General features: G+C 35.8%; 9 protein-coding genes and 2 pseudogenes across 11 annotated transcripts in view; 5 read left to right on the top strand and 6 right to left on the bottom strand.

Moving 5' to 3' along the window:
- The window catches only part of LOC309605406 (olfactory receptor 5J3-like), a 7,499-nt gene extending 202 nt beyond the window's left edge, over positions 1-7,297 (top strand). Inside the window, 2 exon segments of the mRNA XM_082341256.1 lie at positions 1-3,781; positions 3,784-7,297. The exon segment at positions 1-3,781 is cut by the window's left edge and continues 202 nt beyond it. Coding sequence (XP_082197382.1) covers positions 3,346-3,781; positions 3,784-4,283 — 936 coding nt within the window. The 5' untranslated portion in view covers positions 1-3,345 and the 3' untranslated portion in view covers positions 4,284-7,297.
- Positions 7,298-11,452: 4,155 nt separating this feature from the next.
- On the bottom strand, positions 11,453-15,845 carry LOC309605399 (olfactory receptor 8H1-like). Its single transcript, XM_082341248.1, has 2 exons — positions 13,733-15,845; positions 11,453-12,539 (listed from the first exon to the last, which is right to left on the bottom strand). Exon 2 carries the CDS (start codon positions 12,518-12,520, stop codon positions 11,573-11,575), a length of 948 nt encoding a protein of 315 aa, XP_082197374.1. The 5' UTR covers positions 12,521-12,539; positions 13,733-15,845; the 3' UTR covers positions 11,453-11,572.
- Positions 15,846-16,336: 491 nt separating this feature from the next.
- Positions 16,337-20,975, bottom strand: LOC309605427 (olfactory receptor 8I2-like). Its single transcript, XM_082341293.1, is given in 4 exon segments — positions 16,337-19,430; positions 19,434-19,480; positions 19,483-20,514; positions 20,961-20,975. Coding segments are annotated over 3 exon segments (840 nt in total). The 5' UTR covers positions 19,577-20,514; positions 20,961-20,975; the 3' UTR covers positions 16,337-18,731.
- A 10,609-nt stretch (positions 20,976-31,584) lies between these two features.
- LOC309605454 (olfactory receptor 8H1-like) lies at positions 31,585-32,849 on the bottom strand (annotated as a pseudogene). Its single transcript has 2 exons — positions 32,649-32,849; positions 31,585-32,347 (listed from the first exon to the last, which is right to left on the bottom strand). The product of its transcript is annotated as an olfactory receptor 8H1-like (transcript).
- Positions 32,850-42,594: 9,745 nt separating this feature from the next.
- Positions 42,595-48,038, top strand: LOC309605395 (olfactory receptor 8H1-like). Its single transcript, XM_082341244.1, has 2 exons — positions 42,595-44,875; positions 45,753-48,038. Exon 2 carries the CDS (start codon positions 45,772-45,774, stop codon positions 46,735-46,737), a length of 966 nt encoding a protein of 321 aa, XP_082197370.1. The 5' UTR covers positions 42,595-44,875; positions 45,753-45,771; the 3' UTR covers positions 46,738-48,038.
- A 6,334-nt stretch (positions 48,039-54,372) lies between these two features.
- Positions 54,373-57,501, top strand: LOC309605841 (olfactory receptor 8I2-like; the record flags this gene model as incomplete). The annotated part of the gene is given in 3 exon segments (XM_082342172.1): positions 54,373-54,381; positions 55,857-55,932; positions 55,935-57,501. Coding segments are annotated over 3 exon segments (492 nt in total). The 3' UTR covers positions 56,342-57,501.
- LOC309605440 (olfactory receptor 8H3-like) lies at positions 57,497-63,649 on the top strand. Its single transcript, XM_082341310.1, has one exon. The coding sequence runs from the start codon at positions 62,519-62,521 to the stop codon at positions 63,209-63,211; it is 693 nt and encodes a 230-aa protein (XP_082197436.1). The 5' UTR covers positions 57,497-62,518; the 3' UTR covers positions 63,212-63,649.
- A 74-nt stretch (positions 63,650-63,723) lies between these two features.
- On the bottom strand, positions 63,724-73,074 carry LOC309605396 (olfactory receptor 5T2-like; annotated as a pseudogene). Its single transcript has one exon. The product of its transcript is annotated as an olfactory receptor 5T2-like (transcript).
- A 993-nt stretch (positions 73,075-74,067) lies between these two features.
- On the top strand, positions 74,068-75,359 carry LOC309605424 (olfactory receptor 8K5-like; the record flags this gene model as incomplete). The annotated part of the gene is given in 3 exon segments (XM_082341285.1): positions 74,068-74,205; positions 74,207-74,854; positions 74,857-75,359. Coding segments are annotated over 3 exon segments (891 nt in total). The 3' UTR covers positions 74,962-75,359.
- A 6,567-nt stretch (positions 75,360-81,926) lies between these two features.
- On the bottom strand, positions 81,927-101,382 carry LOC309605404 (olfactory receptor 5G3-like). Its single transcript, XM_082341254.1, is given in 3 exon segments — positions 81,927-95,961; positions 95,965-96,297; positions 96,301-101,382. Coding segments are annotated over 3 exon segments (936 nt in total). The 5' UTR covers positions 96,745-101,382; the 3' UTR covers positions 81,927-95,802.
- Positions 101,383-112,676: 11,294 nt separating this feature from the next.
- On the bottom strand, positions 112,677-115,493 carry LOC309605401 (olfactory receptor 5G3-like). Its single transcript, XM_082341249.1, has one exon. It carries the CDS (start codon positions 115,246-115,248, stop codon positions 114,304-114,306), a length of 945 nt encoding a protein of 314 aa, XP_082197375.1. The 5' UTR covers positions 115,249-115,493; the 3' UTR covers positions 112,677-114,303.
- Between the last annotated feature and the right edge of the window lie 28,686 nt (positions 115,494-144,179).

Below are 144,179 nucleotides of genomic sequence, written 5' to 3'. Positions count from 1 at the left end.
TTTTAAACAGCAAAGGAAACCATAAACAAGATGAAAAGACAACCCTCAGAATGGAGAAAATATTTGCAAACAAAGCAACTGATAAAGGATTAATCTCCAAAATATACAAGCAGCTCATGCAGGTCAATATCAAAAAAACAACAACCCAATCCAAAAATGGGCAGAAGACCTAGATAGACATTTCTCCAAAGAAGATATACAAATTGCCAACAAACACATGAAAGAATGCTCAACATCACTAATCACTAGGGAAATGCAAAGCAAAACTACAATGAGGTATCACCTCACACCGGTCAGAATGGCCATCATCAAAAAATCTACAAGCAATAAATGCTGGAGAGGGTGTGAAGAAAAGGGAACCCTCTTGCACTATTGGTGGGAATGTAAATTGATACAGCTACTATCGGGAACAGTATGGAGGTTCCTTCAAAAACTAAAAATAGAACTACCATATGATCCAGCAATCCCATTATTGGGCATATACCCTGAGAATACCATAATTCAAAAAGAGTCATGTACCACAATGTTGATTACAGCTCTATTTACAATAGCCAGGACATGGAAGCAATCTAAGTGTCCACCGACACATGAATGAATAAAGAAGATGTGGCATATATATACAAGGGTATATTACTCAACCATAAAAAGTAGTGAAATTGAGTTATTTGTAGTGAGGTGGATGGACCTAGAGTCTGCCATACAGAGTGAAATAAGTCAGAAAGAGAAAAACAAATACCGTATGCTAACACATATATATGGAATCTAAAAAAAAAAAAAAAAGGTTCTGACGAACCTAGGGACAGGACAGGAATAAAGACGCAGAAGTAGAGAATGGACTTGAGGACACGTGGACTGGGAAGGGTAAGCTGGGACAAAGTGAGAGAGTGGCATGGACATATATACACTACCAAATGTAAAATAGATAGCTAGTGGGAAGCAGCTGCATAGCACAGGGAGATCAGCTAAGTGCTTTATGACCACCTAGAGGGGTGGGATAGAGAGGGTGGGAGGGAGACGCCAGAGGGAGGGGATATGGGGATATATGTATATGTATAGCTGATTCAGTTTGTTATAAAGCAGAAACTAACACACCATTGTAAATCAATTATACTCCAATAAAGATGTTAAAAAAAAGAAAAAAAGCCCCTTAGCAGGGAAAATATTTCTAATAAATAAATAAAGCAGACTCAGTTTATCAGGAACGTGATACTGACTGGTAATAGAAGACCTGAACTTAGTAACAGAATGAATCTGTGTTCTAGTTGTAATTCTAACAGCATGAGAGAAAATCATATTTTGATCCCTGGTAACACATTTTTCTATTTATAGTTTTCTATTATGAGTTCAATAGGTAAAGCTGTTGCTAGAACTCATACGGTTAAGTTACTGGAGTTACACTGGTTTTTCTGTGTGCCTGTGTTGAGACTTGTCCATCAGTATCACGTGTCAGGTCATTGTTACATCTTCCATGTGAAGCCTTATGCTAGTTAAACTGGCACAGGAACTCCATTTTTCCTTCTCTTTCTCTAAATCATGAATGGGAAACTTATACAAACTCCGCTGTCTTCTCTTTTTTTTATGATTTGTGTAGATAGATAGAATATACAGCAGGTCAAAGAAAGAGCTATATTGGAACTCAAGCCATGCTAGTCCTAACATACTCCAGTGATATGATGTTACCATTACACTAAGCAGCCTTGCAGAAGAAAAATTTGCAGTTAAGATACACATAAATGTCCTTTCACCTCCAAAATATTTTCTTTAATTGAACTTGTGTCCAGGTTATAAAACACTGATTCTTTATTTTACCATCTGGGTTTTATTAACAAGAAAAAAAATTACTTGTTATGTCCAACAAATTATTTCTTCTTTTCGCAGACACAGTTAGACTTCGATTCCTTGCGCTTCCCAAATTTATTGATCTAAAATATAGACAGGATGTAGTTTATAATCTCAGTGTGTGAGCAATGCACCTCTGTACTAATAGAATGAAGATTTTGATTTTGATTTAACAGTACCATGAATATTGCATCCCAGGCCTACCCAAATCCTGACCTCTATAGACTTCAAGTTCCATGAGAGCACAGCTCAGGTATCTTTCTTGAGATGTCTAACGCTTAATACAGTGCCTTGCATAAAATACATGTTTGTTATTTTAAGCCACCAATTCTTTGTAACTTGTTACAGTAGCAATAGGAAACTAATACTCTATATAGTAAAGTCTCTACCATCTCTTTCTATTCACTCTCTCCTTCCTTACTTTACTTCATAGTACTCACCCTCTTCAACTATGGAATATCAGTAGGTGTTTATTTCATATATTTCCAAATAACATGTAAGCACCTTGATAGCATGACATTCTTCTTGTTCACTGCTTCATCTCTAGCAAATATAACATTTCTTGGCACAGAGTAGTAAGTAATATATATGTACTAAATGTATGAAAGTATACACAATTGGATTAATTTATTGATATTGAACCACAAATATTATTGAATTAGTATTATATCATGCCAGAAAACAAGTGGAACTGATTGGAACCATACATTTTTGAAAGCAATACATATCTGACCGATACAGTTTTGGTCCTTCACACTCACACCTTGCCTCTTTACATTAAGTTTTTGGGTGTGTTGTTTTCATGCTGATAAGACCCAAAGATGTGAAGGTAAATACAAAGGTGTGATAGGAAAGGATTCTCAAGTTAAACTGCACTGCTATTTTTTGATTGGCTTTAATACTAAATAGTAGATCAAAAGATGTCTCTACTTCTTCCTCCTGACTCAACTCTTCTGGAAGGCACAGCCATTGGTTGCCCAAGTGGGGAATGTGAGCATATGGTGAGGCAAAAAAAGTTCTGATATTTGAGATTTGTAAAGGAAGGGAGTTGAATATTGTGAAAGTGTCATGAGTTAACTGGGTATGAAAAAATAGGAATAAGTTAGCCACAGATAAGGAAATCATTTCTAAGATTGCCTTAGTTTGTAGCCCAAGTAAGCAGAGAACTTATATGTGTCAGAGACTGAGTCAGGAGTTTGGTATGAGGCATATTTGGCTTAGAATGTCAGTTCTACCTATTAATAGTTTCATGATCTAAGAGAGTTTCCTTATTGCAATGTTGATGATGTGGAAACTGAGAAGGAAGGAATAAAATAATCTCTAGTTGCAAAACTTTGAGTCACTATAAATGAATTGTCTGGTACACACATGGTCCACTGCTGAAATCCACTGCTCCCTGCTATTATGGACACCAGATCATGGAGAAATCATATATGTATATATTTGCTTTTCATCTGAGTGATACCATCATATTCTGCAACTAAAGAGCTATACAAACCTGAATGCATGGCAGGTTGGAATCATACACGTGTGAAGGAATTCCTTCTGGTAGGTTTAACTGAAAATCCTAATTTGCAGATCCCTCTCTTTTTGCTGTTTACCCTTATTTATTTTATCACTCTGGTAGGTAAGTGTGGGATGATCATATTGATCTGGCTAAATGCCCAGCTTCATACTCCAATGTACTTCTTCCTTAGCAACCTCTCTTTTTGTGATGTCTGCTATTCTACTGTCTTTGCACATAAAATGCTGGTTGACTTCTTTTCAAAACACAAGTCCAGCACATTTTCTGGCTGTGTTCTACAAAGTTTCTTTTTTGCAGTGTATGCAACCACAGAAGGTATCATCCTGTCTATGATGGCTTATGAATGCTGTGTAGCAATAGTCAACCCCTTGCTGTATACAGCCATTATGACCCAAAGGGACTGTATTCAGATGGTTTTGTATGTTACTTGGCGGGGCTCATTAACTCCCTGACACACACGATAGGTTTGCTCAAACTAGACTTCTGTGGTCCTAACATTGTGAATCATTATTTCTGTGATATTCCCCCTCTTCTGAGGCTCTCTTGTTCAGATGCCCATAACAATGAAATGCTGCTTTTGATATTCTCTGGGGTCCTTGCAATGTTCACTTTTATTATCATCATGGTCTCTTACATTCACATCATCATTGCCATCCAGAGAATCCGCTCAGCTGAGGGGAGGCTCAAAGCCTTCTCCACTTGTGCCTCCCATCTGACTGCTGTGACTTTACTCTATGGGTCTGTGACCTTTAGTTACATCCAGCCAAGCTCTCAGTATTCCTTGGAACAGGAGAAAGTCTCTAATGTGTTTTACACGTTGCTGATCCCCATGCTAAACCCACTGATTTATAGTCTGAGGAATAAGGATGTGAAAGACGCAGCAAAATGGTCAGTATGGCAGAAGAGAACCTCCACTTGACTCAATCTTGTCTATGGCTTTGCAAACCTAACATTAATCTGAAAATAGATAGACTTTCTTTAAAATTGTATCACAGATACAATCACAAACACAACCATAATCAAGACTCTCTCATGCAATTTGAGACACAAGTGTTGAGTACAAGAAGACTGTAAATCACTCTATTTCACCACTTTTTTTTTTTTTTGTGACTTAATAGCTTCATTCTTGAAAAACTGATATCTTTTTTCTAACAAATCCTCATGATAAACTCTGAAAGAGCTCACCATAGATTTCAAAGAATCTGACATTGAGTCAAATCAAAAGAATACTCCAACAGTAGGCATTTATCAAATGCATTGCTATGCCAGAGAAAAACTGAAATGTTTCTTTGGCATGATTTTCTTAGATCATACCATTATTTTTTGTTCTAAAAATGCCATCACTCAAGTAAAAATATATTCTTCAATTTTTCATTTAAATTGCATATCTTAATAGTATCTTAGAAAAATGGCTTAGAAAAATGTCTATTATAAACTCTCATTAGTTATAATTTGTTCATTCAACACATTTTTATTGAGTTATGTTTATTGTACTCTGTGTGATCCAAACCTAAAGAGATTTAAGGTATGGAGCTATAGCTGTTAGAAGATTGGCAATGGAGGAATATGGTAAGTGGGAAGGACTATTAAAATATACGAAAATATACGAATTTAGTTCTAGCATGGATTTCTAAAGCAAAAGCAGTAGAAATCCATCCTGGCAAGTTATTTAAGGCCATATGTATGTAGGCCCTTTAATACTAGTATAACATGTTTTAGACTCTCTCAATCATTAATAAATAAAACTATCAATGAAATGCAAATAGCATGCTTTAAGAAATTTCCCAGGATATTACTGTTATCAACATTTTGGAAAGTCAAAGAACAAATTAGGGAAAAGTTATCCTGATATGGGTAAGAAGTGTTGCAGGTGAGCAATACAGAGAAGGGGACAAATTCAAGAGACACTTCATGAAAATCATCCACAAGACTTGAGAAATGATTAGCGTTTCTTTTCCTTTTTCTTTTCTTTCTTTCTTTCTTTTTTAGAGAAAAGGCTTTACATGACTGGGAGGTTTTGAACCTGTGTTACTAGTCAGATAAATTGGTTAAGAGAAAAAAATATAGATGTAAGATCTGCACGTCATTAGAATTTCTAAAGGAAGTCTTTCTGTGAAGAGAGTATAGTCAAGAACAATGCCAAAGAGGTGAGAGTTTTCCTAGAATGTTTAAGAAATAACAAAAGATCAGAACTGGAACAAAGACAGAAAGAAGAAGTGAAGCAAGAGATGTCACCAGAGAGGAAAAGAGACCCAGATTATGTCTGTTATATGTACAGGCTTTGAATCTGAGTGAAGAAAAAGGCACAGTGGGGAGTCAGAAAAGTGACATGATCCAACTTACAACTGAACAAGCTCATTCTGGCTGAAGTATAAAGAATAAATAGACCATACCATTGCAGAAGTCCAGGAACGAAGATGCACAACAATTTAGCGAAGAGTTGATGGTGTGTTAGACCAGCGTTGACATGGTGAAAATTGTGAGAAAAACTAATACAAGGTGTTGTGCAGATGTTAGACCTGGCAAGATGGTGAGGGAAAGAGAGGAGTCAAAGATGACTCCAAGACTGTTTTAACAGGCAAGTAAACAAAATACAGTAACACATCCAAAAACCTACAATGTATATATTTTTTCAAGCACATACAATATTTTCCAATTTGAACATATTATGGGGCCAAGAAAAAGTCTGAATACACATCAAAGGATAGTGTATACTAGTTCCATAACAGTGAGCAAGATACTTAAATTTGCTAAACACAATTTGTTTACTTGTAAAGAGAGAATAAACATACCACTTCTAAGTTTTATAGATAGATAGGTAGATGAATTAGATAGATGATAGATAGATAGATAGCTATACAAATATAAATATAGATACAGATATGCATCTGTTAAGAGCAGAAATTCTACAAGAGAGAAACAATATGAAAAGTTGTATAATTCAGTCAAGTTCAAGAATCTCTGACTTTAAATGAGTCAAAATATTGCAAAAAACAATTATGTGATACAGCACACTGAACAGAGCTTGTAGAGTATTATGGGGAGATGACTATGTCACCTAATGTTAGATTTCAAAACTTGAGAAAGCATGAATATGTACTGGATATTATAAAATAATATCATATAATTATAATGTATAAACAAATACATGTATAAATTTATTTTTAATTTATAAAAATATACTTTTTTTTAAAGAAAGGGTTTATGTGAGTGGGAGATTTTGTATGTGTCACTAGTAAGATAAATTAGTTAAGAGGAAAGAAATAGGTATAAGATCTGCATGCCATTAGAATTTTATGTCTATATATAGATGAGATGAGAGAGAAGTTGAGAGAGGGATAAAACAAATGTAGCAATTGCAATTGGTATTTAGAGCAAAGTGATACATGAACGATTGTTTATTCTTGCACATTTGTATTTTTCCTGAATCTCTTCTGTAAGCTTGACATGTTTCAAAAAAAAAAGTTGAGGTAAACATAGGGAAAAGTGCTTACAAGATGAGAGACCACTTTTACTTCTGGATGGATGGTTGTGGTTAAAAAAGCATTTATGCAAAAATAACAAGAAAAGCAAGATAAGATACAAATGTTATCTGTTGATAAAAGTGAGTAGCTGTTAAGGAAAAGAGAACTGAAGTGGTTTAGAATTTAGGGAGGTGTAAACTTAGAGAAGTGAGCTGATTTTTGTCTTACTGATGCACAGCACACTGGAAAATGCAGTCTTGGGGTGCATGGCGGGTTCTGCAAGTGTTCAGAGGAACCAGTGGAGTTTTCAGCAGATGCTTTGCAGGTTTCACTACACGTGGTTGTATTTCCTCTCACAGCATTAGATGTATTCTGGACGTGAGCTGGCCCAGAGACCAAATAAGTAAATAAACAGATAGAGGGACAGACAGACAATAGATGATAGATAGATAGATAGATAGATAGATAGATAGATAGATAGATAGATAGATAGATAGATAAATGATTGGTATAAAGACTGACCTAAGTGCAGAACTTCTGAAAAGCAGAGAGGAACTTTTGGCAGTGTCCCAAATAATACAAATATTAAAGATTGCAATCCATCAAAGGGAGGGCTACAGATTCAGATTCTGAACCTGTGTCCTGTGACTACTCTGGGGAAAGAGAAAACTGGAGCTTTACACAGTCTTGTGGTCTGGCAAGACGAACTGGGCTATCTGGGAGCTTAACCACACAGCTGTTTTTCCCCACAGGAAATGGGATGGGAAGCGGGTAGAAGGGTCTAAGAAGCTGGTTCTGGGCCACAGAGGCAGACTGACATCTTTTGCACTCTTGTGGTGCTCAGAAGACACCACGTCCTGCTAGAGGGAAGAGCCAGCGGCAAAGGTAGTGCAGGCCTCCTCCTCAAAATGTTTGCCAGATTTTGATCATGATTTTAGTCAGGCACAGAAGGGCTAGAATTTTCTTTCTGAAGCACAAGGAGATTCAGACTCTGGAGACTCAGACTGAGCTGGAAAGACAAAGTGAAATCTTTCTCAGTCTCTAGGTGCTTGGTTGATAACATCCCACCGGAGGCAAGAAGCATGCATCAAACACAAGGCCAGTAGCCCCCTCAGGATCTTTGCTGGAATTTGAAGATGTGCAGGGCAGGAGGCTAATTTCACACCTTCATAATGTTAAAACTAGATTTTCTGCAGTGTTTGAGGGCTGGAGAGAGAGAGAGAGAAAGAGAGGGGCCCACCTCCTAATCAATATCTTGGGAATTCTATACCCCAGAATAGGGACAAACTGGAAGGAAAATGAGTTCTGACTCCAAACCAGTCCAGCCCCAGCCCAATTAATAATTGAATTAACAAAGTGAAACCCTTCCGTGTAGAAAGTAATGTTGTCTCTAGTTTCTATGAACCTTTTATTCTTAGGCAATAAGCCAGAAAGTAAGAAAAAGAGTGAAAAAAAGCACAGAATAAAAGCAGGACCATAGGACACCTAAATGTTGGAGATAGAAAAGGACTTCAAAAAATACTATGATTAACATATTAGAGAAAATAGAGAAAAAGTTAGAAAAAAATGTTTATGATGAAATATTTCAAGAGAGAAATAAATTTAAACGGAAACATTCTATTCTCAGCGTCTATGAAGTGGCTATTTTAGATACCTCTTATAAGGGGAAACATGCAGTATTTGTCCTTTGGAGACTGTCTCATTTCACTAGGTAGAGTGGCTTTCAGTTTAATCCATGTTATTATCCATGTTATGCAAATGGCAGGTTTTGTCTCTTTTCTAACTCTGAATAATACACCATTTTATGAATATAATTACATTTTCTTCATACATTCTTTAATGATGATGGGCATTGGGTTGTTTTCATATTTGGCTTTTGTGAATAAGGCTGCAATGGACATGGGATAGCAGGTATCTCTCTGGGGGCAGGGGGAAATGGGGAACTGTTGTTCAATGGGCATAAAGTTTCACTTATGGGAGATGAAAAAATTCTAGACATCTGTAGTATAACATACAGCTTATAGTTAACAATACTCTTTTGTGTACTTGAAATTTTGTTAAGAGGTTAGATCTTACATTAAGAGTTCCTACAACAATAAGAAAAAAGTCAAACAAAACAAAACAAAGAGACAGGAGGAAACTTTTAGAGATGTTGGATATGTCTATTACCTAGATTGTGGTGATGGTTTCATGGATGTAGGCATATGTTCAGATTCATCAAAATCTGTGTATTCAATATGTGCATTGTTTTATATATCAATTATACATCATTCAAATTGTTTAAAAGAAAAGAGAAACAAATGGCATTGTAAAATGAAAAAAAACCCACAAAAGCTGAAAATAAAAGCTCAAAGGAAGGACTTAACACGTATTAGAGAAAGCATAAGATATTGGGTTGGCCAAAAAGTGCCTTCGGTTTTTAAGTAAAAATAAAAGACACATTTTTCATTTTCACCAAGAACTTTATTGAACAGCGTATTCACCCTTTTGTTCCACTACCTTCTGCCATTTTTCAGGCAACTTATAATTCCATCTTCCCAAAACTTTTTATCTTTTTGAGCAAAGAACTGTTCCAGTTGCCTTTTACAGTCTTCCAGGGAATTGAAATTTTTTCCATTAAGAGAGCTTTGTAAAGATCGAAATAAATGGAAATCTGAAGGTACAATGTCTGGTGAATACGGTGGATGAATCAGAACTTCCCAGCCAAGCTGCAACAGTTTTTGCCTTGTCATCAAAGAAACACACGGTCTTGCATTATCGTGATGGAAAATTTTGCATTTTCTCTTGACTAATTCTGGACACTTTTCTTCGAGTGCTGCTTTCAGTTGGTCTAGTTGGGAGCAGTACTTGCTGGAATTAATCATTTGATTTTCTGGAAGGACCTCATAATAGAGGACTCCCTTCCAATCCCACCATATACACAACATCACCTTCTTTGGATGAAGACTGGCCTTTGGTGTGGTTGGTGGTGAACTTAAATAGGAAGGAAAAATGATCCTAAATTTGTATTTAGCTAATAACTTGCTTCAAAATACTTACAAGAAAGGTAGTGAAAGTGAGATAAGAAAGTGAGATAAGAAAAGAAAGTGAGATAAGATTATGTAGAGGAAAAATTTAAAAAGAAAGGAAATTTTAGCTCTCTACCTGACTAAAGTGTATGGGTTGCCACAAAATCTGAATTCATTGTAACTTCGTAGCTTTACAACTTGTCTCTGCTACAAATTTTAAAACACGTGAGTCAAGCATTTAATTCAAGAATTTATTTTCAATGATCAAAACAAGCCTATAGAAATCAGGAGAAAGACAATGATATTTTTAAATACACAGAATTTCAACCAAAAAGCAATATACTGAAGCTTGTTGACACATCAAAGAATGGTAGAATTTTTAATGTTTTCAGATAGCCACCAAAGTGATATCACTTCATGCAGATCTTTAACTTGATGAATTTACAAACATTTCATGTCCAAGGCATTGCAATATGAGAGTCTCGATTTTCCCCATGTACCAAAAACACATTCATCTTAGATTCCAATGACAAGGGAATAATCAAAGGTTAAACTTGCAAGTGTATACTGAAAGCTGCAAAAAAGTACATAGGAAATGACAGAAATATTGCTTATGTATATAACATATGCATATACATACATAACTATCAATCTAGATGAACACACACAAAGCTGTTGTTAACTGTTAGGGCGTTTCTATTTCCTTAAATTTTCAGTATTTTTCAAATTTAATCCAATATTAACATATGCCATTCTAAATCCAAAATTGTGAAGTGCTGAGTTTTTCCTTAGCTGTTTGTGTGTTTGTCCTTTAAATCAGCCAAAAGTAATTTATAAAACACAAGTGAATATTCTGTAAGAAAAGACATTGTGCATTAATAGTCAGGAGTGCGAATGTTCTAATGATAATGGCCAGCATTTATTAGTACTTCCTTAAATGGTTTACATCTATATCTGGTTTAATCTTTACAGTAACTCCATGGGCCTGGACTTATTATTTATTTTGTGCAGTTGAGGAAACTGGAGGCTTAAAATTTCAGTGATTTTAAAGGGTTATACAGCTAAAAGGGTAGCAGATCTGGAATCTACATCCTGGAGTGTTTGTTTCCAAAGTAAGTGCTTATGATCATCCTGCTATACTGCTTCTCCACAAAATGAATGCGATAATTTCTAAACGTGTTATCATTGTTCCCCAAAGGGAACTCTTTTCCCTCATAAAATTCTCTGAAGTGGATTATGCATTGGAATGTGTATGATATAGTTTAAAAGGTGACAACTATATTTTTCATTTTGCAAATCAGTTGCCCTTAAATCCACATATATCTAGACCATAGACTGAACATGTTTCATGGTTTCCAAATACAATGCGGACTTCTAAAAGCATATTCTTAGAAATGCCCAAGATCATATTTGGTCAAGCAAAGAATGGTTCAACAGAAGAAAGAAAGAAAAGAAAGAAAGAAAGAAAGAAAGAAAAGAAGGAAGGAAGAAAGAAGGAAAATGAAGAAACCAGGAAAGAAAGAAAGAAAGAAAAAGGAAGAAAGAAAGGAAGGAAAGAAGAAAGGAAGAAAGAAAAAGAAAGAAAGAAAGAAAAAGAAAGAAAGGAAGGAAGGAAGGAAGAAAGAAAGAAAAAGAAAGAAAGAAAAAGGATTCAACTGTTTCTGTAAAGAGACCAAAGAAATACACTACAGGGAAGAAAAAAAGAAAAAAGATGAACTTAAACTTTAGCATCACTGTTATTTTAATTGCCTGGAGCCCCTTCTCTTTGGCATAACTCTAATGAGAGCATTTTTTACTTCTTTGTTTCTAAGACTATAAACGAGTGGATTCAGCATGGGGATGACAATAGTATAAAAAACAGAAGCCACTTGATCTTTTCCCAAGGAGTAGGACTTACTTGGTTTTAAATAAGTAAAAATCAGAGTGCTATAAAAGATGGTAACTCCCAGCAGATGGGAGGCACAAGTAGAGAAGGCTTTTCGCTTCCCTGAAGTGGAAGTAATTTTCAGGATAGTAGATAGGATGCACACATAGGACACAGATATTGTGAGAAGAGATACCATCAGGGTGGAGCCAGCGAAAACGGATATCATGATTTCAGTGTCATGTGTGTCAGTGCAGGACAGAGCTAAAATTGGGGGTGCATCACAGAAAAAGTGATAGATTATGTTCGAGTTGCAGAAGTGCAATCTGCTCATGCAAAGCACATTGACAAAGGCGTCCATAAAGCCAATCAAATAGGAACCAAAGACTAGGGAGCAGCAGCGTCTTGTGGACATAACCACTGGGTAATGCAGAGGATTGCAGATGGCTACGTAGCGATCATAGGCCATTGAGGAGAGAAGAAAACATTCAGTGGCACCCAAGAAGATAAAGCAATTCATCTGGGTGAAGCAGTTCAGGTATGAAATATACTTGGTGGAAGTCAGTAAGTTTTGTAAGGTTTTAGGGGTGATGACGGTTGAGTAACTGAGGTCAAGAAATGACAGGTGACTGAGGAAAAAATACATGGGGGTGTGAAGCTGGAGATCCAGGTGGATTATCAACATCATCCCTGCATTCAGCAACACAGTGATCAGGTATATCAGGAGAAATAGCGTAAAGAGGACCAGCTGGATCTCTTCAGAATCTGTCAGTCCCATGAGGATGAAGTCAGACACATGTGTGCTATTCCTTCTACCCATAGTGTTCAAATGCTCTAAACTGTTGAGAAATCAAATTTAACACTGAGCAGGAATTACGTCAAAAAGATTTTTGTTTCTGTGACTGACACGACATATTTATATTAGCTTAATGTTTCCAGGAAGTGCGGATAATGAGGGCTGTACAGTGTATGAAGAGAAAAATCTTAATTTGATTGCCAAATATAGAAACAGGTATAAATTGACATTTGGATATGATATAATAAAAGTTAATATATTAAATAATTAGAATAAGCCTGACACTGTTCTAAATGCTTCCCGTTATTAGTACATTTAATCCCCATGAGATTATTAGACCATACGTAGTACTGTTAGCCACAATTTTTTTTTTTTTAATTATTATTTATTTATTTATTTATTTATTTGGCTGTGTTGGGTCTTCGTTTCTGTGCGAGGGCTTTCTCTAGTTGCGGCAAGCGGGGGCCACTCTTCATCGCGGTGCGCGGGCCTCTCACTATCGCGGCCTCTCTTGTTGCGGAGCACAGGCTCCAGACGCGCAGGCTCAGTAATCGTGGCTCACGGGCCCAGCCGCTCCGCGGCACGTGGGATCTTCCCAGACCAGGGCTCGAACCCGTGTCCCCTGCATTGGCAGGCAGATTCTCAACCACTGCGCCACCAGGGAAGCCCCACAATTTTTTTTAGATGAGAAAAAGGGCACAGAAAATTTAGGTAACTTATTCAGAGCTATTAAATATTGGCTCTGTAATTCTACCAATTTAGATTGACTCCATAGGGCATGTTCATATTACTATGTTCCTATTTGTAATTAATTTCAGCAAACCTGAGGAAAAAAATGATAGATATACAAAAACAATGATAGAAGAAGAGCTTTAATGCACCATGTACTGTTCTTTTAAATCAATATGATTTAATACTAATGAAAAAGAAATTTCAACCTTAGTGGACTTCAGTAGGGTGTATTAAAATTATAGACCATATATTAGTATTAACTTCCAAAGTTATGATGTTTTCCAAACTTGGCCATTCAAAATTAAATTTCTTCTAAAATTATATTGCTAAAACATGCACATTGATTGCAGGCCCTGATTACATCAACTCTATATTTCAGGTTTCACAAATCCTGGCATTACTTAGGGCACGGTCTAAATGATATCTATATGCATATTCTTCTGATAATATCTCCGTTTTATCTGATCTTAACTAAAATCTTTTAATTTTGAGAATAACACTTACCGGGAGCCAAAGTTGGTGAAAAAACTCTTTCTTCCAATATTATTTGTTTAGAAGTATGTCAACCTCAAATTTTGCTCACAAATAAAATATGAAGACGATTTATGTAACATAATATTCTGTAGCATAATATATTTTTCTTTGAAATAAGTTCTTTTTAAATTTTAGTGCGCTCATTTTGTTTTATTCTGAGGGAAAAATAAATCGACATAGAAATTTTCTTCAGCTCCTGATCAACTGTAAAATTTGCCAGGAAGTTATGTCTAAAAAGAGTTTCAGGGATCTTCTGGGTACATATGTAAGCAGAGCAGAGTATGGTTTGCCTTTCACCCTGATAATTTGAGAACCTCATATATTGGGGATTGATAATAACGCAACATTTGGTCATCCCTGTGGACCAGTTTCCAAGGAGGATTGCTTACATGTCTCCAAGGAAAAAAGTTCAGGGACTAAATGCAGCTATGCTAGGTTTTGAGAAGCTAGTTCTCTTTTCCCTTAGAAGCCACAGAATGAAGAGCCTAATTGTTTGGCCTTCCTTTGTGATGCTCTAAATTGATGCCTGGGGTGGTAGAGAAACTATTTCTAGAGAAATACTTAATTAGTCTATGATTGAAACCATCAGGGATGGAATGACGCATTTTTCACAATGAAACTTTTATATTTAAATGTATGACACTATTATAGGGTAAATATGTTCATTAGAAAGAAAATTAAAATATAACAAAATTCAAAGAATGATTCAAAAGCAATTCAAAACTGTTGTAACATTTAAATGAATTTCTCCAAATTTTTTTGTTCATAGAATGTTTATTTGTATGCCTCTAGGTTTGCATAATTATTATCACACAGTATATTCAGTATCCATTCTCATTTTGTAACTATAATTTCATAATGTAATATGACCAATGTTATACTATCCTTCTATAAAACCCATAATTTCATGTATTGCACATTGACTGATACCCCATAACCAACTTCCCTCTAGGAGTGTTCATCAGATCTTAAGTATTTTATCGAGGCTTGTTTATCCAAGATGAGGAACCAAAGGAAGTCTTTAAAAACGGATTAACTTCGAATCACATTAAAATATTCTTGTGACTCTTTCATTAATTCATGATCATGAAACCAATTTTCATGTAGATTTAAAAGTGACTCTTACAGGAAAGTCTGCTCATACTCCAGAATTTCAGGAGATAATTTGTTGGTGTGGATAATGGAGCTACTTTTGTATGTATTGTATGAACTTTGGAAGGGCAATTTGACTCATCAAAACGAAGTGCTGCTAAAACAGATGTGAAATAAAAGTCATGTTTTATGGCAAGAAAAGAAAAATTTAAACAAAAAAGTTTTTCTCTGGCCTTTGGCCTCATCTGTCCCCTTTACTCTGCATTATGTATCCGCATGATGCATTGACAAAACCTCCCCCATCAGCAGAAATACCTGCTCAACCATAAAGAGCAACGTTATCCCAGCATCAGCAAGACAACTCCTTAAAATATAACAGTCCTTCTTGATTTTATACGGGGCCACGATGACCATGACACATTACTTGCTTTGATCTGGGTTGTGTGCCTGCCAATAATAGGTCATTTCATGTTCAGCCCTCTGTCTCCAAAATTTAAATAACTGTCCTTTGACCTCTAATGGGCAGGACAGTTCTTGGAGCTTGATGAGGAGTTGTTCCCAGGTTATAATCCTCAACCTGGATTGAATACAATTTTCCGTTTCCTTCCTAGAGCAACCAGTCAATTTTTCATTGACACAGGCTTATTTGCAGATTAAAAAGCCCGCACAGACCTAGTTGACAATAGGTAACCTTGGGAGTTAAGCCAAATGAGAGACTAATGGTAATTTTCAACGTACATGGCCCTCAAAAACCATGGTGACTGGAAAATTACCAGGAACAAGTTTTTCATGCTTAATATTTTCTAACATTGAAACTCATTTTGTTCATGTTTTGTGTTATTTATGATTTCAGGCTATTCTTATACCATTTACTGTGTCATAGCAGAAACCAAAGCCTGATCAGAGATTTTTAAAATCTCTCTTGATTTAATGATGATATAGTTTCATTCCCTAATTCATTACACTTATAACTATGCTATATATATATATATATATATATATATATATATATATAGTTTTCTTTTTCTTTTTTCTTTATTCTAGAATGATGGAAAGTACAAGAGGGATAAATATGAAGAGCATATTGAAAAATGTACAGGGAAATTTAATTATATGGGACATTTAATCATAACTGAACAAATAAAATATATTTCTACCTCTTATGCTTAAAAAGAAATGTGTGGCACAGTTTTCCTCTTAGAGACTAGCAAGGAAACATTAAAACATAAAAATAAAAATTAGATACATAATTATTCATACTAAATAAATATAATGTATTGAATTTATCTACAGAAGAATACATATTCAATGCAAATGAAAATAAAAATAATACATACAATTAGAACCAGGGTAAATATAAATAAGATTCAACAGCCATGATGTTTCACACAATTATAAAAATTTGAGCATTGTAGTTATAATGCATGAATGAAAATTACAGGTAGAAAAAGAAAGAAAGGGATGTATAATCAGTTTAATAATTCTCGGGCTTCCCTGGTGGCGCAGTGGTTGAGAGTCTGCCTGCTAATGCAGGGGACACGGGTTCGAGCCCTGGTCTGGGAAGATCCCACATGCCGCGGAGCAACTAGGCCCGTGAGCCACAATTACTGAGCCTGCGCGTCTGGAGCCTGTGCTCTGCAACAAGAGAGGCCACGATAGTGAGAGGCCCGCGCACAGCCATGAAGAGTGGTCCCCGCTTGCCGCAACTGGAGAAAGCCCTCGCACAGAAACGAAGACCCAGCACAGCCAAAAATAAATAAATAAATACATAAAATTAAAAAAAAAAAAAAAAAAAATAATAATAATAATAATTCTCAATCATGATGATGAAAAAATGAGAGCAACCAACCAGAATCAGACACTGTGCTTAGAAGGAAAAAAATTCTCATGTAGGCTTAATTAAAGGAATGAGTGATGAGATAAAGCAGTAGACTCAATGTGTCCCTAAAATAATGCATACTGTTTCGTAAGCTGTCACTTAAAATAATTCACAGTGTAAAATATTCCATTGTAAAATGAAGTTTGAAGGAGTCAGAGACCAGGAATATAGATCAGAGAAGAAAATTAAAAATTTAAAATGAAATACATACATATGCATACACAGATCACTTTGCATAAATCATCTTCAGCTACTGCCAAGACTGGAGACTGATTATCTTCATAGGAAATTTGTTTGTGATGTACAATATATGAGAAGGCTTAACTAGCTGACTCCAAAGAATCAAAATCATATAAACAAAGTATCAATCTGTGTACACTCATTTCTATATCCTAACCATGAAGGAAAAAAATCATTTGAAAAGAAATCTGTTAATCACTAAGCCTTTTTTTATATATAAATAATAGATGTTTTTGAGAGAATTTCAGAAATAGAATTTTCAACTAAACTAATGCTTTTTGAGTGCTAATATGCATAGGACTGTCCAAATACCAAAGAAAGATATAAACTTGAGTAAGTTAGAATCCTTGACCTTAATGAATTCATCATTGTGCTTTCACAAGCAAAGAAAAAGCAAAGAAAACATTTACTTACGTATTGCATATGTAATACATTTGCTACATGCTGTGGAGAGCAAAAATATTACTAAACAATCTCTTCTCTCAAAAAGCGTACAATCTTGTTGGAGAGAAACACTAAAAACACACATTTTCTTTTAAAAACACCTCATTAAATTAATCTTCAATTCCTTTCAATAAATATTTAAAGATGATTGCCCCACTCCTTTGGTTACTACTAAACGATTCATGCACAGTAAAAGCAGTACTGAGGGTTACATTTTTTCCAGGGGTCATTTTGTAACAATGTCTGGGAGAGTTCATTAAAAAGGTTTATGTTAAAGTCTCTTTTCAAGGAAAAATAAAACAAAAGCACAGTTCCTCCTCTTAATACTATAGAATTAACAAAGTTCTTCTGCCTGATTTGGAGAAATGAGAATCTCTCTCTATATATGTCTCCATAATGCCTCAAGAGTTACCCTACATCTGGTACTTCATTCATCTGCGTGCACGCACACACACACACACACACACACACACCTTTAAAAGTTTATCAAGTCTTTGAACTTAAGGAGGCACATTATGGTGATTAAGAAATTAAACTGATGTTTTGATGGATTTGGAACTCCACTTCATAAACACATCATATTTCTGCATAATCAAACATCATCTTTTGCAGATAAATGATCAAATTTTTAATTATTATGGCAAAATAAATCCACATTAGCAAGAGATTTCTCTATATTACCCAATGTCTCTTGTCATCACTAGTTATCACTGAAATAATGTCAACAACTTGTCCCTCCAACCCTTGACTTACATTTGCTTTTGTTAATTCTGCACTCTTTCCTTTGCTCTCAGGCTATCATTTCTTGTTAATAATATTTAAAACTCTTTTTATCTGCTAATTTTCTACTATCAATTTGTTGACGGCTGAGAAAACAAAACATCAAACCATATGAAAAATCAATTTAATAACTGTTTAACATATTTTAGTGTGATAACATGCTCACTCAAGAATGTTCTGGGAGGGATTTAGTCTGCGTTCAGAGGCTTTCTTTACTAATTCATGCATGTCTATGTCTGAATTATTTATGTACTGAAATGAAATCCTTACACGGTGATTCAGTATTCCATATAAACAAATAAAATGATAATTCATCTCCTGTGTGTCAAGACTTTAAGTTATTATTTAGTTTGTGTTATGCCTTTGGGGTTACTCTACTATTTTCCTAATTGTTGGAGAAACTGAATGCTTGAAACCATCCAGGTTTGCTTTAATTGCAACATGCAGAGATTTGTCATGGAAATAGTTTTCTGTGTATGACTCTCAGGAGAGCATTTTTTACGTCTTTGTTCCTCAAACTATAGATGAATGGATTCAGCGTTCAATGACAATGGTAGAAAATACAGATGTCACCTGTGCCTGGGTCCAGGATGGTGTGTTATCCGGCTGCAAATATGTGAAAATCAGGGACACAGAGAAGATGGTCACCCCCATAAGATGGGATGCACAGGTGGAAAAGGCTTTCTGTCTGCCTGCTGCAGACTGGAGCTTCAGGATGGCTGAGATGATGGCAATGTAGGTGACTATGATGAGGAAGAGAGAACTAAGCAGGGTGAACCCGGCTAAAACAAAGATCGCCATTTCTGTGCTGAATGCATGCACGCAGGATAGCGCCAAAAGAGCTGTGGTGTCACAGAAAAAGTGACTGATGCTGGCATCACAGAATGCCAAACTGCTGATCACACAGATGGATATCAGAAAATTGGTGAAGCCTATTGTATATGGCATGACTCCCAGCCAGTTGCACACTTTCTGAGACATGACCACTGAAACCAATAAGGGTTTGCAGATAGCTTCATAGCAGTCATTGGTTGATCCCAGAAGAAAATACTCACTACACACCAAGCCCACAAAAAAGGACATTTGAACAAAGCAGCCAACAAAAAAGATGGTTTTCTGATTTGACTGGAAATTTACCAGTGCTTTGGTTGTTACAGTAGAGGAATAAAATATGTCAATTAATGCTAAATTACTAAGGAAAAAGTACATAGATGTGTGAAGTTGAGAGTCAATTCAGATTAACATAATTAGTCCAATGTTCCCCAAAACAGTGAAGAGATAAAGAGAAACATCCAGAAAAGGCTGAATTGTAGTTCAGGGTGATTTGCAAATCCAGAGAGGATGAAGAAAATCACCTCCGTGAAATTGTTCCCCACCATCTCTATCAACTCAGACCTTTGACTTCCCTGCTGAAAAATGGTAACAAAAGTTAGAGAGGATCCAAGTCCAAAGACCTGATAATCAGCATTGACCTAGACTCCCGTAATGAGAGAGTAACAGATGCGAAGCAAATATTTAATGACTTCAAGTTAACAATTTATATATGATTTTCATTTTTTTAAAAATAGAACTGACAAGTGCTAATACAAAAATTCCAAGTTCACAGTCGTGAGGAATTGGTTGCACTCTAAAAGACATCTATCTGGAATGATTTTTGAAGAGATTCCTCTGGAGATATACCATCCTCTACCCTAGTCTATCACTGGGACCCAAATCATATACTTAAAAGCTTACCTGCTGTAATTTAATTATATGGTATTCTTAGAAAATATAAAGGTTGTTCTATAATTTGGAAATTTAATAATACCTATGTGTAGCAGTCTTAAATTTCAACACTTAACAGTTAATTAACAGGGTCATTTTAGAATCTTAATAAGATATTAGGTGGACATATCTAATAGTTCCTTGGACTCAGTAAATCATTGCTAAATTTTGAAATACATATATATAAAACATAATAAAACAATATATAAAAATATATATTTTACAAAATGGTATATATAAATATATACATATATTTACACATAATATATAAAAATAATATCCATATAAATATATATATATATAAAAGGAAACATCCTGCTTATTTTACATGTTAATGGTAGAATTCCCTATACTTTTTCTTCTATCACATATCCTTTCTTTCTATTGGTGAGCTATGACCAAACGAAGAACTTAATCTATGACGTAGCCAGATTGTTTCGTGTGTGTGGTCAGGACCATCTTTGTTTCCAACATGAAGCACATGGTTTTCTATGGCCTCAGGCAATAACTAATTCATTGCCAAACAGTAGTTTTCAAGTCAATGATAAAAAGCCTACAAAAGGTAAAATGATTTGTTATATTTAAAACAAAAAAATTAAAATACAACATGATTTCACTAGAAATTAGAGAATTTATTTGCCTAGTTATATTGACATAAATACATGATAAATAACTAAAACCGAAACTGGTTTGATATTAATGCAAGTTTGTTTCAGACATTTAGCACTCTGCTTGAGTAACCCAAAGGGACCTGACCTTATAAAAAGTATGCTTAAACCTTTAGTATCTCTCATGTTCATGGTGTTCCTATTTTATTTACCCATTTGTTCCTTTAACTAACATTTAGTCGGTGAAGGCATTTTGTCTTCCTGTCATTAAAGGCACTTTCCTTAAAGCTTACTGGAAGGTGTAGGCATGTAAAAATAAAAACTGTCTCACTGTGAGAAACACACACACAGACACACAATAATGAAAAGAGGATGATAAAATTAGACTTACCAGGGATTTAGTCATCAGAAGGAAACCCCCTTCTCTTTCAGCACTCTTATACCTGTTTTCAGGTTTACAATCAGACGACAAGAAGAGAAAACATTGTGTAATATTTGCAAAATTCACCATAAATTTTTTGGCATATAACTATATTTCCCTTGACTACAAATCTGAACTCCATGAATTCCCAACATGATGACTTGGATCTGTTGTTGTTTTTGCTGCTGCTGTGGTTGTTAGCACTGAGCTCTATTTCCTATATAATGGACCCTTAATGATATTAGGAAGTTGATAGAAAACATGTTGGTGGTTTTGATGACAGTTCTAGATAATATGTATATTACCTTACATTGACAGGATAAAAATAAGAGCCAAATTAGCAAAGTAAGTGCTTATCATTATGTACCTTCTTGAGAATTAAAATCTGGTTTTTAGCATAAATTTAGATTTTTATTCAGAATTAATTTTGTTCTCAGCGTATTTTTAAAGCAGTCCAACGATAAAGGATTGTATTCTCTGAAATCTAGTGTTAAACATTCTTTTTATACCAGCATTTCTTTTTAAACTCACAAATTTATAGGTGTTAATATACATTGCAATCATGTTACCACCTATGTCAGTAAAACATGTATGTATTTTTTTAATGCAGGCATACAGTGATTTTTAATTCACTTTTTTGGTACATACACAAAATAATTGGCTAAGAGTAAGTATGCCATCTAGAAAAACAAACACAAAATCTTAAGTATCAATAAAATTAAAGCTCATGCTCTCAGTTTCATGCTCAGCTGGTAGGTCAGTACTTTGAAAATTTTTTATTACATTATTATTGTATTTGTTGTTTGTTTTTTTTTAAGCAGCTTTGTAGCTGCTTATAAGCCACACCCTATAAAGATTCTAGATTGGTAAGTCTGAGATTGACCCACAAAAGTGAAATTTTCAAAATGTCTCAGGTCCATGGACTATTTCCAAATGCTAGCTTAGAAGGATCTCATAGACTTGTCTAGTTAATTTACTTTTCCATTGTTATCATTACATTTTCTTATTTTACTTACCTTTAAAAGGGATTTAGTATTACAATGAGAAAACAAGACAGATTCTTGGGGAAGAAAAATATACATGTCTAATTTTTCTTGTCACATTAGGTAGTTAAAAAGAGGAATAAACTATATTAGATGGGCCATATCACTTAAGGGTGAGCAACATATTAAGATATTAGGACAAAAGAAATGGTACTACATTTTTTCCCCTCTAGTACGGGTCTTGAAAAAATTAAACTTTGAAAGAATTGGGCTGTAAACCTGTAACCTCAAATTTCCATCCATCATTTTACTTCTTTCAACAGACTTTTATTAAGCAGCTATTAAATGAGAGATACTGTACTTTGTGTGGGACAGCAAAGACGGGAATAAAATTATCTCTACTTCTGCATTCCGTAGAGTTGGTCGCCTCTTTCAAGATTCATAATTTGCCTCAGTTCTTCAATATTCTGACATTTGGTGAGGTATTGTGGCAACCAATGTATAATCTGCATAGGGGCTATGGTTGTCCATGCTATAGGGTCAATGGACATGTAATAAATGCTTGCTCAATTCAGTTCATAGTTCTTATAAACTCATTTTGACTTCTAGTTATTAATCCACCGTATTTAACTTTTTATTTAGATATTTTCAAACTTAGAGTGTCTTCATGCACTTTACTCAGCTTCATTAATGCTAACATCTAATATGACTACAGCATAATTATTAACACAAAGAAATTTACATTGATATAATAGTATTAATGAAAGTGCAGATTGTATTCAACTTTACCAGTTTTTCCACAAAGTCCTTTTTTTTGTTTCAGCATTCAATCTCGAATATCATGCTGCAGTTCGTGCCATGTCTATTTAGGCTTCTTCAATCTGTGACTGTCCCATTTTCTTTCCTTTTCTTTCATGTCCTTGATGATTTTCAAAATTACTGGTCAAGTATTTTGCAGAATGTCTCTCAATAAGTTAGCCTGGAGTTTTCTCCTGATTAACTTGAAGTTATTCATTACGGGAAAAAGCACCAGTGAGATGATATGTACGCCCTTTTCATATTATCAGAAGATATATGATGTTGTTAAGTGATATTACTAGTGAATTTAAACTTGGTCACTTAAAGTAGTGTCTGCTAGACTTCTTTACTGTAAAAGTATGATTTGTTACTGCGTAATTTATATAAACTAACATTTATATGTAATTATATATCTTTATATGTAATATTGATATTCTTAATTAATATCCTTTACTATGCAATATATATAAATTCATATATATGGAAGAAAATTTAGACTATGTAAATATTTCATTTATACTTTTTGGCATCCATTAATATGTTGCCTCTACCAATTATTATGGTGGTGTTTTCATAGTAAATTTCCATTTCCCTTATTCTTTCAACATATTTTAGTTGAAAATATTCTTTAGGGAAGAGTTGTTCTTTCTTTCTTATTTATTTATTTATGTATTTATTTACTTATACCAATATACACTCATTGATAAGTATTTGTACTTTGGGATTATTATCCAATACTGCCATCACTTATTTTGTTGCTCAAATCATTTTAGCCTTGCTAATGAACCATCATTGAATTATCTCCTGCATGCCTTACTGTTCTGACATGCTCTTGTTTTTTGTTTGTTCCTTTTGTTTTCACTTCTTACATCGTGGCAGTACAAAATGCTCCAGGTTTATCTTAAAACTTCCTGAACTCAGCTCTAGAAACAACCACTTCTCCAAGGATCCCTGCTATATTTTATGAGAATAGGGTATTTGGAAACCAGGATATTGACAACGTATTTTATTTTCATGCATGCACTGATATTTTTCCCTTAAGACTGTATCACAAATATTTAATATTTTTAGTGCTTTTAAATTTTCAAGTCTTTGTAATTATAATTTTCCCCAATGAAGACTCTATGCTATAGTTGAAAATGTTTAGATTTGGGAAACATAATTCTGAGTTTGTGTTCAGAAATATCATTTAACAGCTTTATGACCATGTGAACATTTCTTAATCTCTTTGATCCTCAGTGTCCCTGCCTGCAAAGTGACAATAGTAATCCCTGCCTCACGTGTTTGTGAAGATGAAATTAAATAATACATATAAAATATCTTGCAGGATATTGAGATTATACTATGTAGTCAATCAACATTTGCCACCCCCTTAATATAAATGCCCTTATAATAAGCTGTTATAGCCACACATCCACATGCATTGAATTGTTTCCTCCACCATTCAACTTTCACTCTAATCAGGATTTTTCATTGTTTATTTTTTTAAAGTAATGCTTAATACACATTGATTTGTTTCCTTTGGATAAGTGACCCAAAGTAGTATTTTGCAGCCAAAACTGCAGCTTTTTCCTACATATTAGTGTGAGGTTTTCTAGAACAGTTTGGCCAATTTTAATTTCCATGAGTATTGTTCCTGACCATCAGTTTCATCACAACTTGCCTGTATTGACCATTTAAATCTTCTCAAGCTCCATATTTAAAAGAGCTTGAAAAATCAAACATTATCTTATTAGGTATTTATTTCATTACTATGTGAGAGCAACACTTCCTCATATCTTTGTTTTCGATTTGTATGTCTGTGACTTTAAATATTATTGAAAATCTGACTCCAGTAGGTAGATGTTTTCTGTTTTGTTTTGTTTTACTGTACTTGGAAAAACTCCTAATTTTTAAATTATTAAAAAAATTTACTTACTCTTTAATATCCCAAGTGCCAGTACATATAAGAAAACAATACTTTGAAATAATTAGCTCACCGATTAGCTAAACAAGTCTTGCTAGATCTGAGAAGTTAATTTTTGTTACCTTTAATATTTTAGTCTAGAGCTATAGGGAAAATTCACCCTCTCAATTTATATTGAATATCTTGAGTAAGAAATATTTAAAGACGTCTTAGTTCCTCATGGTTTTAATGATATTCGTAAACAATACCTCTATCTGTAATTTCATAACATTTCAGAATGCTCATTTCCTTCACTTTCACCCCTTACATTTGATTTAATAAGCTTCCGTTTTTTTTTTTATTTTGATCATTTTCCACTGATCATGTTCTCAAGTCCATTTCTGAGTAGAAAAACAGAAAAATCCTATGTCTTCAAAATGTTTCTCATGAAATCAATTAATAATTGGTTTTGACTTTTCCCCTCATTCATGAGATTCTGAGTACATTCATTATATATTTATGTCTATTAGGGTATAATAACTAAACTTTTAAATAAACAGAATTGCATTGATGAAGGAATTTCATTTTTTACAGGTCTTTTGAAAAGTCATTTAATATAGTATCAAGATAAAACTTTTATGTTTTACTAAAGTTTTCCATTATTAGAAATCTATTGAGATGAAAACAATTAGAAAAATGAACAAATTTTATATACAGACTTTATTGTTATGCTGTAAATTACTTTGCAAAACATTAAAACCCATCGATTTAAATTTTATTCTGTGATTATGAGATGTCATTAAGCAAGCTACTTGCCATGTCTTAAGGACTCCCTTATTAGGCGATAGTTTTGCTTTTGAAAACTAGTTATAGCAATAACACTGGTTACTTATTTTGGTTTTGAAAATGCATGACTGTTGTTTCAATATGCAATCAAAATATTTGACAATGGGATTATCCTGGAAGAAAATATGGACCAAATAGAAACAATGAAATAAAATTTGCTTTAACACATTTTGTTACATATTTACATAAGTGTAATTGTCAAGCAGTAAGAAAAAAGTCCATAGACATGTTTTAGCAGATGAGATATATTGTTATGAGCTAAGTATTATTACGTTTGATTATCTACAAATAATAAATGTTAATAAGCATTCTTTACACAAACGCAAAACTGTTGTTTACTACATATCACAAAAATGTCACCAGCAAAGATTATGTTTCCTTTCTTATCAACTGTGGCAAGGACAATGGTACTGGACTGAGTTTCCGATGCATGTCTGAGTAAGCAGGGCAATGAACGATGCAATGATGAACATAAACAACATGGCATTCTAACAGTCCTTTTGTTAAAATAAAACTATTAGTATTTTCAAAAGGCTGTACTGTTTTGTGGATGTTTCCTAAAGGCTGAGTAGTGCATTCCAATGTGCTCTATTATAGAACTGCTATTTGGGTATTTCTATTAAACTACTGGCATGGAGTTGCCATAAAAAGTTCTTTGGTGACTGTGGAATTTTTTTTTAAAGTTAAATAGTCAAATTTTAACAGTTCTAGGGTGATATGGAAAACAAAATACATACAGGAAATTCTATTTTTTTGTATAAAATGGTAGGAGGCCTATGTACAAATATATGAATGTGTGTGTGTTTGAATTCTAGCTCATAAATCTTGATATTTTTTGATCTTGGTTAAGCTTTTAACTCCATAGCTCCTTTGTTTCCTCAAATGTAAAATGGATTAGCTCTTCTAGAGTTGTAAAGAAGAAGTAACATTGAGTCCACTCTCTGTAACTGATTCTCTTGAGTTATGTGTAGGGGTGTGTGTGTTTGTGTGTATGTGTTTCTGTATGTATGTTTGTGTGATTATACTTTCTTCTAGTTGGCTACAAACACTGTTAAGTATGGCGGAGAAGACATGCCATAATTTATAACTGATACATTGCTATTAGTTCTAACTATATATGCATATGCTCCATTGCATTGTTACACAAATTTAGTCTCCAGTGTGTTTAAAAAACAGGATTTTGCCATAACATATCATTGCCTATAAAGAACATAAAATATTTTATGTTCTACAAAAATCATCATTTTTAAAAAAAATTTTATTTATTTATTTATTTATTTTTGGCTGTGTTGGGTCTTCGTTTCTGTGCGAGGGCTTTCTCTAGTTGCGGCGAGCGGGGGCCACTCTTCATCGTGGTGCACGGGCCTCTCACTATCGCGGCCTCTCTTGTTGCGGAGCACAGGCTCCAGACGTGCAGGCTCAGTAATTGTGGCTCACGGGCCCAGTTGCTCCGCGGCATGTGGGATCTTCCCAGACCAGGGCTCGAACCCGTGTCCCCTGCATTGGCAGGCAGATTCTCAACCACTGCGCCACCAGGGAAGCCCCATCATTTTTATTTCATGTGTTCTTGAGAAAACTAAAGGAAAATAACCTGACATCATCTCCAGGCATCTCCCCCCCCTCACGAGAGGGAAGCTGTGTCAGGTGTACTGTTCTTATCATTCATCCCATTTTGGAGTAAAGCACAATACTCTGGCTGTATCATCCATTGTTAATGAGAAGTGAGATATATGGTTTTTAAAGTATATTATTAGGGAAGCAACAGTCCCTCTTTTAGCTGATCAGAAAATGGGGAACAGTTAATGCCATGGTCAAACCCAAGGTTCTAACCCCTTTCTGCAAAATCAAAATCCAATAGTTGGGAGGGCACCAGCTTCTCTTATAGCTTGAGCTTGAGGCTGAAGAACAAGCCTTATAACTGATACCAAGCAAATAGACAGAGCACTGGCATTGTCACAAAGGGGCATCACCACACCTCTAGGTGAGTAAGGGCTGGCACCCAAGACTTGCAGCTGTAAACGATGCCAGAACATGTGACCTGAGCTGCCACTTCAGCATCTGTTCTGATTGTACAAAACTTAGGGGCTGAAAACAATAACCATTCACTTTTCTCAGGAATCTGCCATGTGGGTAGAGCTGGATAGGGATGAAGTCTTTCTGCTTTCCAATGTCTGGTATGTTATTTGGGATCACTTGAATAGCTTAGACTGGAATAGCTGGAGGTGTACTGGGCATCTCTTTTTGAGGCAGTTTTAGGCCATCTCCCTTTAAACTCTCCAAGGGTTCTCTTCAACAAGATGGCCTCGGAATAGTTCGTGAGCAAGTATTCCAAAAGACAGAGGCTGATGCTGCAAACTTCTCATGTCCTAACTTTGGAAATTCCAGAACACCATTCCTGTTGTTTCCTATGCAAAAGCAAGTCACTAAGACCACCCAGATTCAAGAGGAAGAGTGTCAATGAATTTACAGCCATTTTTAATCCATGATAACATTCCATCATAATTCATCCTCTTAATTTCTCAACTCTATACTCTTCACAGAGGCTTACAAAAAAAGCAACCAGGAGGGATTTGTTTTGGACAAATTAGCCCTTAATTCTATTTCCTCTCTTCTCATCCAAATGGTGACTTCCACGATTTATACCTTACTATATCAGTGATTCATACCATTTCAACTAAAAATTACTGTAAGCATAAGCCCTGACATGGCTATGGGACACAGCTATGTATATTTAGGATTGTATAAACATATTTTTCGATGTATAGAAAAAGAAAAATGTGGCACCACTTGAAGTCTTCTAGTAAACCAGGAGACAACCCATCTAAAAATCCTCCAAGAGAAGATGTCCAATGATGCTGACGTTCAGCAATCATCTGGACCTTCTCCAATGCAGGAGACTGCTGACGTTGATCTCTATACAACAAAATGTCCTGGCCAGGATGTATATACCTGCTTCCCTCCTTCCTTCCTTGCTTCCTTCCTTCCTTCCTTTTCTTTTTCTCTCTTATGTTCTTCTTTAGTATTGTTTCATAAGGGCATAGATAAAGATACATTTTTAAATCCAGTATCACTGGAGTTCCATGAATGAAATGTGGGAAACTGGATATAAAAAATTTTTCAGCCTTTAATTTACTGATAAATTATCAGTATATTAATCTTCAAAGGTTATCCGTCTGAAACTGAAAATTAGCTCGTGTGGCTAGTGATTCTGTTTTGGATTACTGAACACATAATTCCTTATCTATTTTTTATTATGAGTTATTTGTTATCTTCAAGATATCCTTTTCACCCAGAAAAGACTACACACAAGTAAAATTTTCTATATTGTCATTTAACAAGCAATGTTTTGCTGTAACGAAGACAACAATCAATTTTTTTCCTTAGTTTTGATTCAAATTGCAAAACATAGTATTCTAATTATGTAGCTAGTAAATTGCAACACTCACTTTTGTCAAGGCTCTTAAACATTGCCACAAAGTTATTTAGTTAAACTCCTTAATATTTTAAATTGAATTTATAAATTTATTTTCATTCCTTCTTAATCAGATTAGGTATCTTGTTAACAAATAAACACAAGTCTGTAAATACTGCTTATATATTAACACAATATTATGGTGCATGTACTTAGTGCCACTGAACTGTACAGTTAAATATGGTTAAAATAGTATGTTTTATATTACGTGACTTTTACCACAATAAAAAATTTTTTAAAAAAGAACAAATTATCTTGATTATTTCAATACAGCTTAAAATCAAACTAAGATTTTCTTTCATTTTCAAAAAATAGCTCTAAGTCAACTTTTGAATTATATATTTGAAATTAGGTTTACAAATATGATCAGTCTGATGATCTAATCTACAACGTCTCTCAAACTTTGTGTTTTATTAGTTGAACTATATCATTTTATGTTTAATAAGAGAAAATTTAATAATGCAATCTCGATGAATTGAATAATACACTACAAGGAGGAAATAAAGTTCAGAAGGAAAAACATAAATGGAATTGTAAGATGCTCCATGTAAAATCAGCTATGCTAATTATTACATACCAAAAGAAAGACTGACAAACTAAATCAGGGTTTATCGACCTCAGCATTATTGCCATTTGGGACTGGATGATTTTTCATTATGGAGACTGTCGTGTTCATTGCAGGTCAACATTAGATGCCATTAACTTCTCCCCTCTCCAGTTAGGACAACTAAAGATGTCTTTAGACATTGTTAAATATCCCCTGTGGGGCAAAACTGCCTACGTGGAGAGCCACTGGAGTAGATTAAGAAAACAAATAAATAACTACAAAAACAACAAAAAAACAAGAAACAAGTATACGCAATTTATAAGAGATACAGGATACAGACAGGTAGAATGCAAGAAGATGGGGAAAGTTATACAACGCAAACACACACTTGGAGGAAGCTGATGTAACTATAATAGCTGAAAAAGCAAACATTAGGGGGAAATATTATTTATAAAAAGGGATATTCCTTAATTGTAAAATAACAACTTAAATAGGAAGGAAAAATGATCCTAAATTTGTACTTACCTAATAACTTGCTTCAAAATACTTACAAGAAAGGAAGTGATAGTGAGATAAGAAAGTGAGATAAGATTATGTAGAGGAAAAATTTAAAAAGAAAGGAAATTTTAGCACTCTTTAGTGCTAAAGTCACACTTCACCTGACTAAAGTGAATGGGTTGTCATAAAATCTGAATTTATTGTAAATTTGTAGCTTTACAACTTGTCTCTGTTAAAAAATTTAAAACACATGAGTCAAGCATTTAATTCAGAATTTATTTTTAATGATCAAATCAAACCTATAGAAATCAGGAGAAAGGCAATGATTTTTTTTTGATACACACAATTTCAACGAAAAAAGCAGTTTACTGAATCTTGTTGACACATCATAGAAGGTAGGATTTTTAATGTTTTCAGATAGCCACCAAAGTGATATCACTGCATGCAGATCTTTAACTTGATGAATTTACAAGCATTTCATGTCCAAAGCATTGCAATATGAGAGTCTCAATTTTTCCTATGTACCCTAACACATGCATCCTAGATTTCAACGACAAGGGATAATCAAAGGTTAAACTTGCAGGTGTATACTGAAAGCTGCAAAAGAGTACATAGGAAATGACAGAAATATTGCTTATGTATATAACATATGCATACTTAACTATCAATCTAGAGGAACACACACAAAGCTGTTGTTAACTCTTAGGGCATTTCTATTTCCTTAAATTGTTCAGTATTTTTCAAATTTTATCCAATATTAATATATGCCATTCTAAATCCAAAGTTGTGAAGTGCTGAGTTTTTCCTTAGCTGTTTGTGTGCTTGTCCTTTAAATCAGCCAAAAGTATAAACCACAAGTGAATATTCTTTAAGAAAAAACCACTGTGCATTGAAAATACTCAGGAATGTGAGTGTTCTAATGGTAATGGCCAGCATGTATTAGTACTGCCTTAAATGGTTTACATCTATTGTCTGGTTTAATCTTTACAGTAACTCTATGGACCTGGATTTATTATTTATTTTGTGCAGTAGAGGAAACTGGAGGCTTAAAGTTTCAGTGATTTTAAAGAGTTATACAGCTAAAAGGGTAGCAGATCTGGAATCTACATCCTGGAATGTTTGTTTCCAAAGCAAGTGCTTATGATCATTCTGCTATATTGCTTCTCCACAAAATGAATGAGATAATTTCTAAACGTGTTAACATTGTTCCCAAACGGGAGCTATTTTCCATCGTAAAATTCTCTGAAATGGATTATGCATTGGAATGTGTATGATATAGTTTAAAAGGTGACAACTATATTTTTCATTTTGCAAATCAGTTGGCCTTAAAACCACATATATTTAGACCATAGATTGAACATGTTTCATGGTTTCCAATTACGGTGTGGATTTCTAAAGGCACATTCCTGGAAGTGCCCAAGATCACATTAGGTCACGCAAAGGATGGTTCAACAGAAAATAAATAAATAAGTAAATAAGCAAATAAATAAATAAAGGATTGAACTGTTTCTGGAAAAAGAACAAAGATATACACTATAGGAAAGAAAAAAAAAAGAACTTAAAGTCTAGAATCACTGCTATTTTAATTTCCTGTAGCCCTTTCTCTTCTGCATGACATTAATGAGAGCATTTTTTACTTCTTTATTTCTAAGACTATAGATGAGTGGATCCAGCATGGGGATGACAATAGTATAAAAAACAGAAGCCACTTGATCCTTTCCCAAACAGTTGGACTTAACTGGTTTTAAGTAAGACCAAATCGTAGTGCCATAAAAGATGGTGACTCCCGGAAGATGGGAGGCACAAGTAGAGAAGGCTTTTCGCTTTTGTGAAGTGGAAGTAATTTTCAGAATAGTAGACAGGATGAACACATATTGTGATGTGAGGCACCGTTCGGGTGGAGCCAGCGAAAATGAATATGACGATTTCAATGTTGTGTGTGTCGGTGCAGGACAGGACTAAAGTTGGGGGAGCATTGCAGAAAAAGCGATAGATTATATTCGAGTCACAGAAGTGCAATCTGCTCATGCAAAGCACATTGACAAAGGCGTCCATAAAGTCACTCAAATAAGATCCAAAGACTAGGCAGCAGCAGCATCTTATGGACATAACAACTGGGTGATGCAGAGGATTGCAGGTAGCTACATAGTGATGATAGGTCATTGAGGAGAGAAGGAAAATTCAGTGGCACTGAAGAGAACAAAGAAATGCATCTGGGTGAAGCAGTTCAGGTATGAAATATACTTGGTGGAAGTCAGTAAATTTTCTAAGGTTTTAGGGGTAATGACAGTTGAATAACTGAGGTCAAGAAATGACAGGTGGGCTTCCCTGGTGGCGCAGTGGTTAAGAATCTGCCTGCTAATGCAGGGAACACGGGTTCGAGCCCTGGTCTGGGAAGATCCCACATGCCGCGGAGCAACTGGGCCCGTGAGCCACAATTACTGAGCCTGCGCGTCTGGAGCCTGTGCCCCGCAACAAGAGAGGCCGCCATAATGAGAGGCCCGCGCACTGCGATGAAGAGTGGCCCCCAATTGCCGCAACTAAAGAAAGCCCTCGCACAGAAACGAAGACCCAACACAGCCATAAATAAATAATTCCCATTAAAAAAAAAAAAAAAAAAAGAAATGACAGGTGACTGAGGAAAAAATACATGGGGGTGTGAAGCTGGAGATCCAGGCGGATTATCAACATCATCCCTGCATCCTCCAACACAGTAATTAGGTAAATCAGGAGAAATAGTGTAGAGGACCAGCCAGATCTCTTCAGAATCTGTCAATCCCATGAGGATGAAGTCAGACACATTTGGGATATTCCTTCTACCCATAGCGTTCAATGCTTAAATGGCTGAGAAATCAAATTTAATACTTAGCAGGAATTACTTACAAACGACTTGTGTTTCTGTGAGCAACATTACATATTTACATTAGTGTTTCTAGGAAGTGATAATAATGAGGTGTGTACAGTGTATGAAGAGAAAAATCTTAATTTGATTGCCAAATATAGAAATAGGTATAAATTCACATTTGGATGTAATATAATAAAAGCTAATATATTGAATAATGAGAATAAGCCTGACACTGTTCTAAATGCTTCCCTTTATTAAAGTATTTAATTCCTATGAGATTATATATGATATGTACTACAGTTAGCCACATTTTTTTAGATGAGAAAATGAGCACAGCGAATTTAGTAATTTTTCCAGAGTCAGAGCTCTTAAATGTTGGCTCCGTAATTCTACTAAAATAGATTGACCCCAGAGAGAATGTCCATACTACTATATTCCTATGCATAATTAATTTTAGCAAGACGAAAAAAATTCTAGATACATAATCAACGATGACAGAAGAATAGTTTTAATATACCATATACTGTTCTTTTTTCCCAGTATTATTTAATAGTAATTAAAAATAAGTTTCAACCTTTGGACTTCACTTGTGTGTAATAAAATGATAGACCTCATATTAGTATTAATTTTTTAAAAAATGATGTTTTAAAAATATAAAAATTTTAAAACTAGTTCAAATCCTAAAAAACACATATGTTTTGTGTGTGTATATTTGTGTATAAGTCTGTGTGAGTATGACACATTATTAACATGAACATTATGACAAACCCAAGACTAAATATATGTTTAGCAATAATTGTTAATGCACCTAATACACCTTTAAAAAGAAAACAATTTCAGGATAGTTTTTGAAAAGCCAAATATATTACACAGTATTTAAGAAGGTAATAATAAAAGTGAGGATGCATCTACATTTAGGCAATACCCATGAACAGAAAGCATTGGTTTTATTTTATTTTATTTTATTTTTAAATTTATTTATTTATGGCTGTGTTGGGTCTTCATTTCTGTGCGAGGGCTTTCTCTAGCTGCGGCAAGCGGGGGCCACTCTTCATTGTGGTGCGCGGGCCTCTCACTATCGCGGCCTCTCTTGTTGCGGAGCACAGGCTCCAGACGCGCAGGCTCAGTAATTGTGGCTCACGGGCCCAGTTGCTCTGCGGCATGTGGGATCCTCCCAGACCAGGGCTCGAACCCGTGTCCCCTGCATTGGCAGGCGGATTCTCAACCACTGCGCCACCAGGGAAGCCCCTGGTTTTAATTTTAATACTAAAAAATATAAACGCAGGGAAGATTATCAAAATTTAAAAGGATACTTTATAATAATAGATTTTGATTCACAATAAAGACTTATTCTTATGTGTTACCTATGCAAATAATAATGTAGTAAGAAATATAATGAAGTAAATTTCTCACAGAGCAGGTGCAAAGACAGAAATGGGCAGAAGTATTGTAACATTAGGAAAACTTATCACACCTCTATTAAATATTTTCAGTCAAGAAAACATTAATTAGGACATAAAATAATTAAACTTCACATTCAATAAAAATTTTTTTATAGATAAACATGTATTAAGCTTTGACCATATATAAGAAAAATTATCTTACTTTTCAAGTGTACATGCAGCATTTATGAAAACTTCCATATTATTGAAAACTAACATCTGAATAAAATTAATTTAAAAATTGCATTCTGATTAGACATGAATAACACATTTTTAAGAACTCTCAAACTGTATCATTTAGGCATTTAGAAATAAGTTACTAAACCCCTCCTAAGCCAAATAGAAATAAGAAAAAAATTAGAAGTATTCATAACTGAAGTATGACATAATAAAATAGTGGGTTGCCACTGACATAGTATTCATTGGTAAAACCATACCCAATTCAGAACACTAGAAAAGAAGAATAAAGTAGCCCAATTAAAAGAAGAAAAAAACTTTTAAAAAGAAAAAAAAAAAAACCCAGAAAATCTAAACAACTGTGATGGTAACATAGTATAGTAAAAGATGTTCTATTGTATTTGTATTGTTGAGGTGTTATTTATACTTAATAATCCCATTTTAGGGAGAAATCTTTAGGTTAGACTCTCTATTTTAAGGAGATAGTCCTATTATAACTAAAGGGATTTCACACTCAAAAAATATTAATGATAATGAAAGGATGGGGAGATGGAAGGAAAAATACATATAATTAACTCTGAAAGATACATATCCTTGCAATGAAAATGAGGTCTGGTGGAAGCAGGGTTAAACATGAGCGCAGTAGGGATGTTTTCCTGTACGTCGTTCTTCGGCTTGGGCACTGAGGAACGATGGCATCTACAAGGGCATCACAGAGTGGGAGGGGTCAAAGGAAAACAGAGCAAAGCTGAGTCAGGACCAGGCCTGCAAGGAAGCCCATGAACATGTGGTGGATCTTACTTTTCTAAGAGCCCAGTCTGCCAGCCATTCTTACCTTACTCTCTGAATTGTGCTTATCTTTTGTCATTCTTGAGATTAAGTATAATCTTGGTAATGCTAATGCTTAGTCTCTGTACTCTGTGAGAAGTAATAGAATGAGTTTAGTGTCCATACTCTGGATGAAATAATAAGAAGGGGAGAAACACACTCGCACAAAAAGTGTAGTAATGACACCAGAAATTTGAACACATATGTGTGGTCCCTGAACTGCAGGCTGGGGTTAGACTGCTGCCAATATATAGATCTAAGGATAGAGCAGAGTGCTTTGAACCGGAGTCAGTACCAACAATTCCGTGGAAGGTGGTATGGGAATGTGTGACCTGTGATTTTCCTATTGATTAGGCAGTATTTGCTCAAGTTCGTCAAGTATAATTATAAAGTTACTAATAATTGCAACTACAGGAACCTAGCCAACTTGAGTTATATGAGATAAAAGCTAATACTATATATTTTAAGGATTACATGCATTTGTGACTGTGTGTGTATAAATATACAAATAGTATATACCAATATTTATATGTTGAAATCCTAAATCTCTGTAGCTCAGAATGAGACTGTATTTGGCAATAAGATCTTTCTGGAGATAATTAACTTGAATTGAGGTCTTTAGGGTGGACCCTAATCCAATATGACTGGTGTTCTTATAAGAAGAGGAGATAGAATGCAGAAACACAAGGAGGAATGATGACGTGAACACAAAGGGAGAAGTCTGCTATCTACAAGTGAAGGAGAGATGCCTCAGAAGTCAACCCTGCCTTCACCTTGATCTTTAGACTCCTGGATTCTAGAACAGTGAGAAGTAAATTTCTATTGTTTGAGCCAACAGTCTGTGGTAATTTATTCTAGCAGCCCTGAAAAATTTTACATTTTTCTCCGTTCATATACTCATTATCCTTGCAAAGTCCTTGGGTGTATTTTTGAGAAATATTTCTGTCAAAAATAAATCATGGCTATTTCTTTAATATCTCATGGTTTCTTAAGGATTCTTTAAATTATTATAAAAGGAAAATCACTCAGTAATAGATCATACAATTTATAGAAGCTATTGCTAAAAGAATAAAATCACTACATATGCTAGAAATTAGTGTTTTATTTCCGGTATGTTTCCCTATGCTGTCAGACTTTTTCTCATTCTGTGGAGTATGAAAAAGATAAGGGCATTAAAAATTGCAGTACACTTGAAACATTGTAAATCAACTATTAAAAAATTGGGAAATAGAACCAACTCTCAGTCAGATGGGACATGGTCACTCACTGCCTTACACGGTAGTATTTCAATCATGACACTGGCTCTAATAAAAACTTTACAGTCATCACTCTCAAAAAAAAGGTGAGGAGTCACCTGTACCTGGACTGAAAGTCTTCATGATTGAAAAGTATTAAATATTGCATCTACCATGTTTAGGAGCAAGATTTCAGCCCTGTGAGTCTTGTTTTTCCTGCAGTGACATGGACCAAAATGTTCTCAAAGGAGTAAAAAATCTGCAGTGTATAAAACCATGGATATACAAATAATTTATACTTGTGACATGAAACATTATATTTTTATCATATTGAGATTTCCATACATCAAGAAAGAATCAGAAAACCAGCTTAAAACCATTCATAGAAGAAAAAGAAAGCTGCTTGTCTTTATTTTCCCAGAAAGTTCTCAGATCCATGTGAAAGATTTTTTTAACACAAAGACTAAATAGATTTTTGAATGTGCAGATATTAAATGAAAAAAATATACTTATTTAATTCTTAGAGAATTCGAGAGTAAAAAAAATATAATAAATTTAAATTTTGACTTCTGTGTACTACAGACAAATTATACATTACTCTTGTGAACACACACACACAAAAAATGTCTTGTAATAATAATACTATAATTTCCAGCTTAGTTTGAATGCTTACATTATTAAAATAATATAAACCATCAATTAATAATGTAAATACGTATTACTTTGTTATTTTGGTATCAAATCTGTTCAAATCAAATCTGAACAGATTTTCAAATAACAGATAATTCAAATCTGTTAAAAAAATTTCTCTCTCTTTTTGTCCCTCCATTTCTCGTTCCCTCTCTCGCTCTCTCTCTCTCATCTCTAGGTTATATACAAAGATATGCATGAAAGAGAGTTGGGAACAAAACAGAAATTAAGCATATAGGAATAAGCACAGTGAAAATAAATGAAAATATATGTACCACATCTTCTTTATCCACTCCTCTGTTACTGGACATTTAGGTTGCCTCCATGTCTTAGTGATTGTAAATGGTGCCGCAATGAACAATGGGGCGCATGTATCTTTTCAAATTATGGTTTTCTCCAGATACATGTCCAGGAGTGGGTTGCTGGATCATATCATAGGGCTATATTTTGTTTTTTAAGGAACTTCCATACTGTTCTCGATAATGGTTGTACCAATTTACTTTCTCACCAACAGTATAGGAGGGTTCCCTTTCTCCACACCCTCTCCAGCACTTACTGTTTGTAGATTTTTTGATGATGGCCATTCTGACTGGTGTGAAGTAATACCTCATTGTAGTTTTGATCTGCATTTCTCTAATAATTAGTGATGTTGAGCGTCTTTTCATGTGCTTTTTGGTCACCTGTATGTCTTCTTTGGAGAAATGTCTATTTAGATCTTCTGCCCATTTTTTGATTGGGTTGTTTGTTTTTTTTGATATTGAACTGCATGAGCTATTTGTATTTTGCCATAAAAAAGAACGAAATAATGCCATTTGCAGCAACATGGATGAACCTAGAGATCGTCATACTGAGTGAAGTAAGTCAGACATAAAAAGACAAATATAATATAATATTGCTTATATGTGGAATCTAAAAATATGGTACAAATGAACTTATTTACAAAACAGAAATAGAGTCACAGATGTAGAAAACAAACTTACGGTTACCGGTGGGGAAGCAGAGGGAGGGATAAATTGGGAGATTGGGATTGACATATAAACACTATTATATATAAAATAAATAACTAATAACGACCTACTGCATAGCACTCTCCACTCAATACTCCGTAATGATCTATATGGAAAAAGATCTTAAAAAGAGTGGATATATGTATACGTATAACTGATTCACTTTGTTGTATACCTGAAACTAACACAACATTGTAAATAAACTATACTCCAATAAAAATTTAAAAAAGAAAACAAATATACGTAAGAGGTTTTGGAAAAATATATAAATAAGTAGTCTACTAAAGGTATTCATCACAAAATACATGTTGACTGACATACACAAGGGAAATTTTACTTTTAGTACAATTCTAACCTTTATTTAACTGATGCGTCTGATGTAGCACAATTGTGGAAGATGAAGAACATTGTATTTGGACTCTAAAACCTTATATTAAAACATCAGATTTAGCACCTAGTGTGACATTGGAAACGTAACCTTAAGCTTCAAATCAAAAAGTAACTAAGATTGGCCAAAATTTTTGTGCATGTCTTGTTCAACTATCAATACATGGACACGGTGTGATTGCAGAGTGCTTAGTTATGAAATACGTTAAATATGTTTTATAAAATTAAAATGTTTTCCTTATATGTGGAGTATGCATACATGTGAAATATGACTTCTAAATTTTATTTACTTATGAAATATTAATAGGGAATTAAAATCAGCTCATCAAAGCATTGAACAATGAATGGTCACCAAACCAGAAAGTAAGTATTGCTTCTTTTACTTATGTATGTTTGTTATACGATATTAAGATATACTAAAGTACTTTTCTTATGAGATTAAATCCAGAGAATCTGAATATTCTATGTTATCAGTCACCTTAAAAATACATTTCTGTTACTGCATTCTGACTTTGGGCATTACAGTAAAATAATAGTGTGTTTGCTTAAATTCCCCTGGTAACTTTGCCCATAATAATTTTCTCATAACTCTCGACTTCTCTGATTTTATCTGTAGTGCAAGATGGTGGTTTATGAATGAAAGTATATTTTAGTACAGATTATATTCCATTAGAGTAATTAATTGTCTACTTCACTCTAAGGAACTGGAGGAATAATAGTCAAAAAGTATAAGGTTTATCTAGCCATTGAAGATGTTCTTCAAACAGGCATTTCTGTCAACTAATACTTAAGGATATTGGAACTGATTGTGTTTTGTCTTGCTGATTTTACTTTAAGAGATATAAGCTAGAAAGACAAAAATAGAGATCTCAAATTAAGAAAACATGGTCACTCTGGATAACTAAAATCAAATCAGTTCTTCAACCCTCATATAGTCAGAAAACAAAGTGCCATATATCAAGGGAAGAGTACTACAAACACTAAGCTTGAGAAGAAGGAAAGCTACAGCTATAGTAGCAACTACTGCAAGTCATTATGTGGCCACTAGGTGTTAGAAACTTTGTGTACATTATCTTATGTAACGTACATAGCAAATTGCAAACTAACTCAGCATCCTTTTATAGATGAGAAAACTGAGAACCACCTGACCTGTAACTTGATCAAGTCACACAGTCAGTTACCAACAAAGCCAGGATTCATGTCTAGGTTTCTCTGTCTCCAAACTTTAAGCTACTTCCACTTGACCATATTACAGACTCATTGTGATATGCCATAGTTCTGGAAATGTTATCCTCTGGAAACAATACAACAGCTTCATGTATTTTAATTCTTTTGTAAAGCCACAAGCTTAAGCAGACCATTATATTAAACAAAACAAAACAATAAAAACAAACAAAAAACCCAATAGTGGATTCTAGATGAATTAGCTAATTAGTACAATAAATTAAAGAAAAAATTTTTATCCCTCTATAAGGAAAAAAATTATGATTTCCAAATGTCATATATTCAATGCTCAGTTGATAATTTTATCTCCATTTAATAGTTTTCCTGAATTTTAAATATAACACCTTATTTCCACTACCTCATAATGACTTAAGTTATATTCCATCAAGGAAATTAAATAAAATTTCTAATTTACAAATCTATTGACCTAAACATGCAAAGAGTCTTTACTGTTTTCCCTGTTATGTTCCTGTGAATTCTCTCATTTAATTTTTATTCAACTCTGAGTTAACTAGAAATTTCTATCTCAGATTTACATACTAAAGATTATAATCTAGTTTGAGATTCATGGTTATAACTTCTGGTATATCAATATTTTGTAGGTGATGTAAAATATTTCTTCTTACCTGTGGAAATGCACTGCTCATTTTATTAAGGTGTGCTATGGATACCAAATGTTTGGACTCTTATACCAGGTTCTCAAGCTCTTCTTGAAATCTACAGGAATGCCCCAAGGGAAAACACACAAATTCTCTTCTGGGACCAAAAAGTAACAAGAGGATTTTTTTCCCATGGTAAACAAGAGAATGGTTCTGGAGCAATGAACTACATGATAAAAATGACTACATGAATGAACTTTGGCTTCTGGTACAAAATGATCCTTCAGTGGAAAAAGAATATGCATAGGACTGGAAAAGAAATTTAATGATATGAGACATAGTCCTAGCTCTGACACTAAGAGACAGCTTAAATTCTCTGAAATCCAGTTTCTTTTTCCTGGGGATATAACCTGTTTACTTCTCTCAAAACCTTATCAACATGGACATGAAGAAATAATAATAAAAGCATAAGCTATGGCAGAATTCAAAATCACTTAATAGAGATTACAATACTCATTTAACTTTAAAGATGCTACCCTTCTAAGTAGTATGAAAGATATTTTAAAACTCATTGAGTAGTTAATAGAAGAAATAAGATATAGATAGATGAATAGAAAGTATTGACAACAGAAATGGGAGAGTATACAGATAATTGTTATTCTATGTAATATAACATTAGAATTAGAGCTCTGTCAAAGATAAAGGTCAGAATTTGAGTTGTATAGCGTCTTGTCTGAGGACCCTTTATATTGGGTTGGCCAATAAGTTTGTTCGGGTTTTTCTCTATGATGTTACCAGAAAACCCAAACGAACTTTTCGACCCACCCAATACTAATCTATAGACTAGTATTAGGCTATGTACTTAAAGAAATTCTTCAAAAAATTGTGAAAAATACATAGATGCTTAAGCTCACACCCAGAGATTCTAAATTAGTAGATAGGCAATGATGGCCGTGGAATCTGAGTTTTAAAAGAAAGATAGAAGGAAAGCAGAAAAGAAGGAAGGGAGGAAAGAAAGAAAGATGATACTGATACTCAGCCTAATTGTGAACAAAGGATCTATTAATTAAATGTAATCCCAAATGATCCATATATTCAATGCAACCTTAATTAAAAATAAACAAGAATTTCTGAAAAAATTGATAAGGTAATTCTACAATTTACAAAAAAATAAAAAGAGAGAGAAACTAAGGGAGTCGGGGCAATTTTGAAAAAGAAGAATAAAGTAAGATTTACATAATCTAATTTCAAGATTTGCCACAAAACTAAAATAATCAAGAGAGTGTGGTGTTGGTGAAAATATAGATATCTAGATCAATGGAAAAGCACAGAGTCTTCAACAATAGATCCACACAACATAGTCAATTGATTTTTAACAAAGTTGCTAAGGAATATCCATGGAAGAAGGATAGTAATTTTTTTAGTGACACTGAATAGGTAGACTAACCTTATGTCACAAAAAAAGAGACATGAGTCATTCTTTGCATCATATATAAAAGTTTTCTCAAAATAATTCTTAGGCCTTAGAAGAAAACCTACTATAATAATATTTCTAGAGAAGAAATAGGACAACGCTTCTTCGACTATGGGTTAGTCACAAACTTTTGTATAAAACACAAAACTCATGAACCATAGGGGGGAAATGATAAATTGTACTTTATCACATTTAAAATCTGCTTCATGAGAGACACTGTTGAGAGAATGAGCAAACCACAGACTTATACAAAATATTTGCTTAGACAGCTATGTGATAAAGAACATGAATCCATGGGTCTTTCTGAATTATGGTTTTCTCAGTGTATATGCCCATGGTGGGATTGCTGGGTCTTATGATAATTCTATTTTTAGTTTTTTAAGGAACCTCCATACTGGTCTCCATAGTGGCTGTATCAGTTTACATTCCCACCAACAGTACAAGAGGGTTCCCTTTTCTCCACACCCTCTCCAGCATTTATTATTTGTAGATTTTTTCATGACAGCCATTCTGACCGGTGTGAGGTGATACCTCATTGTGGTTTTGACTTGCATTTCTCTAATAATTAGTGATGTTGAGCATATTTTCATGTGCCTCTTGGCCATCTGTATGTCTTCTTTGGAGAAATGTCTATATCTTCCACCCATTTTTTGATTGAGTCGTTTTTTTGATATTGAGCTGCAAAAAGACACATGCACCCCAATGTTCATTGCAGCACTATTTACAATAGCCAGGTCATGGAAGCAACCTAAATGTCCATCGACAGAGGAATGGATAAAGAAGATGTGGTACATATATACAATGGAATATTACTCAGCCATAAAAGGGAATGAAATTGGGTCATTTGTAGAGACGTGGATGGGCTGAGAGACTGTCATTCAGAGTGAAGTTAAGTCAGAAAGAGAAAAACAGATATCGTATATTAACGCGTATATCGGGAATCTAGAAAAATGGTACAGAAAAACTTGTTTGCAAGGCAGAAATAGAGACACAGATGTAGAGAACAAATGTACGGACACCAAGGGGGAAAAGGGGGGGTGGAAAGAATTGGGAGATTGGGATTGACATATATACACTAATATGTATAAAATAGATAACTAATGAGAACCTGCTGTATAGCACAGGGAACTCTACTCAATGCTCTGTGGTGACCTAAATGGGAAGGAAATTCAAAAATGAGGGGATATATTTATATGTATAGCTGATTCACTTTGCTGTACTGTAGAAACTAACACAACATTGTAAAGCAACTATACTCCAATAAAAATTTTTGAAAAGTGAATACATCCCATAGAAAATACAGGCAGGAAAACTGAAGAAAGGAGGAATATATAGATGAAGAAAGCAGAACATTCATATGTTTTGATCCTCCAAACACGAAAACTAAGCCAAAGAAACAGAAAAGATATCATGTCATAATCAAGATTTTTTCCCCTGAAATGAAAGATTTGAAACTTCCTAATAAATGGATATAATATGTTCTAAGTCAACAAAGAATGATGAGTATTAAAGTATTTATTAAAGTCAATATTTCTTTATTTATTAAAGTTAAAGTTTCTTTATACAATTTAAAGAAACAAATTTCTTTAAGATGTATGTTTTTTCTTATCTTGCCATAAAATATGATAATATATGCACTTTATTTCACACCTGTTTTAGCAGCATTAATTTTTGATGAGTAGAATTGCCCTTTTAAATTTCATCAAAGATACTATAAATATTAATATAAAAGTAGCTCCTTTACACAAACCAACAAATTATCTCCTGAAATTCTGGTGTATGAGCAGACTTTCCTGTAAGAGTCACTTTTAAATGTACATGAAAATTGGTTTAATTATCATGAATTAATGAAAGATTCACAAGAATATTTTAATCTGATTCTCAGTCTATCCCTTTTTAAGAGTTTTCCTTTGTTTCCTCATCTTGGATAAATAATATTCAATAAAATTCTTAACATCTGAGGAAGATTTCATTAGAATGAAGATGTTCATGGGGTATCAGTCAATGCACAACACATGAATTATGGGTTTTATGAAAGGCTAGTATCACATTGGTCAGTGTGTCATGAAATTGTGGTTATAAAATGAGGGTGGATGCTGAATATGCAGTATGATACTAATTATGCAAATCTAGATGTATAAAAATAAGCATTCTATAAACAACAAATAATTAGGAGAAACTTATCAAAATGTTACAACAGTTTTGATTATTTTTACATTGTTCTTTGAATTTTATTATATTTTCATTTTCTTTCTAATGAACATATTTACTCCTATAATAGTGTCACACATTTAAAAATAAAAGTTTCATTGTGAAGCATGTCTGATTCCATCCCTGATGGTTTCAGTCACAGACTAAGTATTTCTCTAGAAATAGTTTCTCTACCACTCCAGGCATCAATTTAAAGCATCACAAAGGAACACCAAACCATTAGGCTCTTCATTGTGTGGCTTCTAGGGGAAAAGATGACTAGCTTCTCAAAACCTAGTATAGCTGCAATTAGTCCTTGAACTCTTGTTCTTGGAGACAAGCCAAGTAATCTTCCTTGGAAATTAGTCCACTGGGATGACAAAATGTTGTATTATCATCAATCCCCAGTATATGAAGTACCCTGAAATTATCAGGATGAGAGGCAAGGCATACTCGGCTCCGCTTAAGTGTGTACACAGTGGATCCCTGATACTCTTCTAAGACAAAACTTCCTGGCAAATTTTACATTTGATTGGGAGCTGAACATAATTTCTAAGTTGATTTATTTTTCCCTCAGAATAAAACAAAATGAATACTCTAAAATTTAAAGAGAACTTATGCCAAAGAAAAATATTATATCACAGAAATTTTCGACTGAAATGGTCTTCATATTTTATTTGTGAGCAAAATTTGAGATTGACATACTTCTAGACACATTATATTGGTAGAAAGTGTTTTTTCACCAACTTTGGCTCCTGGTAAGTATTATTCTCAAAATTAGAAGGTTTTAGTTAGGATCAAATAAAATGGGGACATTATCAGAAAAATATGCATACAGGTATCATTTAGACCTTACCCTAAGTAATGCCAGGATTTGTGGAAACAGAAATACAGAGTTGATGTAATCAGGGTCTACAAGCAATGTGCATATTTTAGAAAAATAATTTTGGAAGAAATCTGATTTTGAATGGTCAAGTTAGGAAAACATATCTTTTTAAAATTAGTACTAACATGTGGTCTATCATTTTAATACACCCTACTAAAGTCCACTTGTTGAAATTTATTTGTCATTAGTATTATATACTATTAGAAATGAAAGAACAGCACATGGTGCACTAAAACTATTCTTCTATCATTGTTTTTTATATATCTAGTATTTTTTTCCTCGGGTTTGTTGAAATTAATTATAAATAGGAATATAGTATTATGGACATGCTCTCTGGAGTCAATCTATCTTGGTAGAATTACAGAGCCAGTATTTAGTAGGTCTAACACTGGATAAGTTACCTAAATTCTCTGTGCCCTTTTTCACATATGAAAAATGTGGCTAATAGTACTAATTATGGTATAATAATCTCATGGGTATTAAATGCATTAAAAACGGGAAGCATTTAGAACAGTGTCAGGCTTATTCTAATTCTTCATTATATTAGCTTTTGTTATATCCAAATGTCAACTTGTACCTATTTCTATATTTGGCAATCAAATTAAGATTTTTCTCTTCATACAGTATACACACTTCATTATTATCACTTTCTAGAAACATAAACTAATATAAATATGTCATGTCAGGCATAGAAACACAAATCTTCTTGAAGTAATTCCTGCTAAGTATCAACTTTGATTTCTCAACAGTTTAGAGCATTTGAACACTATGGGTAGAAGGAATAGCACACATGTGTCTGACTTCATCCTCATGGGACTGACAGATTCTGAAGAGATCCAGCTGGTCCTCTTTACGCTATTTCTCCTGATATACCTGATCACTGTGTTGCTGAATGCAGGGATGATGTTGATAATCCACCTGGATCTCCAGCTTCACACCCCCATGTATTTTTTCCTCAGTCACCTGTCATTTCTTGACCTCAGTTACTCAACCGTCATCACCCCTAAAACCTTACAAAACTTACTGACTTCCACCAAGTATATTTCATACCTGAACTGCTTCACCCAGATGAATTGCTTTATCTTCTTGGGTGCCACTGAATGTTTTCTTCTCTCCTCAATGGCCTATGATCGCTACGTAGCCATCTGCAATCCTCTGCATTACCCAGTGGTTATGTCCACAAGACGCTGCTGCTCCCTAGTCTTTGGATCCTATTTTATTGGCTTCATGGACTCCTTTGTCAATGTGCTTTGCATGAGCAGATTGGATTTCTGCGACTCCAATATAATCCATCACTTTTTCTGTGAAACACCCCCAATTTTAGCCCTGTCCTGCACTGACACACAGGACATTGAAATCACAATATCCACTTTCGCTGGCTCCACCCTAGTGGTGTCTCTTATCACAATATCTGTGTCCTATGTGTCCATCCTGTCTACTATCCTGAAAATTACTTCCACTTCAGGGAAGCGAAAAGCCTTCTCTACTTGTGCCTCCCATCTCCTGGGAGTTACCATCTTTTATAGCACTTTGATTTTTACTTATTTAAAACCAAGTAAGTACTACTCCTTGAGAAAGGATCAAGTGGCTTCTGTTTTTTATACTATTGTCATCCCCATGCTGAATCCACTTTTATATAGCCTTCGAAACAAAGAAGTAAAAAAGGCTCTCATTAGAGTCACGCAGAAGGGAAAGAGCTCCAAGCATAAAATAAGACTGAAGCTAAACTTTTAAGCTCATCTTTTCTTTTTTTCTTCCCTATAGTGTATTTCCTTGCTCTTTCTCCAGAAACAAATTTATTTATTTATTTATTTATTTATTTATTTATTTATTCTCTTAAACCATCCTTTGCTTGACCAAATATGATCTTTGGCATTTCAAAGACTATGCCTTTAGAAATACACATTGTAATTGTAATCCATGAAATATGTTAAATCCATGGTCCAAATATATATGTTTTTAAAGGCAACTGATTTGCAAAATGCAAAGGTACAGTTGTCACATTTAAAACTATATCGTACTAAATCCCATGCATAATCTAACTTCAGAAATTGTTATGCTTGAAAAGAGCTCCATTTTGGGAACAATGATACCAGTTTCAGAAACCATTTCATTTAATTTGTGGAGAAGCAACATAGCAGAGTGATTTAAGAGCACTTACTTTGGAATCAAACATTCCAGGATTTGGACCCTAGCTACCCTTTTAGCTGCATAACCCTTTAAAAAATCACTGAAACTTTAAGCCTCAAGTTTCTTCAACTGCACAAGATAAATAACAGTTGCAGGTCCATAGTGTTATTGTAAAGATTAAATCAGATAATGGACGTGAAGCATTTAAGGCAGTCCTAATAAAAGCTGGCCATTATCATTAGAAGATTCACATTCCTGCAGTAGTTTTAGTGTATGATGGCTTTTTATTAAAGAATATTCACTTGTGATTTATAAATTTCTTTTGGTTGATTTAAAGGACAAACACACAAACAGCTAAGGAAAAAGTCAGCACTTCACAATTTTGGTTTAGAATGGAATATGTTTATATTGGAGAAAGTTTGAAAACATGGAAAAATTTAAGAAAATACAAATGCCCTAAAAGTTATTAACAGCTTTGTATGTGTCCTTCCAGATTGATAGTTATGTATTTATGTATATATTATATACATGAGCAATATTTCTGTCATTTCCTATGTCCTTTTTTGCAGCTTTCTGTGTACACTTACAAGTTTAACATTTGATTATTCCTTTGTCATTGAAATTTAAGGTGAATGTGCTTTTGGTACATGGGGAAAATTGAGACTCTCATTTTGCCATGCTTTGAACATGAAATGTTTGTAAATTCATCAGGTTAAAAATCTGCATGCAGTGATAGCTCCTGGGGGCTCTCTGAAAACATTTTAAAACCCTACCTTTCTGTGATGTGTCAGGAACCTTCAGTAAACTGCCTTATTGTTGAAATTCTGTGTATTTCAGAACATCATTACCGTTCTCCTGATTTCTATAGGTTTGTTATGATCATTAAAAATAAACTCTTGAATTAATTGCTTGACTCATTTGTTTTAAAGGGTTTAACAGAGACAAGTTGTTCAGCTACTACCTTACAATGAATTCAGATGTGGCAATCCACAAACTTTAGTCAGGTAGAGAGCTAAAATTTATTTTAAAATTATTCTTGTACATAATCTTAGTTTGCAATTTTAATTTTCTCTGCTATTTAAAGGTCATTTAAGAATATATTTTTCATTTTCCAACTATTTCATTTTTTTTGTTTAAACTTTAGTAACTAGGTAGTTTTTATTCAAAAAATAATGATTATAAAAAAATTTATTTTTTGAAATTTAGATTGTTTTCTCTGCAAAACTATGTATGATTATTTTTCTTACAAATGTTTTAAATGTTAAAAATTAGATGCAGAAGTGCAGACTTTCTTTTAGGAGTTAAAAGTTGAAATTATTTTTACCTATTCAAAATTGTCAACAAATTTACTCAAGTTTTTAAAATAAGCATTATTTTCCAATACTTCATTTATTTAAAAAATTCCCTTATCATATATGAATGCCATTTGAAATTATTATGATTTTTTATTCTGATATCCATGTTTCCTACAATCTATATTTACAGCTATTGCTATATGTTTTTGCTTCCAGTGGTTTAATAATATACGTTTTTTAAAAATGTGTCAACTTTTTTTTTAAAAATTTTATTTATTTTTGGCTGTGTTGGGTCTTCGTTGCTGTGCGCCGTCTTTCTCTAGTTGCGGCGAGCTGGGTTTACTCTTCACTCTAGTGCGCAGGCTTATTGCAGTGGCTTCTCTTGTTGCGGAGCACGGGCTCTAGAGCACAGGCTCAGTAGTTGTGGCGCACGGGTTTAGTTGCTCCACAGCATGTGGGATCTTGCCGGACCAGGGCTCAAACCCGTGTCCCCTGAATTGGCAGGCGGATTCTGAACCACTGCGCCACCAGGGAAGCCCAATAATATACTTTTTTTGGCTCCTCTCTCATCTTTTATAAGCATATGTCATTTCCTATATTAATGGGCTCTTTTCATTTTTCTAGTCTTTTTTACAAACTTTGTTTTTACCATTCTTTCATTTCTAGTTCTATGATTAGTAAATGTACCCTGTTGGTTTGTGTTGGCAAATATGGTCAACAGGTTCTATGTTTTTTGTGGACAACACTTAACTTGGAAAAATTATAATTAAAGTAAACTAAACTCTAATTAAATTAAGGCTACCTATTCTTCTACAATACAGTTTAGAAACCATTTATGTACTATCATTACACATGTGTAATATAATCTACGGGGAATATAAAAGATTTAGACTTTTGCATTTGCCCTGAACATTCCTTGTTATATTAGTCCATATTGTACTTTATGTAAAATGTGGTCTGAAGTAATTTAAAACGTAATATGCTTTATTATGATGCCATGCCAAAATGCTACTTATCAACTCATGATAGAGGAAATAACACAAGAATAGAACATGCCCAAAACATAAACAGCTGTGTTTACTTCCCAATAATTGATTGCTATAATGGTGATAACATATTTTGCTAAGCACTTACCATGTGCCAGTCAACATTTAAGGAGCTTTAGATATAGAACGAAAACAATTGATCTTCACAAGGTAACTTTCAAGTAGGTACCAGCAATATCTACATGTTTTCTCAAGTCTTTCTACCTATTCAGACAAAGTCTTAAAAGGAATCCTGAAATTTTCTCTTTATCTCACATACCTTACATCCAATCTATCAGCATATTATGTTGATTCAAAATACAGAATATGTTTGGAGTCTGACTACTTCTCAACATTTTTTCTGCTACCATCCTGACCCAAAAATCCATCATCTCAGTCTTAAAATTATTGCTGCAGCCTCCTGGCTTTTCTCTGGTTGGCCATATCCCTCTTGAATCTAAGTGTCAATATAAGAGCCAGAGCAATACTGTTAAACAATAAGTTGGATTATATCACTTTCTTCACAAATCCTACAAGACTTCTCATCATACTAACAGTGAAAATGAAAACCTTCATAAGGGCCCACTGGTCCACAATGACTTTGTCCCCACTCCTACCTCTATGAACTCATTCCTTCCTATTCTATCACTCATACTCACTTTGATTAGACCACATGACATCCTAACTCTTCTGTACACATTAGTCCTGACACTACCTGGAATTTTTCTATTTCCTCATTCTGAAACTTCCTTTTCATAGACAGCTGCATGCTTTTTTCTTATTCTATTCTTAATAAAAACATCCTTACCATCGGATTTAAAAACTGTACCTGTTCCCTCCCCCCTTTTATGCCTCCTCTGTTTTCCATAGCAGTTATGTCTAGCTAACATTTTATATGTTTTGCTAAAGCATTTTGTGTCTTGTCTGCCTCCCCCCACACACTATCATATAAGATTAATGAGTGCAGGATTCTCGCTTACTTTGTCCAACATTGTATCCCCAGCGCCTAGATATATACCTCAATAAATGTATCTGAAGGTTGCAATTTACAGATCTTGAAACTGGAGACCACACAGATTAAATAACTGGGTTCATGGTCACTTCACTAGTTAAAGAACAAGTTCACATTTGAGCCCAGATAGTCTAACCCTAGTGTTCATATTCTTCATCAGACTCTCTGATACAACATTTTCTACCTAATTATACTATGATCATCAGAGATGAAAAAAATAGAATTCATTACTATATTAAAGAAAGCTTTAAATAAAATACCGGGGATTGTGGAAAGGTGTATATTTCTGGCAGATATTCTCTAGAAGTGCTGATAGAAGGCAACGTGATTTGGGCACTACTAGCTAAATCTTCTCCAACATACAGGCACAGTCCTATTCACAGAAGGAAAACTCCACAAAAGAAAGAAGAGTTTATCTGTTGATGATATTGTTCTCAGAAGAGAGTTTGTAATAGTCAGGGTACAGGCTATCCTGATGTAACAATGGGATTCAGAAACAGAGTGGCTCAACGAAGACAAAAGAAGCGTCCTTGGTTATAACCTCGCAGAGGTTAGCTGACTAGGGTGTGAGGATGGTTCTTTTTCAGAGTAATCCTGGAAAATAGGTTTCTTCTGTGTTGTTGATCTGTTGTCTACCACATGTTGTCCTTTTCTGCATTGTTGAAAGAATTGATTTTTCTTTTTAATGCCTGGTACAATACACCAGTGAAACCATCTGGGCTTGGGCCTACTCTTCAGTATCAACCAAGTTCACTGAAAGCATAAATTCACTTAAGCACTTGCCTGAAAATGTTCATAAGCATTATGAATGATAGCCAAAGAGTAGAAACAACCCAAATGGCCATCAGATGATGAATGAATAAATGAAATGTGATATATCCATGCAATGGAGTATAGTATGGCAATAAAGAAGAAATGAAATACTTATACATCCTACACCATGGGTGGGTGAACTTTAAAAACTTTATTTTAAGGAAATACCTTAGTTACAAAACACAACATACTATATGATGCAACTCACATGAAATATCCAGAATAGGCAAACTGATATACAGAAAGTTGATAGTAGTTCCTAGTTTTGGGGGGGAGAGTATGGAGAATAACTGCTAGCTGCTGCAAGGATTCTTTTAGGAGTGATGAACATATATAACCTTTAAACATATTACACATCATGAATTATACATTTTGAATATATAATATAATGCAGGTGAAACTTATGGTGTGTATATTATTTCTCAAGAGAGTTCCTATCTTTATATACCTCTAAATGTTATTTACATGAAATAAGGGGGAAAAGGTCATAGGAAAATTTTTTCAAAAGTGAACACATCCAAAAAAAGAAAAATACAGTCAGAAAAATATAAGAAAGGCAGAATATATAGATGAAGAAAGCAGAACATGCATATATTTTAATTCTCCAAAGATGAAAACCAAGCCAAAGAAACAGAAGAGTTATCACAAACTATACTCAAGATTTTTTCTCCTGAAATGAAAGGTGATTTGAAACTTCCCATAGGAAACATATAATGTGTTCTAAGTTAACAAAGAAAGATCAGTATTAAATTATTTATTAAAGTTAATATTTCTTTATGCAGATCCAGACCGAAAGATCTTGTTTCTTTTAAAGGTTAGCCAAGCACCCATATCAAGCTTATCAACAGTACTTCATGGCAGGATAAATGGAAACAAGCAACGAACAAAAGAAAAATATGAATATAAGTTTAAAGGCAGTCCAACAGAACTTCAACTACTTGTTAATCCAATATTTCTCATAATAGGAAATTAAGAGATAGCACCTAAAATGTGGGGATAACAGGGTTAATATAGCAGGAATTTTTAAAACTAAATATATTTCCAAAGTACAAAAACATTTTAGTAAACAAATAAACAAACTAGAAAAGAATAGCAAAATAGACTAATAGAAAGAAGAGGAAAAATATTTAAAGGAAGTAATAGACTAGAAAATCTAAACAGTAACTAATATTTACACAGAAAATGCTATCTCTGTTTATGCGTCCCTTAATTGAATTAAGTAAAATGGTTTTCACAGTTTCCAACCTATAATATTTATTCATCAAGGGAATATATATGAGGCACAATATGGGTGAGATATTGTTCTAGACTCTGGAATAGTGGCATTCTGAATTTCAGGCCAGTTCTCCTTTTATTACACATAATGTTACAATGCAATTTGTCTTACAAGCTAAGATAACTAAGAACGTCTGAGTAAGAGATATATTTGTACTTTTACTAGATGTTTGATCATTTTATATCTCACCCAAGAAAAATAGCTTTTTTTCTGAATGTCCTTCAAGTATCTCAAACCCAGCATTTTAAAATAATCTTAGCAATGTCCCTGCACCCAATTTCTATTCTTATATTATTTTTTTCTGATTAAATATGTTTCCAATCAGTCACACCAGCTAAATCCCTAATTGCCAGCTTAGGTTCATCACTCTTACTTTATCCAAATATTTATTGGATTAAGTGTTGTCGCTCTGTCCCCAAATGCCCTTAAAATAAGTTTCCCCTTCTTTATTAATCATCATTGGTGCTGTCTCTGTTCAAGTCCCCATGTTCTCGGATCCTAACTATTGAAGTAGATTTCTGACTTATTCCATTGCAATTTGCCTAGTTTCCATTTAATATATCTTCACTTTTATCCTAGAACAAAGGTTGTGGTCATAATTCTTTTCCTAGTGCCATATATTTTCTCCTCTTTCAATAAGAAGTCCAAATTGCTTAGCCTGTTTACACTTATCTTTAGATTTTACATTTCCTCTATTGCCTCTTCATTCCCCAACCCCATACTATAGATCATATATAGTAAATGTCTTATTTCTTCAAATTACTATGATGTAAATTCTTTTCTCCTTGCCCTTGCAAACATCTGTCATTTTGTTTAGAATCTTTTCTCTACAGTGCAGTAATGATTCTCAAAAACCAAGGGCAAGAATTCCTACCACTCCAGAGATGTTCTTGATAACTTTCTTGAGAAAATTGGATTATTTCCTGCATTGTTCTATCATTGCACATTGCATTGTGAAAATTAACTGTAAATATTTGTTTTTACTTCTAATTCCTCTTCTGGGCTGTTTATTCCTATAAGGAAAAGACTGCCTCATATTTAACTTCGTAGTTCTAGGATAACTGGAAAAGTGCTTATTAGGTGCTCAATATTTACTAATTTAATAAATTGGTGAGTTAATTATCTCAAAGGATTGTTTTCTTACCTTTATGTCCTAGCATATTTGATATTGAAGAGTAAGTAAATTTTGAAAATAATTTAAAAATTAGAAGTTTTTCTATTTAGTACAATTAAAAAACAAACAAACAAACAAAAATTACAGCCACTTATTGGAGTCAGATTTTCAATAATATTTAAAGTGATGGTCATATAAATAGTAAACAATGATATAAAGAAGTGTTCTTCACACATAGTGATGAAATAAACATCTAATAAGATAACCTTTGATTGATCATGCTCTGTTAAATATGAAGCTTGATAAGATGTAAATGGTCAGCGTAGGCAAGGTTATGTTGAAACTGATGGTCAAGGACAATGCTCATGGAAGTTAAAATTTGGCAGACTGGTCCAGAAGGCCTCACACTAATATGTAGCAGAAAGGTGTAGTTTTGTCCTCCCAGTACGACCTCTGGTTATTTATCTAAAGAATAGAAATCAATGTGTATTCTGCATTACTTTTTAAAAATAAAAGAAAATTGTGATTAATGTGAAAGCCCAACAGTGGAAGAAACAGTTTAATAAATGTGGATGTATTGATATAATAGATTATTATAAGGCCATTTATATTGAGAGCAGGGAATATTGACTGAATACCTAGTATAATCTCATTATCATGCAAGATATTTTATATGTGTTATTTAATTTCATCTTCACAAACGCATGAGGCAGGTACCACTATTGTCACTTTGCAGACAAGGACACTGAGGATCAAAGAGATTAAGACATTTTCAGATGGTCATAAAGCTAGTAAATGATATTTCTGGAAACCAACTCAAAATTATGGCTCCCAAATCTAAACATTTTTAACCACAGCATAGAGTCTTCATTTGAAAAGTTATAATGACAAAGACTTAAAATTTAAAAGCATTAAAATGTTAAAGATTTGTGACATATTCTTAAGTGCAAAATACAAATGCACACATGAAAATAGAATATGATGTCCAGATCCTGGTTCCCAAATGCCACCCTCTCATAAAATATAGCAGGGATCCTTGGAGAAGTGGTTGTTTCTAGAGCTGAGTCCATGAAAGTATAAGATGAAGCTGGAGTACATTGTGCTGCCAGGATGTAAGAAGTGAAAACAAAACAAACAGGCAAAAAAGGACAAGAGCATGGCAAAAAAAGGACAAGAGCATGTCAAAAAGCAAAGCACCAGGAGCTAACTGAATGATGGTTTTGTTAGCAAAACTAGAATAACTTGAGCAACTAATCAAATAATAATCCCAAAGAAAGAAATAAGTATCAATGTGTGCATATTAGTATAAGTAACTAGCTAACTAACTACATGAGGAAGAAAGAATTGTTCGTTACAGAATAACTACAATTAAAATATATTGAAAGAATAAAGGGAAATGGAAATTTAGAAAACAACATAGCAGTCATCAGTAGAGGCAACATATTGATGGAAGCCAAAAAGTATAAATGAAATATATACAAAATCTAAATTTTCTTCCATATTCATAATAAACATATATATGTATACATATATATGTAATATACATAGGTACACATATGTGTATATTATGTATATGGAAGAAAATAATATATATTTACGATGAAGTAAAAATTGTAACTTTACAGTAAAGAAGTCTGGGGGCTTCCCTGGTGGCGCAGTGGTTGAGAATCTGCCTGCCAACGCAGGGGACACGGGTTCAAGCCCTGGTCTGGGAAGATCCCACATGCCGTGGAGCAGCTGGGCCCGTGAGCCACAATTACTGAGCCTGCGCTCCGCAACAAGAGAGGCCGCGACAGTGAGAGGCCCGCGCACCGCGATGAAGAGTGGCCCTCGCTCGCCGCAACTAGAGAAAGCCCTCGCACAGAAACGAAGACCCAACACAGCCAAAAATAATGAAGGAAAGAAAGAAAGAAAGAAAGAAGTCTGGCAGACACTAATTAAGTTACCAAATTTAACATCACTAATAATATCACTTAACAACATCATGTGTCCTCTGATAATATGAAAAGGGCATATGTATCGTCTCACTGGTACTTTTTCCCGTAATGAATAACTTCAAGTTAATCAGGAGCAAACACCAGGCTAACTTAAATTGAGAGACATCCTGTAAAATACCTGGCTAGTAATCTTGAAAAGTATCACAGTCATGAAAGAGAAGGAAAGAAAATAGGGCAGTCACAAATTGCAGAAGGTAGGCTTCACCAGTTCTCTGGTATACATCTGTGTGATGAGCAGTTTGGCATTCTGTTATGTCAGCATCAATCATTTTTCTGTGACACCACAGCTCTTTTGGCGCTTTCCTGCGTGCATGCATTCAGCACAGAAATGGTGATCTTCGTTTTAGCCGGGTTCACCCTGCTTAGTTCTCTCTTCCTCACCACGATCACCTACATTGCCATCATCTCAGCCATCCTGAAGCTCCAGTCTGCAGCAGGCAGACAGAAAGCCTTTTCCACCTGTGCCTCCCACCTCATGGGGGTGACCATCTTCTATGGGTCCCTGATTTTCACATATTTGCAGCCTGATAACACATCATCCCTGACCCAGACACAGGTGGCAACTGTATTCTATACCACTGTCATTCCAATGCTGAATCCACGCATCTGTAGTGTGAGGAACAAAGACATAAAAAATACTCTCCTGAGAGTCATACATAGAAAACTGTTTCCATGACAAATCTCTGCATGTTGCAGTTAAAGCAAATCTGCATGGCTTCAGGCATTCAATTGCTACAGCAATTAGGAAAATAGTAGAGTAACCCCCAAACACATGACACAAACTAAATAATAACACATGGGAGGTGAATTATCATCTTTCTGTTCATATGGAATACTGAATCACCATGTAGGGAGTTCATTTCAGTACACAGATTATTCAGATATAGACCTGCATAAATTAGTAAAGAAAGCTTCTGAATGGTGACTAAATTCCTCCATGATCATTCTTGTGTGAGCATGTTATCACACTACATGTTAAACCATTATTAAATTGACTTTTCATATGCTTTGACATCCTGTTTTCTCAGTCATTGACAAAGTGAGAGTAGAAAATTAGTAGATTAAGTGATGATGACTCAAATATTATTAACAAGAAATGATAGCTGATAACTGGAGAGCAAAGGAAAGAGTGCAGAATTAACAAAAGCAAATATAAGTCCCGGGTTGGAGGGGCAAATGGTTGAAGTTATTTCAGTAATGACTAGCGATTACAAGAGACATTGTGTAATATACAGAAATCTCTTAGTAATGTGGATTCATTTTGCCATAACAGCTAAAAGTTTGATCATTTATCTGCAAAAAATGATCTTTGATTACGCAGAAAAGAGATGCGTTTATGCAATGGAGTATGGAATCCATCAAAAACAACAGAGTTGAATTTCTTAATCACCATAATGTGCCTCCCTAAGTTCAAAGACTTCATATAAACTTTTGAATCTCTGTGTGTGTGTGTGTGTGTGTGTGTGTGTGTGTGTGTGTGTGTGTAGATTAATGAAACACTAGCTGTAACACAATTCCTGAGGTATTTTGGAGGTGTCGAGAGATTCTCAATTCTCCACATCAGGCAGAAAAACTTTAAGTCTATAGAATTAAAAGGAGGAACTGGGTTTTTAAAATTTTTCCCTTGAAAAGAGACAATGTAAACCTCATTTAACCAACTCTTCGAGACATTGTTACAAAATGACCCCTGGAAAAGAAGAAGCTCTCAGTACTGCCTTCCCTGTGCTTGAATCATTGAGTAGTAGTCAAAGGAGTTGGGCAATCATATTTCAATGTATATTGAAAGGAATTGAAGATTAATTTGATAAGGTGCTTTTAAGAAAAATGTGTGTTTTTATTGTTTCTCTCTCTCCAACAAGATTGTAAACTTTGTGAGAGTAGAGTTGGCTTAGTCATATTTTTGCTCTCCACAGCATGTAGCAAATGTGCAACATATGCAATATGTAAGTAAATGTTTTCTTTGCTTTTTGTTTGCTGGTGAAAGCGCAGTGATGAATTCATTAAGGTCAAGGATTCTCCTTACTCAAGTTTATATTTTTCTTTGGTATTTGGACAGTCCGGTGAATATTAGCAGTCAACAAACATTAGTTTAGTTGAAAATTCTATTTCTGGAAATCTTTAAAAATCACCCCTTATTTATATATTAAAAAAGGCATAGTGATTAACAGATTTCTTTTGAAATGATTTTTTTCCTTAATGGTTAAGATATGGAAATGAGTGTACACAGGTTTATACTTTGTTTATGTGATTTTAAATCATCGGAGTCAACTAGTTAGGCCTTCTCAAGAATCATACATCACATACAAACCTCCAATAAAGATAATCAGCCTTCAGTCTTGGGAGCAGCTGAAGATAATTCATGTGAAGGGATCTGTGTGTGCACATGTAAATATTTGGTTTTAAATTTTCAATTTTCTTCTCTGATCTATATTACTTGTGTCTGACTCCCGCAGACTTCATTTTACAATGTATTTTACATTGTAAAGTATTGTAAGTGACAACTTATGAAATATACTATGCATTATTTTAGGGACTTATTGAGGTTACTGTCTGAACTCATCACTCATTCCCTTTATTAAGCCTACATGAATTTTTTCCTTCCAAGAAGAGTGTCTGATTCTGATTGGTTGCTCTCAAGATATTTCATCATCATCACTGAGAATCATTAAACTGATATATTTCCCTTTCTTTCTTTTTCCACCATGGATTTTCATTCATGCATTATAACTACAATGCACAAATTTTTATAATTGTGTGAAACATCTCAGCTGTTGAAACTTACTTGTGTTTACCATGGTTCTAATTATACGTATTATTCTTATTTTCACTTGCACTGAATGTGTATTCTTCTGTAGATCATTTCAGGACTTCATTTAGTATTAGTAAGATTATATATCTAATTGTTATTTTTATGTTTTAATGTTTCCTTGCTAGTTTCTAAGAGCAGAAACATGCCACGCTATTCTTATTAATCATAAGAAGTAGAAATATATTTTATGTGTCCAGAGTTATGATTAAATGTCCGTATATATTTCAATATACACCTCATATTTATCCCTGGTGTACTTTCATCATTCTCTCTTCTAACTCCTCTTTCTGTACCTTCCCTCTAAACCTGTAATACATATCTTTCCTATTACTAGGTGCTAGAGAAAAAACAATAAATTCAACCTGAAGGGGAGCAGAATTTTCAGTACCAAAATATGCCTCCTTGGCATAAGGATTATCATGAGCTGGTTATTTTTAAAAAGCAGCAGACATAGGAGAAGTTCTAAAAACTAGTAGAGGTTACTCTTTGGCAAGAGGCATTTACGTTTAAAAGGAAATCTCCATTTGCAAGTATGTCTCCCTCTCTGTACCATGAAGAGAAAGATGACTAAATCTCTATTCAATGAATAAGGCATGGACTTGAATCGGCATTAACAAACATACCCTTGTTTACTATAGTTTCTTGGCTCCCTTCCCACTCCTCACAACTTATTTTGTCTTTTGCTGGAGATGGTTATCAAGGTAGTGGTTTGAAGCCTTTTAGAGGAGTTACTCAGTTTTCCTGGGTATCTCCCATGTATACAGGGTGTATACATATTATTAAATTTCTGTTTGTTTTCTCCTGTTAATCTGCCTTCTATTACAGGGGGTGTGAATCTCAGCCAAAAGCCTAGAAGAGTAGAGGGAAAATTATCTGTTGTCCCCCACAAATCTCATAAAGTAGGGGAAAAAGTGATAGAACTTAGATAACATTTAATGAATTAGAAAGCAAAAGAAAAATTTAATAGCATTTATCCAAAAAAAAAATTCTTTCATCAAAGAAAAAAGAAAATAACTAGAATAACCAGGAGAGAAAGAAAAAAAAATATGTATATTGCATAATTAAAACTGTAATGAATTAGGGAATGAAACTATATCATCATTAAATCAAAAGAGATTTTAAAAATCTCTGATCAGGCTTTGATTTCTGCTATGACACAACAAATAATATAAGAATAGCCGGAAATCGTAAGTAACACTGAACATGAACAAAATGGATTTCAATGTTGGGAGAATATTAAGCAAGAAAAACTTGCTCCTGCTAATTTTGCAACCACCATGGTTTTTGAGGGGCATTTACATTAAAAATTACCATTAGTCTCTTATTTGGCTTAACTCCTAAAGTTACCAATTCTCAAATAGGTTTATGCGTGCTTTTTAATTATCTCATAAGCCTGTGTCGATGAAAAAAATAATTGGTCACTCTAAGAAAGAAATAGAAAATTTTATTCAAGGCAAGTTGAGGATTATAACCTGGGAACAGCGTCTCAGAAAGCTTCAAGAACTTCCCCTTAGAGGTCAAAGGACAGTTATATAAGTTTTGGACACAGAGGCCTGAACACTAAATGATGTATTATTGACAGTGGACACAACCCAGATCTAAGCAAGAATAGGTAGTGGGTCATCGTGGCCCCATATGAGATCAATAAGGAATGCTATATTGTAAGGAGTTTTCTTTTTGAAACTGGGAGAATGTTGCCCTTTAGAGTTGAGCAGGTATTTCTGCTGATGGGGGAGGTTTTGTCAATGTGTAATGCAGATACACAATACAGAGGAAAGGGGAGAGAGGAGGCCAAAGGCCAGAGAAAAATTTTTTTTGTTTAAATTTTTCTTGTCTTGCCATAAAACATGAATTTTAATACACATCAGTTTTAGCAGCACTTAGTTTTGATGAGTCGATCTGCCCTTCCAAAGTTCATACAATACATACAAAAGTAACTCCATTATCCACACCAACAAATTATCTCCTGAAATTCTGGAGTATGAGCAGACTTTCCTGGAAGAGTCACTTTTAAATCTACAGGAAAATTTGTTTAATGATCATGAATTAATGAAAGATTCACAGGAATGTTTTAAACTGATTCGAAGTCAGTCCCTTTTTAGAGACTTCCTTTGGTTCCTCATCTTGGATAAACAAGCCTCAATATAATACTTAACATCTGATGAACACTTCTAGAGGGAGGTTGGTTATGGGGTATCAGTCAACGTGTAATACATGAAATTATGGGTTTTATGAAAGGATAGTATAACATTGGTCATATTACATTATGAAATTATTGTTATAAAATGAGAATGGATACTGAATATACTGTATGATAATAATTATGCAAACCTAGAGGCCTACAAACAAGCATTCTATGAACAAAAAAGAGAAATTCATTTAAATGTTACAAGAGTTTTGAATTGTTTTTGTATCATTTTTTGAATTTTGTTATATTTTAATTTTCTTTCTAATGAACATGTTTACTCCTATAATAGTGTCACACATTTAAATACAAAAGTTTCATTGTGAAAAATGTGTCATTCCATCCCTGATGGTTTCAATCATAGACTAATTAAGTATTTCTCTAGAAATAGTTTCTCTACCACCCCAGGCATCAATTTAGAGCAACACAAAGGAAGACCAAACTATTAGGCTCTTCATTGTGTGGCATCTAAGGGAAAAGACAACTAGCTTCTCAAAACCTAGCATAGCTGCATTTGGTCCCTGAACTTTTTTCCTTGAAGACATGCTAAGCAATCCTCCTTGGAAACTGGTCCACAGGGATGACCAAATGTTGCGTTATTATCAATCCCCAGTATTTGAGGTTCTCAAATTATCAGGGTGAAAGGCAAGCCATACTCTGCTCTGCTTACATATGTACACGGAAGATCCCTGAAACTCTTTTTAGACATAACTTCCTGGCTAATTTTACAGTTGATCAGGAGCTGAAGAAAATTTCTATGTCGATTTATTTTTCCCTCAGAATAAAATAAAATGAGTGCACTAAGATTTAAAAAGAACTTATTTCAAAGAAAAAATACTATACTACAGAAATATATTACAGAAATGGTCTACATATTTTATCTGTGAACAAAATTTGAGGTTGACATACTTCCAAACAAATAATATTGGAAGAAAGTGGTTTTTTCACCAACTTTGTCTACCGGTAACTATTATTCTCATAATTAGAAGGTATTAGTTAGGATCCAATAAAACGGTACATTATCAGAAGAATATGCTTACAGATATCATTTAGAACCTACTCTAAGTAAAGCCAGGATTTGTGAAACCTGATATATAGAGTTGATATTTTCAGGGCCTGCAATCAACGTGCATGTTTTAGCAATATAATTTTAGAAGAAATTTAATTTTGAATGGTCAAGTTGAGAAAACATATCTTTTGGAAATTAATACTAATATATGGTCTATAATTTTAATACACCCTACTAAAGTCCACTAAGGTTGAAATTTATTTTTCATTAGTATTAAATCATATTGGGGAAAAAAAACAGTACATGGTGCATTAAAACTCTTCTTCTATCATTGTTTATTGTATATCTATCAGTTTTTTCCTCAGTTTTGCTGAAATTAATACAAATAGGAATATAGTATTATGGACATACTCTCTGGAGTCTATCTTGGTAGAATTACGGAGCCAATATTTAATAGCTCTGACCCAGGATAACTTACCTAAATTCTCTGTGCCCTTTTTTTCATCTAAAAAAATGTGGCTAATAGTTCTACCTATGGTATAATAATCTCATGGGGATTAAATGCATTAATAACAGGAAGCATTTAGAACAGTGTCAGGCTTATTCTAATTATTTAATATACTAGCTTTTATTATATTATATCCAAATATCAATTTATACCTATTTCTATATTTGGCAATCAAATTAAGATTTTTCTCTTCATACACTGTACAGCCCTCATTATTATCACATTCCAGAAACACTAAACTAATATAAATGTCACGTCATTCATAGAAACACAAATCTTTCTGAAGTAATTCCTACTCAGTATTAAATTTGATTTCTCAACAGTTTACAGCATTTGAACACTATGGGTAGAAGGAATATGTCTGACTTCATCCTCATGGGATTGACATATTCTGAAGAGATCCAGCTGGTCCTCTTTAGGCTATTTCTCCTGATATACCTGATCACCGTGTTGGGGGATGCAGGGATGATGTTGATAATCCGCCTGTATCTCCAGCTTCAAACCCCCATGTATTTTTTCCTCAGTCATCTGTCATTTCTTGACCTCAGTTACTCAACCATCATCACCCCTAAAACCTTAGAAAACTTACTGACTTCCACCAAGTATATTTCATACCTGAACTGCTCCACCCAAATGCATTTCTTTGTCCTCTTCAGTGCCACTGAAGGTTCTTTTCTCTCCTCAATGGCGTATGATCGCTATGTAGCTATCTGCAATCCTCTGCATTACCCAGTTATGGCCACAAGACGCTGCTCCTCCCTTGTGTTTGGATCCTATTTGATTGGCTTCATGGACTCCTTTGTCAATGTGCTTTGCATGAGCAGATTGGATTTCTGCGACTCCAATGTAATCCATCACCTTTTCTGTGAAGCACCCCCAATATTAGCCCTGTCCTGCACTGGCACACACGACACTGAAATCACAATATCCATTTTTGCTGGCTCCACCCTAGTGGTGTCTCTTATCACAATATCTGTGTACTATGTGTCCATCGTGTCTACTAGCCTGAAAATTACTTCCAATTCAGGGAAGTGAAAAGCCTTCTCTATTTGTGCCTCCCATCTCCTGGGAATCACCATCTTTTATTGCACTACTCATTTTACTTACTTAAAACCAGGTAAGTCCTACTGCTTGGGACAGGATCAAGTGGCTTCTGTTTTCTATACCATTGTTATCCCTATGTTGAATCCATTCATATATAGTCTTCGAAACAAAGAAGTTAAAAATGCTCTAATTAGAGTCATGCAGAAGAGAAAATGCTCCAAGCAATTAAGATAACAGTGACACTAAACTTTTACGCTCACCTGTTTTTTTCTTTCCTGTAGTGTATTTCCTTGCTCTCTCTCCAGAAACAAATTGAACTTTCTTTCTTTCTTTTTCTCTTTCTTTTTCTTTCTTTCTCCCTTCCTTCCTTGCTCTTTCTTTCTTTCCTTCTTCCCTTCTTTTCTTTCTTTCTTCCTTTCTTTTTCTTTCTTCCTTCCTCCATTCCTCCCTCTCTCTCTCTCTCTTTCTTTCTTTCTTTCTTTCTTCCTTCCTTCTTCTTCCTTGTCTTTCTTTCTTTCAAAACATTCTTTGCTTGACCAAATATGATCTTGGGCATTTCCTGGAATATGCCTTTAGAAATCCACATTGTGATTGGAAACCATGAAACATGTTAAATCCCTGATCTAAATATATATGTTTTTAAGGGCAACTGATTTGCCAAATGAAGAACTATAGTTATCACTTTTTAAACTATATCATAGAAATTCAGATAATTTTATGATGGAAAAGAGCTACATTTTGGGAACAATGACAACAGTTTTAGCAATTATTTCATTTACTTTATGGAGAAGCAATATAGCAGAGAGACTATGAGCACTTGCTTTGGAACCAAATATTCCAGGATGTAGATTTTAGATCTGCAACCCTTTTAGCTGTGTAACACTTAAAAAACATTGAAACTTTAAGCCTCATGTTTCCTCAACTGCACAAAATAAATAATAATTTTAGGTCCATAGAGTTATTGTAAAGATTAAATCAGATAATGGATGTAAAGCATTTAAGGTGGTCCTAATAAATGCTGGCCATTATCGTTAGATCACTCACATTCCTGCAGTATTTTTAATATACAATGGCTTTTTCTTAAAGAATATTCGCTTGTGTTTTATAAATTACTATTGGTTGATTTAAAGGAGAAACACACAAACAGCTAAGGAAAAACTCAGCACTTCACAATTTTGGATTTAGAGTGATATATTCTAACACTGGAGAAAATTTGAAAAATATTGAAAAATGTAAGGAAATAGAAATGCCCTAAAAATTAGCAACTTTGTAAATTTCTTCTAGATTGATAGTTATGTATGTATGTGAATATATTATATACATGAGCAATATTTCTGTCATTTCCTATGTACTTTTTTTCAGCTTTTTGTGTACACTAACAAGATTAACCTTTGAGTATGTCTTTGTCATTGAAATCTAAGGTGAATGTGTTTTTGGTGCATGGGAAAAATTGAGACTCTCATTTTGCAATGCTTTGGACATGAAATGTTTGTAAATTCATCATGTTAAAAATCTGCATGCAGTGATATCTCTTTGGTGGCTCTCTGAAAACATTTAAAACCCCTACCTTTCTGTGATGTGTCAACAAGCTTCAGTAAACTGCTTCTTTGTTGAAATTCTATGTATTTTATTTTATTTTATTATTATTTTTTTGTGTGTGGAGTTGAATCCAATCAGTGTAACTCCTGAATGTACTTTTTTTTTTTTTAAGCATCTTTATTGGAGGATAATTGCTATACAATGTTTTTTGGCTGCATTGGGTCTTTGTTGCTGCACGTGGGCTTTCTCTAGTTGCGGTGAGCAGGGGCTACTCTTTGTTGAGGTGCACTTAGTAGTTGCATCACGCAGGCTCAGTAGTTGTGGCACACGGGCTTAGCTGCTCTGTGGCAAGTGGGATCTTCCCTGACCAGGGATCAGACCCATGTGCCCTGCATTGGCAGGTGGATTCTTAACCACTGTGTCACCAGGAAAGTCCAAATTCTGTGTATTTTAAAACATCATCGTCATTCTCTTGATTTCTATAGGTTTGTTATGATCAGGTTTGTTATGATCATTAAAAATAAATTCTTGAATTAAATGCTTGACTCATTTGTTTTAAATTTTTTAACAGATACAAATTGTGTAGCTACTAATTTTCAATGATTTCAGATGTCATGACAACCCATTAACTTTATCAAGTAGAGTGCTAAATTTTATTTTATTTTAAAATTTTATTTTAAAATTCTTCTATTTTAAAATTTTATTTTAAAATTCTTGTACATAATCTTGAATTGCCATTTTAATTTTCTCTGCTATTTAAAGGTTAAGAATGTACTTTTCATTTCCCAAGTATTTCATATTTTTTGTTTAAACTTTCAAAACCAGATGGTTTTTATTCAAACAATAATGATTATAAAAATTTTATTTTTTGAAATTTAGATTGTTTTCTCAGTAAAACTATATTTGATTATTTTTCTTCCATACTTTTTTTTTTTTTTTAAAGACTGGGTAGGATCTTTTTTTAAAATTTTTATTATTTATTTATTTATTTTTGGCTGCATTGGGTCTTCGTTTCTGTGTGAGGGCTTTCTCTAGTTGTGGCAAGTGGGGGCCACTCTTCATTGCGGTGCGCGGGCCTCTCACTATCGTGGCCTCTCTTGTTGCGGAGCACAGGCTCCAGACGCGCAGGCTCAGTAATTGTGGCTCACGGGCTTAATTGCTCCGCGGCATGTGGGATCTTCCCAGACCAGGGCTCGAACCCGTGTCCCCTGCATTGGCAGGCAGATTCTCAACCACTGTGCCACCAGGGAAGCCTCTCTTCCATACTTTTTAAGTGTTAAAAATAAAATGCAAAAGTGCAATTCTCTTCTAGGAGTTAAAAGTTTAAATTATTTTTACTAATTCAAAGTTGTCAAAAAATTTATTCAAGTCTTTTAAATATGCATTATGTTTCCATACTTAAGTTATTTTTAAAAATTCCTTATCTTATATGCATGCCATTTGAAATTATTATGACTGTTTTGCTCTGATTTCCATGTTTTTAGACTCTATATTTACAGCTATTGTTATGTGGTTTTGCTTGCATTTGTTTAACAGTATACATTTTTGGCTCCTTTTTCATCTTTTATAAGCATAATGTCATTTCCTATATTTACAGGCTCTTTTCAGTTTTCTAGTCTCTTTTATAAACTATGTTTTTTCCTCTCTTTCATTTCTATTTCTGTGATTAGGAAATGTATCCTGTTGTTTTATGCTGGCAAATACTGTCAACAGATTGTATGATTTTGTGGACAGCACTTAAGTTAGGAAAGTTATAATGAAAGTAAACTAGACTCTAATTAAATTAAGACAACCCTATTTTTTTCACAATGCAGTTTGGAAACCCTTTATATAATTTCATTACACATGTGTAATATAATCTATGGACCATATGAAAGATTTAGACTATTTGCATTTGCTCTGAACATTCCTTGCTGTATTAGAGCACTCATATTTTATGTAAAATATGGTCTGAAGTAATTCAAAACATACTATGCTTTTTTATGGTGCCGTGACAAAATGCTGTTTAATGGAAATATGATAGAGAAAATAATACAAGAATAGAACATGCCAAAAACACAAACAGCTGTGTTTACTTCCAAATAATTGATAGATACAATGGTGATAACATATTTTACTAAGCACTTACCATGTGCCAGTCAACATTCAAAGAGCTTTAGATATATAGTGAAAACAGTTTATCTTCACGAGGTAACTTCCAGGTAGGTACCAGCAAAATCTACATATTTTCTCAGGTCTTTCTGCTTGTTCAGGCAAAGACTTAAAAGGAATCATGAAATTTTGTCTTTATCTCACACATCTCACATCCAGTCTACAGCATATTATGTTGATTTAAAATACAGGATATATTTGGAGTCTGACTACTTCTCAACATTTTTTTTCTGCTACCACCCTGGCCCAAAGAACCACCATCTCTCAGTCTTAGAATTATTGCTGCAGCCTCCTGGCTTGTCTCTGTGTAGCCTTATCTCTCTTGAATCTAAATGTCAACGTAGGGGCCAGAGTAATACTGTTAAACAATATTAAAAAAACAATATTTAAAATGTTAAAAAACAGATTATATCACTTTCTTCACAAATCCTACAAGACTTCTCATCACACTAACAGGAAAAATGAAAACCTTCATAAGAGCCCACTGGTCCACAATGACTTTGTCCCCACTCCTTACCTCTATGAACTCATTCCTTCCTATTCTATCAGTCATACTCACTTTAATTAGACCACATGACATCCTAACTCTTCTGTACACATTAGTCCTGATACTTCCTGGAATTTTTCCATTTTCTGTTCTTCATTCCAAAACTTCCTTTTCATAGACAACTGCATGCTTTTTTTCTTATTCTATTCTTAATAAAATCATCCTTACCAACTTATGTAAAACTATACCCCTTTTCATGCCTCGTCTGTTTTCCACAGAAATTATCTCCAGCTAACCTTTACAGATTTTGCTAGTGCATTTTGTGTCTTGTCTGCCACCCGCACCCCTCCCCCCACCACACTATCATGTAAGCTTAATGAGTGCAGGATTCTTAATGAGTGCAGGATGAGACAATGGGGAACAACTGTTAGCTGATGCAAGGTTTCTTTTAGGAGTGATGAACATACATATAACCCTTTAAACAGATTACACATCATGAGTTATACATTTTGAGTATATAACACAGGTGAAATGTATGGTATGTAAATTATTTCTTAAGAAAGTTCCTATCTTTATATACCTCTAAATATTATTTACATGAGATAAGGGAAAAAAGGTCATGGGAGATTTTTTTCAAAATGAATAAATGCCACAAAAATACAATCAGGAAAATAGAAGAAAGGAGGAATGTATAGATGAAGAAAGGAGAACATGTATATATTTTGATCCTCCAAAGAAGAAAACTAAGCCAGAGAAACAGAAAAGATATCACAAGACATAATCAAGATTTTTTCCTCTGAAATGAGAGAAGAATTGGAACTTCCTATTGGATATGATGTGTTCTAAGTAAGTCAATGAAGAATGATCAGTATTAAATTTTTTATTAAAGTTAGCATTTCTTTACACAGAACCAGACCAAAAGATCTTGTTACTTTTAAGGGCTAGCAAAATATCCATATCATGCTTCAACAGTACTTAATTGCAGGATAAAATGAGAACAAGGGCAGAACAAAAGGCGAATATGAATATAATTAAGTAGTCCAACTGAACTTCAGCTACTTCCTAATGCCAATATTTCTCAAAGTAGGAATCCAAGAGATGAAACCTAAAAAAAATAGGGGTAACAGGGATAATATAGCAGAAATTTTTAACACTATTTTTAAGATACAAAAACATTCTAAAAGTAAACAAATAACAGCACAGTGGGTAATGAAGACAGACCACAAAGGGAAAAACTTCATGTTTGTTTGTGTATGACTATGTATATATGCCTGAATAAATCTGTGTGTGTATACTACATGTTTGTAACACGAACATTACGTCAAAGCTAAACCAAACGTATGTTTACCAAATTATAATTGTAAAGGCACCTAACATGGCTTTAAAATGAGAAGACTTTCCATATAGCTTTTTTTTAAGCGAAATATATTACAAATTGTTTCAGAAAGTTAAAAATAAAAGTATGGGCACACATTTAGGCAATACATATTCAAAGAAACCACTGGTTGTAATTTTAATGTAAAAAATACAGAATGCAGGGAAGATGATCAAAATAAACAAAAAAGAATACTTTGTACTGATGGATTTTAATTCACAATGAAGACTGAAAAGTAAGTATTATCTGTGCAAATAGTAATATAGCAACAGATATCTAAAACATGGAGCTTCTAATACAGGGAATGCAATACACAGAATCATACAAATATTAGCAAAACATAATATGCTTCTATTTTAAAAAGTTTAGTCAAGAAAACATTGAAGAGGACATAAATGCTTAAGGCAGTCATTTAATCTGATTACTTTTATAGGTAAGTATGTATTAAGCTTTGACTACAAATAAGAGAGTATTCACTTCCTTTTCAAGTATATTTTCAGTGTTATAAAAACTGCCATATAATAGTGAAAACAATGATCTGGATTGAAAATATCTAAAAGTTTCATTCTGTTTAGAAATGAATGACAAATAAAAATCTCAAAATATTACATTTAGGCATTTGAGTTATTTGTAGTGAGGTGGATGGAGTTAGAGTCTGTCATACAGAGTGAAGTAAGTCAGAAAGAGAAAAACAAATACAGTATGCTAGCACATATATATGGAATCTAAGGAAAAAAAAAAAAGGTTATGAAGAACCTAGTGGCAAGACGGGAATAAAGACACAGACCTACTAGAGAATGGACTTGAAGATATGGGGAGGGGGAAAGGTAAGCTGTGACAAAGTGAGAGAGTGGCATGGACATATATACACTACCAAACGTAAAATAGATAGCTAGTGGGAAGCAACCGCATAGCACAGGGAGATCAGCTCGGTGCTTTGTGACCACCTAGAGGGGTGGGATAGGGAGGGTGGGAGGGAGGGAGATGCAAGAGGGGAGAGGTATGGGAACATATGCATACGTATAACTGATTCACTTTGTTATAAAGCAGAAACTAACACACCATTGTAAAGCAATTATACTTCAATAAAGATGTTTTTAAAAAAAAGCTACTAAACTACTCCCAAGTCATAGAGAAATAAGAAAATATGACATATTTAATATGATAATGAAAATATGACATATTAAAAATATGGGATGCCACTGACACAGGGTACATTGGAAAATCCATATCGAATTAAGAAAACTAGAAAAGAATAGCAAGAGAGACTAATAGAAAGAAGAAAAATATTTAAAGGAATAATAAACTAGAAAATCTAAACAATAATTTTGACACAGAAAATGCTGTCTCTGTTTTACTTGTGTCCCTTAATTTAATTAAATAAAATGGTTTTCATAGTTTCCAACCTATAATATTCATTCATTAAGGGAATACCTATGAGGAACAGTATGTGTCAGACATTGTTCTAGACTCTGGAAAATAGATTAGACAATAAATCAGATATAAATTAAATGCATATTATATAAAATAATGACAAACAGAATGGTTCCATTCAGTAAACGAGGAATATGAGGAGATGAAAAGGTGGTAAATTGCATTATTATAATGTAGACAATGAGACTTTACTAAGAAAAAAGCATTTAAAGGAAGAAATCATGTGAACAGCAGTGGGGAGAGTCTTCCAAACAGGAGAAAAGAATGGCAGAAAAATTGTGAGGGAAATATGTTTCAATAAGAAATATCCTGTGTTCATACTGTTGAGGTGTTATTAAACTTAATAATCCCACTTTAGGGAAATATACTTAGATTGTACTCCATGTTCCAAGCAGATTTTTTTGGTTGAAATCAAAAGAGTTTTCACAAAATACAAATAGAAATAATAATAATAATAATAAAGGAAAGAAAAAAGAAGGAAGGCAGGAAGGAAGACCACTGCCATTAACAATTGACTTTGAAGGACACATTTCCTTACAATAAAAATGAGGTGCGTTGGGAGCAGGGATGTTTTCCTGTACCTTGGTTCTTGGGCCTGGGCACTGAGGATTGGTGGCATCGACAAGGGCCTCACAGAGTGGGAGGGGTCAAAGGAAAACAGAGCAAAGCTGAGTCAGGACCAGGCCTGCAGGGAAGCCCATAAAGAGGGGTGTGGGATTAGTTCAGAAAGAGCCAAATCTGTCAGCCAGATGTACCTTACCCTCTAAATTGTGCTTGTGTTTGTCCTTCTTGAGTTTAAATATAATCTTGATAAATGCTAATGCCTAGTCTCTGTATTCCCTGAGGAATTATAAAATGATTTGAATGTACATGCTCTGGATGAAATAATTAAAGGGGGTGAAATAAACTGTCACAAATAGCATGGTTGTTACGCCAGGGATTGGAGCACATATCTGTGACCCCTGACTCGCAGGCCGGGATTAGACTGCTGCCAATGCGTAGATCAAAGGATGCCGCAGAGTGCTTTGAACTGCAGCCCAGTACCAATAACTCCATGGAAAGTGGTATGGGGGCATGTCAGCTATAGTTTTGCTATCAATTAGATGGTATTTGCTCAAGCTTGTCAGATATAATTATAAAGTTCCTTGCAATTGCAAGTGGGGATTCTATGCAATATGAGTTGTATTGAGATAAAAGTTAATACTATACATTTTAAAGTAAATATTTCATGCTTGTGTGACTCTGTATGTGTGTAAATATACATATAATATATACCAATATTCGTATGTTGAAATCCTAACTCCTTTATGCAGAATGTGACTGTATGTAGTGATAAGATTATTGTGAAAGTAAATAAATTAAAATGATTCCTTCAGGGGGCCCTAATCCAATATGATAGGTATATTTATAACCAAAAGACATTAGGACGCAGACACACAGAGAGAAAAGAACACTTGAAGACATAGAGGAGGGACGGCCATCTACAAGCCAAGGACAAAGTCCTTAGAAGAAATCATCCCGACTTCACCTTGATCTCAGACTTCTAGAATCTAGAAGAGTGAGAACTAAGTGTCAGTTGTTTAAGACACTAGTCTGTGGTACTTTGTTGTGGCAACACTGAAACTACTACAATCAGTATCAGCATGTATGTACGTATGTGTATATATGTGTGTATTTATGTATGTATGTGTATCTAAGAGTGAAGTAAGAAGCAAATAGATGACACATTTTTTCTGCACATGTGGAAACGGCACAGGTGGAGGTATGATTTTGATCTTTATATAAAAACATCCAAAGAGAATAGAAACACACTAATAAACTTTAATATTATTAAATTTATTAATATTTTATCATAAGTTGATATGGAGACAATGAACAACATTCTTCATTTGCTTCAATTTAATGGTTAGTGTGAAAAATATACTTTATTGATACATCCATTTTTACCAAACACTCTCTTCATTGCCTCTTTGACATCTTTATTCCTAAAACTGTATAAGTGATGGGATTCAGCATGGGAATCACAACGGTGTAAACTGTCAACATGATCATGTGATCATGTCATGGTCCAAAGCATAGCTGGAACTTGGTCTCACATACATGAAGAGGATGGTTCCGTGGTAAATTGACACTCCAGTTAGGTGAGAGCCACATGTAGAAAAGACTTTCCTTCTCCCCTCAGCAGAATGCATCCGCAGAATGGCCAACAGCATGAAGCCACAGGAGATCAGGACAATCAGGGCAGTGACTGTCTCAACAGAGCCCACAAAGTAGAAGAGCACAAGCTGGTTTGTGTGAGTGTCAGAGCAAGAAATGGTGAGGAGGGGAGGGAGGTCACAAAAGACACGTCTGATTTCATGGGATGCACAGAAGGATAGACTAAATGTGGCCACTGCGTGTACAGAGAGGCATGCAAGATGCCGCCAACATAGGGAGCAATGATAAGGGACACATAGACTCTGGGTGCCATGCTAACTGAATACAGGAGAGGGTTGCAGCTGGTTACATAGCAATCATGTGCCATTGCAGCCAAGAGAAATCTTTCTGTGGTCCCAAAAGTAACAGCGAGAAACATCTGGGTTGCACATCTAAGATAGGAAATGGTTTTATTCTCTAACAGGAAATTGACCAACATTTTTGGAGTGACAACAGAGGAATAGCAGGCATCCAAGAATAATAACACACTCAGAAAATAGTACATAAGGTTGTGGAGCAGAGAATCCACAATGACCAATAAAACCAATCCTAAATTTCCTACCAGTGTAGAAAGATAGATTGCTAGAAAAGTAAAAATAGGAATATTTGCACATTAAAATCTTCTGTGAAGCCCATCAATATAAACACAGTGACTTCAGTTGCATTTTCCATCTGAATCCTGTATGAATATAAATCTGATATCAGCCCTCTGTCTCAAAAAATTATACAACTATACTTTGACCTTTAATAAGCGGAACAGTTCTCGGAGCTTTCTGAGAGGCTGTTCCTGGGTTACAATTCTTTATTTGGTTCAAATAAAATCTTGCATTTCTTTCTTAGATCAACTGATTATTTTTTTTGTCGACAGCTCCCAGAAATTTCACCTGATAGGGAAAAGTTTCTGCCTTGGCCCATTTGGACTGTGCAGGCTAAAGCTGAGCATTCTATTACATTATAATAATTCTATCTGGCATTTTATCTGATTGAGTTTTTTGAACTCCAATTACTCCTCCAATTGAAAGTATTGCTTACAGAATTCCAGATTTTCATGGAGGACAAACTGAATGTGAAAGGAAGGGAATCCAGGTGGATTAAGCTAAAGTAGGTTCATTATCTTCAATCAGAGCAGTTCTACTTGGTTTTACTGACTTCCCATGTAAATTTTATGAAATGCAGAGGGTGGCACTTAACACTGAAATATTTTTAAAATTACCGTATATACTGCATTGTACTATTTGAGAACTCCACAAGAATTTTCAGACAAAAGTGGAAGTGTACTAAAGAAAATTGTGATACCCTTGTATAAATGAATGAAGTCTATATTTCTATATTAATATTTATATGGTGTTTTTTAATCAATGGATATGTTCCAAATATTGCTGACTCTATTTAGAGTTTAACCTGTAGTAACAGTGCATGTAGTTTCACACGAATCCGCCTTCTTGAGAAGTAGAAGATTCTATCATTTATTTTAGTTTCAAAATCAGATATCAGAAATTACTTTTCTATCCCCTATTATAAAATAAAAATCCACTCTGTCTATACATATTATACTTTATTTAGATGACACCACATGAAAGCTAATAACAACCTGTTTCTTTCCAGAAAAGCTAACTGGACTAAATTGGCCAACAGAATCTATCATCGCTGACTGAATTCATTCTGATGGGAGTCACAAGGCAGCCTGAGCTGCAGGCCCCCCTTTTCGGAGTCTTCCTCATCATCTACGCAATCATAGTAGTGGGAAATCTGGGCATGATCACCTTGACCCAAGTGGATGCCCGTCTACACACACCTATGTACTTTTTTTATCAAACACCTGGCTTTCATGGATCTTGGTAATTCTACTGTCATTTGTCCCAAGATGCTGGTAAATTTCACTGCGGATCAAAATTCCATTTCCTATTATGCATGTGCCACACCGTTGGCTTTCTTCCTTATGTTAATTATCTGTGAATTTTTTGTCTTGTCGGTCATGGCCTATGACCGCTATTTGGCCATCTGTAACCCTCTGCTCTACAATGTTATCGTGTCCCAGAGACTTTGTCATGTGCTGGTAGGCATTCCATACCTCTACAGTACCTTTCAGACATTAATGTTCACTATTAAGATTGTTATACTGACTTTTTGTGCCATTAGTCATTTCTACTGTGATGATGTTCCCTTGTTACTCATGCTGGGCTCAAATGTACAAAAAATAGAATTATTGATCATACTATTTTCAGCATTTAATTTGATCTCTTCCCTTCTGGTGGTCCTGGTGTCCTACATACTGATTCTCGTAGCAGTATTCCGAATGCATTCTGCAGAGGGCAGGAAAAAAGCCTTCTCCACATGTGGTTCTCATCTGATGGTGGTGGTTGTGTTCTATGGGTCTCTACTATTTATGTACATGCAGTCCAACTTCACTCGCTCCTTTGATACCGATAAAATGGCCTCCGTGTTTTATACTTCATAGTGAACCCCATGCTTAATCCCTTGATCTACAGCTTAAGAAACAAAGAAGTAAAAAATGCCTTCCACAGGGTTTTTAAGAATAAATGCAAACTTTGTACCTAGCATCCAATATGAAATATTGTTTAAATAAACTATCATAAAGGCAACTGTCACTTAATAATATTTCTAATAAATGTAGTTGCATTCTTTTTGGCTCCAGAGCAAAGGCTAATTAAAATGCACAAATAGATTGTCTCCCTTATATTCAGCCAAATTAATCCTCATATTTTAGATCTCAATTAAATGTCACTCCCTCACCAACAATCCTTGATGTTGATTCAATGTTTCCTTTAACAATTCTTCAAAACCCCACATCTCTACCAATGGAAACCTTATCAAAACTCTAAGCTAGGGAGGGAGCTGTGAAGGAGGAAAGGTTTCCACACACTAGGAAGCCCCTTCTCGGGTGGAAACTGCAGGTGGCGGAGGAGGGGAGCTTCGGAGCCACAGAGGAGAGCGCAGCCACAGGGGTGCGGAGGGCAAAGCAGAGAGATTCCCGCACAGAGGCTCGGCACCGAGCAGCGCTCACCAGCCCGAGAGGCTTGTCTGCTCATCTGCCGGAGCGGGCGGGGCCTGGGAGCTGAGGCTCAGGCTTCGGTCGGATCGCAGGGAGAGGCCTCGGGTTGGCTGCCTGGACACAGTCTGAAGGGGTTAGTGCACCACAGCTAGCCGGGAGGGGGTCCGGGAAAAAGTCTGCAGCTGCCGAAGAGGCAAGAGACTTTTTCTTGCCTCTTTGTTTCCTGGTGCGCGAGGTAAGGGGATTCAGAGTGCCGCTTAAAGGAGCTCCAGAGACGGGCGCGAGCCGCGGTTATCAGCGCGGACCCCAGAGACGGGCATGAGACGCTAAGGCTGCTGCTGCCGCCACCAAGAAGCCTGTGTGCGAGCACAGGAAACTCACCACACTTCCCCTCCCGGGAGCCGGTGCAGCCCGCCACTGCCAGGGTCCCGTGATCCGGGGACAACTTCCCCGGGAGAACGCACTGCGTGCCTCAGGCTGCTGCAACGTCACGACGCCTCTGCCGCCGCAGGCTCACCCCACCTCCTCCGTACCGCTCCCTCCCCCCGGCCTGAGTGAGCCAGAGCCCCCGAAGCAGCTGCTCCTTTAACCCCGTCCTGTCTGAGCGAAGAACAGACACCCTCAGGCGACCTACACGCAGAGGCAGGTCCAAATCCAAAGCTGAACCCCGGGAGCTGTGCAAACAGAGAAGAGAAAGGGAAATCTCTCCCAGCAGCCTCAGAAGCAGCGGATTAAATATCCACAGTCAACTTGATGTACCCTGCATCTGTGGAATACCTGAATAGACAACGAACCATCCCAAATTGAGGAGGTGGACTTTGGGAGCAACGATATATATATATTTTCCCCTTTTTCTCTTTTTGTGAGTGTGTATGTGTATGCTTCTGTGTGTGGTTTTGTCTGTATAGCTTTGCTTTTACCATTTGTCCTAGGGTTCTCTCCGTCCATTTTTTTTTTTTTTTTTTTTAAGTATAGTTTTTAGCACTTGTTATCATTGGTGGATTTGTTTTTTGGTTTGGTTGCACTCTGCTTTCTTTCTTTATTTTATTACTTTTTAATTTTTTTTTTAATAATTTGTTTTTATTTTTTGTTTTAATAACTTTATTTTATTTTATTTTTTCTGTCTCTCTTTCTCTTTTTCTCCCTTTTCTTCAGAGCCGTGTGGCTGACAGGGTCTTGGTGCTCGACCAGGTGTCAGGCCTGTGCCTCTGAGGTGGGAGAGCCGAGTTCAGGACATTGGTCCACCACACACCTCCCAGCTCCACGTAATATCAAACGGCCAAAGCTCTCCCAGTGATCTCCATCTCAACGTTAAGACCCAGCTCCACTCAACGACCAGCAAGCTCCAGTGCTGGACACCCTATGCCAAACAACTAGCAGACAGGAACACAACCCCACCCATTAGCAGAGAGGCTGCCTAAAATCATAATAAGGTCATATACACCCCAAAACATGCCACTGGACACAGTCCTGCCCACCAGAAAGACAAGATCCAGCCTCATCCACCAGAACACAGGCACCAGTCCCCTCCACCAGGAAGCCTACACAACCCACTGAACCAAACTTAGCCACTGGAGGCAGACACCAAAAACAACAGGAACTACAAACCTGCAGCCTGCGAAAAGGAGACCCCAAACACGTAAGTTAAGCAAAATGAGAAGAAAGAGAAACACACAGCAGATGAAGGAGCAAGGTAAAGATACACCAGACCAAACAAATGAAGAGGAAATAGGCAGTCTACCTGAAAAACAATTCAGAGTAATGATAGTAAAGATGAACCAAAATCTTGGAAATAGAATGGAGAAAATACAAGAAACATTTAACAAGGACCTAGAAGAACTAAAGAGCAAACAAACAATGATGAACAACACAGTAAATGAAATTAAAAATTCTCTAGAAGGAATCAATAGCAGAATAACTGAGGCAGAAGAACGGATAAGTGACCTGGAAGATAAAATAATGGAAATAACTATGGCAAACCAGAAAAAAGAAAAAAGAATGAAAAGAATTGAGGACAGTCTCAGAGACCTCTGGAACAACACTAAATGCACCAACATTCGAATGATAGGGGTCCCAGAAGAAGAAGAGAAAAAGAAAGGGACTGAGAAAATATTTGAAGAGATTATAGTTGATAACTCCCTAATATGGGAAAGGAAATAGTCAGTCAAGTCCAGGAAGCACAGAGAGTCCCATAAAGGATAAATCCAAGGTGAAACACACCAAGACACATATTAATCAAACTATCAAAAATTAAATACAAAGAAAAATTATTAAAAGCAGCAAGGGAAAAGAAACAAATAACATATAAGGGAATCCCCATAAGGTTAACAGCTGATCTTTCAGCAGAAACGATACAAGTCAGAAGGGAGTGGCAGGACATATTTAAGGTGATGAAAGGGAAAAACCTACAACCAAGATTACTCTACCCAGCAAGAATCTCATTCAGATTTGACAGAGAAATTAAAACCTTTACAGACAAGCAAAAGCTAAGAGAATTCAGCACCACCAAACCAGCTTTACAACAAATGCTAAAGGAACTTCTCTAGTCAGGAAACACAAGAGAAGGAGAAGACCTACAATAACAAACCCAAAACAATTAAGAAAATGGTAATAGGAACATACATATCGACAATTACCTTAAATGTAAATGGATTAAATGCTCCAACCAAAAGACATAGACTGGCTGAATGTATACAAAAACAAGACCTGTATATATGCTGTCTTTTTATAAAAGGCATGCACTTATATATACTACCAAATATAAAATAGATAGCTAGTGGGAAGCAGCCGCATAGCACAGGGAGGTCAGCTTGGTGCTTTGTGACCACCTGGAAGGGTGGGATAGGGAGGGTGGGAGGGAGAGGCAAGAGGGAGGAGATATGGGGATATATGTATATGTATGGCTGATTCACTTCGTTATAAAGCAGAAACTAACACACCATTGTAAAGCAATTATACTCCAATAAAGATGTTAAAAAAAAAAAGATATTTGTATATCAGCTCTCCAGATGCCATTTTAGATCATTGAAAACCCAACTGATTCAAATACCTTGTTCATTTAAAAAAATGTTTATGCTGAACTGGGTATTACTCTTGCTGGAAAACTGGGAAATCATTCTATGCTGCATTGAAAGATCTAATATTATGTACATAACATAGTGTGTGTCACCTTATATTTTTTAATCTAGCTGTCCTCCTTTTGAGAGATGGTGATTTGTTCAGGCAAGGATATAATATTTCTGCTGTTAGATCCAAGTCTTTCAAAATCTCTTATGCTTGAGAAAAAATAAAATATTTTTTTTAAGTGATGGACTTAATTAAGCTAGAAAAATAAAGAACTTCTCTCTTGGAACTGTATCTTTTTGATAGATGGAATCCATAATTTTTAACTTTAAAATAAACGTTAATGCTACATTTATTGTCAAAGTAGAAATTATTCATAATAAGCAAAAGAGGATTGGAATAAGTAACATTTCAATTTTCTCAGAATTTCTAGGCTGTCAGGAGCTAAGTTCATTTTTAACAAGGCATATTCCTGGAAGCAACTTAACATCAAGAATCAACAGACCAGGGTTCTGATCTGAGGTGGCTACTGCCATTTTAAATAAAATGATAACCTCTAAAACTATTTTTCCCCTACCTTTCTTAATTCAGTGAGACTTTTAAAAGATCACAAATGTGACTACATACTTTGAAAACTAGAAGTGAAAACTATGTATTGCATTCTCTATAACATCATGATTTCTTCATCTCTGTAACTCGCCCTTCGGCTATATTTGCTTTACCTTCCAATTGCACCTATGATATGTCTCCCTAGAGTTTCATGTGTTCTCATGTGGAAACTTCTCCTTCTTTAATGTATGGCTTATATGCAAGCTGGGAAGTTGTTGAGCTTGTTTGTAGAATTACAATTGGGAATGTAAACTCTAAAAGGCATTTCTTCTCTAATCTCTCTTATTTTCCTCTATAGTTTTAAAAAACATAAAATAGGCATACGTGTGAATGTCTACATATATGACGCATAAACCAATGCTTTTACAAATAAAAAGGGTTGAAGGTGTTGTATGAGACATAGGATACAGGTAAATAGCATAAATTGAGAAAATGTAAAAAAAAAACAAGCCCTGGACATGGTATGGAGGCAAGGATAAAACCTGCTGCACATCAACAGGTCCTACCCACTGCTCTGTGCAGACCACAAATTTGACTCAAAACTTTCTAGCAGCCCATATATACAATTAGCATTCGAAAGACAAGTAAATCAACCAAAAGATTGGACACAACATTACCATTCTTGATAGTAACTTTGAAATCACTTCTCCCAAGTCCTTGTAAAGAGAATGAGTAAAATATAATGCATAATATAATATATTGAATAATAGTCGTATATATGTAGACACACACACAAAAGAGCTTTTCTGAGCTACCTTTACTTGTCATTCATTCATAGACTTAAAGTTGGCTGCATGCCTTGTTAGAGGGACACTCAGAAACCTTCTTCCCACAAAACATCTCTCCTCCTCATCTTTCAAACATCTCCCATCACCAGGAGACCTTTCTAAGAGGTAGATACTTCTGGGAGTGGTCATCCAAAAGAAGCTGATTTCTTCGTGATTTCCCAGTCCTCTCCAAGCTTAACATACCTGCCATCTGTGTCATTCAGTTTGATATTTTAATCAGATAATTTTTGTGACTTTTATTAGATATTTCTTGAATTATATATTAATTATAATAGTACAGTATGATCCTGAAGATATATCTATATTTATATATATAATATATTTATCTATATCTATATTTTATATATAAATCTTAGATGCTAAGAAAGAAAAGTGAAATATATATAGAACTATAAATACAGATAGATATATATGTAAATAGACATAAATATAAATAAATATATAAACAGATATAGAGATAGAGATAGACATAGAGATAGATGGATGAATGGATAGATGGATAGAAAGATAGAGAGAGAGAGATAAAATTGTACTCTTTCTCTTAAAGAGCTTCTCTCCCATGTACTTCGTAACATAGAAAAAGAAATATTTCAAAGTCATGAACATATTGACCCATATTAATATCTCTATACTCTGACCAACTCTAAGGACTGATAAGTTTGCTGAAAGATAAAAGGAGGGACAACAGTGGACCACACAGAGCTACACACTACTACAGAGGGTTTACGAGAATGAAAACATCCATCAAGTACATATCTAATTGTCTGTTTCACTGAAAAGGAGAATAAGAATGGAAGGAAACACATTTGGAGACATTTCAGCTTACTTCATCAAATATAATTTTAGGAAAGAAAACCTTATTGTATTTCATGAAGTAGAATTATGTTATGCTTTGGTTATATTAAGAAGTTTTTGTTTTTGCCCATACAGTGATTTACTGACCTTTTTCACTTGACTAATTAAACATAATACTTGCCTTGTGAAAATAAATAGTTACTTCATTTGAATTTCAACTCAAGTCCAGATTTTCTCACATTACCTTAGAGTAAAAAGTGCCTTCTATTCACTCCACAGGAGTCCTATTTCCAAAGGTAACAATACTGGGAGAAAATATAAGCCTGACCATCCCTTTGGGATACGTTGCTAAAAGCAAAGATCTTCACGTGCTATCCTGGTGCCAAGTGACCAATTATAATGCTCAGTTATGTTTCTGGAATGAAGTAGGGAGAGATCATTCATCATGAATATAATTGGTCCAATTCATCTGTAAGACCCTTTGGCTTTGTGAGTTTCATCGTGCATTTGTGATAAAAGAGAATTCGGCAGAAAGGAATAGCCAGCAGAATAGTCAGCACACAATAGATGCTCAAGAATTATTTGCAGTCCATAACGATAATGACAATAATAATGATAACGACTATACAACATCTCTCTTTGCCTCCAGATCCAAGACAGAGTTATGTCCAAACAGAACCCAGATGGAGAGTACAAGGACGGTGCTGGAAGGACACATGTATACACCTGAGAAGTAGTGAGACTGTGCTAATTTTCATAGTAAGGTCTGGGAAGCTTGCCAGGAAGGTGTATCAGGGAAGTTGAACAAAGATGGATAAACCATGAAATAACAGCAACAGAGGTCCACAATCAGTACAATTGAGATGCAAGACCAGCCTTTACATACTGTAAAGTAAGGAGTCTAAAGCTTGGGGAGACAGGAATGCTGGTGTAGATCAATTAGGTGCAACTTATTCAACCATGAACTAAAACTGTGGTTCTCAAATCCTTTGATCTTAGCAACACTTTACACTCAAAAATTATTGGAGACCCCAAAGAGACTTTGTTTATGTGGGCTATATCTATCAATATTTACCATTTCAGGTGTAAAAAATAAGAAATGTTAAAGGTTTTATTAATTCTTTTAAAGTAAATAATAAACCCATTACATGTTAACATAAAAAATAGATTAATAATAATACACCCATACATGTCAACAAAAAAATAGATTAATAAATACCTATAACTACTTTTCCCTAATAAAAAATATATAGTGAGCAGATTTTTATGTTTTTGAAGTTTTTATAAATTTCTGGCTTTAACAAGACAGCTGAATTCTTACAACATGTGTTCTGAATTCAGCATACAGTTGGCCCTTGAACAATGCAGGTGTTAGGGACACCAACCTTCCATGGAGTCTAAAATTCACATATAATTTATAGTCAGCCCCTATATACATGGTTCCTTTGTACTCATGGTTTCCCATCTGTAGATTCAAACAACAGGGGGTCATACTGTACTATTTATTATTGAAAAACAAATCCATGTGTAAGTGGACTCATGCAGTTCAAACACTTGCTGTTCAAGGGTTAACTATATTGAGATATGTTGTTTTGGTTGTACCACATGAAGAAAACATATATGCACATAGCCTTAAAAACATATGCAGTTAGAAAAGGCAAGAATATTTAAATAATCTTCAGATAATTATGATACTCTTCTCTGATAGTATAACAAACACAAGTATTATTTTTAATTTCAATATGAAATATAAAGCCAATATCTATAATATCTTGGGCTATTATGGAAATATTGAGCTTACGGACCCCATGTAAGTGTCAAGAATCCCCCAAAATTCCCTAGATGGCACTGTGAGAACCACTGGTCTAAACGTATCCCTTGAAAGTGTCCAAAGGACATTCCTTTAGCACAGCAAAAGGAAATGCATTAGTGAGAAGATCATCAAAAAATCTCTGTGACTAATAGGCTGGAGATGACAGGAAGAGATGCTGCCACAAAATTAGGTTTCTGTTTTTATGACTGAGTGATATTTCATTATATATATGTACCACATCTTCTTTATCCATTCCTCTGGATTTGAATGAGAATAATAGAATCCTGGAGAGTTGCAGTTAAGAGAAAGCCTGCAATCATCAGAGATAAATTGATATAATTACTAGAAGAGCCACAGGAATATTTTCAGTTGCAGTAACTGAAGAATAGAAATGATTATGCATCAACTGTGCTATATCATAGAGCTAGTGACATGCAGAAATAAACAAGATTCAAATCCAGCTCTTCCCAACTCCAAAACATATTCTCTCAACTGCTATAATATCCTCAACATCTTGCAGGAACATGCAAGTATTAGGGAATATGCCGGTCAATGGGAACAAATGATAGAAAAGGTATAGGCCCTTTCCTCAAGGAAAGAATAGCATAATAGGGGAAACAAGCATATGTCATCAAATAAGTGCAATAAAATATGTAAGAGATGTAATTATAGATTTATGTAGAAGGTACAGGGAGAGGAAAAAGAAGTGAGCATTTGATATATTAGGGGAAATAAGGAAATTGTATAATAGTCTGACAAAATTTGTACAATGGAAGAAATATTACTCTGTGCTGAAATATAGTAAAATTGGATCAGTTATTAAGCTATGGCTTCTCAGCTTCAAACCCACTCTTATACTCTGCTTTAGGATGCTTTGGCTGGGACAGTGCATTTCTTCCTTGCCAACTGGTCTCCTGCTTGATTTTAACTACAAAAGGTGAAGGAGGCTGGTGAGCTGGAAGAGGGTAAAAGACTTGCTCCTTTCTGTTTTCACTTCCGGTCCCTACCAGTGTCACCTTAGAAATGCTTCTTCACCTAAATATAGCAATTGTATTCCAGTGGTTTCGTGTTTGATTCCAGCAGGCAGCTTTTCCAACATTGGTTGAACCAGCCTTATTACAGCACCTCAAAGACACAAGCCTCAAATATGTGGGTCTCAACACCACATGATAGGTGTGGGTCTCTGAACTTTGCTGAAGAGCAACACTTTCTCTGAGGTCTGAGTTTAGCTTTTCAGGATCTATAAATTTTAATAATTTCAACCTTTTCCTTTTTTTGCCCCAACCCTAAATGTTATAGCTGCTTCCTAAAGTTGCTACTTCTTTTATACTCAAGTTTTTCCTTTTGGTCTTTTCAATTCTTCAACAACCAGTTAGCAATTTTTACATTTAAATTTTCTCTGTAAAAATAATTGCTGGGATTTCTGTTTCCTGGCCAGAACCTAGCTGAAGCAAAGAAGATTTCTTCCAAAGAAAACCATAAATGCAAAGACTTGGAAGTATGAAAAAAATTAAGTCATGAATGAGTGAATTATAATACCATCATTATCCTCAAAATAAAGTTTATTAGAGAGAGAATTTTTTTTAAAAATCTATTCTCCTTTATAAAAGTTATTAGCACATTATGCCTTTTATTCCCCTGATTGGCTACCACACAACTTATATTCATTAAGCCCTAACTTGAGGGAGGCACAGTAATAAGCACTCCTAATCTCATTTATTCCTCACTTGAAATCCCGTTTCATTATCTCCAATTTTTAGGTGAGGAAACTTTGGTTTAGGAAGTTTAAATCAGTTACACAAAATATCCAGATGGTAAGAGGCAGAACTGGGGATTTAAATTAGGCACTCTCTCTGTAGACACTCCAAATAAAAGAAAATAAAATCTTGCTGGAGATTGCTTTCATAATTTCAATAACAGTTTGTAATAAAATATAAAAAAGTTAAAAATGGAACTACATTTACTTTCACTTCCCCAGTTTTAAGATTCAGAAGTTCTGGAGATCCAATATACAGCATGGTGATTATAGTAAATAATAGTGTATCGTATACTTGAAATTTGCTGAGAGAGTAAATCTCAAGAGCTCTTATCACTCACAAAAATATGGTAACTATGCAAAGTAATGAATGTGTTAATTAGTTTAATAGTGATAATCATTTCCCAATGTATATGTATATCAAAACATCATATTGTACATCTTAAATATATAAAATTTTTTGTTTGTCAATTTAAAAAGATTGCCTTTTGATGTACTCAAGTATTCATAGCTGAGTCCTGGAAAGAAAAGGAGGAAACAATACTTTGTCAGGCAAAGTGCTGTGTCTTAGAGTCCCTGTAAAACCTACAAGTCACTCCTATACTGTGACTTAGAGAGAGTCTTTCACCACTACAGGTGGGACAGGAGAGCACTTCCTCCATCTAAACAACATCCCCAGTGCTCATCCAAGCATGCCCAATCTTGAAGCAAAGAATGGAGGGGGAACTAAGGTAAAGCAAGGGCAGAAAACATCAGAGCACCTAGGATTGCTAAGGACCACTCAGGGAATGCAAGACGACAAAGCTGCTTAGTGCAACTATGTCATACACAGGGGCCAGAGGCCATTTTTTGGAAGGATAGAATAAAGGAACAAGATCATATTCAGTGACTGTGTTCTTCAATTTATGAGAGACTCTTACATAATAGGGTAGTTCCCCCACAAAAAGACTGGACAGCCTTTTTTTTTTCAACATCTTTATTGGAGTATAATTGCTTTACATTGTTGTGTTAGTTTCTGCTGTATAAGTAGTCATATATTTATTGGCTATTTGTATTTATTCTTCTGTAGTATAGCATATAAAATGCCCAAAATTTCTACCGAGTTCTTTCTTTTGTGTTACTAAGTAGACAATTATAAAAAACCTTCTATTTTATAACTGTGACAGATAATATCTCACAGTATATGTTTTGTCAGTCTGCTGTTTGCCTCTGACTTTGTTTACAGTGTCTTTTGCATTAAAATATTTTTTTTTACCTTTAAAAAATAAAAAAAGACTGGACAGATTAAGGCTGAGTCATTTGCACTTCTATAAATAGAACCTAAATTAAAGAAAAATGTTACTGCTTGTGACCCTACTGTAAATCACCAGCCCCTCTAGACAACCTCGGACCAATATGGGAACTTGACAAGATAATGGGTCAAGCTCCTCTACATGACATAAAAAGGCTCATAAATTACAGCCTCCCCTTCCAGCCACATCTTCTGCTACTCACCAGCACCATGCTCTCTATGGGGCAGACCCTTAGAACTCCATGTTATTACATGGGAAAGCCTCTCCTTGGATCTGAATATGCTGTTCCTTGTGCCTGCAATGCTCTTGCAAGCTACTCCACCTTGCATGCTTCTACTCATGCCACACAATTCAAGAATTAACCTAAAACATTTGGCATTCCCTACTTTCCCGCATAAACTGTCTCAATCACTCACTGCACTTTGTACCAGGTAATCCCCAACCAGGTGTACTTTGTACTAAGCACTACTAACACCAATAACTCAGGGTTCCCTCCACACCTGTCCCTAAATTTCAATACTTAATAGAAGGAATATTTTAAAATTCTAAGTGCTTGCTAAATGCCAGGCACAGGGTTGAACATTTTATGGATATTATCTCATTCAAACCTCAAACAATTCAAAGAGAGAAAACCTGCCTAGAGCAGCGGAGAACTTTCCTAAACATCACACAACTAAAATAAAAATGTATAAAATGTAACATTTCTCTAAGAAATAAAATTGTTTTTAAAAACTGTAAATGCACAGCAACTGTGTTTAAGATTCTATGAATAATTTGTAAAATAAGTTAATACACGTAAAGCATTCAGAACCTTGTTTAAAATATATAATATATAAATTTAGAATTAATATTAATATTGTTGTTGTTTAACTTCTCTATTTTGAACACTGAGGTGCTCTTCATATCCTTGGGAGGAGACGGCATAAAATCTCAGAAACTGCAGCTTTTCTGGTAATGTGAAATTCCTATCTAATTTTTCATAACTTTCTACCCAGTGGTGCTCTGACAAGACTGTGAGAGATATATGAGAGGTGAGACAAATAGGCATTGCAATTGTTAAAAATCAAAAGCAAACAAACATGTAGTCCCTACCTTCAGGAAAGATAACTTAATCATGGAAATGTAACAGCAAGCAAAATATTTTAATATTGTATCTTTGTGGGCAAATGTAAAGGGAAAAAAATCTGTTCAAAGGAGTTATCTTCTGTACTCTCCAAAACATTTTGCCATGAAACTAAAATTAATCTTAAAAAAAAATAAATTTGAGTTTGAATCAGGCTAAATATAAAGGGGAAGGTTGAAGGGAGCTTTCATTTTTCTTCTATATACTTTAGGGATTTTGACTCTTCTTAGTAACAGGCATGCATTAATGTAACCTACATAACAGAAATAAAAAAGAATTATTTTCCTTTATTTATAAATGTATTAAATACAATTAATGACATTGTTTATGAATGATATATTTTAAATGTTTATTTTTCTATATAATTATTTATGTCCATATGTGTACAGTCAAAAAATACATTCCAACTCCAGCAAAGGAAAGACGCTTTTCTTGGAGAAGTTCTGCCACCTTGTGGTGTATAAAAATAATACCGTGTTTAAAGTATCCACACATGTGCTCAACAAGAAGCATCTTCCATTAGCCAGTCTCTGCTGCTCTAATTACTTAGAAAATCCATACCCTTCCAAGTGTCCATGACCAAGAACACCAACTTTGCAGGCCTTGTTATGCTGAACAGTGTACATATATTTGCAGTAATATATTTCCTTGTCTCTTCCCTAAACCACAAACCCCCAAGGACACTATTTTTGCTCACCAGTGTATTATGTCCCTGCCCTAGCATAGACCCCATATAGCACCTAGCACAGTAGCACTTGATAAATATATGTTGAGTTAGTTAGTTAATTAAAATACTGAAACATATTTATCTCTGAGCTATTTTTTAAATTAGAAAAAAAGAAATGCTCATAAGTGTGTACAATATCTTCCCATTTGCCTGAGAGTAGAAAGATATACTCATATATACATTCTTGTAAATGGATAAAAATCCTCCAGAAGGAAACCCAGGAACTATTAATACTGATCCATGTTAGAGAGCGAAGCTGGAGATCTGGGCTGGGATGATCATTTCTTATTGTGTACTCACTTGCATATCTTATTGGAATCTTATTTACCATGAACATATATTATTTTTAATATAAATGCAAAAACCAAACAATAAGCGGTCTAGTTATTGCCAAATGTAGACAGAAAATTACTTGTATTTTTCATGCTATAAAGGGAGAAAGTAAAATTCCACATGCTTTTTTTAAATTTTATTTTTTAATTGTATATATTTAAGAAGTACGACATGATGTTTCATATACACATAGTGAAATAATTAATACAACCAAGCTAATTAATACATCCATCTTCTCACATCATTATCATTTTTTGTGTGTGGTGAGAGCACCTGAGATTTACTCTCTTAGCAAGTTTCCAGTATAATATAAAGTAATTATTAACTGTGGTCACCATGCTGTACATTAGATTTCTCGAGCTTGTTCATCCCACGTAATTGAAACTTCGCACCATTTGACCAATATCTCCCTATTTCCCATACCTCCCTGTCCCTGATAACCACTGTTCTACTCTCTATTTCTATGAATTTGACTATTTTAGACTTCACATGTAAGTGAGATCACGCAGTATTTGTCTTTCTATGTCTGGCTTATTCACTTAGGATAATATCCTCCAGATTCATTCATGTTGTTGCCAAATGCAGGATCTCCTTCATTTTTAAAGTGAATAGATAGATATAGATAGATATAGATATAGATGTAGATATAGATATAGATATAGACATACAGACATAGACATATAGACATAGACATAGACAGACATAGACATAGATATATCACAGTTTCGTTATGCATTCATCCATCAGTGGACATTCAGATTATTCAAGGTACTGATTTCATTTTCTTTGGATATATATGTAGAAGTGGGATTGCTGTATCATATGGTAGTTTTATTTTTAGTGGAACCTCCAAACTCTTTTCCATAATGTCTGTAAAAATTTACATTCCCATCAAAAATGTACAAGGGTTTGCTTTTCTCCACATCCTTGACTACACTTGTTATCTTTTGTCTTTTTGATAATAGTCATCCCAACAGGTGTGAGATGATATCTCACTGTGGTTTTAATTTGCATTTTCCTGATGACTAGTGATGTTGAGCATATTTTTATATACCTATTAGTCATTTGTAGGTCTTCCTTGGAAAAAATGTCTATTCAAGTCCTTTGCCCATTTTTCAAATAAGGTTGTTTTTTTTTTACTACTGAGATGTTTGAGTTCCTTGCATATTTCGGATATTAACTCCTTATCAGATCTATGGTTTGCAAATATTTTTCCCAATGCACAATTTGTCTTTTCATTATGACGATTGTTTTCTTTGCTGTGCAGAAGCATTTTAATTTGATATAGTCCACTTGTTTATTTTTGCTTTTTCTGGGCTTTTGTGCCACATTCAAAAAATCATTGCCAACGCCAACGTCAAGGATCTTTCCCCCTATGATTTCTTCTAGTTTTTACAGTTTAAGGTCTCACATTTAAGTCTGTAATCTATTTTGAGTCAACTATTGCATATGCTGTAAAACCAGGATCCCACCCGTATTTCTTTTTGCATAATTACACATGCCTTTTTATTGCAACCCTCTCACTTTTATCTTAAAATTTAGTATTGTAATACCTATTTAAACTGATCATTTCATCATTTCAGGACCTCCCCCTAAGCTAGTATAATGTTTGCTCCGTTATATATTTGCTGTATTGCGTGTGTTTGTGTGTGTGTGTACAGTATGTGTGTGTATATGTAGACACATACAAAGTTTACATATATTAAAAATATATAAGATATATTTGCTGTATCCATTCAGAAGACTATATCAGTTAAATATCTCTCAGAAGAAAGATCCAATTTTTAACAAAGTTGACTATAAAAGAGAACAAAGTAGAGGCAATTGAGAGCAAGTGTCATTATTTCCCTGAGTGCTCAAAACTATCTCCTTCCCCTTACTGGCTTCATCAGAAAGTACCAGGAAGCACTGACTTTCTTTTCAAAAAATTCTCCTTTACTACTCTATCACATATTTCTAAAATTCCACAAGAACATAATTGTCCTTTTTTAATAGAAGGTCCTTTGGGAATAGTCATGAGTTAATCATAAAATGTTTCATATTCCCTTTCAGTGTGATTAGCTATTTGAGTTTTCTTTTCTTCTTTCCTTCCCTCCTTTCCCCCTTCCTTCCTTCCTTCTTTCCTCCCTTTTTTTTATGAGCAGATATCATGGTACCCTACAAAGAGTAATTGCCCTAAATATCAGGAGGACCAGGTGCTTAACAATATTGTACTTCCAATTGGAGGAGAAGTGATCTCAGGCAGAAGGAATATTATTACAAAAACCATGAGGGCACTTTTGGTTTCTAGGTCTGCATGTGAGGAGCTTGGAAGTCACCATTCTGCCCTAAAACTGAAAAGACTGAAAAAATCAACAACACTTCTTGGATCCTTAAGAGAGGAGAGGACACAGAGTAAACCATTGCCCCCAAGACTGGAGAGACCAACAGGTGAATGCAAGGAGTCACAGCTGACCAGAGCAGACTCACAAGAGGAAATCACTGTGGGAACTGTAGACTAAAAAAGGTATATTCACAACCTAAAAGTTGAGAGTTATGTTTTATTCAGAGGGAATTTTTAGGACTTCAAGCCCAGGAGGCAGCATCTCAAGTAACCCTGAGAAAACTGCTCCAAGGGGGCGAGGGAGGAGCTAGGATATATAGGAGTTTTGCAACAAAGGGCAGGTAGTAAGAACAAAAGATTACAGTTAATAAGAGAAAAATAGATATCTCAAGTTAAGGAATTTACTGTTTTTCTATGTATGGGAAGATGCAAGAGTCTGGGCTCACTGAAATCATTCCTTTGATATGTATCTCAGCTGTCTGGGGCCAGTATCCTGTGTTTTTATATCCTGAGTTTCCTCAGGACTCACCAGAGGGAGTGGCTGCAGTCTGATGGCTGCCAGATGGCAGGTGTTCTTTTTCCTTCCTAAATTCCGTCGGGGCTCACCAGCTCACCTTCCTGTGGTGGCTGCAATCACTGATGACTGTGACATCCTCTGACTATTGATATGGCAGGCAATATTCCATTTATCAGAACCATGGACAATATGTGAGATTTACCTCCAGGAGATCAACCAGGTTCTCACAGTAAGTATCTGGGCAAAATCCCCCTATGCTTCCAGCAGGGGGAGGTGAAGAGGTACCATCTTCAAATACACCACAGCACTCTGTACTTCTAGGAGAAACTAGTTGACCAAAGCCTAAGCGGCTGGGGTATTATCAGAGCCCAACTGACCTGTGGGAAGCGAAATACCCAACTTCAGCCCACTCTAGCCATCCTATCCCAACTTATGGGGGTGGGGGGGGACCCTGAGAAACAATTGTGAAGTTCACAATCCAGAGGCATAATTTCTCTAAAGAAGAGACCTAATCATAGGACATAGAACACTTCCCCTCCACGCACACTTCACACCACAGTACTAGAGACCTATTTACAGCTGTTCCTTTTACCCAGCACATCATGTCTGACTATCAAGAACAAATTAAAAGTATACAAAAAGGCAAAAACACAATTGGAAGAGATAGAGCACACATCAGAACCAGATATTGCAGGGATGTAGGAATTATACGACCAGGAATTTAAGTCAGCTATGATTAAAATGCTAGAGGTAAAAAACACTGTAACAAAAATAAAAACGCCTTTGATGGGCTTATTTGTAGACTGGATGTGGCTGAGGAAAGAATCAGTGTGCTTGAGAATATAGCAAGAGAAACTTCAAAAACTGAAAACCAAAGAGAATGAAGAGTGAAAAACAAAGAACAGAATATCTAAGGACTCTGGGATAACTACAAAGGGTATAACATGCATGATGGGAATATCCAAAGAAGAAAGAGAAAGGAACAGAGGAAATATTTGAAACAAAATGACTGAGAATTTCCCCATTAATCGTAGACACAAAACCACAGATCCAGGAAGCTCAGAGAACACCAAGCAGGATAAATTCCCCAAACAAACAAACAACTATACATAAATATAAAAATTTCAGACTATGAAAATCAGTGATAAAGAAAAATTTCTGAAAGAAGCCAGAGGCAAAAAACACCTCACCTACAGAGAAACAAAGGTAAGGATTACACCTCAGTTCTCTTGAGAAACCATACCTTATGAAAATTGATGATCTCCTCCCAGGCACCAATACCACAAATCGGGGGATTTCAGTGTGTGGGGGCCTTAACTGACATAGAATTTCCCTGCTCCTGATATTGGAAATCACCCTTTTTTTCCTACAGAATAAGGACAACCACTTACAGAATAACAGGGTGTAAAATGCACCTCCAAGTGAATTTCTGTCACTGCCTAATATGAAGAATCAGCTGCAAACATTTCTCCCTAATAAAAACAAAGCAAAACAAAATAAAAACTACCTTAATGAGCACCATGTTATACTTACAAAGTCTGAAGGAAAAGAATATGATGCTGTAAGAGAAAAATACAGAGCGGCTCAAATGAGATTGAAGAGTTAGGGTTATTCTCTGAATGAAAGCCACACTTTGCTTGTACATGAAAAACAAGTAGAGTTATCCATGTAAATACGGTACAAAGAGTATTCTAGACAGAACACACATTAAGATATCAGAACAGCAATAAATAGAGCTAAAGAGGACAGCTGCTTTTGAATATATTTGCATATACTTGGGGAAGGGACACAGAGACACTGAGGAAATTTATAATTATCACTTGCTTCCTGCTATTCTTTTCCCAATCCCCTTTCAACAGATATTGCATCATAAATGTTTAAGAAAAAAAAAATGTTTAAGAAACAATTAAAAAGACAGAAAATACTTCAGGTGACATACTAGGAAAGACAATCTTTAAAGGTGACGTGATTTGAGACATGTTATATAACAAAGACACAGAATAGAGGCATCTTAGGGCAAAATTTGACTGGGAAAGAAACTGATAAAAATAGGAAAAATACATTTCCCTTTGTCACACCTAACTCCAAGTTTTAACAATTCTTAGTAAAATGGTGTTGGAAAGTTTTATGACTGACAATTAATGATGTTAGTTTTATATGGATATGTTTAAAATAATATTTAGTATACTTTTCAAATTTCATCATATTTGCATTGTGTCACTTTGAACTTAGTACTTTGCTATCACTTCAAGGTTTTTAATATGGAGAAAACATACCACTATGTATAAAAATTACAGGATATGGGGTTAGAGGGAAAACGCAGATCTTTAGAGGGGAAAAGTGAGAGACTGAAGCATAGAGTTGCTGAGAATCTTTCCATATTTTTTGGTTTTTGACAAAGATTTCAGTCACAAATGTTTAGAAGTGTTTCATGAAATGGAGAACATTAGAATATAGAAGCAGCCTTAAGAGAAGGTATTGAGCCCATTGCCCTCAATTTGTATATTTACTGATAAATTCATTAATTCAGTTTTGACACAGATTGCAGCTTTTCAAGTGTGAATCTTAATTACAAAATTAAACATATTTATTATAAAACAAGTTCAACCTAGATGAGTATGAAACGCCAGCCCGCCCTCCTACTTCCAGTATCATGCCGCTGAAGTAACCAATGTTAACAGTTTGGTCTGTGACCTTCCACACTTCTCACCATGATTTTGTATATATGCACATATCAATATATCTTACACATTAGGTACATTTTACACCCACATTTTTTTGACTAAGTGTAATCAGTTCTGCAGGTTATACTTTGACTTGATTTTTTTCCATCCAACTAGGATTGTATCAGGGAGTTTCCTCCAAACCAAAGCATGAATATCTAAATCATTCTTTTTATAATTAGCTGCACAACATTTCATAGAAAGAATACTTGTTTCTCCTAATGATACAAATTCAGGTTGTCTCCTTTTATCTCCCTACAAATCATGCCTCAATATTTGTGTCTGGTATTTATATTTCTATAGCGTAGATCTACAAATGTAAGATAGCTAGGTCAAAGATCATATGCAGTTTAAAAGAAATCATCAAATTACTTTCTGAAAATGTAGCTATTCACACTTAGCTACAGGAACTAAGTATAGAATTGCTATCCATATTCAAATGGTGACCTTACCGGCAGTGCATATAATCAGTTTAATGTTCACCAATCTGATAGATGGAAAAAAGGATTGCATTGTCATTTTCATTTAATTTACTTGAGCAATTGAGTGGTTGAGCAAGTTTTATATATATTTGTATGTTTGGCCATTTACATTACCAATTGTGTCATTGCCTATTCATTTGTTAATATATATATATGAAACACAGTAGAGAAATATATATATGTAGAAAATGTATATAATATATATAAATGTTGGGAAATATATATATATGTTCTTACTGGGACATTAACTCATTGTGAGTCACTTGTTCTACAATTGTTCTCTCACTTTCCATTGTTCAGCTTTTAACAAGGTCTATGAAACCTTTATTAATGAACTCTGTTGATCTTTCCCTTATAACATTTGCTTTTCTGGGCAGGAATAAAATGCCTTCCCACATATAAGAATGCATAAATGATGTAAAAGAATGAAATTAGAACACTCCCTTACACCATACACAAAAATAAACTCAAAATGGATTAAAAACCTAAATGTAAGGCCAGACACTATAAAACTCTTAGAGGAAAACATAGGCAGAACACTCTATGACATAAATCACAGCAAGATCCTTTTTGACCCACCTCCTAGAGAAATGGAAATAAAAACAAAAATAAACAAATGGGACCTAATGAAACTTAAGCTTTTGCACAGCAAAGGAAACTATAAACAGGATGAAAAGACAACCTTCAGAATGGAGAAAATATTTGCAAATGAAGCAACTGACAAAGCATTAATCTCCAAAATTTACAAGCAGCTCATGCAGCTCAATACCAAAAAAAAACCAAACAACCCAATCCAAAAATGGGCAGAAGACTAAACAGACATTTCTCCAAAGAAGACATACAGATGGCCAACAAACACATGAAAGAATGCTCAGCATCGCTAATCATTAGAGAAATGCAAATCAAAACTACAATGAGATATCACCTCACATCGGTCAGAATGGCCATCATCAAAAAATCTACAGACAATAAATGCTGGAGAGGGTGTGGAGAAAAGGAACCCTCTTGCACTGCTGGTGGGAATGTAAGTTGATACAGCCACTATGGAGAACAGTATGGAGGTTCCTTAAAAACTAAAAATAGAACCACCATACGACCCAGCAACCCCACTACTGGGCATGTACCCTGAGTAAACCATAATTCAAAAAGAGTCATGTACCACAACGTTCATTGCAGCTCTATTTACAATAGCCAGGACGTGGAAGCAACCTAAGTGTCCATCGACAGATGAATGGATAAAGAAGATGTGGCACATATATACAATGGAATATTACTCAGCCATAAAAAGAAACGAACTTGAGTTATTTGTAGTGAGGAGGATGGACCTAGAGTCTGTCATACAGAGTGAAGTAAGTCAGAAAGAGAAAAACAAATACCGTATGCTAACACATATATATAGAATCTAAAAAAAAAAAAAAAAAGGTTCTGAAGAACCTAGGGGTAGGACAAGAATAAAGATGCAGACGTAGAGAATGGACTTGAGGACACGGGGAGGAGGAAGGGTAAGTTGGGATGAAGTGAGAGAGTGGCATGGACATATATACACTACAAAATGTAAAATAGAGAGCTAGTGGGAAGCAGCTGCATAGCACAGGGAGATCAGCTTGGTGCTTTGTGACCACCTAGAGGGGTGGGATAGGGAGGATGGGAAGGTAGCTCAAGAGGGAAAAGATATGGGGATATATGTATATGTCTAGCTGATTCATTTTGCTATAAAGCAGAAACTAACACACCACTGTAAAGCAATTATACTCCAATAAAGATGTTAAAAAAAATGAACGCATAAATGTTCTCCTGGATTTTCTTATGGCATATATTACATTTTTACCTTCAATATATATGTAAAATTTTTATATTCCCCATCATTTTGCAAAGGAGAAGACTGAAGAAAAAACAATATAAAAAATATTTCCAGTATATAAGTGACCTCAGAATTGGCAGACTCAGGAATTAAAGACTTTCTAATTCTCAGTCCGGCATTCTTTTTACCACACATAATTGAATCAACATCTGTGGTGCACCACAATTAGAAATCCATCTTATCTACCTTAAAATTTTTTTTTTCCTTTCAAACTTCCTACTGAATGCATTTTTCACCTCCTTGTTCCTCAAGCTGTAGATGAGGGGGTTCAACTTGGGGGTCACCATGGTGTAAAAGAGAGAAATCACTTTATTGAGATTTAGGGAGGTACCTGAGCTAGGTCAAACATAAATGAAGAAAAGAGTCCCATATAGGATGGAGACAGCTGCCAGGTGAGAAGAACAAGTAAAAAAAGCCTTCCTCCTCCCATCAGCCGTCTGGATCCTCAGGATGGCCATCAGGATGCAAACGTAGGAGACTGTGATGATCAGGCCACTGAGTACTCCTATTGCTCCAGCCAAGATGAAGAGCATAAATTTAGTCATCGAGGTGTCTGCACATGCTAGAGAAAGCAGTGGTGAAATATCACAGAAAAAGTGATTGATAATATTTGGACCACGGAAGGGTAAGCAGAATGTCAATGCGGTATGGGTCATGGTGCTTATAAGAGCCACAGCTTAAGGGCCTATAACCAGCTGCACACAGACCCTCTGGGACATAACGAGTGTGTACAACAAGGGCTTACAGATGGCCATATACCGATCATAGGCCATGGAAGCCAGGAGGAAACATTCGGTTGCCACAAAAAGACCAAAGAACCACATCTGTGCGGCACAACCCATCAAAGAGATGCCCTTTTTCTCTGCAAAGATATCACACAGCATCTTGGGGGCAATGGAAGAAGAGGAACACATGTCTACAAAGGACAAATGGCTAAGACAAAAGTACATAGGTGTGTGGAGTCTGGGATCCATCCATATAAGAATGATCATCCCCAAATTGCCCCCCACTGTGGCAAGATAGACAAAGAGAAGAATGACAAAGAGGACAATCTGCTGATAGAGATGATCTGTGAGGCCCAAGAAAAGAAATTTGGTCACTGCTGTCTGATTCTGATCTTCCATTGGTTATTTGTAACCTTTATAAGAAATAAAAAATATATTGTATTTTTTAAAAAAATCAATCAGCACATATAAAATAGTCGTTTAAACTAATTACAGGTTTTTTAAAAAATCTGTATAGGAGGCAGTTATGGAAATAGTGTTAGACTGGTTGACAGTATTTCTGGGTAGTAGACCCTGTCAGTTATGCACAGATCCCATGTAAACTTGGAGAATTCATACTTGGTCTTTTTGGATTCAGCACCCTCTGCCATCAAAAGTCTAACTATAATATCTAAAACTCCTTTGGGTTCTAAAACTGTATTTGAAATGAGATTCAGTCTTCGTATTTCATCTTTATTGCATGATCAGATAAGAACACCACCTAGGAATACAGTTACCAGTGATATTGTAAGACACAAATGAAAATTTAGATCCTGATAATAGACATTTGGGATAAGCTAAACAAAACAGGAATAAAGCCCTTTCAGTTCCTGTCTTGATGGAATGAATAGTACCATTCAGATGTTATGAAAACAACATTCATATCTGGGTATATTAATCTATTCCCCTTATAAAAGAATTAGAAAAGGAAATGTATACAAATGCCAGAGGGGTCATTTAGCATGAAGAAGATAATGTTATAACACATGACAATTATATTTATGTTTATAGAGGACTGTCTTGCAAATAGAGATTGGATTTGTTTACTCTTTGACCATTCTGAAGATAGAAGTGGCACAAGGAAGAACAGAGGATTTAAGATTGAGGTTAAATAGTGTGAAGAAAATTTCACCAATCATATAATTTGAATAATGGAATATAATGCCTTGGGAGGGACTGAGATGTCCTTCCTTTGAGATTAATTTATCTGTCAAATACTGCATAGCAACTTTTTATGGAAACGATGTAAAAAATAAGTATCTGCCATAAGCTCATCTGACTTCATCTCTAGGTGATTTCTACTTATAATTTTTATAAATGTATGAATATACTCAATCCAAATAATAAAATTATTTCCCCTAATTTTATAATATTTAGAGACATATTCAAGACAAAATTTTAACAGGTAACATCTATTTTATTAATAAAATGTGTAAAATGTCAAATGCTTAACATTTTTATTTAGGCACAATTTTTAGGTAAATATTATTTTTCTGACTCATTAATTGAGGAAGAAGGTATCAAGCTGTTTAAAATTACAGTAAGAAGCACAAGGTGTATGAATATCCATAAGAAAAATCCTAGTTTCATATCATGTTTATAATCAACTCAGTTCCCTCTATAAACAAGACAAAAAATACCACATTTTGAAGATATAATAATTAAGATGTGGAACTTGAAATGGCAGAGTACAAAACAGTAGTTAAAATAATGTTCATGTCTTTTTATTTTATTATTATAATTTGAGAAAATATCTATAGGATCCATTTTTCACAAGGCAATTGCTTATTAAATGTCAACTAATAATGTCAGTTATTATTTTTAGGAATTTACACCTGGTTGGGGAGACAGGACTTAGAAAGAAAAAAAAAAAAACCTCTACATGTCAAAGTAGTAATTCCTTGGTCCAAGACAAAACATGCCACAGGATTTCAGAAGGAAGGATCACTGTGAGCTGAAGTGGTTGGTGAAAATATTGCTTTAATTTCATGTCTGAAACAGTTCTAAAGTTATATTGGAACTTGCAGGAAATGATGGTAGATGTTTATGGACATTCCAGGTAAGTGTGTGTGGTGAGGGTAGCATGCTACACCTGCCACTATTCAGCACGTGAACCTGAATAGGACACACAGCCTCTTCTGCAAATAAGGGGAATGATCTCTATGCCGTTTCCATTTCTAGCATCTATGACTCTAGAATTCTTCCTGGACATTGCGTTACCTCTATATTATTAAAAACTAAAGAACAAATTCAGGTGAAAAAGGTCAAAAAATTAGCTGTTTGGTGTCCTGAAAAGCTGGACTAAACACCAAAGACCATTCTCTTTGGAGTACTTGGGGTGGTGAGTTTATATTCCCAAAAGCCAAATTCATCTTAAGTCTTTCCACCAAATTTTAAATGTTCTTTTTATCCAAACCATGGAATACTCACTTCTTTAAGAGAATTTTTTGTTTCCCCATTCACTGCTTCAAGATGAATAGCGAAACCCAGGGATTTTCAGTCTTTATCAGAAAGTCAGTTTGGAAGATTTAATTTCCTTCTTGGTAGTGAGCTTCCACAACAGGCATGATACCTTAAGCACTTGGTAAAGAAGATAAGCCTTCAAGCTGATGAGGCTGATGGTCAAGAGATGCACCTTATCCTGAACACTAACTCAGGTCCAGCACAAATAAGGAACGCATGTTCCTCATAGTTTTAACTACTCTAAAGCCAGGTCTCTGAAGAACTAAAAACTCAAAAATGTACACTGAAGGGACAAAATTAAAGTGATATCATTGGCATTTGTGCCAAATTTATTTCAAAAATAATGTCTTTTCTCAAATAGAGGATTCCTGAAAAAATAATGCTTTTTTCCACTTTGAGATCCTCCTTGCAAAAACAGACCCTCATTTCCATCCATAGAGAGTGATGTGCTAAACAGCTGAGCACCAGCTAGGATGAAGTAGTATTCTGCCTGGATCCTGAAGCCTAGGTTCAAATCCCAGCTCCATGGCTTGTCCCTTTGAGGAAGTGGTTTTTTTTGCTTTTTTGTCTATTTTTTATTTGTTCTTAACTATCTGTGCCTCAGTATCCTCACCTGTAGGATGGGGATGATAATGATACCTTGCTCACACTGGAAGAATTAGATGAATTATTAAATGCAAAGCACTTACAAGAGTACACGCCAAGTAAGTGCTCATTAATGTCAGTTATTATTTTTAGGAACCTACAGCCTAGTTGTGGAAACAAGACCTAGGAATAAAAAGAAAACCTACAGTTCAAAGTACCATTTGCTTGGTTCACGGCAAAACATATCACAGGACTTTAGAATAAGGGAAGATAATTGTGAGCTGAAATGGTTGGGAAAAGTTTCATGAAAGGATTTAGTTTGGAAGGACAAACAATTCTGAGATTATCTGAAGTTAACAGGAAAGGCATTCCAGGTAGGAGCAAGGAGATAAATAGAGGCAGGAAGGAGGGAACACTCAGTGTAGTTGGAATGAAGGTTCATAGAGGAGAGAAGAAAATATAGTATCTGAGGAGATAGCATGGTAGGCAGAATAATGGTCTCCAAAAATGTCCATCTTCTAGTCCCAGAAATATATAAATATGTTACCTTACATGGCAAAAGGGATTTTGTAGATGTAATCAAATTAAGAACCTTGAGATGAGAACATCTAGTGGGCCTTTCTGGGCTGTGGTCAAAGAGAGATGTAGCTAAGGAAAAATGGTCAGAGATATTCAACTTTGCTGGCTTTGAAGATGGAGGAAGGAGGCCATGAGCCGAGGAATGTGGGCAGCTTCTACAATCTGGAAAAAGCAAGGAAATTTATTTTCCCTCAAAACTTCCAGGAGCAATGCAATCCTGCCAACACTGTGATTTTAGCCCAGTGATATCTGCATAGGACTTTTTGAACCACAGCTCTAAAATAATTTGTGTTGTTTTAGCCACTAAGTCTGTAGTAATTTGTTAGGGCAGCAATGGGAAAGTAATACAGATAGGTTGGATGACCACAATCACCACTTTCTCTGAACGCTTCTCTTGATCCCCTAAGAGGGATGTGTTCTCCCACTCCTGCAACCCCCATAGTATTTTATTCATAGCTCATCTTGACTATAATCTGATATTTTGGGGTTCAAGGACATGGGCTTATAATTGTCTGTAATCTATGAAGTATCTATCTCAGAAAGTTGCAAATAAGATCTATTCTATAAGTATTTTTGAATGAAGTGGAAAATAAACTAAAGATATCCCACAATCCATAATGGTTTAAATGTAGCAATTTAAATTATATACTTCTGATTAAAGAAGGCAGGACAAAGGCAGTTCTACCCTTTTCTTCTACCTGAAACCAGCCAAAAGTATAAGGAAAACAATAACAAAAAATAAATAAATAAATGAAATGACACTTTATTGAACTTAAAGAGGAAGGAGTAATAAGAAAAAAATATGATAAAGCAAATTCTATTATAGGAACATGCTTCTCTTTTATATTTACAAGATAAATTCCCTCTAACATGAACATTTTTTTAAAAATATGATAAAAGTGCATGAGGTGATGGTCAGTGAGATGGCTGACTCCATGCTGGAGGAGGTCATTGAGAAGACATGACTGCTGATCGACCCTCAAGCTCGCCCCGGACAATGAGGCTCCTCACGGTCATTGAAAGGACATGACTGCTATTGACCCTCGAGCTGGCCCTGGACAGTCAGAGGCTCCTCACTCTCTCCTTTGTCCTTGGAATGTACTCTCTTCCCACCATCCCCACTGTGAGAGTCATTTTCAAGGACACAGCCTTGAGAGAGTAAGGTGTTGTTGAGGTCACCTGGACGGTATATGTAACTGAACCCAGTTAAGGTCTCTTTATAAACTTTTAAGATGCTGGCAGGCAGGTGCAGAGATCCACTCATCTTGCAGCTTCCCAAGACAAGCCTTATAAGTTCCCTTGCTTATTAAACTGCCACCTACCTGTCTGGAGTGGTCTACCTCTTTCTTCAGTCTCTCCTTGCCCTCTGTGTAGGGGGGTCAGTTCCATTTTATTGGCATAGAGTTGCTTGTAGTAATCTCTCATGATCTTTTGTATTTCTGCAGTGTCAGTGGTTATTTCTCCTTTTTCATTTCTAATTCTATTGATCTGAGTCTTCTCCCTTTTTCTCTTGATGAGTCTGGCTAATGGTTTATCAATTTTGTTTATCTTCTCAAAGAACCAGCTTTTAGTTTCATTGATTTTTGCTATTGTTTCCTTCATTTCTTTTTCATTTATTTCTGACCTGATCTTTATAATTTCTTTCCTTCTGCTGGCTTTGGGGTTTTTTTGTTCTTCTTTCTCTAATTGCTTTAGGTGCAAGGTTAGGTTGTTTATTCGAGATGTTTCCTGTTTCTTGAGGTAGGCTTGTATTGCTATAAACTTCCCTCTTAGCACTGCTTTTGCTGCGTCCCATAGGTTTTGGGTCGTCGTATCTCCATTGTCATTTATTTCTAGGTATTTTTTGATTTCCCCTTTGATTTCTTCAGTAATCACTTCATTATTAAGTAATGTATTGTGTAGCCTCCATGTGTTTGTATTTTTTACAGATCTTTTCCTGTAATTGATATCTAGTCTCATAGCGTTGTGGTCGGAAAAGATACTTGATACGATTTCAATTTTCTTAAATTTACCAAGGTTTGATTTGTGACCCAAGATATGATCTATCCTGGAGAATGTTCCATGAGCACTTGAGAAAAATGTGTATTCTGTTGTTTTTGGGTGGAATGTCCTATAAATATCAATTAAGTCCATCTTGTTTAATGTATCATTTAAAGCTTGTGTTTCCTTATTTATTTTCATTTTGGATGATCTGTCCATTGGTGAAAGTGGGGTGTTAAAGTCCCCTACTATGATTGTGTTGCTGTCGATTTCCCCTTTTATGGCTGTTAGTACTTGCCTTATGTATTGAGGTGCTCCTATGTTGGGTGCATAAATATTTACAATTGTTATACCTTCCTCTTGGATCGATCCCTTGATCATTATATAGTGTCCTTCTTTGTCTCTTGTAATAGTCTTTATTTTAAAGTCTATTTTGTCTGATATGAGAATTGCTACTCCAGCTTTCTTTTGATTTCCATTTGCATGGAATATCTTTTTCCATCCCCTCACTTTCAGTCTGTATGTGTCTCTAGGTCTGAAGTGGGTCTCTTGTAGACAGCATATATATGGGTCTTGTTTTTGTATCCATTCAGCCAGCCTGTGTCTTTTGGTGGGAGCATTTAATCCATTTACATTCAAGGTAATTATCGATATGTATGTTCCTATTCCCATTTTCTTAAATGTTTTGGGTTTGTTATTGTAGGTGTTTTCCTTCTCTTGTGTTTCTTGCCTAGAGAAGTTCCTTTAGCATTTGTTGTAAAGCTGGTTTGGTAGTGCTGAACTCTCTCAGCTTTTGCTTGTCTGTAAAGGTTTTAATTTCTCCATCACATTTGAATGAGATCCTTGCTGGGTAGAGTAATCTTGGTTGTAGGTTCTTCTCCTTCATCACTTTAAGTATATCCTGCCACTCCCTTCTGGCTTGCAGAGTTTCTGCTGAAAGATCAGATGTTAACCTTATGGGGATTCCCTTGTGTGTTATTTGTTTTTTTTTTCCCTTGCTGCCTTTAATATGTTTTCCTTATATTTAATTTTTGACAGTTTGATTAATATGTGTCTTGGCGTGTTTCTCCTTGGGTTTATCCTGTATGGGACTCTCTGTGCTTCCAGGACTTGATTAACTATTTCCTTTCCCATATTAGGGAAGTTTTCAACTATAATCTCTTCAAATATTTTCTCAGTCCCTTTCTTTTTCTCTTCTTCTTCTGGGACCCCTATAATTCGAATGTTGGTGCGTTTAATGCTGTCCCAGAGGTCTCTGAGACTGTCCTCAGTTCTTTTCATTCTTTTTTCTTTATCCTGCTCTGCAGTAGTTATTTCCACCATTTTATCTTCCAGGTCACTTATCCTTTCTTCTGCCTCAGTTATTCTGCTATTGATCCCATCTAGAGTATTTTTAATTTCATTTATTGTGTTTTTCATCATTGCTTGATTCCTCTTTAGTTCTTCTACGTCCTTGTTAAATGCTTCTTGCATTTTGTCTATTCTATTTCCAAGATTTTGGATCATCCTTACTATCATTATTCTGAATTCTTTTTCAGGTAGACTACCTATTTCCTCTTCATTTGTTAAGTCTAGTGTGTTTTGACCCTGCTCCTTCATCTGCTGTGTGTTTTTCTGTCGTCTCATTTTGCTTATCTTACTGTGTTTTGGGTCTCCTTATCACAGGTTGCAGGTTTGTAGTTCCCGTTGTTTTTGGTATCTGTCCCCAGTGGCTAAGGTTGGTTCAGTGGGTTGTGTAGGCTTCCTGGTGGAGGGAACTAGTGCCTGAGCTCTGGTGGATGAGGCTGGATCTTGTCTTTCTGGTGGGCACGTCCACGTCTGGTGGTGTATTTTGGGGTGTCTGTGGCCTTATTATGATTTTAGGCAGCCTCTCTGCTAATGGATGAGGCTGTGTTCCTGTCTTGCTAGTTGTTTGGCATAGGGTGTTCAGCACTGTAGCTTGCTGGTCATTGAGTGATGCTGGGTCTTGATGTTGAGATGGAGATCTCTGAGAGATTTTTGCCGTTTGGTATTACGTGGAGCTGGGAGGTCTCTTGTGGACCAGTGTCCTGAAGTTGGCTCTCCCACCTCCGAGGTACGGCCCTGATGCCTGGCTGAAGCACCAAGAGCCTTTCGTCCACACGGCTCAGAGTAAAAGGGAGAAAAAATAGAAAGAAAGAAAGAAAGGAAGGAAGGAAGGAAGGAAGGAGGAAGGAAGGAAGGAAGGAAGGAAAGAAAGAAAGAAAGAAAGAAAGAAAGAAAGAAAGAAAGAAAGAAAAGAAAGAAAGAAGCTATAATATAGTGAAGAAAAATAAAGCTATTGTAAAGCAAAGCTATACAGACAAAATCTCCCCCAGAAGCATATACATATACACTCACAAAAAAAAAAAGGAAAAGGGGAAAAATTAATACATCCTGCTCCCAAAGTCCACCTCCTGAATTTGGGATGATTCGTTGTCTATTCAGGTATTCAACAGATGCAGGCACATCAAGTTGTTTGTGGAGTTTTAATCCGCTTCTTCTGAGGCTGCTGGGACAGATTTCCCCTCCTCTTCTCTGTTCGCACAGCTCCTGGGGATCAGCTTTGGATTTGGACCCGCCTCTGCGTGTAGGTCGCCTGAGGGCGTCTGTTCCCCGCCCAGACAGGACGGGGTTAAAGGAGCAGCTGCTTCGGGGACTCTGGCTCACCCAGGCCGGGGGGGAGGGAGGGGTACAGAGGAGGCGGGGTGAGCCTGCGGCGTCAGAGGCGTGACGTTGCAGCAGCCTGAGGCGCGCAGTGCGTTCTCCCGGGGGATGTTGTCCCTGGATCACGGGACCCTGGCAGTGGCAGGCTGCACGGGCTCCCGGGAGGGGCGGTGTGGAGAGTGACCTGTGCTCGCACACAGGCTTCTTGGAGGCGGCAGCAGCAGCCCCAGCGTCTCATGCCCGTCTCTGGGGTCCGCGCTGATCGCCGCGGCTCGCGCCAGTTTCTGGAGTTGGTTTAGGCGGCGCTCTGAATCCCCTCTCCTTGCGCGCCGCGAAACAGAGGCAAGAAAAAGTCTCTTGCCTGTTCAGCAGCTGCAGACTTTTTCCCGGTCTCCCTCCCAGCCAGCTGTGGTGCGCTAACCCCTTCAGGCTGTGTTCACGCCGCCAACCCCAGTCCTCACCCTGCGATCCGACCGAAGCCCGAGCCTCCGCTCCCAGCCCCGCCCGCCCCGGCGGGGGAGCAGACAAGCCTCTCGGGCTGGTGAGCGCTGCTCGGCGCTGAGCCTCTGTGCGGGAGTCTCTCCGTTTTTCCCTCTGCGCCCCTGTTGCTATGGGATCCGCGCTGTTAGCTGCGGCTCGCGCCCGTCTCTGAAGTTCGTTTAGGCGGCGCTCTGAATCCCCTCTCCTCGCGCACCAGGAAACAGGGAAGAAAAAGTCTCTTGCCTCTTCGGCAGCTGCAGACTTTTTCCCGGACTCCCTCCCAGCCAGCTGTGGTGCACTAACCCCTTCAGGCTGTGTTCACGCCGCCAACCCCAGTCCTCTCCTTGTGACCGAAGCCCGAGCCTCAGCTCCCAGCCCCGCCCGCCCCGGCGGCTGAGCAGACAAGCCTCTCGGGCTGGTGAGCGCTGCTCGGCGCCGAGCCTCCGTGCGGGAAGTGCGGGAATCTCTCCGCTTTGCCCTCCGCACCTCTGTGGCTGCGCTCTCCTCCGTGGCTCCGAAGCTTCCCCCCTCTGCCACCCGCAGTCTCTGCCCGCGAAGGGGCTCCTAGTGCGTGGAAATCTTTCCTCCTTCACAGCTCCCTCCCACTGGTGCAGGTGCCGTCCCTATTCTTTTGTCTCTGTTATTTCTTTTTTCTTTTGCCCTACCCAAGTACGGGGGGAGTTTCTTGCCTTTTGGGAGGTCTGACGTTTTCTGCCAGCGTTCAGTGGGTGTTCTGTAGGAGCAGTTCCACGTGTAGATGTATTTCTACTGTATCTGTGGGAAGGAAGGTGATCTCCGCGTCTTACTCTTCCGCCATCTTCTCTCCTCCCCCCGGGGGGTCAGTTCCAGATTTCACCTGGGAAATTCCTGAGTTTGCAAACCAACAACTGGTGAGCCAGCCAGGAGACCAAAGAAATGGGCCTTGGGAAAGAGGCAAGCATGACATATCTGGAAAACTGCAATTAGCTAAGGGTGGGGGAAGGGAGCAGGAATTACTGGGAGGTAGATAGGGGCCAGATTGCAAATTCTGAGTGCTACCTTTGTCATCCTAAGGAGTTTGTGCTTTATTCTAAGCAAGTGGGGAGTCACTGAAGGATGTAGAGCAAGGAGGTGAAATGGCCAGATTTTCATCAGCTGGGGGAAATCCCAAGCTGGCTACTGACCTCTGTGTGGGGAGGGGTGACCCGTATGTTAGATGGTTGTACAACATCGCATCAGTACAATGATGCCCCCAAAACACCGACTGGTCTAAGGTGCTAATTTGAGGAACTGCAGAGAATGCACTGCGGCAAAGAAGGGAGAGAATGGCTGCCGCAGGGGGCTGGTCTCTACTGTGGGCTGTTTGGCCACTGTTGCCCAACTGGAGGCTGAAGCTTGAGTTATAAAGTTGGCAGAAGAGCTGAGGTTAGAGAAGGATGTGCGGTTGTCTACTACTCTGCTAGCTTAGGGGATGGCAGACAAGGTTGACGTATGTACAACTAAAACTTAATTTTCTTTCATCTGTTAAAAGGACAAAGTCTTCTTGGACTATTGTTCTATTCTTAATAAGATTGTGAGAGGTTTTTCTTTATCTTTTAAGTAATGTGCCTAGAAACAAAGAATCTGTGTCTTATAAAAATAATTTCCTGTGCTTCATGTTGCTTTATCGGGTCTTTGATTACTTAAGAACTCCATCTTTGCTAGACTTACAAGAAAAAAAAAAACAACCTAACAAACTATGAGAGAAATGCAGTCTCCTATTTTTTATTATGTGAAAGTAAGATATGCCAATATATAGGTTTCAATGACTGTATACGTCTCAGGTTAAAAGAAGCATACTCAATGTTCAAGTAAACAAACTCATACAGTAACGTTGACAAGTAAATTTTTCTTTCTAAATATTAATAATATCTTAAAGAGGGATAATCAGTGGCAATTGTTTATGTATGTTTTATTGTTACATCAAAGGCCTTGGAGATTGGTCACTGTTCTCCGGGTTTTTAATACATGATTACCTCAAGGGTAATCATTGACTAAAATCTTTATGAATTAATTGTGTGTTATCCCTCAACATAAGATTCCATACTTTTCAAAGCTTTTTTGCTGGCTAACAAAATAATAAAGGCAAATTGACTAAAATCTTAAATCAGCATTGGTAGAGCAATTTCACTTAAAATTTTTAAGAATATTTCTAGCACATATTCCATCAGTCAAGCTTATAACCCTGACAAAATTGTAAAGGTGGAACATAAGAACCAATGCATAAAGATCATTTGAACATTTGCATATGCACTTTAAACAAATGGCTACATTCACTGAATTTGTTTTCCTGGTTAGGACTAGGGAAGATAAGTGAGGACCAGGGAGATATTTCGAGGTCTATTAATGATACTATTTCATGTGTTTGTTAGCATTGTAGGCCCGTATTTTATGTTGCTAAACGTCTGAAATGCTTCTGTGTAACTGATGACTCAAGAGATAATTGCAACCTTTATAGGAAATCAAAATACCAAATCTTAGCTATCCCTCAAGAATCTTCGCTTCCAAATGTTTCTCTCACCCCTTATTCCTAAATGCAAATTAAGCAGCTAGTAATTGTTAATCTGGGGTCCTATCTTCCTGTTCCTACATCCTGTCCCATGATTAACATAACTCATTTTCCCATATTTTTCAAGAATCTGAACAGTGAACAATTCTCAGAACAAAACTAAACTTTAAGTGGCCTTCACCAATCAGCCTTCTAGAATCTTTCATCTACTTGCTCCTTGCATAATACCCATCTTAAGCTGCTCCCCACATTTCAGCACTTTTAATAAATGCTTGCATTAATATCTTTTGGTTGTTTTTCTCCTCTTTCAGAGTTGTCATAAATGTAAAATATGTAAGCAAATAATTTAGCACAGAATAGGCTTCAAAGCAGATCTTCCATAAATGGTGGTAATACTGCTGCTGCTAATAATTAAAACAACATTGATAGCCTGATTTCATTGGATGATGATGATGATGATACTAATGAAGTCTAAGAAAGGTGAATAGCAAATAATTGCGTAGCAACTCAGAACAACCACAATGAAACAGGAACCTTTTAGAAAATAGACAAAGTTCAAAAAGAGGGCAACACTTCCAGCAGTAAATTGAAATATAAAACAGCAGATTGCTTTGGAGATTTTAAATTATTATTTTCATTAGTAATATCACACAGTGTTGCAGATTTTAGGTCGTTGTTTCTTTTCTGATACTCATCTCCAAATTCCTTACAGACATTTTTGAGGAGAATGAATTTTACAGATTTCTTGTTAGAAATTTCCATGTTAAACCTCTAGAAACAAACCAGGTCTTTTTCTGCCATATAAGCTTATGACATTAAGATAGAAATGATAACAGAGAAATTTTTTTCTCACTGTTACAAGGAAAGTCTAAAATTTTGTAGTCTTGTCCCTCGACACCAAGTTTTGCATTGTTAAATGAAGGACTTTCACATTTTTGATAGAATGCTTAGATTCAGAGAGTGGATTCGTTTTTTCATTGCAGCACTGCTTACAATAGCCAAGACACAGAAGCAACCTAAATGTCCATCATCGGATGAATGGATAAAGAAGATGTGTTACATATATACAATGGAATATTACTCAGTCATTAAAAAGTATGAAATAATGCCATTTGCAGCAACATGGATGAACCTGGAGACTGTCATACTAAATGAAGTAAGTCAGAAAGAGAAAGACAAGTATCATATGGTATCATTTACATGGGGAATTAAAAAAAGAAAAGATACAAATGAACTTATTTACAAAACAGAAATAGACCCACAGACTTAGAGAACCAACCTTATGGTTACCAGGGGGGGTGGGGGGAAGGATGGATTGGGAGTCTGGGATTGAAACGTACACACCGTTATATTTAAAATAGATAACCAACAAGGACCTACTGTATTACACAGGGAACTCTGCACAATATTCAGTAATAACCTAAATGGGAAAAGAATTTGAAAAAAATAGATACATGTATATGTATAACTGAATCGCTTTGCTCTACACTTGAAACTAACACAACATTGTTAATCAATATCCTCCAAAATAAAATTAAAATTAAAAAAAAATAATAGTAATGAAGTGCTCAGAGAAACTCAGGGTGTGAAACTACAGACTACTGAAGGGTCAACCTTGCTTTGAGGGCACAGACCCACTAGTGCTTCTTCAGGGTTCTGTTATCTTCCCAGGAGAAGACCAGGCTTGGCAAATAAGAAATTGGTGGTCATTAACTCTCTGCCTTTGTAAAAGAACTTGCCTCTAAAATTTATTCTTTTTTTTCATGAGGAAGTTGAAGATCTTTTTAATTGAAATATAGTTGACATACAATATTATGTTAGGTTCAGATGTACTACATAGTAATTTGACATTTGCATACATTATGAAATGATCATCATGATAATAAGTCTAGTAACCATCTGGTCCCATACAAAGTTATTACAGTATTACTGACCATATTCCTTATGCTGTATATGACATCCCCATGACTAATTTATTATGTAACTTGGGGTTTGTACCTCTTAATCCCCTTCATCTATTTTGCCCACTCCCCCCAACCCCCTCCCTTCTGGCAACCACCCATTTGTTCTCTGTATCTCTGAATCTGTTTTCATATTGTTAGCTCATTTTGTTTTTTAGATTCCACATATAAGTGAGATCATGCAGTATTTCTCTTTCTCTGACTTATTTCACTTAGCATAATACCCTCCAAATCCATGCATGTTGTCACAAATGGTGACAATTTCATTTTTTATGGCTGAGTAATATTTCATCTTGTGTATATACACATATATATGTGCATATCACATCTTCTTTATCCACTCATCTATTGATGGGTAAGTAAGTTGCTTTCATATGTCGGCTACTGTAAATAATGCTGCAATAAATACTGGTGTGCATATGTCTTTTCATATTAGAGTTTTTGTTTTCTTCAGGTAAATACCCGGAAGTGAAACTGTTGGATAATATGGCAGTTCTATTTTTTTCAGGAAACTCTATACTGTTTTCCATAGCACTGCACCATGCTACAATCCCACCAACAGGAAACAAGTGTTTCCCTTTCTCCACATCCTTGCCAACACTTGTTATTTGTTGTCTTTTTGATCAGAGTCATTCTGACAAATGTGAGGTGATATCTCATAGTGGTTGTGATTTGCATTTCCCTGATGAATAGCTGAGGTCAAGATTTCTTAAATGGATTGACCTTTAGACTAGTAGCCAGTCTACTGGACTGTATACAAGTTCAAGTCTTAGTGAGGTTGGATCTGTTCTTAGAAGAGTTCTCTCTTGACTTCAAGAAGTAAATGAGGGTTAAAATTTCTTAGGGCAAGCCATTTCTAAAGGATATCTTTTTGAAATATGATTTCCAAAATTTTATTGGGAATTGTTTCCCATATCTCTTTGTATTATAAATTCATTGAAGTATATATGTAAATAGATTGAGTTAATTCAGATTATTGAAATTATTCAGATAAAGTGGTGGCAAATTAACTATTATAAAATCCAAGCTTTCACCATATTAAACACCATATTAATTGTTTGTTTATAATATATGTACTAAATTTCATTTAGGTTTTGTAATTCTAACAATTTTTGTTAGATTATCTTGTATATGACCATAATTAATTACCTCCTTTCTTATAAATGCATGCTCTTCCTCTATTGAAAGATTGAGTTTTTTTCCCATCTTTGAATGTAGGCTTACCTTAGTAACTTGCTTGACCAGTGAATTCAGCAGATTCTTCAGTTGGGATTCTGGAATCAGACCACTCACCAGACAGACGGCAACAAGAGTACATTGCTGGTGGAAGGGGGTGGTCATAACCATTAGCATGCCCTAGGATTGCAATTACTAAAACTCACCTGCAGTGAATTGGGGTGGAGTACAGTTTAAAAATGTGCATTGGCTTCTGCAATTATCTCTAGCATGTGAGAAATATGGGGAGCAGTGGTAACTATTGGATGATGAAGTTGGTTGTTGTTAAATGCCACTAATATGCTAAAGGATGAGAAAACAACACTCAGGCCAGACAGTTTCTAACTCAAGGATATAAGACTAGAGAAGGTATCAGGTGACTGTGTTTTCTGAGAGGATACTCCTTCCACTAAAGCAATAAAGAAAAGCACTAGTGGAAGGGACTCTAGTTTCATGAGAAGCTCAGTGGTATAAAGTTCCATTATAGATCTAGCCTTCCTAGAGTTAATGGAGATGATAGGAGTCCAGGACACTTGAATCCAGAAATACCTCCACCAAAGACATAAAGGATGCATAAAAAGTAGTCACATTATTTATCCATTTAATTCAGCAGTCTAGCCCCTCCAGAAACCAGATGACTTTCAAAGAATGCCTATAACTGGACAGCTACATGTAAAAGAATGAAATTAGAACATTCTCTAACACCATACACAAAAATAAACTCAAAATGAATTACAGACCTAAATGTAAGACCGGATATTCTAAAACTCCTAGAGAAAAACATAGGCAGAACACCCTTTGACATAAATTGCTGCAATATTTTTTTCAATCTGTCTCCTAGAGTAATGGGAATAAAAGCAAAAATAAACAACTGGGCCCTAATTACACTTAAAAGATTTTGCATGGCAAAGGAAACCATAAACAAAACGAAAAGACCACCTACAGAACGGGAGAAAATATTTGCAAATGATGTGACCGACAAGGGATTAATTAATTTCCAAAATATACAAACATCTCATACAGCTTAATACATAAAGAAAAACAAATAACCCAGTCAAAAAATGGGCAGAAGACCTAAATAAACATTTCCCCAAAGAGGACATACACATGGCCAACAGGCACATGAAAAAAATTCTCAACATCGCTAATTATTAGAGATACGCAAGTCAAAACTGCAATGACGTGTCACCTCACACCAGTCAGAATGGCCATCATTAAAAAGGCTACAAATAATAAATGTTGGAGGGGGTGTGGAGAAAAAGGACCCCCCACATACACACTGTTGGTGGGAATATAAATTAGTACATCCACTATGAGAACATTATGGAGGTTCCTTAAAAAACTAAAAATAGAGTTACCATAAGATCCTGCAATCCCACTCCTGGGCATATACCCAGAGAACACCATAATTCAAAAAGATACATGCACTTCAATGTTCATTGCAGCACTGTTTACAATAGCCAAGACATGGAAGCAACCTAAATGTCCATCGACAGATGAATGGGTAAAGAAGATGTGGTATTTATATATATAATAGAATATTACTCAGCCATAAAAAAGAATGAAATATTGCATTTGCAGCAACATGGTTGGACCTAGAGATTATCATATGAAGTGAAGTAAGTCAGACAGAGAAAGACAAATATCATATGATATCACTTATATGTGGAATCCAAAAAAATAAAAAGATATAAATGAACGTATTTACAAACCAGAAACAGATTCACAGACATAGAAGATAAACTTATGGTTACCAAAGGGGAAAATGGGGGGGTGGGAATAAATTAGGAGTTTGGGATTAACATATACACACTACCAAATGTAAAACAGGTAAACAACAAGGACCTACCGTATAGCACAGGGAACTATATTCAATATCTCATAATAACCTATAATGAAAAAGAATCTGAAAAAGTTACATCTATATGTATATGTATATACAAATATAACTGAATCACTTTTCTGTACACCTGAAACTAACACAACATTGTAAATCAACTATACTTCAATTAAAAAAAAGAATGCCTGTAGACTGTTTCAAATTCCAAAAGCAGTCCCACTAGCAGTCTTATTCCTTTGTGGGATCATTTAATGGATCTCCAGTTCTGTACATGATACACAGTCAGTGATCTGAGGAATGAATTCTTTTCCATTCTGATTAGAAAAGATGATCTGAAACAGTTTACATTCATGTGAGATGAACAAAAATATTAATTTACAATATTTCAAAGATGAAAACGGTACATCTAGATCAAGCCCAAGCAAGACCAGAGAGCATGAATAAGCTACAATTAAAATGTGTATGAATAAAAGCTCTCCTTTCCTACCTCCAATGCCATTCCCATTGAAATATCATTGTCAGCAGGTACATATATATCCTTTATAGTTCTCTCGATGCTCATTTACACTTGCATTTACATCTTACTCATTATATAGGTTTTGCCCTTTTTCTTAATGATCCATGCTACACACTGATCTTCAATGTGATTTTTTCCCTCAACTAACAGTAGAATAGTTCTCTCCAATTCAATCCAGCAATACCTAATTCAGTCTTCATTTGCTGCACAATATTACATGGAAAAAAGTTCACTTTTCTCTCAATGATGGATATTCAGGTTATTTATTTTATTTTTCTTTGCCACTACACATAACACCGAAATATATGGAATCTTATGTATTGGCATTTATATTTCTGTAGTCTAGATTTCTAATGGAGGGATTTCTAGCTCAAATGCCATATAAATTTATCATTTTAAATAGAAACTACCAAATTGCTTTGTGGAAATGGAGCAATTCATACTACCAACAAGAAATAATGAGTCTGGCATAGCCAACTAAGAACTTCATTGTCATTAAAACAATCAATGTTACATCTGCATTGAAAGGCACTGCATTGGCATTTTAATTTCATTTCATATACTTGGACAATCATGATGTTGAATGTTTTCTCCGCATATTTTGGCAATTTGCATTCCCATATTTGAGAATTGCCTCTTTCTTTGTTTGCTTATTTATCTATTGTTTTCTGATTCTGAATTTTAGCCTGTTCTTTGAATATTAGGGATATTATCCCATCACTTGGCACATGTGCATAAATATTTTCTCTTGTTTTATTATTCGCCCTTTAACACTGATTGTGGTACATTAAATTTTCCATTATAACTTTTAGTTTTCATGTCCGGTTTAAACAGTATTCACACATCCACTACTGTACAAATATTAAGTTTCTTCTAGTATATTTTCACATTTATATTCTCAATCCATCTCTATATTATTTTGAAACCCCTCTCATGTCACAGAGAACAAGACTGGAGGAGAAAATTATTTAAGAACTGCTCTGTGTTTTAAATCACCTTGAACAGACAGAGCCAAGACTCACACGAAGCTTCTGATTTCTAGTCTAGTGTTCCTTTTACTAAACATTCTGCACCAACAGCTATGGTACAACACAAGTAGAGTTCTACTTTACCTACTTACTAGACAATTTTTCCTTTCAAACTTCCTACTGAATGCATTTTTCACCTCCTTGTTCCTCAAGCTGTAGATGAGAGGGTTCAACATGGGGATCACCACAGTGTAAAAGAGAGAAATCACTTTATTAATGAGTAGGGAGGAACTTGAGCTAGGTCGGACATAAATGAAGAAAAGAGTCCCATATAGGATGGAGACAGCTGCCAGGTGAGAAGAACAAGTAAAAAAAGCCTTCCTCCTCCCATCAGCCGTCTGGATCCTCAGGATGGCCATCAGGATGCAAACGTAGGAGACTGTGATGATCAGGCCACTGAGTACTCCTATTGCTCCAGCCAAGATGAAAAGCACCAACTTATTGGTCCAGGTGTCTGCACATGCTAGGGAAAGCAGTGGTGAAATATCACAGAAAAAGTGATTGATAATATTTGGACCACAGAAGGGCAAGCAAAAAGTGAGAATTGTATGAGTCATGGTGCTTATAAGAGCCACAGCATAAGGGCCTATAACCAGCTGCACACAGACCCTCTGGGACATAACGAGTGTGTACAACAAGGGCTTACAGATGGCCATATACCGATCATAGGCCATGGAAGCCAGGAGGAAACATTCGGTTGCCACAAAAAGACCAAAGAACCACATCTGTGCGGCACAACCCATCAAAGAGATGCCCTTTTTCTCTGCAAAGATATCACACAGCATCTTGGGGGCAATGGAAGAAGAGGAACACATGTCTACAAAGGACAAATGGCTAAGAAAAAAGTACATAGGTGTGTGGAGTCTGGGATCCATCCATATAAGAATGATCATCCCCAAATTGCCCCCCACTGTGGCAAGATAGACAAAGAGAAGAATGACAAAGAGGACAATCTGCTGATAGAGATGATCTGTGAGGCCCAAGAAAAGAAAGTCAGTCACTGCTGTCTGATTCTGATCTTCCATTGGTCATCTGTAATCTGTTATAAGAAAGAAAGAATTTTATGATGAAGAAACTATCATTAAGACCTGGAACAAAGTGAGAGAGTGGCATGGACATATATACACTACCAAATGTAAAACAGATAGCTAGTGGGAAGCAGCCGCGTAGCACAGGGAGATCAGCTCGGTGCTTTGTGTCCACCTAGAGGGGTGGGATAGGGAGAGTGGGAGGAAGATGCAAGAGGGAGGAGATATGGGGATATATGAATATATATCTGATTCACTTTGTTATAAAGCAGAAACTAATACACCATTGTAAAGCAATTATACTCCAATAAAGATGTTAAAAAAAAGTTACAAATAATATTTTAAGCCAATAACAGATTATCTTAAACAGGTCTATAAGAGACAATTATAGAAATACTGTGGAACTAGAAAATAATATTCCTAGATACTAGGTTGGGGCAGTTTGTGTAAAGTTCCTGTGTAAACTTGGGCAATTCATCCTTAATCTCTACTTTCTCCCATAAAGAATCCAACTCTATTATTGACAACTCTTTCAAGTTATAAATTTTTATATGAATTACTCCCCATGTTTCATCTTACTGAATAACTGGATTTAAAACCCTGGCTAGGGGACCTTTACTGGGAATACTATAAAATCAATGAGATACTCAGATCTTAACATATGACATCTGGGAAAGGCTAAACAGGGGAGTTCTTGATCTTACTGAATGATCAGAACCATCCTAATGTTATTAAGATACAATTCATATATGTGTTTATCAGTCTATTCCCTACTCCCACTTATAAAAAGATGTGAAAAGGATAATATACACAAATGACAAAGAGGTTACTCATATAAAAGAATATGATGCCATGGAAGGAATGGGGAGGCTGTGCTTACAAGATAAGTGATCTGGCAAATGTCGGACAGCAACTTGTCATGGAAATTGTATAGAAAATTAAGCATCTTTTGCACCAAAATAATGAATAGTTATTTTATATGATATCTCATATTTCATATAAACTTCTTTTTAGGGCACTTATCTTGAAATCTGTCAGGCAATATAAATTATAGTAATAATATATGTAAAATATCAAATGCATAACACTTTTTTGCAGGGAACACATTCAAGAATATGTTACTTTCTAACTCATTAATCAAGGAATTAGAAACCAAGCTGTTTAAAATTCCTAAGAGAAGATCACTATGTAGGATAATTTATATGAAAAATATCTTATTTTAAATAACATTTATTGTCACTGCAATTAATGTCCTCTTTCAGTAAAACAAAAGCAATATACTACTCTTGAATTATATAATCATTATATATGGAGCTTGATAAATGAAAAATGAAAGTGACTATCCTTTGCTTTGTGATTATCATTATGATTATTTGCTAATGCTATGTGGAGTATATTTTCAGCAGTCACAAAGACAACTCTAGGCTTAGATTAGGAGCATTATCCATTGCATAAATGTTTTTATTTATGTCCATCCAAATATGCCAATATAAGTGTATAGATGTAGGGGGCTGGAGAGACTGCTTCAAGTTTTAGTTCAAACACTATTTATTTATTTGACTGTAAGTAATTTTCAGTCCTCTATAAAACAAGGAAGATGGTATCTATGCCACTTCTATAGCTAACATTCTGTGACCTTAGAATTCCTATGGACTTTGCAGTACCTCTATATTATAAAAAAATAAACAAGAAAATCAGTTCGGAAAAAGTCACAAAAAACAGTTGCTTTGTCTCATAAGAATGCGAACAAAATACTAGTTTGCTCTCTTTAGAGAACCTGGGCTGGAAGGGTTATATTACCAAAGTTCAAACTCAGCCTGAAGTTTCTCCATCATATTTCAAAAACTTCATATTATCCAAAATGCAATATACTCACTTCTTTAAGGGTATTCTTTATGTAGATCCTTTAACTGCTTCAAGGAAATCATCATATTCTATATATAAGGGTGGAACATTCAACTTCCCTCTTGGTGGCAACCTTTTCTAAGAGGCATGACTTTCTAGGTACTTGGTGAAGAAGACAAATCCCTCATCTTGAACATCCTGGGCATAAAGAAATACTCTGACCTGAACATTGATTCACATACTGCACAGAATAAGGGACTTTTTCTTGGGAGTTTTCAGTGGTTTAGAGCCAGGTCCCCAAAGAACTAAAACCCCAAGAGCTTACACCTGGAGGGACAAAATTAACATGATCTTGGTGGCATTTGGACCAAGTGTTTTTTTCCTAACTGTGTCTTTCCTCAAAAAGAAGATTCCTAAGAAAACAATGTGGTTTTTTTTCTGCCTTTGGGATTCTATTTGCCAGAAGGGACCTCTCTTTTCTATCAGTGGGGAGTGGTGCATTGAGAACCCAGCACCAACTGGGAGGATGTAGTTTGCTGCCTAGTTCTGGAACCACATTGCCTGGGTGTAAATCTCAATCCCATCACCTACTGGCTGTGTCAGTTTGAGCAAAATTTTAAATCTCTCTGTGCCTCATTCTCTTAATCTCTAAAATAAAGAAAAATGGTTTCTAACTCACAAAGATGTTGGAAGGATTTAATGAAGTAATACATTTAAAGTATTCAGAAGAGTGTCCAGCATAGAATCAGTGTTCATTAATGTTATTTAGTATTATCAGGCATCTGTAGCACAGTTGAGGAGACAGTATCTGATATAAAAATAAAACACCAGTTCAAAGTAGCACTTGCTTACCTCTAGGAAAAAATTAAAAAAACAGTCACTGGACTCCAAAGGAAGGACAGATCACTATAAGCTGGAGTAAATGAGGAAATTTTCAAAGAAGAAATTGGTCTGAAAAGACCAATTTAGCTAAAGTATAATTTAGCTAAGCTGAAGTTAAGAGGAAAGGCATTCCAGGCAGTGCCAACGAGATGAACAGAAGCAGGGATGCAGGAACAAAGGCAAGGAGGTTGTTTCGGATAGAAGGGTCGCAAGAGAGAGAAGAAAGTGTAGACTCTGCTGAGATTGGGTGAACTCTCTAAATCACCACCTTCTCTGAGCATTCTAATGATTTATCCCCACAAGAAGGGCAGATATGAATCCCGTAACACTTGTTAGCTCATCTATGACCCATCTTAAGTATCTATCTCAGAAGGCTGTCAATAACTGTGTTGTGTACATATTTGTTGAATTCATGGAAACAAACCCATAAAATCTATATAATTCGTAATGGTTCATGTTTAGCAATTAAAATTATGCCATATACTTTTGATCAAAGATACCAGGGGAAAAGTATTTCTATCTGTTATTCTTCTTAAAACCATTTAAAAGCAATGAGAACACAACGAAAACAGGTTTTTTTTAAAAAGAAAATGACAGTACATTAAACCTACCAAAGAAAGGAATAAGAAAAATAACATAAAGTAATCAATTAATTAAAAATTATGGGAAAATTCTTGTTTGTCACATTTAAAAAAAATAGTAACATCCACTCTGTGGAATAGCAAGGTTGAAAAAAGAAATAGCAAAATTATATCAGGTAATAGGAAGTAAGCTGGCTGTGCCCAAGAAAGAAAATTATATGTGAATTTTCAGTCACATGAAACAAAATAAAAATAGGAGCATAGACCTTACTGAAAATAATCATGGAAGACATTTGAGAAAAATTTTTTTAATTTTAAATGAACTACAACTTCAAAGAGTTTAGAAAGAAAATGATTAATATGCATAAAGGAAGATCTAACATACAAATAATTGGTATCTCTAAAGAAGAGAGATATAACATGTAAAAAAACTTTCAAAACATAAGAAGAGCTCTATGGAGTAAAAGTACACAAAATGTTTTAAGAAAGAAGTATGAATTGAATAACTCATGTTTTTTTCTGGTAAAGTGTGTGGACTTCATTTTTTTTTCTTAATTGTAGAGGACAAAACTCAAACTGTTCTCAGAATTCTCCACAATATCATTCCACACTACATTCATTGCATTGAATACCCTTATAGATGGAACCAAGACTGGAAAACTCTGTGTTTATAGGAAATGGTGATATGACAATAATAATTTAATCAATAAAGACTAATACTAAAGTAATATAATCAAACTTCACAAACTTGAAATAAAAGAAGAGGGGACTTCACAGATACTCTTAGCCCACGAATCTCCTCCTCTTGGTGTAGGGAATTATTAAACATTGCTTAAGTGTGGCATATACCATTTTATATGTAAGTATATTCTAAGACATAGAAAATTTGCCACTAGGGGCATTAAGGATAATATTGGGTTGGCCAAAAAGTTCATTCTGGTTTCTGTAAGATGTTACAGAATAATATAATCTATCAAAATCAGGCTACGGAAAGAAAATAAGAAGAAACGTAAATGTACTAATATTAATATGTTGCATACCAATATGGTCTTAAGGTAATAATCCAAGAAATAGGAGTTCAAAACATGCAATTTTAAAGGTTAATATCAGAAAGGACAAAAATGAATTGTAAAATTTTCAAATTATCAGAAGAAATTCACATATTTTACTATGCCCAAAACATGAAAAAATCATACCATAAAGTAAAATATCTTTAAAAAGAAGTATGAAAAGCAGAAAGCTTTTAAAATGAAATGGCACAGCTAAAACAAAACTTATTTACTGTTGCAGCCTAATCAGTTATAATAACAAAAGATGGAAATAATTTAGTATCAATAAGGGACAGGTTAAATAGTTTTCAAAATGAGTTAGAGCTATGTGTATTGATGTGACACAATATCCTATAGAGTATTTGACTTAAAAAAGGAAGGAGTAGATATGTGTAAAAGGTACGCTTTCATTTATGTTATTTATAAAAGCACACAAACGTACATATGAGCCTGCTTTTATATGCAGAGAAAAATCCCTTGATAAAAAATATCTTCATAAGAATCTGTTTGAAGTGGATGGGAAACTTAACATTTTTTTTTTACATTTGCTGTTATGCAATTTAAAGTTTGTACTATGTGCAATCATACTTTATAACTGGAAAAGAACAAACACTAAAAATTATGTTGGAAGTAATATTTAATCAGATGAAAATATATTTATATATTTATTAATTGCAAAAGCAGAATAAGAATAGCATGTATAATATGCATGATCTGACTAAGGAATTACATCCATATTTACTATTTTACCCATGTCTTCACTCTAAACCTTATAATTTTACTTTCTTCCTACAGCTTTACCAAAAATAAATGTAACATGTAAGCTATCAGCCATAAAGCAAGAAATTTACTTTTCTAAATATGTACATGTATTTCAACAGGAATAATACAGGTGTTAGTAGAGATGGTCCTAGCTTGCAGTGCTTCTGATTATCGATTTCCCACATTACATCACCATCTTCAAGTCTTTGCTCTGTAATCCCGTTTTTGTCCAGTATCTAATCTGGTATGCAGCCAAGTAGCAGTTATAAAGCTGGTGCTGCTGACATGATAAATTAAACTATAATGCCATATCCTATTATTCCCAGCTGTTTGAGTCATATTTGTAGTTTCTTCTGAACTGAAACAATAATTTAAAAGGAGCCTTAGTCACTCACTCATTGGACACTCCTACCACATCATGAGATTGCCTTTAAAATCGTATCTTAGTTAAATTTCAGGCACTACAGAAAGTGTAGTGCATACACTGTTTCTCATTGTTACATTGGTTAGCATGGCAGACTCTCTTTCTTGTGCCTCACTTGTATCATTTCAGTACACACCAGCCAACTTTAACTGCCACTACCTGCTCTTTATTTGAGGATTTCTCTTCCCACTACTTTTCCACCACCCAATAAGCCAGATGTGCCAAAAAAACCCAAAACAAAACAAAAGGAACACCCCTCAGGAGTAGATTTTCATTAAATACTGACTCAAAGAAATGAGAAAATGAGGGAAAAATGAACAAAGAACAGATGGGACAAAAAGAACACAAAAAGTAAGATGGTAGATTTAAGCCCAAGCACATCAATAAACACTCTAAATGTAAATGCTCTAAATAGCACCATTTAAGAGGTAAAATTTTTATTATTGTGAATAAACCAAGATCAACAATACAGTTCCTAAGAAAAACCTACTTTAAATATGAAGACACAAATAGGGCATTAAAAAGTTATACTATACCAAACATTTAGAGAAGAGTTAACACCTATCCTTCTGAAACTATTCCAAAAAATTGCAGAGGAAGGAACACTTTCGATCTTATTCTATGAGTTGACCACCACCTTGGTACCAAAATCAGACAAAGATATCACAAAAAAAGAAAATTACAGGCCAATATCACTGACGAACATAGATGCAAAAATCCTCAACAAAATACTAGCAAACTGAATCTAACAATACATTAAAAGGATCATACACCATGATCAAGTGGAATTTACCCCAGGGATGCAAGGATTTTTCAACATCGGCAAATCAATAAATGTGACACATCACATTAACAAATTGAAAACTAAAAACTAAATGATCATCTCAATTGATGCAGAAAAAAGCTTTTGGTAAAATTTAACATCTGTTTATGATAAAAACTCTCCAGAAAGCAGGCATAGAGGGAACATACCTCAACATAAAGGCCATATATGACAAACCCACAGCTAACAACATATTCAATGGTGAAAAGCTGAAAGCATTTCTTCTAAGATCAGGAACAAGAAAAGGATGTCCACTCTCACCACTTTTATTCAACATAGTTTTGGAAGTCCTAGCCACAGCAATCAGAGAAGAAAAAGAAATAAAAGGAATTTGAGTTCAAAAGGAAGAAGAAACACTGTCACTGTTTGCAGATGACATGATGCTATACACAGAAAATCCTTAAAATACTACCAGAAAACTACTAGAGCTCATCAATTAATTTGGTAAAGTTGCAGGATACAAAATAAGTACACAGAAATCTGTCGCATTTCTATACACTAACAACAAAAGATGAGAAAGAGAAATTAAAGAAACAATCTCATTTACCATCACATAAAAAAGAATAAAATACCCAGGAATAAACCTACTTAAGGAGGCAAAAGACCTGTACTCAGAAAACTATAAGACACTGATGAAAGAAATCAATGATATAAACAGATGGAGAGATATACCATGTTCTTAGAAATAAAAACAAAATAAACAAATGGAACCTAATCAAAGTTACAAGCTTTTGAACAGCAAAGGAAACCATAAAAAAAAAAAGAAAAGACAACCTACGGAATGGGAGAAAATATTTGCAAGTGATGTGACAGACAAGGGCTTAGTCTCCAAAATATACAAACAGCTCATAATACTCAACAACAACAACAAAAACAACCCAATCAAAAAATGGGCAGAAGACCTTAATAGACATTTCTCCAAAGAAGACATACAGATGGCCAGTAGGCACCTGAAAATATGTTCAATATTGCTAATTATTAGAGAAATGCAAATCAAAACTACAATGAGGTACCACCTCACACTGGTCAGAATGGCCATCATTAAAAAGTCTACAAACAGCAAATGCTGGAGAGGGTATGGAGAAAAGGGAACACTCCTACACTGTTGGTGGGAATGTAAGCTGGTACAGCCACTGTGGAAAACAGTATGGAGGTTCCTCAGAAAAATAAACATAGAATTACCATATGATCCAGCAATCCCACTTCTGGGAATATACCCAGACAAAAATATAACTCAAAAAAATATGCACCCCATATTCATAGCAGTACTGTTCACATTAGCCAAAACGTGGAAACAACCTAAACGTCCACTGACAAATGAATGGATAAAGACGATGTGGTACATATATACAATGGAATATTACTCAGCCATAAAAAAAGAATGAAATAACGCCATTTGCAGCAACATGGATGCAACTAGAGATTATCATACTAAGTGAAGTAAGTCAGAAAGAGAAAGACAAATACCATATTATGTCACTTACATGTAGAATCTAAAATGTGGCACAAATGAACCTATTTACAAAACAGAAACAGACTCATAGAGAACAGACTTGTGGTTGCTAAGGGGGAGGGGGGAGGGAGAGGGATGGACTGGGCGTTTGGGGTTAGTAGATGCAAACTATTACATTTAGAATGGATAAACAACAAGGCCCTACTGTATACCACAGGGAACTATATTCAATATTCTGGGATAAACCATAATGGAAAAGAATATAAAAAAAGAATGTATATATGTGTATAACTGAGTTACTTTGCTGTACAGCACAGATTGTAAATCAATCAAAAAAAGAGTTTCTACAGAAATGCTACACACATATACCATGTTCTTGAATTGGAAGAATCAATATTGTCAAAATGACTATACTACCCAAGGCAATCTATAGATTCAGTGCAATCTCTATCAAATTACCAATGGCATTTTTCACAGAACTAGAACCAAAAAATCTTAAAATTTGTATGGAGACACAAAAGACCCCAAATAGCCAAAACAACCTTGAGAAAGAAAAACAGAACTGGAGGAATCAGGCTCCCTGACTTCAGACTATACTACAAAGCTACAGTAAGCAAAACAGTAATCAACAAAACAAAATTCTGCCATTTGTGAAAACATGGATGGATCTAAAGGGTATTATGCTAAGTGAAATAAGACAGACAAAGACAAATGCAGCATGATTTCACTTATATGTGGAATCTAACCAAAACGAACAAACCAAAATGAATATAGAGAACAAAAAGGTGGTTTCCAGAAGTGAGGGGGGTAAGGTGGACGTGGGTGAAATAGGTGAGGGAGATTAAGAGGTACAAACCTCCAGTTTTATAATAAATAGGCCATGGGATGTAATATACAGCATAAGGAGTATGATCAATAATATTGAAATAACTTTGTATAGGGGCAGATGGTTACTAGACTATCATGGTGATCATTTCATAAAGTATGCAAATGTCAGTCAATATGCAGTATGTCTGAAACTAGCATAATATTGTATATCAACTATATTTCAATAAAAATAAATATTTAATAAATGTCATTTTGTAAACACAATGAATATTTGATTATCATGATCAATTTTTTTGGCTAATTTCCAATTGAGAAAACCATATATATATATATATATATATATATAATGGAATATTTCTCAGTCATAAAAAATAATGAAATCTTGCCATTTGCAACATCATGGATGGATCTAGTAGGTTTTATGCTAAATGAAATAATTCAAACAGAGAAAGACAAATACCATGTGTTTTCACTTATATGGGGAATCTAAAAAAACAAACAAACAAGCATAACAAAACCGAAACAGACTCATATATAGAGAGAACAAACTCATGGTTACCAGAGAAGAGGAGGGTGGTCGACTGGGCAAAATAGCTGAAGGGTATTAAGAGGTGCAAACTTCCAGTTATAAAATAAATATATCACTGGGCTGTAATGTACACCATAGGGACTACAGTCAATATAATATTGTAATAACTTTGTGTGGCGACGGATGGTAAGTAGGCTTAGCATGGTGATCATTTAATGTATTTAAATGTCAGATCACTATGTTGTATATCAGAAGCTAATATAATATTGTAGGTCAATTATACTTCAACAACAAAAAATAATCCACTGAAACAGCCTTCAAAACCTGGTCAATGACAAGAAAAGACCAACAGGTGGCAGTATATCCACATACAAAGAGATCAGCTGCATTTCCAGTCTTTTCAAGAAATGTTTTTCCTCTCCCTAATCAAAAACACAACAGAACATCCAAACTCCACCATCAGTATCCTGACCACACCACAGTTTCTCCTTTGCCTGATTAAGCTTCAGATATCCCTAATTATGAGCTCTGCTACCAACTCAGAACAGAATTTGTCACAAGTTTGCTCCTAAAATCTTTATTGGTAATTAATTGATTTGCCGACGCAAAAACAACCCTTTAAGAACTTAAAGAGCATCGTTGCCTCTAAGGTTTAGCCATTAAGTTATTCTCGTATTTATCAAGTAAAAAAGTACGTGTTTTATAGTAGTTTATGGGGGTAACATTAAAACTCCTCACTTGTACCTCCACAGATCCTCCCCTCCAAAAACTAAAATATTGGCAATAGAAGGAAATTAGGGTTGCCCATTCTGAGAGTAAAACTATAAGTGAGTGGAAAACAATTAAGGAAAAAAAATATCCAAAGTCACTTTTGAAAAATCTAATCTGTTACACTGGACAGAAATAAGATTAAATGATTGCTTTATCTAAAGAGAGAGTACATTCATTAGGAGAGGAGTTGGCCAGTAATACAACCACACACACACACACACACAAAACCCTCTAAACACAGAGGCTAAAGGTGAAATTTCCTATCCAAATGTATTATATGGGGTAAGGAACTCAGGGTTATCATTCTTACGGCAGCTTAACCAGATGCCACTAAATATTCAAATTTTAGCTACAACTCCCTTAACCATTTCCATATCCACCAAGCAAACTCCAAACTAGCATATGTTCCCCACACACACACGCGCACACACACACACACAAATGTAGATATTCTCCAGGGAGCCTGAATGAATGAGGCCATGTGACTTTTGCTGTCTGTGGAAACTACATACCTAGTGATAAAATCATAAACGAGTACTCTACTTTCATGTATCATCCTTTTGTGAGTTTTGGGAGGCTTTTAGGTATCATCCTCTTGTGATATTCTTTGGTTCAAGTCAGAACCATCAATCCAATTATCCTTGACACCAAGATTCTGTACTTGACAACCTAACTAGATCCAGCACTTACTTATACTCTTATTTTCATCCTCTGCAGAGATGGAAATAAATGGTCACCTGACTACATCACAGACTTAATGATGGCTATTAACTTGCCAATTAGTCTCTTTCCCAGCCATTTGGGCAGACGATTAGATGGTATCAACTGGTAAAGCTGATTCCAAAGAGAAGCAAATTTGGTATAATACGGTTTTAGGCCAAATAAACTGACAACTAAAAATCTGTTATAATCACACATTTTTTCCAATTCAAAGGTGACTTGTTAACCCTCCATGACACAGTTACTTTCTTTCATTTGTCAAGACAATGAAAGGTGATTATCTCACTGATTTCACACAAAGTACTTGCCTTTCTAGTCAAGTGTATTTGGGTAATTGATTTAGCCATGGTCACATAAAATATTTAGCGGAAGGGCACTCCAGAGATTATAGAATGCAACTTCTTATTTTACAAATAAGGAAATGAAGGTCTCACAAAAGCAATGTGACTCATGATCATGTAACCATTTGGTGGCAAAGTTCCAGGCTGACCAGAGGGAACATTGGTGCCATGCTAAATGACCTCAGTAAAAATAATATTGAGATTTTACTGGGGGTAAAATTGACCCCAACTTAAACTAGATGAATGTTCACTGATCTTTCCAGGTTCCAAGGTGGATTCACAGTCACAATAGTCCACATGGCATTATTTGAAGCCTCTGTGAAAGTTCCTGGCACCCCCCCACCCCCCCCACCCCACTTAAGAAGATATGCAAACACCCACCCAGTTGACTCACCTCCAGTCTGGCGATATCTGATATGGCATGACTTAAATAGCATTACTTTAGCTTAAGGCTTTATTCACCTGCTACATTGGGAATGCAAATACACCTGGGAGATTAGTTACCCGTCAGTCAACACTCAGTAACTCTTCAAAGTGAAAGAACTCTTTTCTCTCTAAAGAGTGATTTGTTAATTCATCGATTTCTTTGATCACGCATTCAATGAGTGCTTACTTCTATAAGAGACTTGCTAAATCGGTGGAATTCATGCAGATGAATAAGAAAGGATTGCTGTCTTCACAAATTTCACAGTCTATAAGGAGAAACAGGGAATTAAAAGGATGTGATGTGTCATAGCAGTTTTATGAAAACATGCTCTAGCTGCTGCAGAGGACTGAAAACTAGTTTTATTTAGTGGGGACAGGTTAGGGGAGAATTAAGAAGGTTTCTAGGAACAATCCACTGAAGGTTTCAATGGGAGAATGTTAGGAAAAAATATGAGGGAATTATATTCTGAGGGGGATGAGGAGAAAGGAGTATAAAAGGAAGAGGAGAGAAGAGAGTCAGATATTTGGGCTACTCAAAGCCTGACCATCTGACCTCATCCAGTTAGACCTAAGATTTGCTTGAGACATGAGCTGAAAATATGTATAGACTACTTACTGTATCATATTCCAGAGTGAATACAAAACTAACGTAAAGCTTCAATTACACAAGGTTGAATAATTGAAATGATTCATGAGACTCCAATATAGGAGGAAAAAGAAAGTACAGTGAGGTCCAAGACTTCCAGACACAGCTCCCAAGGTCCTCAAGGGCATAGAATGCTCTTTGTATTTGAATCATGAACTACCAAGATGCATACAAGATAACCTGGACTCAGGAAAGCTGCAGTCTTGTCCAAGGAGTAGGCTGGGTGGCCAAAATTAGGCTGCATGACCAAGAGCAATAGAAGAAACCAAGAGAACATAACAGAAACTGGGTGCAAACCATCTATCTGTTTTTTTTTTTTTCTATGAACAACATTAATAAACTAGCACAGACTGCCCACCATGTCTCTCTCAAACACTGGCACAGGAATATTTATCACTAGCTAGTGGATTTCATTCTGGATTAGCCAGGATCAGCACCTTGGCTCCAGGTATCCCTGAAATAAGCATCCAGTTGCAACAGGTCAGCTGAGATTAATTCTGTACTTACGTATATAACCTGCACTTCCTCAAACCAGGAGAGGACAATTAAAAATGAAGTGTTAAAATAATGACAGGAAACATCTTTTGGGTCCATCCCCATGACTCATCCCTACCTTCTCCCTATTCAAACATTTCCCTTTCAGCCCTCGTTGGGGCTCAGAAGATCCCTGAAGTCTTGGCCACTGGATACAACTTGAACCTGGTACCTGCTTTTCCTCCTGGGGCCAGACTTGGTTGCCACTAAGTACATCCAAAGAGTACATCCAACTCCTGGCTGACCATTCTCATCTCTGTTGCTGGAGGTAGATCTTCTCTCCAGCCTCGATAATGACATCGTTATCAGACACAAAAGGGAGAATCAATGCTTTCTTCCTGCCAATCAAGTTGAGGCTGGATACCCTTGGGGTTAGCCACATATAAGCTTTGGAGCCCCTGGTATAAATTGTTTTCTGCTCAGATTAAAGAACTTCACATGGTGAACTCACCAGCGGTTGAAATGGAAAGGATTTTGAGTCAAGGGTAGAACATAAAGCAGACAGTACAAACATATACATGTCCAGAAACGTTTCTGTCTGTGGTTTGTTTGCAAGGCCCTCTCCTAAGGGCTGGTGATGGATTCAAATCCATTAAAACTGCTGCTTCTCTGAAAGACTGACTCTCGGTCCTAGAAACAGTGTTTATCAGGGTGGACAGTAAGTAGGATTCAAATGACAAGTTAGCAATTCAGGTCCTGACTTGAAAAACCACTACAGTCCGCCCTTCTCCAACCACAGTAGAGTAATGCTTAGAGGCTCATAGGCAAGTGACCTGACTTTTTGATTGCACAATATACAGTCAGGATTTGTTAAATAATGTTGAGAATTATCCCTCTACCAAGAGCCAATTGTTTTTTTCCCCAGTTTTATTGAGAAATAACTGGCATAAATCACTGTATAACTTCAAGACGTACAGCCTGATGATTTGATTTACATATACTGTGAAATGGTGGCCACAATAGTTTCAACTAACAGCCATCATCTCACATAGATACAGTAGCATTAAAAGAAAGAAGACAAGGAAAAAGAAAGAAAAATTTCTTCTTGTGATGAGAACTTTTAGGATTCACTCTCTTAGCAATTTTCCTGTATATCATAGAGCAGTGCTGATTATAGTTATCATATTGTCAAGACCCAATTGTTAATTGAATCTAGACATGACTTGGGAACACAGGGAAGCAAATCTCATGCAGAAGAGGATGGAGAAGTGAGGAATGAAACTTAAGGAGGGCCCCAGCAAGTGGAGATGAGTAAACACCACCACCGCCCCACAGCCAGCCGGGGTGCAGGCTGGAGGCTGCATGTCCCCGGCTCCCTCCCTGTGGAACACAGGGAGCCATAAGGGGCATGTAGAGAAGCAAGCTAGGTATTGGACATCACTCCACAGGAATATACAAAGATTGATCAGGATGAGAGTCTGACAGACAGAAACAGTCATTGTAGGTAGGTTTACAACCTTCTCTCCTCAGCTCCCCAGCCCAGGCAAAGCATTTAGCCATAGCCTATTTGCAAATATAAAAGAAAAGTCAGAAGTGGTGTAAGTAGATCCTCGGAAACCAAAAAAAAAAAAAAAAAAAAAAAAACAGTGGAGGATGAACTACCCTTTCCAGGGAACTGGGACCAGAGATAATACATCCTGTAAGGAGTTCATCATGAAGAAGGCAGGAATCAGACAGGAGAGGTACGGAAGGAGAAAAGAGGTCAGAGATGGGATGGCTGAAATGAAAAGCAAAATCCTTCTAAAGTAGAAAACTGAGCAGCTCCTGGAAGTTGTAAGTGCTAGAAAATGAGAGAGAGGACAGAGGGAGAATATTCACTTTGAATTTGAATTTGATAGCCCATTGGTAAATGTGAAAACCACACTTCCTTCCTTTGAAGATCTGAAATTTTTTTTATAAAAGGCATGGACTTATATATACTACCAAATGTAAAATAGACAGCTAGTGGGAAGCAGCCCCATAGCACAGGGAGATCAGCTTGGTGCTTTGTGACCGCCTAGAGGGGTGGGGTAGTGAGGGTGGGAGGGAGACGCAAGAGGGAGGAGATATGGGGATATATTTATATGTATAGCTGATTCACTTTGTTATAAAGCAGAAACTAACACACCATTGTAAAGCAATTATACTCCAATAAAGATGTTAAAAAAAAAAACAGAAAAAGCAAGCTGTTCACAAAAGATGTATGAATGCCTATTAACACATGAAAAAGGTGTTAAAACAAAATTGCATTAAAATAAAAAGGCATCATTGACCTATCAAAATGGCAAATGGCAGCAGGAGACTCAGGAAGGAGCAGCACGCCTCTGGATCTCAATCCCAGCCCTAAGAGGTTCATTACTGCAATTAAAATTTTCTGCTGTGTGAATTTGTGGTTCATTTGCAGCTTCTACCCTCCCAGTTAGAAATATCCTGACAGGGATTCTCCTGGTACAAGTATAAACCCTAAATGATTAACATGAAATTCATCTTTATATCAGTACGGGAATGATGGAAGATTATAGAAGTAAAAGACCTGTTGCCATTTGAGGGTTTGTGAGGATGAACCCATTGTATTTTGAGGTTTATGGCCTTCAGACACATACTTCCCACAGGTATCAAGGTCCTCAGGCAATTTTGCCAGCCTTACTCTATGCGGCCACCTTTATTGTCTTATACCGTGAATTTTTATCACACTGTCTGTGTGAGGGTTCTCCTGAGAGAGCCTAGCCATCTGCGCATAATTTATGAAGCTCTGTTGTTTTATGTTCATCTTGAATAATGTAACTCACATAAAGAGATAAACCTCTTTTTGGGGGAGAGATAGATGTGATTTTTTTTTAAAGGCCCCTATAAAGAAAGCCAACTTCTAGTATTGGAGATGGAAGTGAAGAATCTGAGAAAGTAAGAGTTCTCAGACTGAAAGCAAAAGTCTGCTTGGATGCGAAAGCAGAATATCAAATTTAGTAATAGGTCACATCTCCACCGTGAATGAGTCCAAGTACTCTCCAGGCAGAAATAGAGGAATTTAACAGAACTATTTCAGTAAGTGAAATAACTTCACCAGGGAAAAAATTACTCATCAAGTGAGAGTTACAACCATAGTGAAAGCTGAAAAGGTGGTCAATTTGTCATGAGAAGATAAACACAGGAAACAAATGCCTCTTGGTAAGAATGTACTTCAGGACAAAGTCAACACCGTGCAAATACACATTCTTAAATTATAAATGGTAAAGGTACTAGTGAACCTGCCGAAACAAAGTTTACCCTTGAGCAAGGTTGGTGGAAGAATTTTAAGAATTGTTTTTCCTTACTTAATGCAAATTTAATCCAAGAAAGAACATTGTTTGTATTTTTTTCTAAATTGAAAAAGGCTCATTGTCGAAAAGGTGTGGAGCAGGATAAACACTCAACACAGACAAAATACACCTGTATTAGATGAAAATGCTTTGGCACACAAAGATACCCAAGGAAAAATGAGCTTCTGGGGTTAGCAGGTTAGGGTTGACTAACTCATCTTTTGGGGAGCTACGCTGCAGGCTTTATTATTAAGCTGGACTTGTCCCACCATCAAGAAAACCCCCCGGGCACTGTGGGATAACAATAAGAACTTACTGCAGGCATGTTGGCTGTACCAAAAAAAAAAAAAAAAAAAAAAAGGAAAGAAAGAAAAAGAAGCCTGAATAATGTCATGTAGAATGAATTTTAGTAGTATTTATCTTAGTAACTTTACAGATCACTTTAGTCATATATTTATACAATTATTAATTTCCAAGGGAACCAAACCCCAGTTGAAAAATGGAGAACAGAAAATTCTCAGAAAATGAAATATAAATGCAGCCCTAAACATATGAAAGTTTCTCATACTTCTCATAAAATGAAAAATGCAAATTAAGACTATATTGAAATAACATTTCTCACCTATTCAACTGGCAAAAATTCAAAAGTTTAACACAATACCAGCTTCTGCGGAAGCTGTGGAGAAGCAGACACGTGCTTACATTGCTGGTGACTATGCAGAATGTTCCAGTATCTAAGGAGTGAAATTTTGTAATAGCTATCAAAATTGTAAATACATTTACTTTTTGACTCTGGTATTCCACTTCTGCGACTTTATCTGATAGATATTCCTGCAAGTGTATAAAATTACTTTGGTCAGTTATTTGCTGAAGTACTGTTTGTAGTAGAAAATATTAGAAACTACCCAAGTGTCCATCAGTGTGAGAATAATGGAATATACTGCAATAAAAAATGCATGAAGAAGCTCTCTATGTAATGATCTGGAAAGATGCCCAGTATATATCAATGAAAGCAAAGTGAAGAACGAATGGCAAATTATGTTACCTTTATATAAGAAAGAGATGGGTGGGGGACTAACAAATACATTCATAGTTATGTTTATATTAAAGAGACTCTGGATAGAGACTCAAGAAAGTAAGAGAAGTTGTTACAAATATGAGGCAGTGGCAGGTGAGAAGGAGTAGATAGGACTAGAGGTAGGAATGAGGTTTGAAATAAGGTATATGTATTGATTTATGACCTATATGAATCTATACCCTATAAAATAAATAAAACAAAGTCTAAGAGTCAATTTTTTCAATAAGTGTTTATTGCAGTTTATAAGGGAAAATGTGAGGGACATAATGCAAAAACTCTTTTTCAGAAGTCTTTGATCCTTAAGTGGTGATAGTTCTTAGATGGATTTTAAGGTGCCTTTGAAATCTTGAAACTGAATACAAAATATTAGATCTCTTTGCATATGTGCATATTTCTAAGGGAATTGTTTATAGATTGCATTATATTTTTCAAAGGACCCCATGATCCAAAACAGTGTGATAAGTCATGAATTTGAGGATTCATAAAAATCTACAGATTTATTCTTCCTGAATACTAAGATACTATATGACTTGGTGGTTATTAATATGAGTTCTGGATTCAAGACAGCTGGGATCTCCACCAAACTTCACCACTTAAGTAGTTGTGTATCCCTGGGCAATTTATTCAAACCTTCTAACCTCACTTTTCTTTATCTTTAAGAGAAAGAAAATAGTAATATCTACTCCAGATGACATTGTGAAGGTTAAATTAAATAATGCATGTGAAGTGCTTAGCAAAATGCCAGACACATAATAAGAGGTCAAGAATATTGCTATTAAAAAAATTGAACTAAGTATTAGCACTGCGATTACTTAGCAAGCTTTGGGAGGGCTCAAAACATGCATTGAGTTTTGGACGTGTTGAATCTGAGATGCCTGCAGGATACCTAAGTGGAGATATCCAGTAGAAAGTTGGATTTAAAGGTCTGGAATGCTGGGGAAGGATTCTGCTGTGTTAAATTTTGTTTCTGTTTACACTCACTCCCTTGATAAGCTCACTTAATTTCATTATCATATGCAGATGACTCCTAACTTTATATGTCAAGCAGACCTCTTCTCAAACACAGACTCCAAACATCTACTCAACAAATATTCTTGGATATTTTATAGGCATCTCAAAATCAGTATGTCCCAAAACAAACTCTTGATCATTCCCTCTTAACCTGATCCATCTACAGCCTTCCACAGAGTAACAGTATTTTCATTTTTCTAGTTACTCAAGCCAAAAATGTTGAAGTCATCCTGATTTTCTTCCTTCTCTTTCACCCCACATCCAATCCATTCATCAATACTATTGGTTCTACTACAAAATACTCCATTCATATCCAATTATTTCTCACTCCTTTCCTTGCTATCACTCTGGTTCAAGATACTAATAACTCTCTCACCAGGATTATTAGGACAGCCTCCTAATTGGTTTTTCTGCTTCCACCTTCCCACCTAGAGTAGTAGAGTAGGATCTCAGCACTGTGACCAGCTGATTCTTTAAGAAAAGAAATCAGAACAAGTCATTCTTCTGCTCAAGACCTCAGTGGCTTCCTTCTCACCTGAAATACAACCAAAAGCCCTTTCCATGATCATGGCCCTAACCCTTTATCCCTCTAACTTAATTTTCCATTTTTATTCTCTTGACTCATTACTTTTGAGCCCCACTGACCTCCTTCCGGCTCCTTCAACATATACCTGAAACAGCCCTAACTTCTACCTGGAATTCTCTTCCAGATATCCATGTGGCTCACTTCTTCACCTCCTTCAAGTTTTTGCTCAAATGTCATCTCCTCAGTGAGATGTTTTCTGACCAAACCAACTTAAATTGCAAGCCCTCCTATCCTCCTTTACCGCTTTATTTTTTCTGCAACATTTGTCACCAGTTAACATACTATAAATTTCATTTAGTTATTTTATTTATTGTCTGACACCCATTCTGAATATAAGCCTCATGGAGTTGGATATTTTTGTCTGTATTTTTTCTTCTCCTAACACCCCCAACTCCCATTCCATTGATTTTTTTTCCCCAGTGTCTAGAATGGTGTCAGTATATCATAGATTTTCAATAAATATTCATTTTTATTTTAATTACTCTAATTTCTCATAGTACACTCACTCTACCTCTGAATTTGCAAAACATTTCCCTGGGGTAGGTCAAGAGACTTTGAGATTCACAACTCTGGGTCAAAACTAGACGTTCCTTCCCAGCCAATATCCAGCCACTATCCTGAGACAAAGGCCCTCACTGCTTGCCTAACTCAGAGAGACCACCTCACCTATATAGGGCACATTCTGAGAAGCTGAGTGGTGTGCAGAGAGGTTTATATTCCTTTTTGCAGAAGGTTGAGTCCACTGACACTGCAGCCTCCTTAAGATGACTTCTTAGGATGCTAATCAAATCCTCTTTCAAGAAGAACTGGCTACTCCCTGTAAATCCCTTAACTAACCAGAAGAATTTTCATCATTTCTCCTCCCCTTCAACTCTGCACACTCAATGCAAGCTAGTTTGGAAAGAGATGTGATAAGGTGGGATGGGATGTTGAGTAGAGGGTGCTCTCTTAGGTCTGACAGTAGAAACAGTCTGAGGTCTATCTTGCTTTGAACACTTAGGGGTACAGACTCTATCCATGGACTAAATTGATAGGCACCCAGCCCCTTCCCAGACCTCTGCACTTCTTTCTGTAACCCAAGCCATCATAACCAACATGACCGGGGGATGCCCTGAAAACAGAGAAGACCACAGCGCCCTGCCTGTGCTGAAGGAGAAGAAGCCAGGAGATTGTTAACTGAGGGAGACAGCAGGGTAAGAAATGGCTAGGTTGACAGGGAAGTTACCATAGAGACCAGGGAAGCCAGAAGACTATACAGCTTCCCAGACATGAATCTGAGAGACTCCTCCCATTTCATTCTCCATAAAGTCACATTTAAAGGCCCTTCCCCATACCTCTGAAGGCCAACCTGGAGAGGAGCTTGAAGAAGAGGCACCTGAAAGACAGGACTCTTAAGAGATGATCAGTTCAATTGCACTTAACAGATTGAAATCAATGTAGTGGCTCCTGCTACTTATGGACCCATAAGATGAAATCAATTATAGAAAAAATTGAAATACAGATTATTTGCACATAGGAGTGCAATATAAATGGAGTTTTCCCTGCTACATTTGTAATGTGCAATCCCACACCAAAAATCCACTCCTGGATTTTTCAAGGAGGCCCTGATGGATGTTCTGTCTGGGTCTTCTTGCCAGGATACCCTCTCCAATCTGGAGGCATGGCACATTACCCCAGCCAACATTCATTCATTCACTTATATATCTTTCAAACATTACCAAAAAAATGAGGGCAGCTGAGGCATAGCAAGAAGAGTCAATTGAAAGCTTCCCTGGTGGTGCAATGGTTAAGAATCCGCCTGCCAATGCAGGGCGCACGGGTTCCAGCCCTTGTCCAGGAAGATCCCACATGCCACAGAGCAACTAAGCCCGTGCACCACAACTACTGAGCCTGCGCTCTAGAGCCTGTGAGCCACAACTACTAAGCCCACGTGCCACATCTACTGAAGCCTGTGCACCTAGAGCCGATGCTCCACAACAAGAGAAGCCACCTCAATGAGAAGCCCACACACCACAACTAAGAGTAGCCCCCACTCACCACAACAAGAGAAAGCCTGCACACAGCAATGAAGACCCAACACAACCAAAAATAAATAAATTACATAAATTTTTTTTAAAAAGAGTCAATTGAGACATAGAAGAGCTGGTGCCAGCCCTCAGAGGCACTAACAGATACCTGCTTTGTGACTTGGTGCAATTTCTTAACTTATCTGAGTCTGTTTCCTTATCTGTAAAATAAGGATCATATACCCAGCTTTGACCTACTGGAATTTGCATTAAATAAAATAGTAAATATAAAAGATATTGATGCATTTCAAAAGATATTGGTGCTTTGTAAACTTAAGGCATTGTTACTATGGATATTAAGAAATACCATCAGTTGATTACCCACTATATGGTACTGGAGGGTGCACATTTGAACAAGACACATTCCTTGCCTCGAGCCTTTTACAATCTAATGCAGTAATGCTCCAGGTTCACCTGGTTTACCCTCTGGATCCTGCTCTGGCTTGTCAGAAATCACTTTACTTCATGCTAGGAAAGAAGGTTCAAACTGAGGAAAATCACAAGGTTTGATTCCAGTGTCTTACCTTGAAATGAATCACTTGATCATCTCCAATTCCCTAACCCATGAAAGCAGCACCTGCACAAAACCCTATTGCCTCACACACCAGGTAGATGAGAAATATAACACAGGCACACACACACAGGGGAACAGAAATGAATCTCACAGAAAGCATATGACCCTCCAAACTCACATCTTGGACATATCTGTCAAACTCTTAAGTGCAAAGCAGAATCTTTAAAGATTCCCTTCCATAATGTTTGTAATATTGTATATAAGTTTCCCAGCTTTTTCACCTCATTAATTCCATCTACATCATGTAGTAGGAAATTGAAGTAATCAACCAAATAACAAACACCTGAAAATTTGCTGTTGCAGGGCCTGGAATTAGTCAGATAAGCTGGTGACATTAGGCAAAGTAGTTGGAAAATAACTCATCTCACCATCTCATTTTGCTAAAACTATACACACACACACATACATATGTATATATAATGTTATACTTACATAATATGACATTATAATATACAGTTTAAGTTAAGCCTCCCACTGGCCCCACTGTGCTTGGACGGGGAGAAAGGGAGTCCAAAGGAAAAATACATGAATTAGAGAAAACTTAACTTATACCATGGTACACATATTGTGTTTAGGGTCTAAGTCTCTTATGACACTCTAAATATTTCTCTATAAAAGCAGAAAACCAGGGTTTAAAAAAAAAAAAGAAAAACTATTTTCATGAAAAAAAGAAAAAAAATATATATGGGTTTTTTTTTTCTCTTCTGCTTCCCCAAGGTGAAATCAAGTTCAAAGATATTACTTTTCTTCAGGAGGGGAAAAAAAAAGAAAACAGTTTTCTCTCCAGAGACTTTGCAGAGGGAGAAAATAATTACGCTCCTTCTCTGATAAGATATGCAAACGAATTATGAGCAATTATCTGACACCAAGGTACAAGCAGCTGCAGGGCTGCTTTCACTCTGATCCTGTATCTTAGAGAGGGCATGGTTCTTTGGTTTCTGTCTGTTGTGAAACAAAATCAGAGTGAGATCATAATGAGGCTGGAAAAACACCAAAAGTCTAACTAAATGTGAAAGGTCAATCTAGGGAGCAGGAAAGTGGCCTTTCTTTTAGAAAGGCTTTTAATTTTATTTAATTCTTAACTCCAAATGCTATCTATGAGGTAAGTCTTGCTGTTAAAGTTAAAAAAATAAATAGATGCTTGCAAACTAGTATTTGGATAATTGAAGTGGGGAGACAACGCCCAACATAGCCTGATCCCTGCTATGTAGGCAATGATGAAAACAGCTAAAACTCAACTGAGCTTCCTCTACACATGTTTCATTGGGTACATCCATTTCATTCAAAAGATATGTCTTAGACATGAGGCATGTTTCTGGGTTCTTGGGATTCTGTGATAGAATCAGACAATGCCTTCTTCCCCTGGTGTTTATAATGAAGGAGACACAAAATGTCAAACAAGTAAGTAGAAAAAAAAAAACAACTTAGAGTTTAGCTAATGATAAGAAATTATGAGGAATACAGTGGGGTGTCACTCTGGGACCTTATTTCAGACGTCTGAGAGTTCTTCCATTGCATTACTGTAAGGCAATGAAGAACTTTACAATGCTAATCTGAGATTAGCCGAAGATGGCAGAGTAGAATGACATGAGCTCACCCCTTCTTACAAGAACACCATAATCACAACCAACCACTGAACAACTATAGACAAAGAAACATTGGAACCTACCAAAAAAGATGCCCTACATCCAAAGGCAAAGAAGAAGCCACAACAAGATGGTAGGAGTGGCACAATCATGATAAAATAAAATCCCATACCCACTGGGTGGGCAACCCACAAACTAGAAAATAATTATACCACAGAAGTTCTCCCACAGGAGTGAAAATTCTGAGCCCCATGTCAAGCTTCCCAAACTGAGGGTCTGACAAAAGGAGGAGGAGCCCCCAGGGACTCTGACTTTGAAGGTCAGCAGGGTTTGATCGCAGGAATTCCACAGGACTGGGGGAAACAGAAACTCTACTCTTGGAGGGCTCACAGAAGGTCTCATGTGCACCAGGACCCAGTGGAAAAAAGCAGTGACCCCATAAGGGACTGGGCAAGACATGCCTGCTAGTATTGGAGGGTCTCCTGCAGAGGCTGGGGGTGGCTGTAGCTCACTGTGGGGACAAAGACAGTGGCAGCAGCAGTTCTGGGAAGTACTCATTGACATGAGCCCTTCTGGAGGCCACCATTAGCCCACCAAACAGTCTGTAGGCGCCCGTGCTGGAATGCCTCAGGCCAAACAACAAATAGGGTGGGAACACAGCCCCACCCATCAGCATGCAAGTGGCTTAAAGTCTTCCTGAGCATGGCCCTGTCCACCAGAGGGACAAGACCCAGCTCCACCCACCAGCAGGCAGGATCCAGTCCCTCCCGCCAGGAAGCCTGCACAAGCCTCTTAGACAGTATCATTCACCAGAGGGCAGAGAGCAGAAGCAAGAAGAACTAGAATCCTGCAGAACAGAAACCACAACCACAGAAAATTAGACAAAATGAGATGGCAGAAGAATATGTTCCAGTTGAAGGAACAAGATAAAACCCCAGAAGAACAACTAAGTGAAGTGGAGATAGGCAACCTACCAGAAAAAGAATTCAGAATAATGATACTGAAGATGATCCAGGAGCTCAGAAAAAGAATGGAGGCAAGGATTGAGAGGATGCAAGAAATGTTTCACAAAAACCTAGAAGAACTAAAGAACAAACAAACAGAGATGAATAATACAATAATTGAAATGAAAAATACACTAGAAGGAATCAACAGCAGAATAACTGAGGCAGAACAGATAAATGACCTGGAAGACAGAATGGTGGAAATCACTGTGATGCAAGAGAATAAAGAAAAAAGAATGAAAAGAAATGAAGACAGTCTAAGAGACCTCTGGGACAACATTAAACACACCAATATTTGCATTATAGGGGTCTCAGAGGAGAAGAGAGAAAGGACCTGAGAAAATATTTGAAGAGATAATAGCTGAAAACTTCCCTAACATGGGAAAGGAAACAGTCACCCAAGTCTAGGAAGCACAGAGAGTACCAGGCAGGATAAACCCAAGGAGGAAAATGCTGAGACACAAAGTAACCAAACTGACAAAAATTAAAGACAAAGAAATAATATTAAAAGCAACAAGGGAAAAGCAACAAATAACATACAAGGGAACTCCCATAAGGTTACCAGCTGATTTCTCAGAAGAAACTCTGCAGGCTGAAGGGAGTTGCACGATATACTTAAAGTGTTGAAAAGGAAGAACCTACAACCCAGAGTACTCTACCCAGCAAGGCTCTCATTCAGATTCAACAGAGAAATCAAAAGCTTTACAGACCAGCAAAAGCTAAGAGAATTCCGCACCACCAAACCAGCTTTGCAACAAAAGCTAAAAGAACTTCTCTAAGTGGAAAAGAAAAGGTCACAACTAGAAACAAGAAAATTATGAATGGAAAAGCTCAGCAGTAAAGGCAAACATACAGTAAATGTAGGAAATCATCTGCACACAACTATGATATCAGAACCAGCAATTGTGAGAAGAGGAGAGCACAAATGCAGGATATTGGAAATGCATTTGAAATGAAAAGACCAGCAACTTAAAACAATCTTGTTTATATATAGACTGCTATATCAAAACCTCATGGTAACTGCAAACTGAAAATCTACAACAGATACATACACAAAAAAGAAAAAGGAATCCAAACACAACACTAAAGTTAGTCATCAAATCACAAGAGAAGAGAACAAAAGAGGAAGAGAAGAAAAAAGACCTACAAAAACAAATCCAAAACAATTAACACAATGGCAATAAGAACATACATATCAATAATTACCTTAAACGTAAACGATTAAATGCTCCAACCAAAAGATACAGACTGGCTGAATGGATACAAAAACAAGACCCATATATATGCTGTCTACAAGAGACCCAATTCAGATCTAGGGACACATGCAGACTGAAAGTGAGGGGATGGAAAAAGATATTCCATGCAAATGGAAATCAAAAGAAAGCTGGAGTAGCAATTCTCATATCAGACAAAATAGACTTTAAAATAAAGACTATTAAAAGAGACAAAGAAGGACACTACATAATGATCAAGGGATCGATCCAAGACGAAGATATAACAATTGTAAATATATATGCACCCAACATAGGAACACCCCAATATATAAGGCAAATACTAACAGTCATAAAAGGAGAAATCAACAGTAACACAATAACAGTGGGGGACTTCAATACCCCACTCTCATCAATGGACAGATTATCCAGACAGAAAATCAATAAGGAAACACAGGCCTTAAATGACATATTAGACCAGATAGACTTAATTGATGTTTATAGAATATTCCATCCTAAAGCAGCAGAATGTACGTTCTTCTCATGTGCACGTGGAACATTCTCCAGGACTGACCATATGCTGGGTCACAAAGCAAACCTCAGTAAATTTAAGAAAATTGAAATCATATCAAGCATCTTTTCTGACCACTGTGCTGTGAGATTAGAAATCAACTACAAGAAAAAAACTGTAAAAAACACAAACACATGGAGGCTAAATAATATGTTACTAAACAACCAATGGATCACTGAAGAAATCAAAGAGGAAATAAAAACATTACCTAGAGACAAATGAAAACGAAAGCACAATGATACAAAACCTATGGGATGCAGCAAAAGCAGTTCTAAGAGGGAAGTTTATAGCAATACAATATCTTATCTCAGGAAACAAGAAAAATCTCAAATAAACAACATAACATTACACCCAAAGCAACTAGAGAAAGAAAAACTAACAAAACCCGAAGTTAGCAGAAGAGAAGAAATCATAAAGATCAGAGCAGAAATAAATAGAAACGAAGAAAACAATAGAAAAGATCAATGAAACTAAAAGGTGGTTCTTTGAGAAGATAAACAAAATTGATAAACATTTAGCCAGACTCATCAAGAAAAAAAGGGAGAGGGCTCAAACAATAAAATTAGAAATGAAAAAGGAGAAGTTACAACGGGCACCACAGAAATCATAAGAGACTACTACAAACAACTCTATGCCAATAAAATGGACAACCTGGAAGAACTGGACAAATTCTTAGAAAGGTACAATCTCCCAAGACTGAACCAGGAAGAAATAGAAAATATGAACAGACCAATCACAAGTACTGAAATTGAAATTGTGATTATAAAACTCCCAATATATGCCACATCTTTATCCATTCATCTCTCTCTCAGTGGGCATGTAGGTTGCTTCCATATCTTGGCTATTAAAAATAATGCTGCAATGAGCATTGGGGTGCATGTATCTTCTTTGAATTAGCGTTTTTGTTTTCTTTGGATATATACCCAGGAGTAGAATTGCTGATTGGTGTGATAGTTCTATTTTTACTTTTTTGAGGAACCTCCATATTGTTTTCCACAGAGGTCAGAAATTGAAGAAAGATTCCTTTATAAAATATCCAATGGCTCTGCCCAAGCTGAGGGGGGAAATGGAGGGTCATTAGGATGCCGCTTGACAATAAACTGACATCTAATAAAATTAGGCATAGTTCAATGACACTGCGTCAAAACAGAAAGAGCTTCAGCTATGAAGCCAGCTACAACAAAGTCCAAATCCTCACCCAGTCACTTCCCAGCTGTGTGACTTTGAGCAGGTTGCTATCTATTCTGAATCTCACCTGTGAAACGGGGCTAAGGGTCAAATGTTAAGACTGATTAAGAAATTGCTATTAACGTTATGGAACAGAGTAGTTATGCAATAAAAGGTAAAAACCACAACTACAAGAATCAGAAAATCAACTGCCGTGCTGAATGTACAGGCATGAAACCGCCACTTGCAACAGCAAACGCTTCTTAGAAAACCAAGGTTTAGGTCTTTATTTTGTCACCTGAAGAGTTTCTTAGGCCTTCAGAAGTCACCTTTTGCCCTTCATGAGAATTTATTTAGCAGGCTTTGCAATTATCATCAGATTTAAAGACTATGCAAATGACACAAGAAGGTAAACAGCACATCAAAAAAAAAAAATGAGTGCACCTATAATTAAAGACCTAAGGACACTTTTAATAAAGGTGAGAAAGAATGAAAGAACAATCAGGGGTAACACTGAAATGTGTCACAAGGCTTGGCACTTCTCAGATGAGGTGGGAGCTGGGGGTTATTTTAAGTGGGCCGTGCACCCATCCCCTCTGCCCCTCGATCACAGAGAATATATGACAGAGTAGAGTCTGAACATCTCTGGGTCTCAGTTATCCACTGAACCATGCATTTACTCTGTAAGCAAATACTGAACGCTAGTTAGTGCCCAGTTTGAAAAATGCATAAGTGAAAAAGACATGATCCCTGCCTTTAAACAACTGACGATCTAGTGGAGGAAAGAGACAACGGTGGTGCCAACAACACAAAAAAGATGTGACAATAGCAGTAATCTCACCGTGCTGAAGGGACAGTGAGAACACAGAGAAGGAGTTTCAGCTCTATCAAAGTTGAGCATGAAAAAATAAAAGTGCTGCTTACACTGAGTTTTGAAGAATGAATAGGAGTCGCCTAGAAAGGCAGGATGGTGTGCACAAGCAAAGGCACAGTGACCTCTTTGTGACTGCATACATAGTCTAGCGCAGAATATGCAAAAGGGTAGCAGATGGTAAACAACTGTGAGCAGAGATCACTCACTCTCCCTTTCTTGTGTATCATCTAAGAATGCCCAGTAGGATGTTCGGCACATATGTTCTCAGGAGATGAGCGTTTATTATGAAACCTCATGTTATCTGAAGACTCAATCCCATATGTGATACAGAGCAGAATCAGAAGGAAGAACACTGAAGAACTAACTTATCAGAACAAGGAAAACAGACATGGCTTCTTTCTATCTAGGAGCTGGAAGGAATCTCAGATATTATCTAATGCAGCATTTCTTAACTTGGCATCCTCAACTACTCTATGAAAAATTTTTTCATTCAAATATTTTTAAATATTACATATATCTATTAGGATGACCACCTTATTATCAAGTTCTGCCATGCAATTTTGGTACTCAAGTTTTTTGTTTGTGGTTTTGAACATCTTGACTCCCAATGATCAGCCAAAATAATAGCTATTGACTTCTAATTCAGTATTCTCTGGGATACCCAAGTCCTTGTTTTTGAGAACAACTTTAATGCAATCACTCAGTGTGAGACGAGGCTACGGAGACCCTGAAAAGGGAAACGGTTTTGTGATGCATTCAGCTAATCAGTAATGAGGATTAGAACCCCAGATGTCTGGATTAATATTTGCTTTATCACAGTTTAGCCATCACCCATTTGAATAGGCAGTCACCAGTCCCATGATTTTCAGGATCTCTAAATACAGACACAAGTTCATAATTCACAATGGTGCAATTTACCTTTACAGTCAGAGTTTCAGCTTCCAGTTTATCTTGGATTAAGTCTGTGCCCTATCTCTCTGAAAAGCAAGCAAAAAGGGTCAGGATAAATGACTCCATCTTATGATAATAAAAACAGTTTTAAAAAAAATCCACATTCCCTGACCTTCTCATATTACAGATTCACGACTTCACATATAAAGGAGGGATTTGTCTTCCGTTCTAATGAGATGGTACCATGAAACTTCTGCACCTAAAGTAAGGATTGCTCTTTCCTCCATTGAAGGAAGGTAGTAACTGCTTTTTTACCAGTAAATTTTAAAAGTAGAGCAAGCAATCAGTTTGTGCTGTCCTTTACATATATTTAATACTTAACCAGTGGCCCCTGAATGAATGGCAAAATCATGTTATCTA

This window comes from Balaenoptera borealis, assembly GCF_965194805.1.
Source record: "Balaenoptera borealis genome assembly, chromosome: 11".
Lineage (NCBI taxonomy): Eukaryota > Metazoa > Chordata > Mammalia > Artiodactyla > Balaenopteridae > Balaenoptera > Balaenoptera borealis.
This window is presented reverse-complemented; position numbering and strand designations above follow the sequence as displayed.

Bases quoted from the DNA above. Each gene is read 5' to 3' on its own strand.
- LOC309605401 (XM_082341249.1), bottom strand. From the start codon at position 115,248: ATGGAAGATCAGAATCAGACAGCAGTGACTGACTTTCTTTTCTTGGGC.
- LOC309605399 (XM_082341248.1), bottom strand. From the start codon at position 12,520: ATGGGTAGAAGGAATAGCACACATGTGTCTGACTTCATCCTCATGGGA.
- LOC309605440 (XM_082341310.1), top strand. From the start codon at position 62,519: ATGGGTAGAAGGAATATGTCTGACTTCATCCTCATGGGATTGACATAT.
- LOC309605395 (XM_082341244.1), top strand. From the start codon at position 45,772: ATGGGTAGAAGGAATAGCACACATGTGTCTGACTTCATCCTCATGGGA.